Source organism: Petaurus breviceps, unplaced genomic scaffold (assembly GCF_028583685.1).
Source record: "Petaurus breviceps papuanus isolate PSGF00001 unplaced genomic scaffold, PetGlider_PUasm1.0 90654, whole genome shotgun sequence".
In the NCBI taxonomy this organism is placed as follows: domain Eukaryota; kingdom Metazoa; phylum Chordata; class Mammalia; order Diprotodontia; family Petauridae; genus Petaurus; species Petaurus breviceps.
Window position 1 is genome coordinate 8263 of NW_027187301.1, and position 144179 is coordinate 152441.

The following is a 144179-nucleotide window of genomic DNA, read 5'->3' on the forward strand; positions in this document are numbered from 1 at the left end:
TGGAAAGACTTGCATGAACTGATGCTGAGGGAAGTGAGCAGAACCAGGAAAATATCATACACAGTAACAGCCACACTGTGTGATGACCCACTTTGATTTAGCTCTTCTCAGCAAAGCAGTGATCTAAGACAATTCCAAAAGATTCATGATGGAAAATTCTATCCACATCCAGAGTAAGAACTATGGAGTCTGAATATAGATTGAGCCATGCTGTTTTCTCTTTTTTGTTTGTTTTTTCTTCCTCGTGGTTTTTCCCTTTTGTTCTCATTTCACATCTTGACTAATGTCGAAATATCTTTAATATGATTGTACATGTTTAACCTATATCAGACTGCATACTGTCTTGGGGAAGGGGCACAGGAGGGAGGAAGGAAAAATTTAGAACTCAACATCTTATAAAGTGAATGTTGAAAATTAAAATGAAATAATTTTTTTAAGAGGTAGAGACTTCCAAGCATGAAGCACAGCCATTGCAATAGCATGGAGAAGAGAAATGGAGAGTACTGTTCAAGGAATTATAAGTAAGCCAGTGTGGTTGGATCATAAAATACAAGGAGAGGTATATTGATGAGAGAAATGCAAATTAAAACAACTCTGAGCTACTACCTCACACCTGTCAGATTGGCTGATATGACAGAAAAGGAAAATGACAGTATGTGGGAAAATTAAAACACTAATATACTATTGGTATAGTTGTGTACTGACAACTATTCTGGAAAGTAATTTGGATCTATGCCCAAAGGGCTATAAAAATATGCAAACCCTTTGACAAAACAATACCACTACAAAGTCTGTACCTTTGTGTACAAAAATATTTATAGCAACTTTTTGAGTTGTGGCAAAGAATTATAAATTGAGGGGATATCCATCAACTGGGGAATGGCTTAACCAGTTGTTGTATGTGATTGTGATGAGATGTGCTTTGAGAAATAATAAGCAGGATGCTTTCAGAAAATCCTGGAAAGACTAATATGAACAGATACAAAGTGAAATGAGCAGAACCTGGAAAACAGACACAGTAACAGCAATATTGTGTGATGATCTACTATGAATAACAGCTATTTTCAGCAATACAATAATCCAAGACAATTCTGTAGAACTTATGATCAAAGGTGCTGTCCATCTCCAGAGAAAGAACTGGGAGAGCCTGAATGTGGATCATTTTTCATCCTTTTTCTTGTTTGTTTGTTTTTCTGCCTGTGTTTTCTTTCACAGAATGACTTAAATGGAAATGTGTTTTGCACGACTACATATGTTTAACCTATGTCAAATTGCTTACCTTCTCAAAGGGGGGAGGGAGGGGAGAAAGAGAAAATGTGAAACTGAAAATTTGATTTTAAAAATAATGTTAAAATTGTTTTTTTTATGTTTTGGGGAAAAACAAAATATTAAATAAGATTTGTAAAAGGGTTGCTATAAATATTTTTCTCTTTTTTATTTACAATCTTTGGGATACAGACCTAATAGTGGTATGGCTTGCTGGATCAGAGTATAGTTTAGTTAGCCTTGACTTTAGGGCAGGGGTAGAGAATTTATTCACTTTTATACACTTGTAGTCTTCTAGGTCCTTGGGTGTGGACTTTTGAATGAGTCCAGGTTTTACATGACAGATCTTTTTGTTAAGGGGACTTGCTCTATGAAGTTAGAATTACTCAAAAGGTCTCTCTCTCTCTCTCTCTCTCTCTCTCTCTCTCTCTCTCTCTCTCTCTCTCTCTCTCTCTCTCTCTCTCTCTCTCTCAGCTAGATTTTTTTTTAAGGACCATGTCTTAAACCCAAATCACTCTGGCTCTTATTGATTGGCTAACAATAGGTCCCAAGTCAAGCCCCAGTTGCTCACTGTTTGAGCCTTGATTGACTCAGAGACAATGTAAATAGCAATTGATTCTATTTTGCCCAGAAACTCTGAGGACCTTCCCCTTTCAGACTGATTTTTTTTTTGACTAAGTTAAAAAGGCCATTCTCTGCCTCATTTCCTACCTAGCCTTAATCCTTGAATGGGTATTGCCTCAGTCAACCTAAGACCTATTAAAGACCCTAGTTTAAAAAGACCAGGGTCTCTCACTGCACCCAGGGCCATCTCCAGGCATACTGATCCATATCTTGCTACTGGATTCAGATGGTTCCTGAGGAGAAAGCGAGGCTGGTGATTTTGCACAGCCCTGCCCCACATAAATCCAATTCACTCCAATACCATGGCATGAGCTCCCCGATTTTATGGTCTTCTTCGAGAATGAAGGACAAACAACTTCATCAACAACCACCTTTAGGCATAGATCCAAATTGCTCTCCAGAATAGGCCAATATCCTCTAGAGCCTAGAGACAGCTCAGGAAAGTTGAGAGTCAAGTCAGAAGCTCAGTTCATAAAAAAAAAAAATCTGTCCTTTTTCTTTTTCAATTCATTATAAACATCACAAACATTAGCAAATATAAGCATTTCATATAGAAAGAACAACAGACATTGGATTGTAAGTGAAGCCATGACCCTCTACTTGTTGACTTTATTCTTTGTGAGCTCTAATAGAAGTGGACCCTGAACTCTGGGAATATTGCCAAAGTTCAAGGTCAGAATGAACAGCTTCCTCTCTCTCTCTGAGAACAGTCCCAAAGCCAGCCATGTACATAAGTCAGACTGTCTCCCACCTTTCCTTTTTCCCTCTTTTGCCCTGTCAACCAATTACAATGCAGACGGCTCAGTGTAGACAGTACAGTGTAGATGGTACAATGTAGGCAGCACTGTGGACAGAGGGCTAGGTCTAAAGTCAGGAAGACCTGCCTTCAAATCCAGCCTCAAACACTTACTAGCTGTGTGATCTTGGGTAAGTAACAACCTACATTTGCCTCAGTTTCCTCAACTGTAAAAACAAGGATAATAAAAGCACCTATGTTACAGAGTTATTTTAAGGTTCAGAAGAGATTGTATTTATAAAGTGCACATTGTAGGTGTTATATCCTTACTAACTATTATGATCATGATGCTCAAAGATCCCTGGGTGTTTGAGAATGAAAGTAATTAATCATACTTTGCTTCCTCATGCAAAAGTCATCCAATAAACCCTGAGAAAGGAGGAAAAACAGACTGACCAGCATGCATCACAAAGGGAAACCTTCCTGGACAAAAGGGGAAGTAGGGGAAGTCATCATGGAAAAAAGGTCCCTTCCCCAATCTGTCTTCAATACCCTGAGTTGGATACAACCTTAAAGATTAACCTCATTCTAGCCTCACCTTTTTCTCCTGAGGCTTTGGTTGTTGTAGAGAATACCCTGCAATAAATCTTATTTGAACATGTAAATTTGGGGTGGGGCAATTTTTGGTAAAATTTCCCTCCCTAGCTCAAGGTAGATACTGATTTACTTCAGAATTACTCATCTGCAAATGAGGCATTTAGTTACCAAATGTTGAAAGTAATAAAAGAAAAGTGCAGTAACAATTATTTTCAATGTAAGGGAAAAACCTATAATCCAAGATAAATTGCATTAATTTACCTGCCTAATTAATAGTTTTGTTGTGGGTAATATAGGTAGGTATAAGGTGATTTGTAATCCATTAAGTGACCTATACTAATATGTCTTTATTTTTCCCTTATAACCAAGGATACAACAGGTTGTTACTGCTTAAATACTGATTGATTGACATGCACAGGTTTAGTTAGATGATGATGTCCATTAGATTGTAAGTTTCTTATTAAGAAAAGACTAGCACCTCTGGTGGGAGGGCTTGTCCAGTCCTTTTCAGGGCTGCTCCTCTGCCTTTGGTGTCCACCTTTAAGCCAGCTCTCACCTATGGCTCCAAGAAGCTATGGCATGGGCAGTGACCACACCCTGGCAAAAGCACCTGGGCAGATGGGTTAAATGAGGTTAGGTCTCAAACCCCTCAGTGAGTTAGGGGGATGTCTACCCCAAGCATGAGAAGATTTTTCCTGGCAGAATGGTTGGATGAGGACAATTTGTTCCAACAGTCATAAAAATGGCTGCAGCAGGTGCTGTGGAGTGCTTAGAGTTTGGTCAGACATTGAAGACACCAAGAACATCTACAGAATCCTGGGCCATAGCCAGGTGTCCTGACTTTTGTCTTGCCAATGGACTTGGATAACCCTGGAAGAGAGTGAGGCTGATGACTTTGAGCAACTCTGCCTCATTCATATTTTCATTGGTCTTTAAAAATGAAGGACAGTCACTTAACCCCAATTGACCTCCAAGTCAGATCTAAATAATTGTAAAAACATCAATTGTTCTTGGCTGGGTTGAGATAATATAATAAAAATGACAATTTTACTTAAATTAAATTACATATTTACTGCCATACCAATCAATCTACCAAAAAAATTAATTTATAGAGCTAGAAAAAAATAGTTAACAACATTCATTTGGAAGAACAAAAGGTCCAGAATATCAAGGGAATTAATGAAAAAAAATGCTAGGGAAGGTGGCCTAGCTATACCAGATTTTAATCTGTATTATAAAGTAGCAGTCATCAAAACTACTTGGTACTGGCTGAGGAATAGAATAATGGATCAATGGAATAGATTGGGTAACCAAGACTCAGCATTCAATGAGTATAGTAATCTACTGTTTGATAAACCCAAAGACCCCAATTTTGGGATTAAGAACTCACTATTTGACAAAAACTGATAGGAAAACTGGAATGTAATATGGCGGAAACTGGGCATAGACCATTATCTAACACCTTATACCAAAATCTAGTCTAAATGGGTACATGATCTAGGTATAAAGGCTGATACTGTAAGCAATATGGGAAAGCAAGGAATAGTTTACCTGTCAGATTTATGAAGAGGGAAAGACCTTATGACCAAATGAGAAATAGAGAGCATTATGAAATGCAAAATGAATAATTTTGATTACATTAAATTGAAAAGTTTCTGTTCAAACAAAGCCAATGTAGCCAAGATTAAGAGGGAAGTGGAAAATTGGGAAAGAATTTTTACAACTAATGTCTCTGATAAAGGCCTCATTTCTAAAATATACAGAGAATTGAGTCAAATCTACAAGAATATAAGTCATTCCCCAATTGATAAATGGTCAAAGGATATGAACAGGCAGTTTTCAGAGGAGGAAATTAAAGATCTCTATAAGCATATGAAAAAATGCTCTAAATCACTATTGATTAGAGACATGCAAATTAAAACAATTCTGAGGTACCACATCTCACTGGTCAGATTGGCTAAGATGACAAAACAGGAAAATGACAAATGCTGGAGAGGATGTGGACAAATTGGAACACTAATGCATTGTTGGTGGAGTTGTGAATTGATTCAACCATCCTGGAGAGCAATCTGGAACTATGCCCAAAGGGCTTTGACCCAGCAATACCACTCTTAGGGTCATATCCCAAAGAGATCATAGAAGTGGGAGGAAGACCCATATGTACAAAAACATTCATAGCAGCTCTTTTTGTGGTGGCAAAGAATTGGAAATTAAGGGGATGCCCATCAATTGGGGAACGGCTGAACAAGTTGTGGTATATGCATGTTATGGAATACTATTGTGCTATAAGAAATGAGGAGCAGATGGACTTCATATATACCTGGAGAGGGTTATACAAACTGATGCTGAGTGAGAAGAGCAAAACCACACTAAGTATGTGTGACTACCAACTTTGATAGACTGAACTCTTCTCAGCAATGCAGGGTTATAAGACAACTCCAAAAGACTCATGATGGAAAGAAATGTCTACATTCAGAGAAAGAACTAGAAAGAACAGAGTTTGAATGCAGATTGAAGCAAATTACCTGCTCTCCTTTTTCTTGTTTGGTTTTGTTTCTTCTTTCCCATTGTTTATTCCATCTGTTATAATCCTTCTTTATAACCAGACTAATATCTAATGTGAAAGTATTTGCAGATACTATACTTGATTGTATGCTGCCATGGGGGGAGGAGGGGGGGGGGGATTTTAAACTCAAGGGATTGTGGAACTGAATCTTGTAAACTAAAAGTAAATAAACAAATTAATAAAGACAAAACAAAAACAAAGGACTTATGAAGGAAAATGCTATCCAAATACAGTTAAAGAACTGATAAATAAATAAAAGTATGCATAATATATAAATATTTGTGTCTAATGGCAACCTTCTCTGAGGAGGGATGGGAAGGGAGGGAGAAAAAAATACACCACAGAGAACAAAATAAAAGTTAGAAGGAAGCACCAAAAAGCAGGGTAGCTTTGAAAATAATGCATCATATTCATTACACAGTTTTTCTAAAAAAAAAAAAAAAGCAAACAGTATGAAATGGAAATTTGTGTTTTTATACAGACTCTTTTATGTCGTGATGTATACATGAAAACATTTTTTAAATTTGTATTTAAATTCAAAATGAATAAAAATTTATTTAAAAACCTCAGAAGTAGATGGAGTGAGTGAGGTGGAACAGGGGAGAATCAGAAAAAGGGTCCAGACCAGGGCTGGGGAACCTGCAGCCTTGAGGCCACATATGGTCCTGGTCCTCTAGGGCCTCAAGTGCAGCCCCCTTGACTAAATCCAAATTTCATGCAACAAACCTTCTTAATGAAAGACTTTGTTCTGTAAAACTTGGACTCAGTTAAAAGGCTGTACCCCAGGACCTAGAAGGCCACATGTGGCCTTGAGGCCATAAGTTCCCCAACCCTGGTCCAGACTTTTATGTTCATTAGCAAGAGATAGTTTGAAATAATGGACAGAGAGCTGTCTTCCAAATCAGGAAGATATAAGTTCCTCTGACACATATTGGCTGAAGGACTCTCAGTAAATCATATAGTATCTCAGTGTCCTTGCCTTTAAAACTAGAGGACGAAGGGACCACATCCCTAGGTACTATAGGGAGTGATCTCATTTGGAAGTAATCTATAGTAGTGTCCAACTCAAGTAGAAACTGATCCCTGTGTGTGTCTATTGACTTAGAAAACCACAAATTAACATTTTCTCTGTTTTATCATATTTTTATGTTGAACATTTCCCAGTTACAATTTATTTTGGCTCAGGCTTCAGTCAAGACTGAGATTGTCATGGCAAACATTGTGGTATATGAATGTAGTAGAATATTTTTCTGCTGCAAGAAATATTGAAGCTGATGATTTCAGAGTAAATTATGAAGATTTTTATGAACTGATACAGAGAGAAGTAAACATAGCCAGGAGAACATTTACACAATGACAAGATTACAGAGAAAAAGAACTACAAAAGACTTCAGAATTTTCATCAACACAATATAATGATGAATCATGAGTCCAAAAGAATCAAGAAGAAACTTGCCACTCACCTTCTGACAGAGAGAAGATGAACTTAAGATGCAGAGACATACATGAATAGATAGAACCAATGTGAGAATTTGCTTTGGGAGATAATGTAGTTGTGTTTTGAGAGATTGCCTTTTCTTTTTAAAATTTGCTAAATGGGGAAGGAAGTAGCAGGAGGGATGGACTAATTTCTTTTAAAAATTGTTTTTACATGAAAAATAAAAATAACAAATTATTTTTACAGATAAATGGGCAGGCAGATTCATTTAAGAAATCCAAGCTTTAAAAAAAAAAAAATGAAAGTTATTTCCCAGACAAAGGGATTCACCCAAGGGCTCCCTCTTGCTTTTAGAATCAGTTACAAACTTCTCTGATTTTTAAAGCTCTTTACAATCTGTTATCAGGCAAACTTTCCAGGTTTATTGCATATACTCTTTCAAAGACTTGACATTCCAAACAATCTGTCCCATCACTGTTCTCTTCCTTTGCCATCCCATTCCTCATCTTTGTGACTATGTATTGGCTGTCTCCTCTTCCTATTCCCTGCTCCTTCACATCCCTGTCAGAGAATCCCTCTATTTCTTCAAGAACACCTTCTACGTGAAGTCTTTCCACATCCCCCAACTTCGATTGACCTTTAAACATTCTACCATTTGTTTAACTACTTTGGTTTATTTGAATTGATTCTCTTTCTATTTATTCTAAACATGCTAATATATGCACTTATCTCCACTTTTATCCACTTATCTTTTTGAAAAAAGGAACCAATTCAACTTCTTTTATGTGTCCTCAGTCCCTAGCACAATGTCTGGCACATAGTAGGTGCTTAGTAAATGCATGTTGATTGAATGATTCATATTATTGAATGATAGATTCAAAGTCTAACAAGATAAACTCAAAGTCTACTATGTGCTAGGCATTATGCTGGGTACTACAGGAGAGATCCAAAAGTCTGAGCCACAATCCCCACCCTCGAGAGATTTCCACATACCTTCACATATGTTGAAAGACCAGCTCTGCTTGGTAAGCAAATTTAAATACTAAGCAATAAAACCCATCCAAAAGGCTTTCATAGACTATCAGCATGTTAGAAGAACACTCACGGCCAAAGTCTCTGCCTGTTCCTGAGAAAGGGAGTAAAAATTAATCATTATTAAAAATTAACAAGTATAATTGGAAAAAAAAAGGATTTGGAAATTTGGGGCTATTACCTTTCATCATAAATAGACATTCATCTTTTGTTTTATTAGTGCTTTTGAGAAGTCCTCCCTAGACTGAACCATTTACTGAGAAAAGAGAGGATTGCTTCTCCTTGCCCACTTTAAAAGGGGGCTTTGGGTGGGGGCATCTAGTTACTTTATTATATGACAATACTTTACATTTATGTTCATGAATTAACATATAGTAACGAGTGAGCAATAAGTCATTTCTACAATCAAGAAGGTGGTGCTCTTATTATGACACACCCTTGCACTCATTGGAGGTGAGGAGAGCCTGACTCCCTTTAAAACTGGAGTCAGGATGACTGACCTTATCATTTCATCATTTCAGTTCTAGCATCCCTTTCTGCACATCAACCACCACCAAAATGATGACTGGAGGCTTAAGTGAAACTAAATCTGCAACTCCAGAAATTCAGGATATGGTTGACGAGGTGAGGTAGTACATTCTATGAAAAGAAGGATCTAATTGAAAATAATGGGTTCTGGTAATGTAATAGCCTGTGTGTGTGTGTGTGTGTGTGTGTGTGTGTGTGTGTGTGTGTGTGTGTGTGACTGTGCCTCTGCCTCTGTTTTCTCAAAGTTTGCCATTTGTGTTAGTCTTTTCAAAGAATTAGTTTTGAGGTTTGTCTATCATCTCTATGATGTTCTCATTCACTAGTTTATCTGTTGTAGCATTTTCTGTAGTAGCAAAGAACTTGAAAGAAAGTTAGACAGTCGTTAACTTGGGGAATGGCTAAAAAAATGTGGTATAAGAATGAAACAGAACTTTCATATGTCATAAGAAATGATGAGCAAGAAGAGGTTAGAGAAGCATGGGAAGACTTATGTGAGATGATGCAAAATCAGCAGAAACTGAAAAAAAAATATACACAATGGCTACGACATTATGAATCTGGTACAGCGACAAGAGCACTGAATTAGAAATCAAAGCAAGTGTGTTCAAATCCCACCCTCTGCCTCTTACTATCAGTATGACCTTCAGCAATTTGATTAATGCCTTCGGGTACCAGTTTCTGCAAATGTAAAATGAAGGCATTGGGGTAGGTGGTCCCTGATGTCTTTCCCAGCTCTAGATTTGTGTTTCTATGGGGCAAAAAAAGGACCAAAAAACCCTCTAAATACCATGTCATTATAATGACCAAGCCTGGCCTCAGAGAAGAGATATGAGAAGGCGCTTTCCTCTCTTTGCAGAGATGAGACACCACAGTTGTGGAACGTTTCCTAGACTGTCAGACGTGGTTGGTTAGTTTTTGTTGAGCTGCTTTTTTTCCTGCTTTAAAAAAAAATCTTTATTACAAAGCATGGTTCAATGGCGAGGAGAGAGAGCAAGGATAGATCTAGAAATAAAGGTGATGTAACAATAAAAGGCATCATTTTTTTTTGAGGGGAGAAGGTACAGCGATTGGGGTTAAGTGACTTGCCCAAGCTCACACAGCTAGTAAATGTTAAGTGTCTGAGGTCAGATTTGAACTCAGGTCCTTCTGACTTCAGGGCCAGTGCTCTATTCACTGCACCACCCAGCTGCCCCGAAAGGCATCAATTTTAAAAATAAAAATAGGTGCCACTCTGGGTACTGAAGGTAACATTCAGAATGACTGTATTTGGGAAGGAGACATTTTTAAAAATATGGGAAATTCAACCTTGTTACATATCTTCTGGTACCTTATGAAATCAACAGAAATCAACAGAAACAGATAATTTGCTTTAGTTCATGGAGAAGATGGTGATTGAAAAATGAGAACTTGTTCTTTTCTAACTCATTATCAATCCTTTTTGTGGTCAGTTAATTCAAACCGGTCACAAGATCTAGGTGCACTTATGAGGCCACTAAGAAATCATTAATCTGTCAAAATAAAAATATGCAATCAAAGAAAAAAAAGAAAAGAATGGTTTTATGAAGGGGAAGACAAACACTATAGAATGGAAGAAGTTATTACTTCTATTCAGATCTTTCAAATCATGTAATGTTTAGCATTTTAGAGACAGTAGAAATGTGACTTGTGTGCAAAAAAATAATAATAACCTTGAGTGTTTACTTGAGTTTATTAACTGTTGCCAACCCAATATGCCACTGTCATGGAAGATTCCAACTAGAAAGGGGATTCCTAAAAATGACAATGTCCTCCAGATGTTCCTGCTTCTGGACAGCACTGTGTAGATTGCATCAAAACCTAGAATAATTGTAGTTTTAGAGATTCACAAGCACAGTAAAAAAGCAAGTGGATGAAGATTGTCCATTGTATAGACCATGATATGTAGTTAAATGAATGGCCAGTCCATAGAGTTGGTCCGTTAGAATATCCATCTCTGACAGGCATTGGAGATGGATGATGAACCAGACCAGAATAGAAGAGGAAGAGGAAAAGGAGAGTAGGCTGAATTTTGGAAATTACATAGTCTTTTAATGAGTCCAATTATTTTCCTGAATCAGCCATTTTCTTAACACTACTATTGTGATGATGTACATGACTATGTATTATAGAATATAACAAAGTGTTCCCAATAATTAAAGCTGGGGGTGGGGGACACTCAGGAACATGGAAAGAAAGATACATGGTGGGTGTTAATACATTATATATAGTACATTACCTATGAAGAATTACATAGAAGTGACACAAAGGTTATGTTTGAACAAGAGATGTTTGATCATGAGAAGGAAGTGGACCAATGTAGCCCAAAAAGACTCTGTGATATCAATAAAACTTATGTGGTACAGATAGTTTGCCTTTGCTCTAGACATGTAATCATTTTCCTTCCTGGCACTCCATCCTATTTGTTTTCTGGAATCTTCTATATGAGGAAGGATATGTTAGACTCTTCCATGCTGAGATTTCCATGCCCCATTTTTGACAGCAGAAGAGAGGAAGAAAGCCCTTGGCCATTCCTCAGCATCTTCTTAACCTCTAACACCTCTAACAAAGATTCAGCATCGATCATCTTCCCAAAATGACTGACTTCTTCTGCATTAAGCAACCCTGGTGTAAAAGCCAGAATTTAGAGGTCCCTATACCATGGAACAATGAGAGCTTAGTGTAGTATGAATGTGCCAAATACAGAAAGCAGCCTTTCTCAGAATCATCAATCCCCTTCCTCTTTATTGTCATGGTCCAAAGATCATCATCCAGACCAGTGACCCGACTCTGGGCACTCAGTCCTGGTTGTATTTTTGGCTTTCCAGGGACTGAGATATTGATATAGTATTCCTCTGAATCCATCTAGCCTTAACTCCCTGTCCTCCCCTCATGTCCTTGGATATCTCAAGTCTACCTCAGCCTTACCTTGTGTGAGGTAGGCAGTAAAATACTTCCAAAGTAAAAGTCTACTATTTTAAGCACTATCGTTCAGTCTTTCTCTTCTATGAAAGCCCCCAATTCCCAAAATGGCTGTAATGGACTACAATAGTCAGTCATGTAGGAAAAGTGAAGGGTAAATGGGTGGATAATCTGTATGTTCATCTGGTTTTTAAACAATATTGAGAAATCTAGAGGAATGGGTATATCACCTGTGGCCATGTATAGACAGACATGGAAGAAGAGGAATGTATGGATTTTAGTCTTCAGTTTTGGAGGGAATGCCCACATAGAGAGATTCATAAAGTATTAAAGCAAAAATGAATTTCCATAAACAGTTTCGATCTTAATATGCCCAAGACCACTAATGTGTTTCTATAACTCTGAGGACCTTGGAGATCTGTTTTCTTCTATTAATCTAGTTTTTCTGCTGGGAATTTATCTCATTAAGTACTTACAGTTAATTGTAGATGAATGTAAATATTGGCACATAATGAATTTTTATACAGTATCTGAAATTCAGATACAGAAACTTAGAATCCAGTAAGAGAAATAAGACATGTACAGATATAACTGAGAAATGATAGAGACTGACAGAGACAGAGGTGATTATAGCTCAATATATTGGGTCAAATTCCTTTTGTGTATCCCCAGAGTTTAATACAGGGCCAGACATATATCAAGTGTTTGATAAACTCTTAGTGTCAGAACTGTATGAATTTAGGCAAGTCACTTACACTCTCTGGGCCTCAGTTTCTTATCCTATAAAAAGAGAGTGTTAGACTAGATGGCTTCTGAGGACCTTTGCAACCCTGAGATTCTATGATTCTAAGAAACCCATAAAAACCAATGGTAAAACAAAAGAAAAAGATGAGAAAGAATAAAGCAAGTATGATTCCTTTGCTTCCTCTTCTCCTGTGAGGACAGACAGTCACATGGCTCCTCAAGGAGGCTGCTCTCACTTAATTGTCCTGACTAATGAGCAGTTAAATGTGGTGAGACAAAAATACATTTGACTTTCAACATGATCAAGAGCAGTGGGGTTCCAGCCTAATCCTGTGGGTTTAGAACAGATCAGACCAGCTTGAGAAGACTCATTCTTTCAATAGCAGCCTTGGGGTGTTTGAGCCAGCCATAAACCACTCAGTCCTGAAGACTCCTACAAGACTGAAAGAGGGTATTCACTCCTCTGGTGCAGATTGCAACCCTTCTCACCATATAACTTTTGTGAATTTCTCTGCAAAAAAAAAAAAAAATAGATATCACCTGAGTGCCTCCTTCCTCAGTTTAATGACTATAGCTACACTGGTCCCTAACTAGGATCTTCTCTGGAGGTACAATATTTCTCCTATATGTAGGCTATAGGATTCTAGACTCAGAGCTTAAAAAGACCTCAGAGTCACTTGATCCAATATTTTAATTTTACAGAGTAGGAAACTGAGAGCCAGAAAGGTGAAGTGGCTTGCTTAAGGTCACACAGGTTGTAATTGTCAGTCATGATTCAAACCCAGCTCTTGTAAAGAGCGCTGGATTCCGAGCTCATCACTCCTTCCACTATGCTGCAATTTTTCTGCGTCCACAGTAACCTTGGAAGTTTGGTGCCAAACTATACCCGGGCTCACCCCAGTGTTTAAGGAGGATCTAGAATCCTTGCTGTCTTTCTGGGGTCCTCAGAAACAGAAGCAAACTATATCCAACTTCTCTACCTATCTACTGGTGGTGTGGACACAATAACATTGTTAAGCCATCATAAGCATGTGGCTAAAGATCCATCCATTCACTGATATGGAGAACAACCTTTAGAGTCAGAGGACCTGGGTTCAAATGACTGCCTGAGTAACACTGGATAAAATCGCTTCTTTCTGGGCTTCAGTTTTCTCATCTGCAAAGTAAAGGGGTTGGGCTAGATGTCCTGAGAGGTCCCTTTCACCTCTAGATCCATGAATCTATGCTCTAATGACCTCCTCTGTGCCAAGCACTCTGAAAGACAGAAGGATGTACAAAATGAAATGAAATGCCTGCCCTCATGGAGCGCCCAATCTGATGAGATAGACAACATTAACTGTATACAGTTGTTTTCTCTGTGTAATTCCTTTGACCTATTTTGACTGAATATTTCCAGTGACTTGATGGGGTGATTGCTTGTTGTTGTTTTTACTGAATTGACTGAATCAACTAATTAGCATCATATGGAAGGCAAGGAGGTCCTCACTGGCTATGATGGCAGAGGATTGCTTCAGATAGAGTCTACCAAGCTATAAAGGGTTTGGAGCAGGTAGCTGGCTCAGGGGATAGATTTCCAGGCCTGGAATCAGGAAGAGTCATCTTCCTGAGTTCAAATTTGGCCTTACTAGCTGTGTGACCCTGGGCAAGTCACTTGACCCTGTCTGTCTCAGTTTCCTCATCTGTAAAATGAACCAGAGAAGGAAATGACAATCCACTCCAGTATGTTTTCCAAGAAAACCCCAGATAGGGTCAAAAGAGTTAGACATGACTGAAACAACTGAACAACAAAGAATGGCTTTGAAAAGAAAACAGAATATGTCTGCTCCCTGAGGGCAAGCTTAGCTAAATGGGGAGAGGCTTGTCATCAGAAATGTCCACCACAGGTTATAATTTCTTTAGTCATAGCAACCATTAAAATAGAAATGCAATGTGAAAGATACTTCAGAAACTATGTACCAGACAGCCCATTTCTGTCTGTTTTATTCAAGAAATATGACAGTTCTGTCAGTAGTGTTTTTGGTTTTGTTGAGTCGTGTCCAACTCTTTGGGACCCTATGGACCACAGCAAATCAGGCCCTTCTATCTGCCACTCTCTCTTGAAGTCTGTCCATGTTCTTGTTCATTGTTTCTGTGACATAATCTATCTATCCCATCCTCTGCTCTCCCCTTCTCCTTTTGCCTTCAATCTTTCCCCAAATCAGGGTCTTTTCCAATGAGTCCCAACTTCTCCTTATTTGGCCAAAGGATTTAAGTTTCAATTTTACTATTTGACCTTCCTGTGAATGTAGATATGTGTAAAATCAATACTAATAAGGGTTACTGTTTTATTAATAATGATGTTCATTGAATACAAACGTCCAAAAAAAGACTGCCACCAGATGAGACACTGGGAAGCTGTACAAAACAATTTGGAAATGCAGAGTTGCTAAGTGGGGTAATATCCTGGTTTGATTCTTGATAACAGTTGTTCCTGGTACCCTGTCATTCTCTCATTATCATCTATGTAGGTCTCTTTATATGAAGTCAAGTCTACGGAGCAATGAATGAAGTAGACAGTGAGTAGATGTCAGATGAAAATGAGCAAGACAAAGAGTCAATGTGGATCAATTTCACTAACCAGTCTTCATTTTCTGAGGGCTAATTTATTCCATGAATTTCAAGCAATAAACCTGACCCCCAAGCAGCATTCCTGACAAACACAGGGTTGCACAGGAGAAAGTGTGCTGACTTTGGAGTTAGGAGATCTGGGTTCAAATCCTACCTCTGACACTTACTACCTGTGACTTTTGTCAAGTCCTTTAACCCCCCTATACTTCAGTTTTCCCATCTATAAAATGAAGGGATTGGAATAGATGGCCTCTCTCCAAGGTTTCTTCCAGCTCTAGACCTATGATCCTATCAATATTGAGTTGTGTACATGCTTCATCATAATGCAAACAGTTGGCACATGTCAGCAGAGACCCTCCCTAGACCTCCTCATCCTTGGATCCTGCTCCACCCATTAGATTTCAAAAAGGGTCCTTCCCATTTGGGATCTCAGCTTCTTTACTGTCACCTCACCCACTCCCCCATACCTGCTGAACCTGCTTTTCACTCTCACTGGGCCCTCCAAGCACTCAACCTCTCCCACTTCATTAACTCACTATTGACTACTTTGGCTCCCTACCCACTCCAGACTCTGAAACCAGTCACTTTTAATGCTGCCTTCACTATTCTGGGCTGGGGCTGCCATGACCTTTTCCAATTTAATTCTCAACTGAGGATTACTTTCTATGTCCTCTTTGTCCTCTATAATCATTACACACAATAATAACTCCCTCTTTAAAAAAATGATATATTTTCTTTTTCCATCACTTTTATTTCCCATAAACTCCCTTGCCCATGTAAGGAGGCATTCCTTACAACAAAGAGTAAAAAAGAAAAAGAAAAAATATTCAAAAACTCTAACAACCAAGTCCAAAAGGATTTTCACCATTCTTCTTAAGTCCCCACCTCTGCAAAAAAAAAAAATACCAAAGAGTGGGATCTCTTTATCAAAATTCTCTCTTCACTTGGATTCTGTATCACTATATTGGTCTCATTCAACTAGGTTTGTAAACAATCCTTCTCTTTTTCCTTTTTCTAGCCTTCTGTTCCTTAATTTTCAGAATTTCCCAAGACTCAAACTTCAGCCTTCATAACTTTTCTCCTAGATCAACTCCTTCTCTATATTTTACCTCCTGAACAGTGGCCTTCTCATTGCGGAGCAATCTCTATTCTGACACTCACTCTCCTCAGTGGTGACTCCCTAGTCTGGACCACCATTTCCTGAGGGGCCCTGGGCACAGTCACCTCTCTTGGCTCCACTCATTCTCTGTACTTCTTCCTATCTTGCACCCAAATGAGGGACCTCTCCCCCACCCTCCACTTTCACTTTTCAGCATCCTTTTATATTTTCTCTTTCCCTGTCTTATTTGCTTATATTTGTACCCCCAGCAATTAGCACAGTATCTGGCCAATAGAGAATGCTCAGCAAATGCTTTAGCTATAAATCTGTACTCTCTTCCTTTCCCATTGCTTCAACTATTACCTCTTCACTAGTTGACTTCCAAATTCCAAATCTAATATTTGCCCCCGCCCCCAGTCAAACTCAAATCCCTCAATTTCAGCTACCTAGGAGTCATTTCCACTGAGACATGATGGTATTAACTCAAAGTCACCATGACCAAAGGTGAACTCCTAAGTCTCCTGTAAATTCATTCCCTTTCTCATCTTCCATCCCTGTCATTGCCACCAATAATTCTCCCAGTCACCTAGGTCTAAAACCTTAGATTTATCTTTAGTCATCCTTCTGTTTTATCATCTATATCCAACTTATCAAGGACTGGAAATGTTTCCCTCCATATGGCTCCTATCCTTTCCCCCCTAGCCACCTAGTCTCCTCTAAGCCCTCATCACTTCACTCTTGGATTACTCTACTAGTGTGTTAGCAACCCCACTGGCATACCCAGGACGACTGCTAGCACAGGGTCTTAGATCTGCTTTCCTAGGAAAGACAGCTGTTCAAGGGGGCAACAAGCTTTTTTAATTACATTCATTAGTTCAAGGGGAAAATCTGCACCCTGAACTTCAGAGAAAATCCAAACAAAGAAAATAGAGAGCAGAGAAATAAAGACCAACAGACAGGGTTTCTAACTTCTGAGAAATTAGCACAGATCAAAAGACAGATTCAACTGTCTGACCAGGGCAATGCATACAGTTACCAGAGAGAGAAGGGCCAACATCTGGGGTTTTCGAAGCCAGGATGGGCTCCTTAATGGCTACCCAGAGTCTCATTTGGTCAAATCACAGAAACTCCCAAAGCAAAATGCTAACCTTAGAGTTTATATACCCTTTTTTAGAGTCAGAAGGCATCATAACCCTCTTGACTCAGTGCCTAATTAGAAATTAGCAAGAGGTGTGAAAGCCTTCCTACAAGCAAGCCTCCCCTAAACAAGCTTCCCTTAATGGGCTCCACCTGAGGCCTCTTAATGGGCAGGGAAGATCTTATATCCCATTAACATTACAATTAATTGGTCTGCTTAACCCAAAGTTCTACCCTATTAAATCTATGCTCTGTGTAAACCTTCCTCAAATATTTCTACAAAGTATTGCATCATTCTTCTGCTCAAAAAACTCTACTTATTTTCTACTGAACCAAGTCCAAACTCTTCTCCTTGGCTTTCCAGACCCTCCATAAGGGGGTAGTTCTCTGCCTACAACAACTATAACAACAAAAGTTATCAACCACTTGCTACCCATAGACCACTATGCTAAGCAGTGAGGGAAAAGTCAGTTGAAATAAGATATAGTTCCTCCTCTCCCAGAGAAGAAACATATTGCAGTGGGAAGAATGATTAGAATTAAGGGACATAAGTTCAAATCCCACTTCTTCCATTTACTACACATGTGACCTTGGCAAATTTTTAAACTTTTCTGGGTCTTAGTTTATTCACATGAAAAACAGAGGGTCCTTGTAGATAATCTTTAAGGTCTTTTCCAGCTCTAATCTGTGTTCTTTTGATCAAAAGTACCTTCTATTCTGTCTAGTCATGAAAACATATGCCCATTCTTGCCTCCTTTCTTTTGCTTTTGTTTTCCTGCCCTACTCAAACCTCCTGCCCCCACCACAACTTTGCCCTGGACTTCCCTCTCTCCTCTCTTCCTTCTACCCAATGAAACCCTGGCCCATCCATCAAGACTTCACAGAGCAATAATTGAACTGCAGGTAGCCACAGAGGCTAGAGAGACATCATGAAGGCAAGTGTGATTGGTTAAAAAGAATCCCCTCTTCAAGGACAAAGAAGAGCCCTGGCAGAAATGCAGTCAGACCTCAGTCCATTTGTCTGACCAGAATGTTCCCAGATGTATGCCAGGACCCTAGGTTTCAGGCAAGTTAATGCTGTATTCCATGAGAAGCCCAGAAAAACAGAACTGCAGCAATGTGTGTTGGATGGTAGGGAAATGTGGCAGCTCACTGGATAGCTTCTTCAGAATGCCCAAACTGGTAGATAGCCCACAGGTATCTCAAACTTAGTGTGTCTAAAACTGAACTCATTATCTGTTTCTCAAAACCCTCTTCTCTGCCAAAATTCCCTATTTTTTTTTTTGGAGGGGGGAAGGCAGGGCAATTGGGGTTAAATGACTTGACCAAAGTCACACAGCTAATTTTGTGTTAAGTATCTGAGGCCAGATTTGAACTCAGGTCCTCCTGACTCCAGGGCCGGTGCTCTATTCACTGCACCACCTAGCCACCCCAAAACTTCCCTAATTCTATTGAATGCACCGCTGTCCTTCCAGTTTCTCAGGTTTGGAATCTCAGCATTGCCCTCATCTCTTCACACTCCCCCTCCCCCCCATATTAAATCACTCACTAAATCTTGATATTTTAAACTCTATAACATCCCTCATGTTATAACGATAACATTATTTTTACTTAATAAATAAAATTGATACTCATCTAAACTTCTTCCTTGAATTTTCCATTCTATACTCTTGATGTGAACCCAGTGGAACTTTAGTGGTGCTAGTAAGCACTTTAAAATTAGCTTGCTCAGGGGCAGGTAGGTGGTGCAGTGAGTAGAGCACCGGCCCTGGAGTCAGGAGGACCTGGATTTGGATCCAGCCTCAGACGCTTAACACACACACACATACACACACACACACACACACACACACACACACACACACACACACACAAACTAGCCATGTGACCTTGGGCAAGTTACTTAACCCCAATTGCCCTCCAAAAAGAAAAAAAAATTAGCTTGCTCTTTCCAGTCTAGGCAACATTATCTATCATAGAAATAAGTGACACATCCCTCTCACCGACCCCTTCTCCCTTCTCATAGAGCTCCCACTGAGGTTCAGGTCCTCACTACCCCTTTCCTAGATTATGACAACAGCCTCCTTGCATAGTGCCTGGCACATCATAGGTGTTTAATGAATACTCATTGATTGAGAAAATATAAATATCTACACGTGTATATAAATGTGCATGAACATCTAAATGATTTTAAATATCTAGATTGTGATTTCTTTAGTGTGGGAAAGTTCTAGAATGAAAACTCCCTCCATCAATGTAGATCAGCAACTCATGTATAACTTAGAAATTTACGTGGCACTGAGAGTGATTTGCCCATGGCCATGTAGCTATGATATACCAGAGGCAGGATTTGAACCCGGGTCTTCTTTACTCCCAAGCCAGCCTTCTGTCTATTGGTCCATACTGCTTCTCATGTCTGTGAATGTCACTGTGCATATGGGTGTAAGTGCATCCATGAGTGTATCTTCAAAAGGTAGCAGGGGGCCTATTACTGAAGCATCCTTACCATCATATTTAATCAAATCTATTACCAGTCATATGCATGTTCGTTACTGTTTTATTAGTTAAGAACAAAGATCAGGATGAATATGGATAAGTTATTCCCCTTCCTGAGCATCAGTTTCCTCATGTATAAATAAAGCAGCTAGATTTGGTATCTAAGCCTATTTCCAGCTCCAACAATCTAGGAGTTCATTAACTTCAGTCAGAGAATGATAAAGGACTTTCAGGTTATCTAGTCTAGCTTCCTCATTTCACAAATGTAGAAACTGAGACCCAAAGAAGTGAATCAAGCAAGCAAGCATTTATTAAATGCCAAGCATTGTACTATGTCCTCTGAATACAAAGATAAATGCAAAATAGCTCCAGCTCTTAAGGAGTCAACATTCATGTTTTTAAATAATATTTTATTTTCCCCTCACTTACATGTTAAAATTATTTTTAAGACTTTTAAAGTTTTGAGTTCCAAATTCTATCCTTCCCTTTCCCCCTCCCTCCCTTCTCCTTCTCTCTTTCTGAGATGGCAAGCAATCTGACATAGGCTACACATGTACAATCATATAAAACATTTCCATATTAGTTGTATTGTACAAGAAGCCTTGAAAAAGAAAGAAAGAAAAAAAGAAAGAGAATGAAAAATGGTATGCCTCAGTCTGTATTCAGACAACATCAGTTCTTTGGAAGCAGATAGCCTGTTTCATCATAAGTCCTTTAGTATTGTCTTGGATCATTGTATTACTAAGAATAACAAAGTCATTCACAATTCTTCATCATACAATATTGTTGTTACTGTATACAACATTCTCCTGGTTCTGCTCACTTCACTTTGCATCAGTTTGTGTAATTCCTGCTTGTCATTTTTTTTATAGCATGGCAATATTTCATCACAATGATATACCACATCTTGTTCAGTCATTCCACACTTCATGGGCATCCCTTCAATTTCCAATTGTTAGTCACCAAAAAAGAGCTGCTATAAATATTTTGTACAAATAGGTCTGTTTTCCTTTTTCTAAAAACATTTTTGGAATATAGACCTAGCAGTGGCATTGCTGGATCAAAGGGTATGTACAAATGTATAGCCCTTCGCCTGTAGTTCCAAATTGTTCTCCAGAATGGTTGGATCAGTTCACAAAGGAGTCAACATTTTAAGGAGGAAGACAGCACAGCATAAATACAGTCTATACAAACAAATACAAGGTAACCTTAGAGGAAAAGGCACTAGCAACTGTGGGCACCAGAAAAAGGACTAATGTAAAAGGTAACATTTGAGCTAAGTCTTGAAGGAAACCAGGGAGTCTAAAAGGTAAAAGTGAAGGAGACTGTTTCAGAACATTCAATGACTCACCCAGGGTCACACAGTGGCAATTACTCAGCAAACATTTATTAAGCACCGACTATATGCCAGGATCTTATTAAGTTCTGGAAATATAAAGACAAAAAGGAAACATTCTCTGCTTCAGCTTATATTCTCTTAGGAAAGACAAGTTGTGCATAAATAAGTTTATACAAAGCAAATACGTCAATGGGGTGGGGGTACACTAGCAGTTGGGTGTATCAGGCAAGGCTTCATATAGAAGCTGCCACTTAATTTTGAACAGGAGCCATGATTTAAAAAAAAAAATTAGGCTTCCATTTTCTAGTCCAATACTCTTCCCATTTCATGTCACCTTCTGCCTACTACTATAATGATAAATTGATTGATCAAAATGAAAATTATGGTTAGAATGGTTCTGGAAAACATTCAGCCCTGTAAATGTACAGGGAATCTGAATGCCAGTGACTATATTGGCCTGTTTTCTTATGGGTTTGTATGTAGACATTTCTCTGTGTGTATCACTCTGGATTTATTTACTCTGTAACTAGGTGTATGAGCACACACCCAAGAATATTCATATAAGCATGTGGTGACCTGATGTAACTGTGTTAGAGACTTCTTTCTGATGTGAACTCAGGGATTGGATATATTTTGGATAGGACTTTGGTTTGTTGGCCTGTTGCCCCCACCCAGATGATCTGGGAACTTCAGGACCTACTACTCCCCAGAGAGTCAGAAGCTCCCTTGACAGGTACCTCAAACTCTAAATATGAACTTATTTATTCACAAATGATTGGAAATAGAATTTTTAGCATGCTAGAAGAAAGTCATGATACACACCACCACATATTCTATTGATGGAGTACTTGGGTGCCTGTACTTGGACCCCAATTCCAAGACCATATTTCTCCCTAGCCTCAAAACACTGTCCTTGGCAATCTCTCCCCAGCCCAAGCCACTATGCCTAGCAATAACTCATGAGTAGACCCCAGCCAAATACTTATCCATCTTCTTGGTTCAGTAACAAGATGCACCTGTAATAATTCCGCTGGATTATCTATACCAACTCCCTACCTCATTATATACATCTTGGATTCCTCATTATATATACCTTAGACTTTAGACATATGGATACTCCCTACATCTATCTTGTCAAAGTTGACATTGATGGATGGCAGACTGAGCATTCCTCAGTCAGCCCTGGTCACTAATTGACTTAGTGACATTGCAGGCCTAAAAACCACACCTCCTTGTGACCCCCCCCCCAACTTTTTTTACTTTTCCCAGTGAACCCTGGGTAAAACACCTGCCCAATAGATACAAAAAGTACATGTTCCTTTAAGAACTGACCGCTCCTTAACTCCTCCCTAATCCCATCCCATATTACCTAGTTAGCATATTTGGCACTTTTTTACTATATAGTTTATCCTATATAAACTTCAACTGTACACAGGTCACAGGTTCCTTGTAAACTTTTGCCCACTGAAAAGGGTAAAAGTAAACCATTGCCACTTTGACTTAAAGAGTGCTTGAGTCTGTGAATTCATTCCAGATGACCCTGTCCAGTACTCCAGTCCTTGAGGGGTCCCTGAATGCCCCCTCAAACTGCATTACTATGAACCTAATTCTTTCTGCCTTCCTCCTCCCCAACATCTGCCTTGTCTCTATAACATATAATCATATAATACTGGGAGTCCACACACACACACACACACACACACACACCAGCCTTTCCCTCCTCGACTCCTCTTATCTGAGCCATTTTCTGGCTTCCTCTCTGTCCTTCCTTTCTAAAGCCACCTTAAACTCCATGCCACCACCACCACCACCACTATTGATAGTCAAAAGATAAAAACAAGAAGCTTTCTGAGGAAGAAATGCAAGCTATCATTAGCCAGAAGGAAAAAAAAATCTCAGAATCACTAATACTTAGAAAAATTAAAGCATTTCTGAGTTACCACCTCACACCCATCAGGCAAAGTTGACCTAAATAAAGGAGCTTTGCAAATGCTGGAAAGGTTCTGGAAAACAGGTACATTAATACATCCTACTTGGAACCAGAAGTAAGCTGTTTGGGGTCAGATTCTCAGCTACCTGTGCAATTTTGCTCTACCTCTTTCCCCCTTCTGCTTTGCATGTAGAAATGTTCATCTTATTTGGTGCTTGTTAAGTTCAGAATAAAAAGGAAAAGGAAAAAAGCAGGAGGGGAGGGGAAAGAGGAAAGAATGGCCTCTCCCAGAGCAGTTGGCTGTTCCTTTTTCCTGCTTGGGAAGTTAGTCACCCCTTTGCCCCAGATTATTCCTCCTCCCCTGCCCTGCCCTGCCCCAGATTGGTCTGCTGCCTCCTCCCTAGAAACCCTGAGAGAGAACAGCAAGCATTCATTCTGAAGCTACTTCAGTCAGTGGATGGATACTCAGAGATTGCTCCAGAATCAGACAGTAATATCCCCCTCTAGTCTGTACGGAGTCTAAAATATTCTCTCCTGTGCCTGCTGCCATCTGCTCCTCACAATTCTATTAGGCAGGGTGGGGCAGCTAATACTGTCCCTCCCTCCACATGTCTACCTGCTGAAATCTTTCTCCTTTTTCAAGTCCCAACTCAGGTTGGGCCCCCTTCTCCAAGAAGCCTTACTGATCTCTCCTGCAAGATGAGCTCCCCCTCCTCTAATTTCCTGGTAGCACTTAATCTACACTTCTTCTCTGCCCTTGAATCACAGTCTCCCTTGAATCCTTTTCATCTGGGAATGTGTTATTTCTCACATATTAGATTATAAACTCCTTCATTTAATAAACCATTTAGTATCTACTACATGTAAGTCAGAGGACCTATATTGTCCTTTATTGTTCAGCACAATGTCTTATGGGTAGAGTGTAGCTGTTTCATGTTTGTTCAATTGATTTGCTCTGACAAATGAAGTACTTAAAATTCAGAGAAGTTAAAGGACTTACCCAAAGTCTCACAGCTAGTAAGCAATAGAGTTCACCTGAACCCTAGCCTCTTGATTCCAAGCCCATGGCTCTTTCTCTTTGACCATGCTGTATCTCACCAAGTTTGGAGAATTGTGTTTATTTCTGGGCAGCCTGGATTTATGAAATACATTGATGGACTGGGAACTGTCCAAAAGAGGCTAAAAGAGTGGAAGGCTTCAAAGTCCATGTCATAGAAAGATCCACTGAAGGGATTGTTTATCCTGGAAAAGAAAAGACTGACGGGGAGCAAAATATCTACCTTGAAGTATTTGAAAGTGGCAGCTAGGTGGCACAGTGGATAGAGCACCAGGCCTTGGTGTCAGGGAGACATCTTCCTGCATTCAAATCTGTCCTAAAACACTTACTAACGGCATGACCCTGGGCAAATCACTTAATCCTGTTTGCCTCAGTTTCCTCATCTGTAAAATGATCTGGAGGAGGAAATGGCAAATCACTCCAGAAAACCCCAAATGGGTCACAAAGAATTGGACACGGCTGAAAGGTCTCAACAACATTTGAAAACCTATCCTTTGGAAGAATTATTAGCCTTGTTCTGCTTGGACCCAAAGGGCAAAGCCAGGAACAATGTATGTAAGTTGCAAATAAAGTCAATTATCTATCTAGAGCTGTTCAGAAGCAGAATGGACTGACATGGAGTTGGCGATGCTCTCCTTTCGCCTTTCAAGCAGAGGTGGGATGATCTTGTGCCAGGCATGTTATATTGGGGATCCCAGGTATGGGTGCATTAGATGGCCGCTGAGGTCCAATCCATCCCTAAAATTGCTGCTTCTGTGATTTTCTACAACTTTGTGAGGTCACCATAGGAACACAGATTCATAGAGCTAGGCCAGAGGTTCTCTACCTTTTTGTCTGTCTTAGATCCCCTTAGCCGTTTGATGAAACTCATAGACCCTTTCTCTGAACAATGCTTTTAAATGCATAACAACAAAGTGATTCTACTTTTATGTAAGATTACAAAGGAAACCAAAGTTTAGAAAAAATAAAGATGTAATTTTTTTCACATCTAAGTTCATGAACCCCTGAAATCTATCTGTGGGTTCCTTGGGGGTTTGTCTGTATACCCTGGGTATAGAACCCCTAGAACTAGAAGATCCATCAGAAGTCATCTAGTCTAGGGCTGGAGAACCTGGGGGCCTCAAGGCCACATGTGGCCCTCTAGGTCAAGTTTGGCTCTTTGACTGAATCCAAACTTCACAAAACAAATGTTCTTAATAAAAGGATTTGTTCTGTAAAACTTGGACTTGGTCAAAAGGCCACATCCAAGGAGTTAGAGGGCTACGTGTGGCCTCAAGAGCTCAGCTCTACTAGAGTCCCTCCTTTAACAGCTAATGTGACTGAGGTGGCTAGAGATGACTCACCCTATGATACACAGGAAGTGAACGTCAGAGGGGAAAGTTAAAGTAACCCCCAACACCAGAGGCAGAGCTCACTCCACGACACCCCTTGACCTGTGGGGGCAGGTTTGTTGCTTGTCCTACATTCTCAAAGGGGACTGTGACCTCAGGAAGGTGATGCCATGACATGCAAGTGAATTGGATTTCAGTGAGAAAGGGCTCACTTTCTCCTCTGGAGCCCACTGGGTGCAGTGGCAAGATAGAGATCAGGACTGGAGATAGCCCAGGATAGAATGGGAGACCTTGACCTTCTTAAGCTAAGGTCTTTAACAAGTTTAAAAAAAAAAAGAAAAAGACGTTTTGACTGAGGCAACACAGGTTTGGTGACTAAAGATAAATAAGAAAGGAGGCAGATTTTAATGATTTTAATCATTATGTTTTTCCAACAAATGATTTAATCATTTAATGATGAGGACAAGGCATTTACACTTTTGAAAGTTACTTCCTTTCCTATTTCCATGAAGAACAGGGATGCCTATTACTTCTCTACTCTTTTAAGACTTCTCATAACAGTTAGGTGTAAACCATGGACGTCCTATTCCAATGCTTTATCATAGTGTGGAGGTGATCCTGTGCTCTCCAAACCTGTGCCCTTCAGAGCATAAGCTCTAGCAGGCCCTTCCTAGCCAGAAAGGCCTGGTGACAAATTGCATGCCTGAAGACCAAGGATCAGCCTGGCTTACTTATGAAAGGTCTATTATCAGAAAAATGCTGAACCAGGTGATGTGTGTGTATTGGCCACAGACACTCATAAAGACCATCTATGAAGTATTTGTAACCTATGTAGGCAGAGGATATACCCACACTGACAACATTATGTGTGCTCGAAGCACAGCCTTGTACTTTGTTATTATAAGCCCCTGTCTTTCTGAAGGAAGTTACTGACAGTAACAACTACTTAAAAATCCAAGAGTGTGAGCTTGTATAAGAGACCACAGATTAGATGAAAAGTTAGAAGTTGACAATTTGGCCACTGCCTGAAGGGCTTAGGGTGAGGCAATCCTGGAAAGCAGAGAACTCAGAGCCAAAAATGTTAAATCTGATAATGCATTGTATGGTATGGGGGAAGCTGAAGGAAAAAAAGTTTGCCTGACTTTTGCTTGCTAAGAAAGTTTTTAAACTTAGTTTAATTTGTTTTAGTGAACAAAAATCTATTTTCTCTCCCTCCTCTACTCACTTCTGTTGGAAAAACAAATGCAAATGCTTGTAACCAACATGCATAGTGTTGAAAGAAAAATCTTCATTAGGGTTTCACCCTAAAGAAATCAGGTAGACTTGGGAAAAATGTAGCAAAAGGAGATTATTATTATTTCAAAGGAATACACATTGCATAGGCCTGGCCCAGAGCTCAGTTTGCTCTTAACCTTTTGAAGACAATCTTTCTTAACAACAGTAGTCAGTGTCTGAGGCAGGATTTGAGTCATCCTGATCCAAGCTCAATGTTCTTTCCACTGAGCCACCTACCAGCCCAACCACTCTGTACCTGCTGCTGCTAATTCAATTTTTTTTAAATTTCCAGCCATACCTCTTCATTTATTGAATTCTAGGTTGAGAACAGTATCAAATGGGTTAATGTAAATATAGTGCTTTGCAAATTTAGAGCAGTTAGGTGGCATTGTGGATAGAGCCTAGAGTCAGGAAGATTCATCTTCCTGATTTCAAATCTGGCTTCAGACACTTACTAGATGTGTGACCCTGGGAAAGTCACCTAACTCTGTTTACTTTAGTTTCCTCGTCTGTAAAATGAGTTGGAGAAGGAAATGGTAAACCACTCTAGTATCTTTGCAAAAACAAAACAAAACCCGAATGGGGTCATGAAGAGTTGGACACCACTGAAACGACCGAACGCAAGAAGCATGAGATGATGCTGATTTCTAGGCAACTAATTCTGAACCTGAAATTTGGACACCAAAGTGAATCTTATTCTTCTTCAGGTTAAACAGAGGGATTATTTGTCTTTGTACCACAGTACCTAGCACAGTGACTAAACACATGGTAGGTGTGTAATAAATGCTTGTTGATGTGTTGATTAGCATGGAGAAGACTCACTGGAATCATGGTAAATGTATTCAGGTACTTGAAGGGATAGAGAGAGATGAGATTTGATCTGTTTGGCCCCAGAAGACAGAACCAGTAGTAATGGTTGGAAGTTGAAAAGAAGCAAATTTAAGCTTGAAATCATGAAAGCATTTCTAATAACTAGAGTTATCCAAAAGTGGAATGAGAAGGCCATCAGACCCCGAATCTAGAGTTGGAACAGACCTCAGAGACCAGCTAGTCCAACCACCTCCTTTTACAGTTGAGGAAACTGAGGCCCCTAATGACTTGCACAAGGTCACATGAAGTAAAGATCAGAGGCAGGATTGGAATCCAGATCCTCTGACTCCAATGGTAGTATTCTTCAGCTTGCCACTGTCCCTCCTCACTGGAAGTCTTCAAACAAACACTGGGTGAGCATGGAATCACAGATTTTAAAGGCAGAAGAGAGCTTAGTAGTCTAGTCAAACCTCCTTGTTTTGGGATAAGGAAACTGAGGCCCACAGAAGTGAAATAATTTTTTCAAGTCACACAGGTAGTGACAGAGCCAGGATTTGAACCCAGGTCCACTGGATACAAATCCAGCACTCTGTCCACTGTACCACACTGACCTTCAACTCATTAGATATGTCCTATACTGGGGCTGTTTTTTTCTTTTATTATTAGGACTGTGCATAGATTAGTCACTGAGGTGCCTTCGAACTAAGGTTCTGAGATTCTAACTTAGGATCTTTAGAAACTCAGAGATTTAGAGAATCCTCAGCAGAAGATGTGCATTGCAGTCTCTGAGGGAACCCTAGCAACCCATTACATATGTGGTCAATCAATCATTTATTCCTACTTTGGAAGAAATAATTGCTGTCATAATTGATTCCTTCCTTTTGAAATTATTTTGGGTAAATATTGTATTGTAAGCTCCTTGGGAGCAGGGGTTGGCTGTGTTTTTTTTTATTTAATTCCCAACACCTGGCACAGTGCCTTAGGCACAGTAGGCAAAAACATAAATTTTTTAAAAATCATTTATTAATTGTTTGAGGAATGGGGGGAAAGAAGGGTTTGACTAAAATTCCATTGTTGGCAGCGTTACATTGGCCACTGAGTAGACCAAACCAGAAATTACTTTCATATAAATTAACTAAATTCCTTACCTCCTCTCTTTTCTTAAGGTAAAGCCACAGTTTGAAAAAAAGAGCAACGAAAAATATGACACTTTTGAGGCCATAGAATACAAAACCCAAGTGGTTGCTGGGATCATATATTATGTAAAGGTCAGTGTTCAACAAGTCATTGAATTCTACTGCATTTTCTTTCTATTTGGATGTACGTAGAAAGTGTGGGAGATAGTTTGTCCCTTTACCTTTTGAGTAACTGGAGAAATGAAAGTGTCTGCCCCAGGGGAAATATAAAGTGATGGTATGGTACCTGAGAGAAAGTTAAGAAAGGAGGAACCCACTTTAGAAAGAGATTCATGACAACCTGAGAAAAAGAGGACTAATGTGGTAGGTTTTCCTCTCATATTGAACATGGGAGATGTCAACCAAAAAATGGATGATGAAATGAGAGGGAAGGGAGAAGAAAGAGAGATAGAGGGAGAGAAAAAGAGAATGATAAAGGCTCTCCTAGTCCCTTACTTTGAGTAGCCAGACAACTGGAGAGAGGAAAGACCAAGACAGGATGATTAATAGAAATGAGTTTCTATCATGTTCTCTCATGTTTAAGACTGTGACTCTGAGAATTTACATACAGACTTTAATATACTCATGATTATTCATTTGGGAAATTCCATTTGCTTTTATGATTCCTCTAATAACAGGTTAGCCCACACAATTGTGAATTACATGCTTCCAAATGGAGATTAAAGTCTCAGGGCATATTGTCCTAGGATTTCCTGGATAGGAACCATGAGATAAAAGAGGGAGAAAATTCGCAAAGTACTGGGTCTTTCATGTCACCATAGCCTCTGAAACAAGGCTTATATAAACAACTAGAGTATATGTTGCTTGAGAGTAAGCATCCTGTCTTATATGAGAGCTGTACAAAATGTGAGTGGTAGATCACCATTGGTGCCAGGAATTCATATACAATCTTATCAGAAATTACTAAAGTACACTTTTATTTTTTACAAATCCTAGACATATTTAAGAGATTTTTTTTCCAAATTCATGATGGATTTTTATCATTGTAGTAAATTGTTGGTCTGTGAACCCTCTCTACCAAACCAGATCTAAACCCATCTATTGACTTTGTTTATCAGTCACAGGTATTAATTACCTAGGGTTATACAACTACTAAGTGTCAGAAGATTTGAACCCTCTGCAGGTAAAACCCAGTAATCTCCATGACAGCATAATTTTAAAAGAAATGTATGACCCTGGAGACCCTCAATGTAACCAGCAGTGGTTAACTGCTGTTAACTCCTCGGCCACTCCTTTGGGGATTGTGAGTAGATACCTAGGAAATGTGGATAGGATGGATCCAAGTGTTTCTGTCTTTAAGGTGTAGCAGAGTAGAAGCACCTCAGCTGAGTTAACGAGGCTGTATTAAGGTACTAGGAGATGTCAGGCAGGCAGGAACACCTGCTGCAGCACAGGAAGGAAGGGAACAATGTCTATTAAGGGCCAACTACATGCTAGGCCTTTCATGCATATTCTCTCATTTTCTCCTTACCAATGAGATAGAGACATTTCTTAGATGAGGAGAATGAGTCTAAGTGACTTCCCTAGAGTCACACAGCTAGTAAGTGTCTGAGGTAAGAGTCATGCTCAGGTCTTCTTGACTCCAGGCCCATCATGCTCTCATTGTGGGAAATGTTGCATCTGAGCACCCTCTCTACTGACACTGATCTGAACCCAACTGCTGACTTTGCAGATCAGTCCTAGGGAGGTACTTGGGGCCTACAGTGGTTATGTGACTTAACCAATACCTTACCTCTCCAAGGCACTACCCAGCTGTCTTGTTGCTTTCACTTACTCTGTTTTTCTAAAGATAGGACTTTGTTAAAGGTAGTGTGCTAAGTGCTACTGTCTGGGAGGGAATGGGAGATGAAACACCAGAGATGGGAACAGTGAGGAGATAGGACCCTCCCTCCAGGGAGAAGGCACAAGAAGTACAAAGGCCACACTATTTTCAAATAAACTTGGGTAAAAATTAAAAAGGGGGAGCCCTTATTTTTGTATGATATATGATCTTTTTTTCCTACAAATATCAGAAAATAAAACCCTTAAAAATAAATGGATCTCTGGGACAGAGGCATAATTTAAATTCAAAACAGCAGCTGGCCCTCTTATTAAAAATTAGTTGTTGAGGTATTCAAATATCCAGGTGCTTAACAATTAGAGTCAGCCATGGTGTAATGAAAACAGGCTGGATTTGGGATCAGATTCTGGCTCAGCTGCTTTGTGACTTTGGACAAAGGATGGGAAGGGTTGTGGGGGGAGGGGTGAGTTAAGAACAAGTACTTATTAAGCAGCTATTTTGTGCCAGGCACTATGCCAAGCTCTTTATAAATGTTATCTTATTGACACAACAACCCAAAGGGGCAGGGCCTATTGTCATCCCCACTTTTCAGATTGAGGAAATCAGTTGAGGAAACTGAGGCAGACAGGAAATGACTGAAGGTGTTCCAGGCCCATCATTGTATCCACCGAATGCCCCAGCTGCCTCACAAGTAACATACAAGTTCTGGACAATGACTGAGCTCGCTGGGCTTCAGTTTCTTCAACTACAAAATGAGCAGATGGGACTTAAGTCCCTTCCAGCTTTAAATCTGTGACCTTAAGAACTGACAGTAGCATGATGTGGCTGCATAAATGAACATTCTTGTTCATTGGCCCTTTGTGGGACTCAATTCCCTTAGCTTTAAAAATAAAACTTAATGATCTCTCAGGTCACTCCCTGCTATAATTTTGTTAGGCTCATTCATAAGTTAGAATAAAAATGTACAGTTCACATCAGAGGTCATCTGGCCATAACCCTTAACTAAAACAGGAATGTACCCAATACAGTGACTCTCAGGGGTGAGAGGGACTGGGTTGGAATACACACCACTGATTTTCCACTTTTCTTTATTTGCAGGTACATCTTGGAGGTGATCAATATGTACATTTGAAAATATTGAAACCTCTCCCTCACACAGGTGAGCCAGTGGAGCTATTGGACTACCAGACTGGAAAAACCAAGGATGATGAAGTGACCTACTTTTAGAGCCATAGTCCAAAATGCATTTGGTCACTTTCGTGAGCATCCTATATCAATAAGCACAAGTGAAATGAAACATGAGTCTTTGTAAAGTAGATTTTGACTTTGATAATGTATTTGAAAGTTTTGTCAATGTTCCCTCTTTTTTTATTCTTTGTTATAAGGGATGGCTCACTGGATAGAGGAAAGGGACAATATATATTCATAAATAAAGTGATATAAGAACAAAAGATATCAATTAAAAATTTTTAATCAATTCTGAAATTATTTCCTCTAATAAATCATTTTACATCTCGGCTCTACCCATGGTAGAAATTTCTTTCCAATAGTCAAGGAGCATTAGGTTACCCTATAAAACTGCCAAACAAATTTGTGTAGTGCCCTCTCTGGACTCCTCCCCCAACTTATACATGCAGTTATGGGTTGGGTTCCCATATAAGGGCTCCAATCCCAGGTAGTAGGGGCAATCCTATGGGTCTACATCCCATATAATTAGCAAAAACATTTACTCAGATGGCATAGAAAGACTAGTACTTACCAAACACTACCAACACAATAAACCTGAGGCATGTTCTCCCACAAATACGTGGTGTCCATGGGGAAAGTGAAATCAAGCTTAGAGTACAGTGGGAATGAGGTCAAGTGCAGGATCCACGTGTGGCAAAGCCAGCTCACGTCTCCTGGTACTACATGACCTAGATATGGTTCCTCTCTGGATGGGTTGTTCAGCTGCATGTGCAGGGTCTTCTCTCTGCAGTCAGACTCTCTTCTCTGATTCTTCATGGTCCTTGAAGCTGCTTCTACCCTAGACTGGCTGTCTCTTTATATCCATGTCTGTCTGAAGGCAGACCAGAGTTGCTGGGGTGAAATGACAGCTCTCCTCTGCTGCCTGAACTAATGAGCAGTATTTACCTGTCAGTGATAGCACCACCTGGATGCTTTCAAGGTATTTCCTCATCATCACAAAGTTGGAGAGTCCTGCTCTCTTAGGAATCTCTTTTGAAGCTGCTCCTTAGGTAATGTCAAATCAAAATGTCTTTCCCCCAGGCCTTGCCATAGTTCTTTCTACTTGTGGTTGGTGCTTAATTAAAAGTGTCCTGATAGAGTCACCTTCCTCACTGAGGCTTGTGTTCACCTGATCTGAGAGGTGGGAGCTTCTTACTGTCTTCTAACTCCAGGTCTAGGGACTCAAGAGAAAATGGAAAAGATGACCATTCCTTAGTTTTCTTCTATCAACTTTTCATTAAGGGAAGTTCTGAATATTTTAAAATATCCTTTCTAACACCACCACCTCCACACTGTGAGCTCCCTGTGTCCACACATCTCCAAATGACACTTCATTATCCTGGATCTGCTCTGAACTGTCTAGCAGGGGTTCCCACCTTCTTTTTGCTCTTCACTAGGGACTTTCAGCAGGGGTGGGTTGTGGTTTTTCATTCTCCTTGCTAGGCCAGGTCTACCTACAATGATTATGGAGCTTTCTCTTACTATGGTAACAGCTCCCTCCAACACTCTATACTAATTTGCCTCCTGTATAACTGCATTAGTCAGAACCAAGAAAAAATTTAGTTGTGTAAGTAGGACATTCAGTAAACCAACTCTTGAAGGGTTGCATGAGAGTAAGGATAGGGGAAAGAGGCACCCACCTAAGATTGAAAATACTCTGTGGGTCCACATTCTTAAAACAAAAGCTCATGAGCCCCCAGCAGTGTTTTTGCCTTTAACAGTTGGTCATTTGACACAATTAACTGAAAGCAAAAACATTTACTGAAAATAGTATTGTAAGAATCATAGCCATAGATGGAGGAGTAGAAGCAGGACCTCCCCACTGCTCCAGCTTCCACCTTCCCCAATCCATGTAAAAAGGGGACTCTAAACAAACTTTGGAGCTGCAGAACCCACAAAATGACACAGAGAAGCTAACCTCCCACTAAGGACAGCCCAGCAGGCCAGCGTAGTACTCTGGGAGCAGAGCTGAGCTCAGCCCCAAGAGGAGGCTTTAGCCAGAGGGTGGGCCTGACCAGTCACTGGCTGGAGGGACTCCAGATCAGCAGCACCTGTGGCCATTTCCAGAATTATCAACACATAAATTCGAAGGACAAAGTGAGAGGTCAGTGTAGTCTGGACTTTGGGACCCAGTAAGTGGTAGTGCATGGCTCTCGCCCCCTGGGGCGAGAAGCCACTGAGATGGCACAGCCAGTCAGCACCATGTGACAGCTTCAGCTCCTGGCCTGCAGAGTGTAGGGGGACAAAGCACCAGTCTAAGGGGTAATTGCTGTTGTTTTAACCTGCTTGGATCTGGATTGCAGTCTAGGGTGGAGGTCCTGGGCTGTGTGTCCAGCTTGCCAAAACGTGTGGAGACCTCAGAGAGAGCACCCATCTAATACATCCGGCAGCTGAGAAAACCCCAGCGTTTGGGATGAAAGCTCCCAAAGTAGAAGAATTTTCAAATATCTTTAAAAAATTGAGATTATGTGTAGAGATCTAGGTTATCAGAAGTACAAAAAGAAGTATAGTCTAGCATAGAAGTTCACAAAATTTTTGGTCCTATGTCCCTTTACACTCTTAAACATTATTGAAGACCTCAAAAAGCATTTGTTTATGTGTGTTATATGTATAAATATTATGACCCCAGAACTTGCCCACCATTCACTCAACCTGCCTATTAGTATGATGACGTCATAAAGCTATTCACCACAACACCTAGCTGGCTCTAATTTTATAAACTGTTCTCAAAAGATAAAATTCAAGCAATTAACAACATATGGGAAAATGCACCAAATTATATGATTCATAATCAAAGTAAGAGTCATACTAATTAATGCCACTCTGAGGTCCTACTTCTCATCCATTAGCTTGGCAAAGGTGACAGAAAGGAAAACAATAATTATTCAAGGAGCTATAAAAGGACAAGACCTGTACACATTTTTTAGAAGAGTTGTGAAGTGGTCCCAACCTTCTGAAAGGCAGAAGACAGAAATGAAAAGCAAGCATGTGGAGGGAGCAGGGTAAGGACCCATGTAGGAACATGGTGGTGAAGTCTAGAGTGTGAGGCCTGGCTGGCCTTGACCTTTTTTCAAAATGGACATTCCAGGAGGAAGTCAATGGAAAAAAGGGCCACAGAGTAGAGGGAAGCTGAAGTCTGGTGACTAAGACCAGAAAGTGAAGCATGGAGTCTGGGACTCTCAGATTTAGGTCCTGGGACAATGGTTTCTCTTGCAGCTCTGCAGAGCTACCAACCAGCAGATGGCAGCAGCTGCCCATCTTCCCCATAGCTTCCTACCTCCCCTCCCCAGCCAACCTGAAGTCCTTCTAGGATTCTGGAAAGCTCCCTGAATGGTGGCCCTCCACTAGTTACCTCCACAAGAACCTCTGGCCTTTTGTCAGAGAGAAATCTTTCTCTGTAATGGGTCCTGGCCTGGGACTGCTGAGAGGATGCTACAGTTTGCCTGTCCCAGCAAGAGAACTCCTCCCTTCATCACATTTCTAGGGCAGACTAGACAAAGAACGACCCCTTATGCATGCTCTCTTGGACCATGGTTCCAGCTGACCTCTGAATTCAAAGAAACTTGCCCAAGTGGGAATACCCCACAACTCCTAGCTTATCACCAAGCAGGTCTAACACTCCTACCTGATTTGTGATTTCAAGGCCAGAGGTATTTTTCCTTCAGCACCCATGCCAGAGTGTCTCCCACCCAAAAATCGACTCTCCACCAGTCCCAAAGCTTAACAAAGCACTCCAATTCCTTTCCAAATGTTTCTCAAATCCCTGAGGCAGCTGAGCCAGATTTATTTAAACAAGGCAGCATGCTTTGGTAGAAGGGGTGGGAGAGCTTGGAGACAAGCACTTTCCCCATTACAACCATAACATCCATTTATTAATCCCTTACCTTAGTAAATAGAAAGTAATAAGCATAGGGACAGGCACTGTGCCAAGCACTAAAGATATAAATACAACCCCCCTGGTCCCCCCAATGCCCCAACACAAGAAAGGACAAGACATTAAAAGAAGCTGCAAAAGATGGGATGGGATGAAGACTTTTAAGCTTGGGGTCATGGTAGAGAAGTCCCAAATGCAGCCTGGTGAGAAATGAGGACATGGCTGGCCTGGGCAGTCTAAAACACAGGTTTAGGGGAGCCCTCCTATGGGGAGCACAATGGCAAAGGGCACTTTCAAGGTGTTTATTCCAGGGCTGGAGTGATCCTCTAGGATGAAGACGTTTCTGGGGCATGGTAGAGAAATCCCAACAGCAGTCTGGTAAGTGAAATACTGGGGAGAAGTGGGATCAGAAAAGGGGCAATAGTGCTGCTACATTCATTCTACAAAAATTGACCTGCAATTATATTTTCAGGGACACGTCTGTACTGACAGCTGTGACTAGAACATCAGCAACCAGACATTTTCCCTGCTGTTGTAGCTTTCTTCTCCACCCTCCAGATGTGTCAGTGAGATTGGGGAGGAAACAAATAAGAACTCTCATCAACACAATGATCACCCATGATTCCCAAGGTCTGAAGATGAAGCATGCTACCCACCTCCTGGGAGAGGGGTGATGGACTTAGGAGGAGCAGAGTGAGATAAACTTTTAGACATAGCCAAAACAGGAACTTATTTTGCTTGACTATACATATTTGTTATAGGGTTTTGTTTTTCTTTTTATAGTGGGGAGGGATACAAGAAAGATAAAATATATTTTGTTTTTTTGAAAATTTTAAATATAATTTTTAAAAAGATGTGGGAGAATTTAAAGTTAGCAGGGACAGGTCCTCCTGGAACCTGTAGGTCTTTGTAATTCTTACTGATTTTTAAAGAAACTTTTTCCAAAGAGAAACATAGTCACACAGACAGAGAAAGGGACAAAGGAACACTGCTATAGAAATCCATATTGACCAGGACACCCATATTTATTGCAAAATGAAAGCTGAGAGGATCAGAAGATGGCAGCAATCAGGAGTCCTGAACTGGACCTGAGAAGCTAACCAGAGGAGAGCAGCCAAACCTGAACCAAAGGAACAGAAAGCGGATCAGGCAGAGATAGGCAATGTTTTCAGGGTATCAGTTTCAGTCCGTAGTTTTCTTGGCACTCTCCCTACCCCATTCTGGGAGCTTGACCTAGGAGACACCACTACTCATTCTGTTTGCCTAGCTATCATTTTCTTCCCATTTCCTCCTCCAACTGACAGGAGGAGGGCTGTTTCAGTGTGTGTGTGGGGGGAGGATATTTATTCCATTCACTCACCTCCTACCAGCCTTACCCATGACAAGAACAATAACCTATTCTACTGAAGATAAGCTAATTTTTTGCATGTATTTCTTTCATTATTATTATTCTCATGAATTCATTATTAGTTTTCAACATTTTCTTCCACGAGATTTTGAGTTCCAAATTTTCTCCCCTCTCCCCACCCAAGTGCATTCTGATTATCCCTTCCCCCAGTCTGCCCTCCCTTCTATCACCCCCCTCCCTTCTCTTCTATTTTCCTGTAGTGCAAGATAGGTTTGTGTATCTACCCCATTGCCTGTATATCTTATTTTCCAGTTGCATGTAAAAACAATTTTTAACACTTGCTTTTAAAACTTTAAGTTCCACATTCTCCCCCTTCCTCCCTCCACCCTCATTGAGAAGGCAAGCAAGTCAATAAAGGTTATATGTGTGTAGTCATGCGAAACACATCCATAACAGTCAAGTTGGGAAAGACTAACTATATTTTCCTTCATCCTATCCTGCCCCCCATTTATTCTCTTCTCTCCTTTGACCCTGTCCCTCCTCAAAAGTGTTTGCTTCTGATTAACCCCTCCTCCCATTTGGTTTCCCTTCTTTACCATTTGGTTACCCTTCATTACCACCCCCCCCCAACCCCTTGCCTCCTACTTTCCTTTAGTGTAAGATAGATTTTCATAATTGAGCGTTCATGTTATTCCCTCCTTAAGCCAAATTCAATGACAGTAAGGTTCACTCATTCCCTCCTACCTCCCCCCTCTTCCCCTCCAATGTAAAAGCTTTTTCTTGCCTCTTTTATGTGATAATTTACCCCATTCTACCTCTCCCTTTCCCCTTCTCCCAATACATTCCTCTCTCACCCCTTACTTCTATTTTTTAGATATCACCCCTTCATAGTCAACTTACCCCTCCACCTACCCTAATACTGAGAAAGGTCTCATGAGATATAAATATCATCTTTCCATGTAGGAATGTAAACAGTTCAACTTTAAGAAGTCCCTTATGGTTTCTCTTTCCTGTTTACCTTTTCATGCTTCTCTATATTCTTGTACTTGAAAGTCAGATTTTCTATTCATCTCTGGTCTTTTCATCAAGAATGCTTGAAATTCTTCTATTTCATTGAATATTCATTTTTTCCCTTGAAGGGTTTTACTCAGGTTTGCTGGGTAGGTGATTCTTCATTTTAATTCTAGCCACTTTGACCTCTGAAATATCATATTCCAAGCCCTCTGGTCAGTTAATGTAGAAGTTGCTAAATCCTGTCTTGTCCTGATTGTGTTACCACAATACCTGAATTGTTTCTTTCTGACTGCTTGCAATATTTTCTCCTTGACCTGGGAACTCTCAAATTTGGCTACAATATTCCTAGGAGTTTTCCTTTTTGGATCTCTTTTAGGAAGTGATCAGTGGGTTCTTTCAATTTCTATTTTACTCTCTGGTTCTACATTATCAGGGCAGTTGTTATGGGAATGGCAATCTGAAGATCTTCCTACCCCTTGGCCCTTTGATAGACTTAAGTGACTCCAAGAACTTTCCCTGACTTGAAAATATACTCTGCCCCTGATAGGCTGAATGTGGTCACATGGAGTCTGTGGCAGGAGGCTTATTTTTTAGGAATGCCCACACCTTGTTGCTTTGTGATTGGGCAGTGGGTCAAGAGGGTTGTGACATTCTCTGAGCCAGGAGAAAGCTATATATACCCTGATGTGAGATTTTGCTATGGGGCTCACTTTGAGAAGAGTTGTATGATTTGACCAGATGAGACTCAGGACAGCCCCCCTGGCTTTGAAAACCCAGATGTTGGTGCTTCCCTCTCTGGTAACTGACTAGGTATGGATGTAAAGGTCAGACAGTTGGAAGCTTGTCTGCTGATCTGTTTCTCTGTCTGCTTGTATTCTCTGAAGTTCAGGGTACTGACTTTTCCCCCTGAACTAGGTAAAATGACATATGTTTGATTAAAGTAAGATTCTTAACCCATTTTGAGTTGCTTTGCTTTAGAAAAGCAGATCTAGGAACCTGTGCTAGCAGTCATCCTGGGTATGCTAGGGTGCTTGCTTGCTACAGCAGTTTTCCTTGATAATTTCTTGAAAGAGGATGTCTAGATTCTTTTTTTGATAACAGCTTTCAGGTAGTCCAATAATTTTTAAATTATCTCTCCTGGATCTATTTTCCAGGTCAGTGGTTTTTCCAATGAGATATTACACATTGTCTTCTATTTTTTTCATTCTTTTGGTTTTGTTTTATAATTTCTTGACTTCTCATAAAGTCATTAGCTTCCATTTGCTTCATTCTAATTTTTAAAGAATCATTTTTTTCAATGAGCTTTTGGACCTCCTTCTCCATATGGCTAATTCTGATTTTTAAGGTATTCTTCTCCTTATTGGTTTTTTGGACCTCTTTTGCCATTTGGGTAACCTATTTTTTAAAGTGTTATTTTCCTCAGCATTTTGGGGAGTCTCCTTTAGCAAGCTGTTTTCTGTTTTTTGTGATTTTCTTGCATCACTCTTAATTCTCTTCAAAATTTTTCCTCTACTTCTCTTACTTGATTTTCAAAATCCTTTTTGAGCTCTTCCATGGCCTGTGACCAATTAATATTTTTCTTGGAGGCTTTGGATGTAGGAACTTTGACTTTGTGGTCTTCTGATTGTTTGTTTTGATCTTCCTTGTCACCAAAGTAAGATTCTATAGTGTGATTTTTTTTCTGCTATTTGCTCATTTTTCCAGTCAGTTACTTGACTTTTTAGCTCTTTTTTTTTTTAAAAGGTAGGACCCTGCTTTCAGGGTAAAGGGCAAACTCTCCTAAGTTTTAGGGGTTTTGTGCAGCTGTTTTCAGAGATACTACTAGGGACCTATAAATTTACAGTTCTTCCAAGGTTGTATCAGCAAAGGAGAGGTGTTTACTCCTCCCCTAGTCAGTGCTCTGGTCTGTGAGTGACCACAAGCACTGTTTTCTGCCTTGGAACTGTGAGGATTCCCTCTTCACTGCTGCCACAAGTTCCATCACACCAGAACTTCTTCTCGATCTAGAACCACCACCCAGGACTGCAACCCAGATCCAGGCATGGTCAAAGCAAGAGAATCTTGCTAGCAAAGAGATCCCTGCAATCTCCATCTGATCTATCTGAGCTCTATCCCCCCACTGTCTGTGGGCTGAGAGCTCCTTAAGCAGCTGCCACTGTTGCTGCCATTACTACCCTTGGGCTGGGACTGGACTGCACTCCTCTCTCATGCAGGTCTGACAGACCTTTCCTACTGACCTTCTAAGTTATCTTTGGCATTTATGGGTTGAAAAGTCTGGAAACTGCCACAGCTGCCTCTGATTCAGTCCCCTGAGGTCTGCTCTGGCCCTATCTGTGCCTACACTAGACTGCGCTCCTCTCTCAGTCTGGTGCAATAGACCTTTCCTGTCAACCTTCAGGTTGTCTTGGGATGGAAATTTGTTTCACTCTGTCATTTTTGGGTTCTGCTGTTCTAGAATTTGTTTAGTCATTTTTCACAAATATTTAGAAGCGTTTGGGGGAGAGCTCAAGAAAGTCCCTGCTTTTACTCTGCCATCTTGACTCCCCCCAGCCCCCTCCCCAGGACAGACAATTTCTTTAAAGGGTATTGAAACTGTCCTCAAGATTTAATTGTCTGAATTGAGTGAGGTGACTTCTCAACACCCATCCACAGGTAAATGGTAGTATGATGGAAGTTATTCCTTCTCAAACTTAATGGATTTATATTTAGAATATATATATTCTAATATAATATTATATAATATAATATATATATATATATAGAATCAATTTAATAGATATGGTGGGGGGGAGTCCCTTCACTTCAGAGGAAAGACATGTAAACTGATAAAAATGAAAGCCCTTCCTAGATTCTGGTTCAGTTAATCAATCAAGAAGCATTTATTAAGCAGTTATTATTTGCTATGTACTCTACTAAGAGCTGGAAATAATGCAAGCAAAACGAAAGACAATCCTTACCCTCAAAGAGCTTATATTCTAATGGAAAACCAGTGTATAAAAGGAAGGCGAAAAGTGGAGGGGAGAAGAGAAAGATACCCAGTGTGCTGGCATAATGGCAGAGTCCAGATTGCAGCATGATGAAAAATGAAAAGATGACTGGCCTGGGGCCCTCCTTACATGGAGGTCTTCATATTAATTCTACAACATCCAGGGACTTTTGGTTCATTTTAGGTTATTATTCTCTCCTGTAAATCAACTTACTATACATCTTACCCATTTTAAAAGAAATGTGCAACTTTACAACATAACTAATGTGAAAATAGGTTTAATATGAATGTATATGTAGAACCTGTATCAAATTACATGCTGTTTTGGGGTTGGGGGAGGGAAGAGATGGGGAAAAATTTTGAACTCAACATCTTATGAAAGTGAATGTTGGGGGCGGCCAGGTAGCACAGCAAGTAAGAGTACCGGCCCCAGTGTCAGGATGACCTGGGGATCAAATCCAGGATCAGATACTTAGCACCATACCCAGAAATAACTGGCCGTGTAACCTTGAGAGAGTTACTTAATCTCGATTGCTTGGAAAAAAAAGTGAATGTTGACAACTAAAAATAAATAAATAAATTTAATAATAATTTAAAAGAAATGTGGAAAAAAAAAGATTTAACTGTCTGAGAATTTATGGGAGTGACATAGCTTCCAGTGCATGAGAAGTCAGCAGCTCCTCCCTCAGATTTCTGGCCAGTGGACTAATTTGACCAGAATAGGCAAGGAAGCTGTACCCAATTAAATCAACATTGTGCTCTCATTGAATATCTTTCCCCTACAATAGCTAAACAAACCTGTTTTCATTAAATGCTAAGCTCTCAGTATCTCATTTTATTTCATTTCTGAACCTGAAGCATGAGACTGGCTCTAGTGTTGGGCACTGTAGTTGGCAGGATTGGATTATAGCAGCCTCACTCAAGTTGGGAAGGGTAATGCAAAGGACAATGAGTACCAAGCAAGTGGCCTCTGGGCTTCTGGCAGTGCTGGCCATGAGGTGGCAGCAGGAGGTAAGTGAGTCTAGATGCTAAGTGTGTTCTGTCTTTAAGTACTATTCTCTAGCCTGCCAAGATGCCTGAACAGGATTCAGATTGCCCAGCTCCCACATACCTACTCCATCAAAACATGACTTCTTTAATTCCAGAACTACACAAAAAGTTAGCCAGTTGCCCACAGGCTGAGGCCACTCCAGCAAAGTAACAGCAATATCCGATAGGGGGAACATTTTAGCCTGCAGGAGTCTGTGTCCTGAGACAGTTAGAGCAAAGATCTGTTATGAAACATCTCCAGGGTGGGAATGCAGGAAACCACAGGAAGCTGCAGTTGGCAGTTCAGATCAACTGGAAACCATCATAAGATTCACTCAACAAGTGTAGAGGTATAAAGCTCTTTGAGTGGTCCCTGAGGATCCAGGGCTCTGAACTTCAAAGTTCCAAGGTAGCCTCATTTTGCATGGTAGGGGTTCTGTTCAGAGGGTTTAGGGAGAGTAAAGAAAAGGGAGAATATATGCCAGTGAAAGAGGAATTCTTGTACAGGAAGGAAGAAGATATAACTTGTTATATCTGTAATTGGAATAAACAAAAGAACATATAAATAGGGAGAAGGGGTGAGTTAGTATCATTAAGAACCAGACTCTTTAACTGAAATAAAGGACATGCATTACCTTTTTATCAAAATAAAATAAAATGGAAGATTAGAAGATAAACCCTCTTTCAGGCTTTATCTTATCTTTATCTCTGATCTTACCCTTTATCTGAAATGAAAAAAGGAAGGTTAAATGCATGCAAAATTTGATGTAGAAATACATCAGAGTCAACAGGAAATCCAGTGAGGATGGAAAGAAATAGGATAATACTAAGAGAAAGGATAATACTGGAGAAGAGCAGCTGCAAGCAAAGCAAACTTTCTAATCCTGAAAAGCAAATTAAAGGGGGGTGGGGGAGGGAAAAGGAAAACTAGAATCTAAGGAGGCATCTTAGATTTCCTCTTAGACAACTGGGGAATAGCCGAACAAATTTTGATAAACTATTTCAGAGAATGCTGGATAATATGATCTGCCACAGAGTAAAGTGAGCAGGATCAGGAGGTCAATTTATAAAGGATAGTAGCATTGTAAAAAATGAAAACCAATCAACCAAACAAAAAACCTTAAGAACTCTTGATCAATGCAATTAACAACCATGTCTCCAGGGGACCCAGGATGAAACAAGTCTCCCAATTCCTGATAAGGAGGTAATGGACTCTCAGAGAGGTAACCTCTGACCTAACTTCCAGTCTCCCATCTCTAGCTGCCTGTTGGCAGGTAGATGGCCTGTAGACATCTTTTTTTTTTTTTTTTAAAGCAATCAGGGTTAAGTAACTTGCTCAAGGTTACACGGCCAATTATTTCTGGGTGTGGTGCTAAGTATCTGAGCGCGGATTCGATCCCCAGGTCATCCCAACACTGGAACCGGTGCTCTTACTGGCTGAGCCACCTGGCCGCCCCTCGGCCTGTAGACATCTTAAACTCAAATATCCCAAAGTGAACTCATCTTCCCCTCTCAAGTCCTCCCCACTTCCAAACTTCCTAAGGCAAGGATGCCACCATACTTCTAGTTAGTAGCTCTGGTTTGCAATGTGTCATTCATGACTTTTCTTTCTCACAACACCTCATATCCAATCTGTTGCCAAGGCCAGTTGATTCTCCCTTCCTGGTATCATTTATATGCCCACATTTCTCTTCTGATGCTATCACTCTGATGCAGGCCTCTATCACTTCAAGCTTGGACTACTGCAATAGCCTTCTGCCTAAAATCTCTCCCCATTTCAGCACATCCTCTACTCAGCTGCCAGAGATCTTCCTAAAGTGTAGATCTGACCATGTCACCCCTTTACCCAATAAACTCCAATGGCTCCCTATTATCTCCTGGATCAAATATAAAATCCTGTTTAGCTTTTCACAAACTGCCTCTTTTCTGTTTCTTGTGTTCTTACAGTTGTCTGTCATTCCCCACCTCCCACTCCCAAACATACACTCCACAATTAAGTAACACTGGCTTTCTTGTGACTCCTTGAACACAATATGCCATCTCCCATTTCCTAAATCACTGGGTAGTATGTCATGCCTAAAATGTTCTCCTTCCTCACCAACTGTCCTAGACTCCTTCAAGTCTCAATTAAAATTTCACCTGCAAGAAGCCTTTCCAGGTCCCCCTCAAAGTAAGTGCCTTCCCTTTGAGATTATCTCCAATTTATTTTGTATACAACTTGTAAATGCATAGTTGTTTATGATGCATTAGAACGTGAGCTCCTTGAGGGGAGGACTGTTCTTGACTTTTGCTGTATCCCCAATAAGCATAGTGCTTGACACCATAAATACTTAATAAGTACTTGTTGACATCTACTCAAGGTACAGACATACATTTTTTTTAACTTGGCACTGAGTTCATGTTCTTGTCTACACTTATTGTTAGTTTTTTCCCTTTTCTTCTCTTGATTTTTAATGGTGAATTGAGTTTCCTCCGGAGTAACTCTCTCCACCAACCTCTCAATTATACTATACAATCACATATCTACTTTGACCTCTAGAATTGTCCCCAGGTCCTTTTCCTGGTTCTTCTTTCTCCTCCCATCCATTAAGGGTGTTCACCAGGGTTGTCTTTGGACGTCCACTGCCCTTGATGTACTAGTTCTGCCTGGAAATATAATGAAGCATTGTTATTACATTCATGTTTCTTTCTTATACTTTAATTTGCTTCTTACATGAGTACAATAGTCAGAACTGAGCAAACTTTGTTGCTATGATAGGATGCTGAGGATATTAACTTTTGAAGGATTTTCATTCGTTGGCTCCAATTAAACAAGCTTTCTTATTGAAAAAAAAAGTTATTTTTGATTTTTCTTTTATACACATTATATTGCAATCACCGTTAAGAACAAGGCCAGTTTCTGAGGCAGGGGCTGCCCAATTGGCAATTGCCTCAGATTCCCCAAGGTCACTCCTGAAGGCACCTCAGGAAGGCCCATTGGTTGAGAGAACCTGCTCAGAAGTGAAGATGTGATATGATGACTGACAACCAGAACACCTGATAAATCAATATCCACAGCTCTAGCCATGGCAATTTGAAGCCCATCCTCTTGTGCTTTCAGGTTCCACATGATGCTACACAGTTCTGATATACCTTCTTACAATCAATGTTGTCAAACCTTGTCAATGATTATTTCCACGTATTTCCAATCTGTCTTACTCCACCCTCCCGGATAGCAACCACTCTAGTCATCTTCTGACACTAATAATCTGGTCTTCCTACTTCCAAGATTCCCCCTGAATAATCAATTTCCCCACTCATCTACTAAAAGAATATTCCATAAATATAGGTTACTTCCCTGCTTGAAACCCTTCAGTGGCTCCCCATTCCTCTAGGGTAGAGTTCAAACTCCTTAGCCTATCAGTTAAGGCTCTCCAGGCAAACTCAACCTATCCTTCTGGGAACCTTGATTCCTACTGCTCCCCTTTAGCTAAAGGATTATTAGTTGTTGTAAAGTCCTGGAATTCTTTCCACAAACATACACAGGCTGCAATCATGCCTATAATGTACTCCATGCTTCTCTGCTTTCCTGAAAGTGTCTTCCAAGATGCCAACTCGTCCACAAAGTCTTCTGTAATCCCCCAATTGTCAGCGGCTTTCTCCATTAATTTATGTAGCTGTCTTATTCTGCACCACAACTCTTTTAAAGTCAGCGATCAATTTGCTTTTTGTCTTTGTATCTCTAGCACCTAGAAGATAGTAGGTATTTAATAAAAATTTGCTGAACTGACTTACGAGTACCCACTTGGGTCACAGGATCATTTATCTAGAGTGAGGATTTCAGAGACCATCTACTCCAACCATTCATTTAATTAATAAAAAGCAAAACTTAGGCCCACGAAATTAAGTGAATTGCTTAAAATCACACAGATAATTAAGGGTCAGAAGTAGAATTTGAACTCTGGCCTGATTCCAGAGCCAAAGTTCTTTCCACCACACATTGGTCCTTGACTTTTGATATCTAATAGCAAGGATTCATAGGTTCATAGCTCTAGAGCTGAAGGGGCCTCAGAGACTACTGAGACCAACTCCCTCATTTTAGAGATGAGAAAACAGGCAGAAAGATGTTATTTGCCCAGGATAGCTAACAGAGTTATCTGAAGCAACATCTGAATTTAGGTCTTCCTGACCTCAAGCCAAGGGGCTTTAAAGGGGCCTTTAATGCTCTCCTGTAAGCATTGCTTATGTCTAGCCACATACACTTCCCTCACCACCACATTCTTCTATTAACCCAGAAATTCACAGCAATAATCACCAAAACGGATCAATTTTCAAATCTATTTTTAAAATATCACATTAGAAAACTCCCAGTTGTCAGAAGAGCAAAAAGTAGTACTCAAGAGCAAGTGCCAGATTTAGTAAGAACCAGTTAAAAACGTAATTGGGTAATGTTTAACAAAATAAATAAAAATATAATGCAATGGTTTTCTAAGTCAATAGCACAGCCGGCAGGGACATATTCCTGAGTTTGATACTTCTTCTGCAGAGTAGAAAGAACCTGAATGTGAAGTCACAGAATACAGCTTTGTTCTTCACTAGTCATGTCCTACAGAAGTCACTTACAGCCTCTCAAAGCCTCCATTTCCTTACTGTAAAATGAAGGGAGCTGGTCCTATAAAGTAATAACACCTGACTTTTTATACAGCATGATGAAGTGAAGAAATAGACAGAGAATTTAAATACTCTGACCAAAGATCACAGTAAGTAGCAGGGGCACTCTAATCGGATTTGATGGTCTTGAAGGACCCTGACAGCTTGGACATTCTGTAATTTTAGTTTTACAGGGCTACTTTAAATTATTGTTCTTTCTATTAATGAACAACAAATCCTTACAAAAATAAAAGGATAAATTCACACATCAGGTAAGACCAAACTCTTAAAATCCCAAAGATGTTCAACATCCCATCCTACTAATCATTTCCCTCACAAAACAGGTATAACACAAAAGTGATTGAAGTTCAGCAACTGAAATTGTGCTCATGCTTCTTTAAAGGGAATTCACTACTTCAACAAGGGAAAAGAATAAAAAATACATACACTCCGTCTGAAAATTATTTTAATAGTTACAAAACATTTTTTCACAGATTCAGTATAAAATAGCAGTTGATCTCTCCATAATTATTAGAATTATTTATACTTGAGGTCTTGGCGAAGTGGGCCTTGAAATCAACAAAAGGTCTTGGTCTGTTGGCTCAGAAATCATCCTTCTAAGCATCCTGCCCTTCCTGTGTCTGTCTTGCTCAGCTCTTAGGATATGACTATCTCCTTTAGAAATATCTTTCTTTCTTTATTCCTTCTTTGGAGGTTTGAAGTGAACTCTGCAGCGTTCATTAAATACCTAGTTATTTGAAACAAAAACAAAAGTCATTGAGAGTTGTCTTCTGTAAAACTAGGGCCTCAAACCAAAAGAAGTATTAGGTTGTAGAATAAAAATATTCTGGTCTTGTTTCAACTACACAAACTTGAAAAACATTTCCTTACTAAAAAAAGTTTCTTTACTAATTAATTTCAACTATGTTTTTTAAAAAATGTACCAAGGTTGGGGAAGGGGTAGACAAATAGGAGTCAATAATATCCATTTTTAAGACAACTGAAAAACTATAATGAATGTCAACTATCTTAAGGAAAAATAAAACTAGATAGACAAGTTACTCAGTAATATAATAGAGCACTGGCCCTGGAGTCAGGAGGACCTGAGTTCAAATCCGGCCTCTGACACTTAACACTTACTAGCCGTGTGACCTTAGGCAAGTCACTTAACCTAAACTGCCCTACCTGCCCCCCTCCAAAAAAGAAAAAAAATTCCAATGGCTCCCTATCACTTCCAAGATCAAATATAAAATCCTCCATTTGGTATTCAAAGTCCTTCCTAAGCTGGCCCCTGCCACCTTTCAAGTCTTCTTACCCTGAGATGCAGCAGCAAATTTTTGCTGCTCCTCAGACAATACCCTCCATCTCCTGACTCTGGATATTCTCACTGGCTGTGCCCTGTGCCTGGGATTCTCTCTCTCTACCACCTGCCCTCCTTGGCTTCCCCCTCAAGTCTCAGCTAAAAGTTCTACCTTCTATAAGAAACCTTTCCTGATTCCCCCACTGGCCCTCCCCTCCCGATTCCAGGGCCCTCTCTCAGTTGTAATTTGTCTTTTATAAACTTATTTGTACATTGTTGCTCCCTTCAGACTAGAAGCACCTTGAGAAGGGACTGTTTTTTGCTTTTATTGTCTCCCAGCACTTAGCACAGAGCTGGCACTTAATAAATAAGTTTATGCCCTGACTGGTCAGAGCATAGGGTACTCTGCAGGGGAGAAGTGGGAAAAGAAAAATGGAAACATTAGCAGGAGGTAGGAATTATATTGCTCTTGCAATTCCTTCTTGTCTTCAAAGTACAGGAATTATGATGTGACAATGCAGTCCATTTAAAAAAGAAGTTATTTTTACCCCCAATCTTTAGCTCTTTAATCACAGAATATTAGAGCTCTATGGAAAGAAAGTCAGAGATCATTTACTCTAGAGTTTCTTATGAGTTTCTTACTGAGGGTCTGTTAACTCACTTTTAAATATTATAAGTTATTTCAATATACATAATATAGTCAGTTTTCCTGGTAATCCTATTTATTTTACGTATTTAAAAACATTATTCTGAGCAAAGTCCATGAAACCAAAGCAAGAAGAGGTGAAGTGATTTGCCCAAGGTTCACACAGGTAATAAGAAACAAAAGACAAGACTAAAACCAGGGATCGTCACTCCAAGTCCCCTGCTGTAGCACTTTTCTTGTAATATTGGTAAAAATTAGTTGCTATGATACTGGAGAAAGTTTTGGCTGGGAAATCAAATAATAATAACCTGGCTAAAGGAGAATGTCAGCATGTATATACAGATCTCAAAAGTTAATCTCAAAAAATTCATTTCAAGGTAGTCTTTGAATAAATGACAAACTATATTTTCAATAAAAACAAACAAAAAACCACTTCAGAACTTTAGTAAGGATAGTATTATTGAACTGGTATTAATCTGAACCTAGAAAACTTTTGACAGTAAAAGTTTTGTAATCAGATATACTGGAGTGTAAGGAGTCATGAAAGGGTGACTATTTTTGTATGTAAATTTTGGGAAGGTCATACATTTCTGATGAAAAAGGCTAATTGTGGGGTGGCTAGATGGTGCAGTGAATAGAGCACTGGCTCTGGAGTCAGGAGGACCTGAGCTCCTCAGACACTTGTGGGCCTCAGACACTTAACACAAAAACGAGTCGTGTGACCTTGGGCAAATCACTTAACCCCAATTGTCCTACCATCCTCCCTCCAAAAAGCAAAAAAAAATGCTAATCATAAAAACTTTCCTATGGCATAGTAAAATAATTATCCTTATTAACTAAAATTTAAATCAGTGTTAAGAACGTCAGAAATACTGCACCACAGCTAAGTGTGGGGGTACACCCTTGCTGTGGGGGCTGAGCAAGTCCATCAGGTATCCACACTCAGTTCAAAACTACTACAGGGAAGAAACCCTGAGAGCTGCCTATGGAAGAAAGAACCCAGGTCTGAAAGGGTGTGAGGTTGGGCTCAGGAGTGGTTGCTGTCCTTCCAGCCTAGGTAAGATAGGGAGACCCAGTCCCACACCTCTTCCCTCTCCAAAAAGAAATACTGCATAAGCAACACCTCCCAGGCCCAAGAGAGATAATGAATCAAGAACATAAGTGTATATCTTTGGCACATAACTGCTGCTGTGAAATTATTTTTAGGACTTGTTTGTATTTAAATCCTAAACAATAATGACTCTGTTAAGATGTTGACAAAGATGAGAAATTAGCAAAGAAACTAATTTTCCTCCAAATGACAGATTTTTCTTCCTATCCTCAGAGCAGCAAGGCTCTTAATCTTCAGTGCCTCTCTCTGGCTCTGCTGTTTCAGAGTGGTCATGGTCAGTTCATTCCCCCAGTTCTGTGATTATGTCAGACTAAATAGAGAACAACTGTCAACCAACTAAAACAAATCAGAAAGGGCAAGCAGAGCAAAGTGCTGTGGGTACCTTCCAGCTTTGGTCATTTACTACTTCTTCAACATTCAGTTCTGACTGCATCCATTTTAACTGCAGGAAAGAAAAGCAGGGAAGTGTACATGAAGTTATACAAGCTAAAATTAAAACGCCTAAAATCAAGGAATATTCACACAGGACTAAATTTTTAATTTATAAAACATGAAACATTTGTTTCTTAACTGTTTGTATTATTTAGTTAACGTCATATTTACTAATACAATTTCCTCCCCTTTTGCAGACATTTAAATTTTATACTGAAATGGACAGGAGAAATCATACAAGTAAACTGCTGCTGGAGCCAGGATGAAGTGGGTACACTGTAAGATTATTGTAGTGAATTCAAGGTCTAGGTTCTGGAGTCAAATTCACCTCACCTGAGAAGCACAGCGATTAAAAAAACAACAGGGCAGCTTTGTTGCCAATACCACTGTGTGATATGACCAGGCGTCATGCTAGCAAGCTGGAATTAGTATGAATAAAGAGGCTGAACGTAATCATTTCCTTAAATTTATGAGGCTATTCACAAATTTCTGATTAAATGGTATAAACATTATTGATTCATTTTAATTTGAAATGATTGACATCTAAATATACCAAGTACATCCCCCCCAAACAAGCAAAGCAACCTAAAAATAATTTGCAATGATATACGTCATGTCCCATTTTGTAGCTTACTATTTAATGGAGAGGCTGCGTGCTTGGCCTTTCATAATTTGGCACCAATGCTGTTCGATGCATTTGTTCTGAGTTTTGTTGCCATTTACCGTTGTCTTCACCTGAAGTGTTCTTTTGCCTCTGCTCTCCTCACTCCACATCATCTAAGTCTTCCCATAGTTCTCTGAATAATTCATATTTGCTATGTCTTGTGGTATAATATTCTATTACATCTATATACCACAACTCCAGTCATTTTTCAATTAGAGGTACATTCTTTCTGTTGCCTGGGTTTTTAGTTGTTTTCGCTATTACAAATAAGTATGAATGGGATACTCTCTGCACCACTAGAGGGAGCACTCATATTAATAAGATCAAGGTCCATACACAGAAGGCTTATGTTACTATGAATGTTTTTGTTTATATGGGCCCTTTTTTGTTGCCAATAATCTTCCTATAGCAAAAACCCAGTAGGGAGATCGATGGGTTAAAAGGTAAGAATAATTTAGTAACTTCTTAATCCCTAACACAAAGCTGTTTCCCAGAATGGTTGAATCAGTCAATACATCTCAACCAATGAAGTACCATAAGGGCCTTATTAAAAAACTTGGGAGCCCCTGATTTGGGGAAATGTAGTTACTTAAGCCCTTTCCCTTTAGCTTTCAACAAAAAAAGTTTCTTTTGCCCTCCCCCTCTTTCCTTCAATGACTTTTATGGAACTCTCAGAGCTGCTGTTTCTGGGGTTGGGGTAGAGGAAGTGTTGGGGAAAAGAGACCAGGGGTGAAAAAAAAAATAAAAAACAAACACATTTGCTCATCAAAACTGGACGGAGAAAATTACTGAGGGAGTGGGGGTGGGAGAATATGTAAGCACACATGATCCTCTGTTACTCATCTAACTGTTTTGAGCCATGGATGAGGGTTGACTAAGATCAATAACATTTTACAGAAACACATTACTTTGCTTAAGTAATCATTGACCAGAAGTTGAATGTGTAAATATGTGTAATGTTTAACTCATAATGTGCCACCTACTTACCACATACAATGAATGCCCCAACAAATAGCAGTCTAGGTCAAGAGGAATTTGAACAGTGGCTCATAAGGGCAGTCCTGAACACAAAGAAACTCTAAGTCTTGCTTAGGCTAAAACCTAGAGGCATTAAACTGAACTGATTTTTTAAAAAAAGTTTTAAAATAACATCTTACGCACATTTCTACAATCATAATCATATCCTCTGCACACCAATCCATGCTCCTTCTTGTCTATGCACTTACTTTTTTCAAAGACTCAGACAACTAGAGTTGAACAGGACTTGAAAATCATCTAATGTGACTCTTATCATTTTAGTAATGAGGAAACAGACAGAGGTCCAGAAGTGAAATGATTTGTCCCCGCACAGATATTTGGTGGATAGAATAAAAACTAGGTTCTCTGACTTCCAGACTAGTGGTCACACCCCGCCCCCCCCTCCACTACAGCATGCTGTCTCCCACTTGAAAATCTTCATATTAAAAGCTCCTATGCATATGGTACTTTAAAGTTGACAAAATATTTTCTTCACAAAGATTCTATAAGGTAGGTTGTGTAAGTATCCTCATTTGACAGATGAGGAAACAGGTTCAGAAATAAACTGATGGTTGCATGCTAATAAATTTTAGATTTATGACTCAAATCCTTACCTTCTGTACCTTCTGCCTCCAAGTCTGGTGTTCTTCCTACCAGTATATATTTTAACCATGTGCATGTGAATATGTTTACACAAAAGTACCTCTAAGACTATATGGTCCCAGGCAACAGTCCACATTTTGGAATAAACAATGATCAGGCAGGTGGGAACTAGGGAAGTATCCCTGAGGAAATTCCATTGTAGGAAAATTGCATTTCCAGCAGAAATGCAAGGTTGATGATGACCAAATAAAAGTCCTTTAAAAGTCCTCTTGAAACTAGTTTCAGCAGAGGAAAGAGCCTATGTTACAATTATGCGTCTCTCAGGGTGCTTTTATCCTTATCTCTTTCTACTAGAAGTCCCAGAAACTATCAGAGTTTAAGGGTACCACACGTCTTCATCCATTACTGCTAAGAGGTGTTACTGTCTCTGCGTACCTATCTTTGAGGGAGTGCCCATAACTGGTTTATAAAATTTTGTAACCCTGTGTGTATATAACTCACGATTTCATTGACTTCTATTCCTTTCCTATCCTGGAAACATCCCTGGTCCTTATCTCCAACCAATCACAATTCTCCAATCCAATCAACATTTATTAAGTGCCCACTATGTGCCAGGCACTGTGACAATCCACTGGGGATACAATTAATAAAAAGGCAGCTCCTGTCCTCAAGGAGCTTACAAGGTAAACCAAGAGACAACACATAAAAGGAAGGAGGGAAAGTGGAGTAGGGGAATACCTGATGGTCCCCAAGTTGGGGGGATGGGGCGCGGGAGAGAAGGAGAATCTTGTGTGTGGAGTTGAAGCCCAGCAGAGATGTAGTCAAAGGAGATGAACAGGCAGTTTTCAGAATTAGAAATTACAGCTAACTATAGTCATATGAAAAAAATGCTCTGAATCACTGCTGATTAGAAAAATGCAAGTTAAAACAACTCTGAGGTAGCATTTCACATCAGTCAGATTGGCTAATAGAACAGAAAAGAAAAATGGCAAATGTTGGAGATGTGGAAAAATCAGGACACCAATGAAGTACTGGTGGAGTTGTGAACTGATCCAACCATTCTGTAGAGCAATTTGGAGCTCTCCTCAAAGAGCTATAAAACTATGCATACCCTTTGATCCAGCAATACCTTTGCTAGGTCTCTATTCTAAAGAGAAAAAAAAATAAAGGGAAAAGGACCTATCTGTACAAAAATATTTATAGCAGTCAAAGAACTGGAAATTGAGAGGATGCCCAACAATTGGGGAATGAATGAACAAGCTGTGGGATATGATAATGATGGAATACTATTGTACTATAAGAAATGACCAACAAGGTGGTTTCAGAAAAACCTGAGAAGACTAACATGAACTGATGCAAAGTGAAGTGAGCAGAACCAGGAGAACACTGCACAATAACAACAGTACTGTACAATGACCAACTGAATGACTTAGCTATTCTGAGCAACACAACGATCCAAGGCAATTCCAAAGGACTTATGATGAAAAATGCTATCCACCTTTAGAGAAAGAAATGATGGAATCTGAATGCAGGCTGAAGTAATACTTTATCAACTTTATTTTTTTTGGATTTTCTTTTTTTGGGTCTGTGTTTTCTTTTGCAACACAACACAGTCAAAAAAAAGAGAGGCACAATGCACAAAAGTTTTGGTGTCCTACTAAGTGTTTCACTGCTACGCTCTAGTACTCTGAAACCCTTAAGAATCTCAAACGGTGCATTAAGTAGACAATGCTGATGGATTATATAAAGCTGGTATATCCTTCATGATGTCCAATGCCATCCACCAGCCATGAAAGACAAAACATTAGAGATAATGTCAAGACCTTGTCAGTCTCGGCACCTTCAACATTAGTGACTAATATCCCATCAGTATCTCCCTGGTTTTCAGAGGGTGACCAAGGTAGAAAGGTTTATAGCAGTGTATAACTGGCTCACACTGCCATCTGACACAGAAGCAAATAAGATTTAGGTTAAAAAAAAATTAGTTTTAAGAATTTCAGGGGTGGCCAGCTAGCACAGCGAGTAAGAGCACCGGCTCCAGTGTCAGGATGACCTGGGGATCGAATCCTGGGCTCAGACACTTAGCACCCACCCAGAAACACCTGGCCATGTAATCTTGAGTAAGTTACTTAACCCCAATTGCTTTAAAAAAAAAAAAAAGAATTTCACTAGCTATACTGTATCTATGGTATTCTAGCTTTCATGCATTATGAAAAGTGAATATTTTGTGAAATTGATGGGGTTTTTATTAAAATGTTAGCACAAAAGGTTACAGAATTCTAGGGAATTACTAGTGAGAAAAAAGTCTGCATGTTACCAAATTTATTTTGTGTATTGAATTTTATGAGTTATTCATGGTTAATCCATTAGGAAAAGTGCATATTATCAGAATTAAACTAAAACTTAATAAATATATATAGTCAAGTAAAACAAAACCACACCTTGGCTATGTCCAAAAATTTATGTCTCATTTTGTACCTTGAGTTCATTACCTCTCTGTCAGGAGTTAGGTAATATGTTTCATCACTTTAGTCCTCTGGAATTGTGCTTGGTCATTGTATTAAACAGAGTCCTTAAATTTTTTTTTAGTTGTTTTTCTTTAAAATATTGTTATTATATAAATTATTTTCTTCTACTTACTTCACTCTGTTTCAGTTCATACAAATTTCAGATTTGTCTGAAACTGTCCCTTTTGTTATTTCATATGGCACAAAAGGGTCCATTATACTCACATACCATAATTTGTTTAGCCACTCCGCAATTACTAGGCACCCCCTTAGTTTCAAGTATGGGATTTATGATAAGAAAAAAAAAATCACTGAACTGATGGGAACACAGAGACCTGAATTTTAGTTCCAGCTGGGCTAACAAGCAGCTCTATTGGTTATTACCAACTTTACCCCTTTAGGTTTCAGTGATCTTCCAAGGTCCTTTCACCTCTAAGATACCAAAATTCTATAACGTCTCCATTACAACATTCTTACTCCACCTTATCACAGCATGTACACGATGCTGGCTTCTTGAAAGTTAGGTCATTAGAACACAAGCTCTGGTAAGGTCTACAAGACTGAAAAGTCGATTCTGGCCAGAGGCTATTCTTGCTGCCTGAAGAGCACCCTAGATAAGTATAGAGAGGCTCACTGTCAGAAGGCTGGCCAATAGATAATGGATTCTTTGATCGTAACAAAACACAAACACAGATAAAAATATAAAATGGTGCTCAATCTTGTACTGGCTCATTCTCTGCAGGAGGTAGAAGGGTAGAAGTGACTGACACACTACTGCAGGAACTAGACCACATCCATATCACCACAAAGTATTAAGAAATCTAGAGGAAGGCCTCTAGTCCTGTCTCCACAAGGCAAAGGCAAAGCAAAGATCTTCTACCCTACAGATGAAACCTTACATGATGTAGAGAACCTGCCAAGCATAACATCATTCCCTTTTTTCAAAAGGTCACCCCACTGTTGTCACAGCCACAAAGAGTGGTAAACATCCAGAACTTGGACAGCTCTTTAATCAAGAAGGGCAAATATCACTTAATGACTATACAATTTCAACATACTAAGAGAAAAAAAATTACTCAAGATTCTGAAATTTCCATGATCATTTCAACCATTAAGAAGAAATCTAACTGGGGCGACTCCTAGGACACTTCTTTGTGCTAAACCACTAAAACCCTGGTCAAAATTCTTCTGTAGCAGTTACTGAATCTATCTATCATTAGAACATTCCTAGAATGACACTGTGCCTTTGGAGAAGAATAGAACAACAGACAATTGCATATTAAAAATTAGAAAACTGTTAAGAACTCCAGAAAAGGCAGGATGGCATAGTGGAGAAGGGGTCAGCCCTGGAGGGAAGAACATCTGGGGCTCAAGTCCCACCTCTGACATAAATATAGCGCTGGGATCCTGGGAAGGTTATTTAATCTCCCAGTGACCCAGGCAACTCTCTAAATTTTAGTTACAAAGTAGTTATTAATCTGTAATGTTCAAAGGGGTTTTCTCACCAAGAATTCCCTATGAATGAAATTTTAGTCTACTAAAGAAATTTTAGATCCTTAAAAGAAAGCAAAGCAAAATTACATACAGTATTAAGACAATGCAAAAACATTTTATGCTATCAATAGATCTAGATTCACATATCTTTGATATAAAACTAGCTACTCCCAATTAATAAGTGAAATAATGGTATGCTTACTTGTTTCAGCATGAATGGGTTATCTGACTCATTTTCCATCACCAAGGAGGTGAAGCAAGCCTACGTGATATATTCCAGCATTTTTTTAAAAAGTTGGCCTGCTTGATGATGCAATGGGGAGCCTACCTGTCTTAATATGTTTTCAGATATCTGGGAAACTCTTCTGATCAACATTACAGGGAGCAAACTACATCACAGAGAAATTATTTTATGCCAGTTGCTTGTTCACACACAAATGAGCAAACAATTGATTAAAAAAAACTATTTTGAAGATTCAATGTCATACTGGGACTTGGCTGTCAATAGGATAGGCTAGCTGAGGGGTCCAAGAAATTTTTCTAGGAAAAATTAAGAACTACTTCCGCATTAGAAGTTAACCTTCGAAAAAAATTTCTTTAAAAATATTACAAAATGCAAGTGTACTAATTATAATTGGAAAAATGAAAATATAAAACTCTTGAGATATTGCCTTATACTCACCTAATCGGGAAAGACAATATAAGATGATAAAATTCGATGTGATATGTTTGTGGGAAAATCTGCATGCTAATATATTGCAGGTGAAGCTATGAGCAATATCAATTTTTTCAGAAAGTAATATGGAATTGTACCACAAGTTACAAAAATGTTCCTACTCTGGCTGACCAATCCCTTTACTAATTTTATCTCATGATGACATAATAGACAGGAGAAAAAAAAAAGATTTATCTATATAAAAATGTTCCTAACAGCACTATTTGCAAAGGCAAAAAAACTGAAAACAAATCATGCACCAATACCTGGGGTAAAAGTTGAACAAATTTTAGGATATGATATAACTGCTCTATTAAAAATAATGAATAGGAAGAACTTTAAAAGAAACATAGCTAGGACTTACATGAAGCTATTCAAAGCAAAGACCCAGAAGAACAAAATGCATAGTGACAATCAACTATGTAGGCAACAGTAAATAACAACAAAATTCGTGTTAAATACAGATGGTTACTTTGTTACCGTTTTGTTAAAGTTAATATACACAGCCTCTATTTCCTGAGATCAGTAGTTCTGAAACTTTGAGTCTCAGGACCCCTTAAATATTATTATGGACTTCCAAAAAAGCTTTTGTTTATGTAGGTTATAGCCATCAATAATTACCATTTTAGAAATTAGAGTGTATCAGTATATTATGAAAATAGTTTTGACTTTACCCATTCCCTAAAAGGGTACTGGGGACCCCAAGGAATCACGACATCTTGAGAACCACTGCTTTAGATGATATATGAATATCAGAAGTATAATTTTACATACACAATCATTCATATTCACTTTTTTTATACTGTTTAGTTACGTTCAGTGTTCATGGGTTTAAACTTTTTTTTTTCCATTTATTTGAAGCTGACACTTGTTAATGGAAATTAAAATGTATTAACTAAAAAAAATATATAAGTATAGTTCTACTTACCTTTGTCTGCTCTTTTCTAATTTGCTTTAATAATGTTAAATCATTCAAATCCTTCTCTCTCTGTTCTTGAAGGGTCTTTACTACCGCTGATGTCTGAGCTATGCAGTTTTTTATTACTTTTTCCCTGCTGGCATGAGCTTCCATCAACTAAAAGAAGAAAGCAGAAAAAAAACCACACACAATAAAAGCTTTAAATATCAAGACTATAAGAAACCAAAATTCTTAAACAAATAACTTTATAGCACAGAAGATTTTGCTGGGTATTTTATATTTATCTACAAAAGAAGAAAAAAGATAAGGAAGTCAAGCTGCTAAAAATGTGGAGGTTCTGATGATATGTAATAATCAAAGGTTGGGGGGAAAAAGTTTTATTTCTATAGGATTTGCCTCTATAATTCCTCCTTCCTTCCTCTATCTTCCTTTGCCCCTTCCTCACCCTGCTTTTATAGTTCATGCTTCTTCCTCTGATTACCCTGCATTCATTTCTTTCCCTTGTCTCTATCCAATTCTTCCTACATCATTTTCTCTTATTTTGGGTGCAGGAGGCCTTTGAAGGCTACTGCTGCTGGGCAACTTCTCAATGTTAGCCTTTCTCTCCTGTCATCTTTCATTTTTTCTTCTCTTGCTGTCACCTAGTGATAGGACTGAATAATCAAGACCTACTGTGGTGATCAGATCTTTAGGTCCAGTGTCTAAATCTATTATTATTATCATTGTTTATGCCAGACCTGTAATTTAATTGATATAAGGAATTCCTGGTAAGGAAACTACCAATACAGATCTGTAACTGTGCTACAGTTGACACTCTTAGCTGCCTAGGGACACTGGGAGATTAGTGACTTGCACAGTGTCACATGCCTAGTATGTGTCAGGTGGGAGTTGCATTCAGGTCTTCTGGACTCCTCAACACAGTTCTCTACCCACTAGACAGCACTGCTTCTCAATTGTATCTACATTTATATGAAATCAAAACATGCATGGCATATGTCTCACGTCTTCAAAACCCAGTGAAGTTGTATTTGTGTGAAACCTCTGTGGGAGTACCTTGGGGGTCCCCAAGCAGGTGGGGACAAATGGATGACTGACACACAAAAGGCAGGAAGAAATGCCCCCAGACCAAAGAACTGAGAATTGAGGGGATGTCCATCCACTGGGGAATGGCTGGACAAGTTGTGGTATAGAAATGTAATGGAATTCTATTGTGCTATAAGAAAGGATGAGCAGGCAAATTTCAAAAAAACCTGAAAAGTCTTACATGATGCTGAGTGAAGTGAGCAGAACCAGGAGAACACTGTACACAGTAACAACAACATTGTGGAATGATCAGCTAAGACTGACTTAGCTCTCCTCAGCAATTGATCCAAGACAATTCAAAAGACTCATGATGAAAAATGCCATCCACATCCAGAGAAAGAACTATGGAATCTGAATGCAGGGCGAAGCACTATTTTCACTTATTTTTTCCTTTCCTGGGGTTTTTCCCTTTTGTTCTGATTCTTTTTTTCACAACATGACTAATGTGGAAATATGTTTAACACGATTGTACATGTGTAACCTATATCAGATTGCTTGCCGCCTTAGGGAAAAGGAGGGAAGGAAAAAATTTGGAACTCAAAATCTTATAAAAGTAATGTTGAAAACCATCTTAAATGTAATTGAAAAAAAAAATACTATTAAGTGAGGGGGAAAAAAAGAAATGCCCCCAGATCAAAAATTTTTAAAGGACTACAGGCTTGCCACAACAAGCAATTCAACCCCTTTAGAATTTTGTCATATTGAAATTGCTATTGTAGAAGTAAAAGGTAATTACAAAAGGTCTAAACAAAAGACATGAGGAGATTTAAAAAGAAACCTAAGAAGGATTAAAAGATCTTATTGACTGGGAGAATGAAGTTCTGAATCCAGAGTTTTGTGTGAATAGTTTTCAAATCAGAAGGAAGACATTTCTGGAAAAAAAAAACCCACAGCAATAGCGCATAATACAAAAGATACATAAGACAAAAGGAATCATTCCATATCTATCTATCAAATTTGAATTACATATAGGATCTTATTTTTTGGGATAGGTAGGATCAACCTTCTTCTACCTCCCAAACATTTATCATCTTGGAACCTTTGTTGAGCCAATCTTTTTTTAAAAAACAGTTAACATATTTTTGTTGTTACATCTTCTGGGATTTAAAATCCATTTGAAATAATTTTTCACACTAAGGAGTAGCAAGGGAAAATGTGCACATTGAAGCAATGCATATTTCAAAAGCAAAATTAGGAATATTTATTCTGGAGTATGCACTATATCAAATAAAAGATGTACTTAGGAGTACTTCAATTCTGAATGACAAGGATGCTGGTGTCAACAATAATTATTTTGCATTTATAAGGTGCTTCTAAAAGTTCGCAGACTAGTATTTCTGTCAATACTGATCTCCAAAATTGGAGCCTCAAAACACATTCCCTAATGGTATCCCATAAAGAAGTATACCACTAGGAGCTATTTTTAAAAATTCATTATGGGTACAGTGAAAAACTAAACTACATCCTCAAGGGAATTTGTCCTCAAAGAACAAGGTCTAGAACTTCTAAGAAGACAGGTGTAATGGTTATGGGATTTGAAGATCTTCCATGCCCCTTGAACTTGCTGATGTAGCAGGAAAGGGTGGGGAGAGGAAGCCAAAGCCAAGCTAGAGTCAGTGCGTGACTGGAAGTGGCAGGAATTTTTTTTTTTTTTGAGCCAGCCAGAATTTCTGCTAAGGACTCCTGCTGAGGACTGCCAGGAACAGGAAACGTGTGGGGACTGGAGCTGCTGGGAGCAAGCTGCGTAGATGCTGAGCGGCTGCCATGAGCAAGGAGAGGAGGATCTTTGCCTGAGGTAGCCTGTTCTGTTTCAAGAGTTTGAGAATGTGGGTTAACTACGAGTGCCAATTCCATAACTACTGTGATGGCTTTGACTTTCTGGTTTGGGGACTCAGTTTTCTGGTATTTGAATAAATGTAATAGCTAAATCCCCCATGTATAGAGCCTGTTACATTTTGTGATTACTAACCATATCCGCATATTTATAGTTACTGTAGACATTGTGAATACTGCATTGTTGATACAACAGGGAAAGTTAAAGAACTAAGTCAGTTCAAGAACTAATAACAGAACACCTAACAGAGCTACACAAAAACTCATACTGTCTACATTTAGTCCCACAGATTCCCTCTTTTGCTCTCACCCATACTAGTAGTATCACATCATTTATTTAAGACCATGCGAATACAAGGCATTCTAAGATTCATACAGATAGATGCTTATCACACAGATTTATGCACAGATGTACAGCTATGCAGATGTATCCACAAATATACACAAGAAAATATATGCAATTTATAGAAACTTTATCCAAATTATTCAAATTCAAATAACCATAACCATATGCATTCACACACACATAGCTTAGCTTAAGTTATATCCCTCCATCTATCCAGACATGAATGGATTGACAAACCATTAAATGTCACTCACATATAAAGAAAGCTGAATTTTCCCTCTAGTACAGGGAGGGGTTTTCTAAGTTTTTTTGGTATCACAGATCTCTTTGGCAGTCTGGTGAAAATCTATGAACTTCTCAGAATAATGTTTTTTGATGTATAAAATAAAACAAACAGGATTATAAGAGGAATCAATTACATTGAAATAAATGTAATTTTTTTCCCCATCCAAGTTCTTGGACAACCAGAAATCTTCCCATAGATCCCTGTTTTAACATGTAGGCAGACCTGCAGTTACAGGTTTCCTGAATAGCCACCCCTAGACCCCATGCCAATGTCAGCAGTGGCCCAATGCTTCAGGGCACTTCTTCTAAGCCTGCTCACTGGAACTACTGGACAGCTGTAGGAGGCATCAGATAGTTTTGAAGTTACTGTTCCAGAAACAGCATCATTCTCAGATCCCAGGAGTGTTGAAGAAGTGTCAAGGACAATTCTGAGATTAAAGAGCCAAAAGGACATTGAGGAAGTTACAGCTGCTACAGGGGTCTGTTTCTTGCCCAAGTCAAGGTGAATATTTGTATGGAAATACTGGCATAGGCACTTTGACCAAGAACTCATCTCTAACCCAAGGTTACTAAGTACACAGACAGGTTGTGTGATGGAAAGAACACCTCATAAGGGATCAGAAGACACACACTTTAGTGCTGGATTTGCCACCGTGACCTCAGACAAATAACTTCACCTAACCCTAAACTTAATACAATTGGAAAACAAGGGAGTGAATTAAATGAAGTCCAAGGAACTTCTCCAGCTCTTCATTCTAAGATGTAATCAACGATACCTATTATCATGAAGGTAGTAGGCATTCCAGGAATTTGCATATGCCAAAGATACACAGCACACACAAAGGCATGTTTAAGAGAGATGGGTGGGCAACTAAGAGGTTCCAGATTAGACCAAGATAGATGGAAAAAGATGGCAATGTAAAAGAAACTAAGCTTGTAGACAAAGATTCTTATAGATTTAGCCCCCAAGAAAATATGCAATAATTGTTCTTTCCTCTTTTGGTTAAGACCTGTGATTTCATATTTGTAAGGAGTTCCCCAGCAAGGAATTTCCTACAGGTGTAGATCAACAACTGCTCTACAATTTATAATCCTAGGGCACTGAGGGAGGTTAGGTGATTTGTCCAGGGTCACACAGCCAGTATGTGGCAGGGATAGGACTTGACTCTAAGTCTTCTTGATTGGGAGGCTGGCCACTGTGTTGAGCTACCTAACAACAATATGCAATAATTTCAATGTGAATAAAGAAGCAAAACCGTTGAAGTCAAAGAAAACTCAATTCAAATTTTGGATTGTCCTTAATGATAACCATCCAAACTGAAAAGTGCTTTCATAATTTTTAAAAAAGATTTTGGTTTGTAAGGAAATGATACCTTCATTAAAATAAGTACAGCAGTGGCTAGGTGGTACAGTTAATAGAGCTCTGGCCCTTGGAATCTGGAGGACCCGAGTTCAAATCCAACCTCAGACACTTAACACAAAACTAGCCATGTGGCTTTGGCCAAGTTAGTTAACCCCAATTGCACTACCTTCCCCCTCCAAAAAGCAAAAAACTAAAATAAGTACAAAGACAATGAAAAATAGAGCCTAAATAAAATAAAATAAAAAACAAAATAAATAAAGCAATTGATTTTGCTACATAAAAGCTAATAAAAAAGCTACAAAGTAAAATTTCAAAGCATCATTTTTTTTCCTTCCTGCTGCAAATATAGAAGTTATTATCTAATTTAAATTTTGGCAGGGGCCATTTAAACATGAACGTCCTGTTGTCCCAGAAGTAGGTTACTCTCTCCCTTTTTACTGTCTTATGAGGACTCACGTATTTGTCTGCCTTCCCCCACTGCTACAATTTCTTCCTGTGGATATTCAGGAAAAGGCAAGGAACTTTAATATAGCTTTTCTACCTCTCTGGTTTCTCATTATTCTTTCAAATGCCTTGCCATGCCTGTTAAGTTATTATTTTTATTATTAAGTTAAATAAGTTACTATACTTAATATTAAATGTATTGAACTAAATATGCCTTATTGTCATTACCTAACTTTTAAGTTATTCGTATGATTTGTCTATTCAGCAAGAATGTTAAGATCTTAGAGGAAAACCATGGAAAATTCCTTTCCTACTGCCAAAGAACACTAAACTATGGCTAAAGCCATGATGAGGGTTGGATGTAAAGGATGTAGAACAAATACTGTTCCAGTTTCTCTATTTCTTCCAAATCACCACCAGCTGGCTTTCATGTAGAAATTTGTTTCTTCTTCACATTTCCAAAGTTTTCTTTGATTTATAAAGGATCAACCAGAACCTACTCTCAAGAATGGACAAGGAAGTTTGGGGACAGTTAAGTAGCATTTTCCCCCCATAGCTGAATTAAATAATTCATTTACTTCTTATTTTGCCTATAAGGGAAAGTTAAGAGAAACTTGAAAGGAGATCCAAAAGATACACTTACAGACTCATAAAGTTGTTTACAGGTTTTGCTGGCATCAATTTTTCCTGCAAAGGAAGCTGTTGGAACCGTAGTGTTTAATTCATGTACTATTCTGTCATCAATCGTCCTCATCACCTTGAGTAATTCCTATATGTATTTAAAAAATAAAAAAATAATAGTCTGAATGAAAAGTTAGAGAGCAAATGAGCAATTAAAGCAACAACAACGCAAGGGGACATTTGGAGTCCCTTTATATCAGGGCTAGAAAAATTATGGCAAGCAGAGGAAATACTTGTTATTAAAGTTAGTTTAAGACTTATACTTGATGATCTCTTACGAAATTTCTGCTGACTGTGGCAAGGAGGTAACCTTGGGTTTGCAAAGGCTATGGCAGTAGAATATAAGCTCTGGTATAGACCAACCTGGAAAGGTTTCAAGACCAGGTCCAATAATGAATTAGTGATCTACTGTGCAAGGACCAAACCCAACTGGTTGATTTTGGAGAGGCTCCTCACCAGGGTGGCTTTCACAGAGTGATGATTCTGTTGGGCCACAGCAACTCTTGAAGACCATTTACTGAGTTAGAGAGGTACTTCAAGTTTTGTTAGTAGAGGGGTATATCCACACCAACAAAATTAGAGATGGCTAAAGTTATTTAAGTATACTTAATATTAGAATATGATTACCCCTGAAAGTACTTCAATCCCAAACTCTTCTCTCTTAAATAGAATTTTCTTTCTTTTCTTTTTGAGGCTTTTATACCATATTTTGATTGGTTATTTATTTGATAAAGTGCTATGTCCTCTGTTCTCAACTTTTCATTCATTCTTTAGCAACCATACATTGTATCATGTCTGATTTTGAAAATGAATATTGACAGTAAGTCCATTTTTGTTTACAGGGGAAAAAACTTCCCCACCTGCCTTAATCCTTAAAGCAATCAAAAGATAAGTTTGATCCAAACACAAGTAAAATATCAAGACAAAAAAAGGCCTATTTAAAAGTGCAAAAGATAATCAGAGACAGCATTTGAGTAGGATTACCTCTAATTTCTTCAAATATTTTTTGGCACCTATTTAAATAACTGTCACTCTATGATATGCAGTCTGAGAGGAAGGGGAAAAGAACTGTTTTTTTTTAAGTTCTGTTGCTTTTTGCTAAGGCAACAATTGGTCAAACGTCCCTCAATTCTCTCTCCAATTTCTGAAACACCCAGAAAGAAAATAAACTAAAAACCTCTAACACTCAACTGAAACAAATATCAAATATATGGGCTTGGAGAAGACAATAATAGCTAGCTAACAGTAATAGCTAAGGTTTGAGGAACACTTTACAAATATTCTCATTTGACCCTCGTAACAACCACGAGAGGTAGGTGTCATTATTAACTTAATTTTAAAGATGAAAAAGCTGAAACAGATGGAGGTTAAGTGACTTGCCCTAGGTCACACAGTTAGTGACCATCTGAAGATGAATTTGAACATATTTTTCCCCTGCCTCTAGGTCCAGAGTTCTATCCACTAAGCTACCAAGATAACAGGCGTGAAAGGAGGCATAGCTCTCCCTTATCCTGCAGTGTTTAAATAATTTTACTTGTTAATCAGTTACATTCCACCATCCCTCTCCCTTCCCTACCTCCTAGTTCCTAGAAACTGGGAATGATACTTACAAATTTACTTGATAAGTTATCAATTATCCAACTTAACTCAAAAATACTGCCCTGAAGTTAATATCCTCTTTGTGTCTTTCCCTTTACTGCCAAATTTCTCAAGTGTCATTCATGTATTGCCTGTTTCACTAAATCAAATCTTTTACACCCTAGAATCTGAATTCCATTCCTCAACATTTCATTAGCATTTGCCAAATCCAATGGCCTTTTCTCAGTCTTCATTATTATCCTGGAAATAAATAGCCTTGGAATGGCCAGCAAATCCAAATCATTAAAGGCTAGCTTACAAGTCTAAAAAACAAACTCCTAAAAAGAAACCTGCTCTGGCTTCAGGATATTGGCTTACTCAATGCACACTCTGTTCGTTTTGCCTTTTAGACTTTGCTCACACCATTTTCTTGGCCTGGAATGCCTTCCTCTAATCTTTGCTTATATAAATCCTGTTTAACCTTCAATGCTTAAAAAACTCTCCTCTATGAAGACTGCCCTCATCAATTCAGCAGAGCATTAATATAGACTTATAATTTCACTGAATTCATCTGAACACACACATTATTTTCATTTCTCATCTTCAATAAATCTTTCATCCTTTTCTGAATACAGCATTTGTAGTCAATACCATACTATAACAGTGTCTCTAATCCATTCTTTCGAAAACTTTTTCCTAACAAGAACCCTTCGAGTTAGGCAATTATTAATAAATATCAGCAAGATCTCAAAACTGGAAAAAGGTAAGGGAAACTAGAAAGGGGGATCCAAAAGCTATATTTACAGGTTTAGAAAGTTCTTTTCAGGTTTAACTGACATTAATTTTCCCAGAAAAGAAAGTTATCAGAACTGGAGAGTTTAATTTCCATACTATTTTTGTCCTTAATTGTCCTCATCATCTTGGTTAACTGACCCAGAAGTACTGTCTTACAATCTGTGCACGTATCTCCTGTATAACATCCCAAACTAGCGGATATCTCTTCTCTGTAAGAAGAGTTTCAGTGATGGAAAGAGGACTGTATCTCTCAAGGCATTCCTTTCTATTTTTGGCTAGATGTTACTTTAATGAGGAAGTTTTTCCTCATATGGAGTCAAAATCTCCCTCTCTGTACCCACTGTTCCTAGTCCTGTCCTGTGGGCCAAATAAATCTATATGACAATGACATGGTGTCTCTATACCAGAGACAGGATGCTAGATCTGGAGTCAAGGGTCTGGGTTCAAATCTCAACTCTGCTACCTACTACATGTGTGAACCACTGTGGGCCTCAAGTCTCTCTCTCTCTCTCTCTCTCTCTCTCTCTCTCTCTCTCTCTCTCTCTCTCTCTCTCTCTCTCTCTCTCTCAACTTGCAAAATAATAACAATAATACCTAACACTTATATAAGACTTTAAAGTTTACAAAACAATTTATACATATCATCTCATTTGATCCTTACAACATCCCTGTGAAGTAGGTGCCATATTATTTCCATTTCATAGATGAGGGAAGTGAGACTGAAAAAGGTTAAAATTTACTTGCCTAGTGCCAGAAAACTAGTGTCTGAGATAGGACTGGAATTCAGGCCTTCTAGACTCCAAAGCCAGCCTTCTACCCACTAACCCATCTAATTTCCTATAAAATAAGAGTTGGGCTAGAAGATCTTTAAGGTCTCTTCCAGTTCTAAATGCTGTAAAATACTTAAACTATTATTATCTCTATTTTCCCACTGAAGAAACTGAGGTCCAGAGAGAATAAGTAACTTGCCCAAGACAGCACTATTTTCACCACACCAATACAAACTATGTATGCTACTCCTCATTTCTCATAATCCCTAAATTCCTTAGCTCTGTATTGAATCCCTGTATGCTGAATCCCTCCCTGCCCTTCAAGACCCAGTTTCAATACCATTTGCTCTCTGACGTTTTCTTCCTTAATTACCCCTAAAACAATGAAATCTCTTGCTCTTCTCAATCACCACTGCACCTTGATTATACCTCTCCTAGGCTGCTTGTTATACTACCTGAGTACTATGAGGAAAGGAACTGTTCCATAATCATTGGAGAAAGAAGACAGGACAAGGGGTATTTGATGGTTCTGCTGCAACCTAACAAAGTACTGCTGCTTGTTGATCTGACGTTAACATTAGAGAGGGCTGTTGACAAGATGACATGTGGAAAACCTCTCTAGGCCTGATTTTATCTGATGACCACTACCAATTTATGGCAATTCTGGAAAGAATAAGTGATGCTGACAGAAGGAAGCTAGAAAAGAGTGCTATGAAGTCCTGACCTAGCTGGGCTTTTATACTTAATTTCACTGAATACATCTGAACACAAACATTAAGATAGGGGCTTGGAAATTAATTTAATAGGTGGTTTTAGTACATTTTTTTCCCCTTCTTTAGCTATATAGGGAAAATATGATAAAAGAAGGGATAGGACTAGCAGAGCTGCTCAACTCTTATTTTCCTTTCCTTTTTCCTGCCAAGAATAATGGACCTTTGCCTGGAAGGAAGAGAATAAATATGGCTAATAGCTGATAACCAAGGTAAGTAAGGAGATAGTGAGAGAGCACTTAGCTTTTCTTGATGAGTTCACATTACCTGTCCCAGATGAACTGTGTCCTCAGGCATTGAAAGAACCATTGGACAGTTGCTAAGCTACCCATTAGACACGCAGATAGCTCAGTGGATAGAGGACTGGGCCTGGAAGTCAAGAAGACCTGAGTTCAAATCTAGCTTCAGACACTTATTAGATGTGTGACCCTGAACAAGTCATTTAGCTTCTGGCTCATTTTCCTCAAATCTAAAATGGGGAATCATAACAGCATCTACCTCTCAGGGATCTAAAGAGACAATATTTGTTAACAGTGCTTAGCACAGCGCTGGGAACATACTAAGTGCTTAATAAATGCTTGCTCCTTTTCCTCCAAGACCCTGTCAGGGACCTTTGAAAAACTTTGGATAATGGTAGAGGTATCACAAGATTAGAGGAAAACAAATGCCTGAACTTTCAAAAAAGGCAGAAGGGAGTCTACAAAGTATATCCACCTTAAGTTAAATTGAACGGACAATCCAACAATTCCAGGGGCTCTCTATTCCCTTCAGGATCAAATATAAAGTCCTCTGGTATTTAAAGCCCCTCACAATCTGGTCCCTTCCTAGATTTCTGGCCTTCCTACAACTCAGTCCCTACTATATACTCTATGACCCAGCCACACTGGCCTATGTGCTATTCCTCACACAAAATGCCCCACCTCCTAAGTCTCACCTTTTAGAATTCATGGCTTCCTTCAAGACCTTCTCTAGGAAGCCTTTCCTGCTCTCCCAGATATTCTGGTAGAGTCTGCCCCTTCATGGCTACCTTCCAGTTATTCTGCATGAATCTTAAAGGGCAGGAACTGTGCTTGCTTTTCTTGGTATGTATCCTCAGAGTTCAATCCAGTGCCTGGCATAAGAACTCAAAAAATGTATCTTGATTCACTCAGTTCTTGGAAAGTTTCTAACTATGACTAATGGGACAGATGTTGCTGTGGTTGTTTAGTAGTTTCAGTCCTGGCTAGCTCTTCATGACCTCATTTAGGCCATGAAATGACCTAAGAGACTGGAATGGTTGGCCACTTTCTTCTCCAACTGCTTTACACATGAAGACCTTAGGCAAACAGGGTAAAGTGACTTGTCCACTAATGAGTGTCTGAGGCCAGGTGTGAAATCACACCTTCCTGACTCCCGGTCCAGCACTCTACAGGGACAGCTAGTGAGGAGCTACAAAACAGTAGCAGCAATTACAAAGAATCAGAGCTGGACTGAGGCAGGAAGACCTGAATTAAATTCCTACCTTAGCCACACATAAGTGTCCCAGACAATTCTATAAGACAAGTTGCAGAGAAGTGGCTGATATACATTGATAGAGCAAGACCCTCACCAGGAACTCCCTATACTGATGAAATCAAAACCTAACGTTTATATAGGACTTTAAAGTTAAAAAAAAAATTGCAAAGATGCAGCACTGACTTCATCAAGAACAGAGAGTGCCAGATGATTAATATGATTTTTCTTTTTTAAATAGGGTTACAAAACTGATAGATTGAGGGAATGCTATAGATATAATTTACCTAGGTTTTAGCAAACATTTATTTGAGAATTGCATTCTAGTCTTGTAAAAACTAGAGAGAGGTCTGAACTAGAAAAGCGTACAATTAGACAAATTTGGAGCTGGTTGTGCAGTCAGACCCAAAGGACAGTCATTAACACTTCCATTTTAACCTGGCAGTTCTTCAACAGAATTTTCCAGGGACCTGTGCTTGATCCAATCTTATTTAGTATTTTAATCAATTATTTAGTTAAAGGAACACATTATATGCTTCACAGAACTACAGAAGGCCCCAACGCTGGAAGGGATAGCTAAACCACTGAATTAAAGAATCAAGACACAAAAATATCTTGAAAGGTTAAAATACTGGGCCATATTGACTCAACTTACATGTATGTCTATGTTTGTGTATGGGTGTGTGTATTTAACAGAGATCAATGTGAATTCTTACACGTAGTGAGGGCTTAGCTAGATAGTTCATTTGAGAAAAATATGAGTAGAAGTATATCATAAGTTGAATACAAGTAAAAAATGGCAGGCAAGAAAGCTAATGCCTCCCTGGCTTGTATTAAGATAAACATAAGCCTTAGTCTGACATCTGGAGTATTGTATTCAGTTCTGGAAGCATTTTTTGAAGGACACTGATAAGCTGGAAAGCATCTAGAGGACAATCAGAACAATAAAGAGCCTCTAGTTCATGAAATATGAGGATTAGGGTATTAAGCCTGGAGAAGGGAGTCATGATTGCTATTTTCAAGTATCTGAAGGGCTATCACATTGAAGGACTGCTCTGCTTTGTCCTCAGAAGGCAGAAGCAGGAGTAAAGGTTAGAAGTTGCAAAAAGGCAAATTTAGGGTTAAAAAGCTTCCCAAGTGGAATGGACTACCATGAGAGGCAGTGGTTTCCCTCTCACTGGAGGTCTGCAGGGTGCCCACTTGTCAGGCATACTAAAGAAGGAATTCTTGTTTGGGGATTAGATGTGTTGAACCAGAGAGCCACTAAGCAACCCTTCCAACTTTGAAATTCTGTTTCTATTTGGATTTCTGGATCTCAGCTTAAAATATAGGAATGAAGACCTCTTCACCAGAGATAGAATATATCTACACAGAACTAGTAAAAATCTGCCCAGAGTATTATAAATTTCATCTAAAGGACTCTAAATTAAAAAGGGAAAGAAGAAAATAATAACTGATTTCATATATATCAAACCAGATAACATAGAAAGTAGATAAATTCAGAAGGACACCTCAATAGGAAAGACTATGGAGGTCCACATGAACTATGTAATAGATGGATACTGTTTTAAGGTTTTGGATTATTATTGTAGGCCTTTCCTCATTTTATGTCCCAGAACTGCTCGAACAATAGAGGCATAAAAAACACCTGACTTGCATGTTACAAACTTCTAAATCCTAGGCAGCATAATTCAATGAAGTGTGCTAGATCTGCAATCATATAACATGGGTTTGACTGCTAAATGCTAGTTTTGCCATCTTGTGAATGTCATTCACACTATCTTTGTCATAGCTTCTACATTTGTAAAAATAAGGAGTTTATAGTAAATTGAAAGTACTAATGTATTTGTATTTAATGAAATAATATTATGAGAAATTTACAAAAATAACTTATGGAAATTATCCTTTAAAAATCGGTATATATAAGACCATGAAGAACTGATGTGACACTTTTAACAGCTACTAAAAGCTTTCATTTGGGTGTTTAAAGAGAAACTTTTTTAAAAGAAATTTCTAAAAGCTTAGAGGGATGATTTAAAAGCAGAAGGAACTTCTATCTTGAGATAGAGGAACCAGACAGAATTTTAATACATACGTACGTGTGGTTTGCTTCTTTCTCCCATAGCTTTAGACACAAAAACCAAAGCAACTCCAGATCTGTATGTCCAATCATATGCTGCATCATATCCTTTATACCTCTACTCCATAGCTTAATGCTGCCTCAAACCGAGCCCATTATATTCCCCTTAAATTCATTCTTCTTTCTGACTTTCCTGTTTTCACCATGGGTACCACCATTCACCCAGTCACCCTGGTTTGAAACTTTGGTGTTATTTCTGACTCACCCTTCTCCTCCACTTGCTCATCCTATCAGTTCTAAAGCTATATTAGTTATGCCTTTGTGGCAGCTTTCTTCTCTGCCCCTTCAAGCTTTATGGCCACCACCCTAGTACAGGCTCTTATTACTACCATACTGAACTGTAGCAATAGTTTCCTGACAGGACTTTCTGCTTCCCTTTTCTTCCTCCAACCCTTTCTTTATGCTTATCTTCCTTGTATCTTTAGGAAGCATATTTGAAGACACACTTATGTTCCACATATGACATCCTTGTATCTGGTCGTGTTATTATTCTTCAGTATTATTCCATACACTGATTTCTAATTGTCTAAACTAGTAAATCTCAAATTTCTTACCTGACATTCAGAACCCTCCACAATCTGCCATTCTTATAACTTTACAAATAGTCATTTTATCTTCCATGTATACTACAGTCCAAACATAGCAGACTGCTAGGCATACCCTGTGAATGCTTTCCTACTTGATTACCTTTCTTTATCACAAAAATCAATCAGGTAGGTGAAGGTAAATTGAGCCATCCTTTGTCTCAATTCTTACCTAGCCCTTAGTCACTGAATGGATATTGCCTCAAAAAAAAAAAAAAAGAGACCTGTGAAAAACCTTAATTTGGAAAGGCCAAAGTCACCCATTGCATTCTGGGTCATCACCAGTCATCTTGAGTTTTGTCTTTGCCACTGGACTTCGATGACTCTGGAGGAGAGAATGAGACTGACAACCTTTTGCAAGCTCTTCCTCACTTAAATTCAATTCATCTCAAGTCAAGACATCACCCTCGCGATGTTATCTGTCCTTTTTGAGAAGGAAGCACAAACAACAACCTCTGTTGATGCTGTTTCAAATGTTTCCCCTCCCACCCTCTCCCAAATGTCTTCATCCCTCTTTTAAAGATCAACTCAAAGTGCACTACCTCTTCCATCAAGCATCCCACCCCAGCCGGTAATGATATTTTTCTCATCAGGCATAATTTTATTTACAACTCTCCTGAACCTTTCAACGAAAAGGGTATTTATTAAGAGCAACTGCAGTAAATGATGGCTAGGTTCTGGAAGGGAGGCAGTAGTTAGATAACATGATCCTTTTCCTCAGGGACCTTTTAGTATAATGGGAAAAAAATACAAAAACACAAGCACATTAAGTAGTTTCAAGATACTGTTCTATAAGATCTGAGGGAGGAAGATCATTATTGGCAAGAGATTAAAAAAAAACCTTCAGAGAAGTAGAAGGTAGCATTTGATTTGGGCTTTAAAGGATTTACACCAAAATATAAATGATATTCTCTCCATTTTTTGTTTGATAGCAAAGGTCCATTGGTTAAGGCAGGAATTGAGGGGTATAAAAAAGGAAAGATGGGAACCCCAATTCCCCTACCTTCCACGTGTGCCTAAGTTCAGTCTTGATACTTTCAAATCTCTTTGTACAAATTACATGTATTTAGATATTTTTACCTCCTTTCCAGCAACAGTATATATGGAACAAAGAGAGAACATAAATTAGTATGCAGAAAATGTTTCCTTATGGATTTGTGATATAGCTAATTATTATGTGCTCTATCTTTAAGGATACATGTGTAGAAAGTGTAGTGGAAAGATAAGCGGAAAGGAAGTCAGAACATAGCACTCTCAGATATAAACTTTATGAGCTTGGGCAAGGCAACTTTTTTAGGCTTCAGTCTCCTCATCTAGAAAATTAGAGAGCTGGATTAGATGATTTTCAAATCACTACCTTTGACTCTAAAATTCCAAGATTCTTGTTAAAATGAAGGTATCTGTATATCTGGGAATTTGCATTTGTCTGAGAGTGGATGAGGCTTTGCCATTAGTTCTATGCACACAGTAGGAACTCAAACTGAACCTTAGGGTTATCTTAAATCTTTCCTCACTTACCTCTCAGAGTTTCCATACTAAGGAAGGCCCTAACTAGAAAGATAGTTTAGTCGCTGTCTTTTTGTTTTACTTTATTTTTCTTATCTACAAAACATCCAAATCTTGGTAATGATACTTCAATTGATAACATTTTATGGAAATGATATTTTATGAATAACCAAAACATTGTAGAAATAAAATTATTAGCAAGAATACTATGGCAATGAAGTAAACTGAATACTATGTCATCAACACAGTATGTCAGAACTACTTTATTATAATGTAAATTTATCCCTCTTATGTTATAGAAAAGATTCAATTCAATTCAACAATTGCTTATGAGTACCTACTATAGGTGCTAGAGGTTGGGAATACAAAAATGAAAACAATTCCTGTTCTCAAAAACCTTATGCTGTCTAGAGGGAAACAAAATGCACACAGATAAGTAAATACAAAGTAAACACAAAGTAATTGTGAGGCAATCCCTAAAAACTGGTGATAATCAAGAAAGATGTTTTGCAGGAGATGGAACTTAAATGAATCTTGAATGGAGTCACAGTCTAAGAGGTGAAGAGAAAGAATTTTATAAGAATGGGGAAGACCTGTGAAAGAGCATGGGAATGGGAGATGGAATGTTTTCTAAAGGGAATGGAAAAGTAATGCTTAGAAAGCAGGACACAGACTAAGTGGATACAGATTGAAGACTAAGAGGGATGAGCTCCACTCCAAGATAAAATCAAGGGCACAAGTAGAAAAGTTGGCCTTAACTAGAAAGACCATCTCTTCTTCTGAGACTGGATTAAAAGAGAGATATTGAGGGGATCTAAGATTTAGAGACCATCTAGTCGAGAACCATCACTTTACAGATGAGAAAACTGAGGCCCAAAGAGATAAAAGTGATTTGCCCAAAGTCATTCTAGGAGCCAGGATTCAAACTCATGTCTTCTGACTCCAAATTCAGTTATTTCTACTCTACCACATTGGAATACAGGACAAAGAAGTATAAAGAGATTGTAGTAATCCTAAAGAATTGTATTTAAACAAAGCTCCAAAATTATAGCACTGGAAGGGAAATTAAGAGATTATCTAATCCAATCCCCTTAATGAATGAGGAAACCAAGGCTGTAGGAGATGAAGTCAGACTTCTCAAGTTCATAATGAGAATACTGTCCTTCCTTTCTATGTTTTTTCATGTCTTGAATGAATTTTTAAAAATCGATGAAAAACAATAGTGTCATTCATATTGCTCATAAAATGGAACAATTTCATAAATTTTTTAAAAAATTAACTTTTAAAAAAAATCTGTAATAAAAGGACATCCCAAATCATAGAATATAAACTCTTTGCTTGCAAGAACTAATTTATTTTTAATTGCTGCATCCATAGCACTTTATGCCCAGTAGGTAGTTTTAGACCTTCCCTACTAAGTACCCTATCACAGGGGTTCTTCCTGTAGAAGTCGAAGGAACGTAGTAATAGTGTAAATTGGACTAAGTGACACTGGAGTCCCTTCCAGATCTCAGATTCCAGGCTCCTACAGAAAAGGAACACTTTTCATGAACCTAGAGTTTTGGAAAGCAGGAGAGAACCTCTGGCTTAAGATCACTCAAATGTCTGTACTACAGAAACCTGGCTGATTTGGATATAGAAAAGCTACAAGTTTGCTCGGAATGTGTCAGTCAACTTTACAAAGAAAAGCAATTTGTAAAAAGAACAGGCAGTACTCCTAGCTTAATGACAATTCAAATCTAAATGTATATCACGAGAGAGTATATGAAAGGGTAAACAGACCTATTACTTATAAGGACAGAAGGTAAGTTAGTAATACTATTTTCTTATACAAAGAGCAGCACATTGAACTGGTTCAGCCATTCTGGAAAGTGATTTAGAATTATGTCCCAAAACTTTTAAACTGAGCCTGTCATTTGACCGAGCAAAATTCCCAGAGATCAAAAAAGAGGAAAAGGACTCCTAAGTTCAGGGTGCACCCCAAGAATGTTTGGGTGCCACCTGAAATGATGAGGAATAGACGGGTGGGTCCCATTGTCCTGAAGGAACTCACTCAGTCTCCAAGTTAAAGGCATTTAATTGGGATGACTCATCCAGGTGGGCCCAGTTCTCCCAACAGAGAAACAAACAAAGCAATTAGTCAGGTTAGGGGTCTTGATTTAAATATGGTTTTGGGGGGATAAAGAATAGGGGGGGAGATCAGGTAATATGGAAGTGCCTTTATCATACAGATAAGCAATAAAAGGGGAGGACTACTTCAGAATGTCACCTAGTCCATTACAGATAAACCAAGAAAATAGGAAAGGTGAGGGGGAAGAGTTGTCAAGTTAATTGGCAACGCTTTGTGAAATCACAGGTAAATGGGGGGGGGGGGGGACTTCAATGCATAGTCTTCTTTGATCTCTTTTTGGGCTGATCCCATTCAGCTTCTTATCTCACATCCTGCATCTTGTTTGCTCTGTTTGCCTCAAATACACCTGTCTACCTCACTGCATCACTATCTGCAAAATATTTATAGGTCTTTTTATGCTGGCAAAGAATTAGAAACAGAGAGTGTCCATCAACTGGAAAGTGAACAAGTTATGGTGTATAACTATGATGGAATACTACTGTGCTGAAAGAAACTATGAAGTTTCAGACAAACTCTGGGAGAACTTGTACAAACTGATGCAGTTGTGGTGAGAAGAACCAAGAAAACAATTTACAAAAACAATATTAGGACAAAAAACTTTTAAAGACTTGGGAGCTCTGATCAATCATGATTCTAAAGGATTCATGATGAAACATGTTGCCCACCTCCTGATAGAGAGGTGGTGTTCTCAGAGTACAGATTGAGACATTGCTATTGTCAGAAGGTTGCTCTGATAACATAGCAGAAATGTCAGGGGCCTGGCAGTCAAGTGACCTGGGTCTAGTATTAGTTCTGCCACTAAATAGCAGTGTGACCTTGATCAAAGCATTTCACCTCTCAGGGCCCTGGTTTCCTCACCTATAACATAAGGAAGGCTGAATCAGATGAAGATATCTTTCTCACTCTGTCAGATTATGCTCACATGAGGAACAGTTTTAAGATAATGTTCATGGCTGAGAAAACACTGGTAAAGGAGAGTAAAACATGTATATTTTGGATGATTTAGGAAAACAAATAGTGGCATATAATCTGTAAAAATGCCCTGCAAAGATCATTTCCACCTGTATACTAAATGTATACACTGTGGATAGTTTGCCTTAACTAGGAAAACCAGGTTTCAAAGTTCTCTCTCCAACACATAAAGGCTGTATGACTGCCAATCACTTAGGCTTATCAAGTGTCCCTTGAGCAACTCTCTAAGGCTATAAATTGCAGAACGGTTACCTGCATGTATTGACTGATGGAATTTCCTCACTTGAAAATTCCCTAAACCAGTGAAATCACATGTGTAAAATATCAAATCTTATTTTGGTAGAATAATCACTGCAAGTACATGTCTTACTGAAACTGGATCAGTGATATCTTCTTAAGATGTATTAATGGAATAAGCATTTATTAAGTAGATACTATATGCCAGGCACTTGATGAATTTGAACTCAGGCCCTTCCTGACTCCAGACTGGGTGTCACCCTGCTGCTTCTGCCTCTAGTGAAAGGCCTTAGGAGTCTGATCGGCAAAACAGGAGTTGCCCAAATGGCCTTCAAGGCCAAATCCACTTGTAATATTGTATAAGATATAAGACACTAATATTTCATGTAGTGGATATCTAAATTTGGACCCAATATGCAATTTTTTTTAGCAAGCCAGATTACTCTTAAATCTCATGCACTATCTTTTGAGGTTTACATACAAAGGGAAAATGTTAATTTCATTGTGTGTGGAGTAAAAGATTTTAAAATACCCACCTCCCCCCCCAAAAGTGCACATGGTTATGAAAACTATGCCATGATTAGAATACATGCTGAGTTTAAAAAAACAGCAACTATATTTTATAAAAATTTTATATATTAATTGGATACACTGCAGTGTATTTCAAAATTCCTTCATAATGCCTGAGTTATCTAGATCATGCTGTGGGATTTAATCTTTTTTTTTGCTTTTTGGAGGGCAATTGGGGTTGACTTGCCCAAAGTCACACGGCTAGAGTAGTGTCTGAGACCGTGTGGGATTTAATCTTACAGGTGGGTTTTTTTTTTTCCTTTTCTGTTCATTTCAACTTTTTTCTCTAGTGGGACAAAAGGCATTCATTGGTGGGGCTCCAGTGTCGTTTCTGAAGTAGGTTTTCCCTCCCAAGCATTCATCCCTTTGGATTGTAAAAGCAAACTTCATAAAAATTCTCGCGGAAGGATCCAAAATTTAATTTTCTGTTCCACCTGAACTGCACGTTTTAACTTTAGCAGTTTAACTTTAGCAAGTTTAACTTTTAGCAGTGAGCACCTGAAGTCACACACACCTATGGCCAAACTAGTAACATCCTCAAAGACAACCCCCGGACCCCCAAGTGGGAGGGGAAGGAAAAGAGAGTTGGAGAGAGAAGAGGGAAGTGGGGGGTGGGGGGGAAGTGCAAGCGAGTTACTAATGGGTACCAAACAAACACCCTGCTCCACCCCCCAATTGGTACGTGTATACACACACACACACACTCAGACACACAGACGCACACACACCCAAACTGGCACGACAGAAGGGAGGGAAGGAGAGAAGAGAGGGACAGCGGGGAAGAGGGGGAGACAGGAAGACAAGGAGACAAGACACTAGGCAACCTGCACCCCACAAGCACGTGTCTACACTCGCACACACTCATTTTGGGTCTGTAGGTCTCTTCTCTCCCTCTCTCCTATATGTCTCTCCTCTCATCACTTGCAGTCCAACTCCTCTCTCACTAGTCAGGTTGGGGGGGGGGGGGGGTGGGGGTCTGGGGGGGGGTTTGGGGGGAGGGAGACGACACCAGGCTGGGTTCTACGAGGTACCCACATTTCATTTCGCTCTGGGTCCGAGACTATCACGCCTGGGGGATGGAACCTCCCGAAGCATGATTCCCCGCAGGAGCCTAGAACCACCGGCTGCTCCTGCCTCCCCGTGTTCCCGGCCTCAAGCCGAGAGAAGCTCGCGGAAAACTGGGACCGAGGCCTCGAGGAAGGAGATCCCACCCTCCCTCACCCCTGGAGCTGCTCTCGAGCTTCCCGCGGGTAGCGTCCTCGCCCCTCCGTGACCTCCACGGGCCCTGGGGAAGGGGCCTCTAGCTCCGCTCCTCCGCCCGAGCAAAACCGGCTCGCTCCTCTGGCCCAAGCGGGAATACGGGACCCTCGAGCCCGGGGAGTTGGGGTGCACTTGGCGCAAAGGGGACCCTCACCTGGAACTCAGCGATCTCCTCACAATTCACACCTACAGTGGGCGCCGACATATTGGACAGGCGCGAGGACCCCGGCGGAGGCCAATCACGGAGGAGCGAGGCTGTCCGAGGCAAAGCCTGAACAGAAATAACCTGGGGTCGGGGCAGAAAGGCTCAACCCGGGAAAGGCATCTTTCATTTTTGTAGACTCCTTTTTCCTCGGCTTCTACTTCCTGGCCCTTCCATTCTCTCTTTTATCCTCCTAATTCTGTCTACCTTCACCCTTGATCCACTTAACTGTTCACCTCCTGACGGCCATGACTTTGATCAAGGACCGCTGGCAGTGGGAGGGAGTGAGGAACGAAGGGTTTGGTTACTGGACTACTGAGAGAAATAAGTTTTCAAAGTGACAGAAACAAAAAGTTATTTGACTCCTTTAAAAAAAACTGGGAATAAATATCATTGTATATTATACAAAACATGTAAAGTATGCCGTTGGATCTTCTCCACTCTCCTATGCAACAATGCTAGGATAGACCACTTTAGGGTTTAATGCATGGGTTATTCCCTTAATAATGGGACTCAATGGGCCATCCACAGGACTCATAAAAATATAATCTTAAAGTTGGAAAGGACGCGAGCATCTAATCCAGATGAAACATCAGCCTTCTTCCACTCTGATACTTTCCACCTGAATGTCTTCATTCAACCCTGAGAGCAGGGACTATCTTTTCTCCTTTCTTTGCATCACTAACAGCACGGTGCCTGGCACATAGGAAGCACTTAATAAATGTGAGAAGCAGTCTAGGTAAACCTTGAAGTTTCCTGTAAATGTGAATTGTTCTCTTTAGCAGCGTTGATACAAATAAATTCAAGGAATGAGTGATTACTCCTTTGGGATCCCTGACTATGTGCAGAACGTTTTTTGGTTGGGTTTTTTTTTTTTTTTTGATTGCTCAAAGTCATACAAACCAATGCTTGAAGAGCAGTCAAACCCCACTATGTGCCCACTCTGTGGCAGGAACTGTATTAAGGGCACAAATAAAGGTAAAAGGCAGTCCTTGCCCTCAAGGAGCTCAAAGTCTAAGGAGGGAGACAATATGCAAAAACTATGTACTAACAAGATATATAGATAGAATAAACTGGAGACAAGAGACCAGAACCAAGGTATTCAGACTTTCAGGATGCCATACTGAAATTGCAGGAAATCTTTTATATGATCCATTTCTTAAAAAAAAAAAAAAAAGGTATTGTGTGGATAAGAGGGCAATTTTACAACAGCAACAAAAATCACATCTTTTTTAATGATCCTCTGGCACTAAGTACAAGTCAGAGCCAACGACATAGGCTACGTGCCACAGAGGAGCAGCATTACCAACCCAGGGACTCAGTCGCTCCCCTCCCCTGCCCCCCTAGGGGACCACGTGGGTGAAGTGGGGTGGCGCGCCGGCGGTGGCGCGGGCAGCTCGGGCGCTACGTCACTGGGTCCTTGATGACTTTGAGCCCCGACGGAGCTGCCCGTCTCACTGCTAGCTCGGCCGTCCCGCGTAGTGGAAGGACGTGCACTCGGTGGCGGCTATGGGGAGCTTCCGTGGCCTGTGCCTGGCAGCGGGTGAGATCCGGGGTGGTGGCTGGGAAGGAGGGCAGACGAGTAAACTCCCACCCCCACCCCCGGAGCCGGCCCTCCGCCGCTCCGCCTCAGAGGGGAGGGGAAAGGAGCTCCAGGGCAGAGGGCCCCCCGAGGCCACCCACCTTCTCCGGGGTCCCCTCGGCCTGGCGCCTGGTCCCTGCCCCCACCCCGAGCGTCCCCCTGCACGTGTTGGATCCCGGGATGCAGCTGCACGGTTGGGCAGGTGGTGTAACCTGCCATCATTCTGCCTCTGTTAAGCGGTGAGGGGCTACGGGGACAGAATAGTACATACCGTTCGAGGAGGTCACCTAATCGTTTATTTCTACTTGACTCTTACCGTGTTATCCGTGAAGGCTTTTTTAAGGGGGATGGGAGTGGGAGGAGAGGCGACCTATCCAGAAATGACTGATAGGAAAACAAAAAGCCTCAATAAATCTTTTATTTCTTTCTTTTCCTTCCTTCCCTTCCTTTTCTCTCTTGACTGAATGACTTGAATTCAGGAATCCAGGGGCTGAGTCTGGTTCTGCCAGGTCCTGGCAGTGTGACCCTGCGTCACCTCATCTGTGCGCTTGGGCTGATGCTCTTGTGAAATGGGGACCCTGTGCTTGAATTAGATCTGCCTCTTGGCATTTTTGGACTTCAACGGTTTTGCTTCTTTTTTCACATTGAAATTATTGCATATTGTTGTTAGGTAGCTCAACACAGTGGCCAGCCTCCCAATCAAGAAGACTTAGATTCAAGTCTTATCCCTGCCACATACTGGCTGTGTGACCCTGGACAAATCACCTAACCTCTCTCAGTGCCCTAGGATTATAAATTGTAGAGCAGTTGTTGATCTACACCTGTAGGAAATTCCTTGCTGGGGAGCTCCTTACAAATATGAAATCACAGGTCTTAACCAAAAGAGGAAAGAACAATTATTGCATATTTTCTTGGGGGCTAAATCTATAAGAATCTTTGTCTACAAGCTTAGTTTCTTTTATATTGCCATCTTTTTCCATCCAAACTGAAAAGTGCTTTCATAATTTTTAAAAAAGATTTTGGTTTGTAAAGAAATGATACCTTCATTAAAATAAGTACAGCAGTGGCTAGGATGGCAAGGCACATGCTTACTCGAGAATATGCAGGGTTGTTGTAAATCTCAAATGAGATAATAATTTGTAAAGTGTGCTTAATATGCTATATGAATTCTATTGTTATTATGTGTGAGTCTAGAGTATAGAACTCAAATTAATGAGTAGAAACCATGGTCAGGCATGTTTTTGTTCATTTTAAATTAGAAGTCTCAAACATTAGTGAGCTATCACTAACATTGTTCCATCAAAAGTTCCACTTGTCAGGGATGTTGTAGAGGGAATTGATCCCTGCATTTGATTGGGGGTTTTCTTGGCAAAGATACAGGAGTGGTTTGCCATTTCCTTCTCCACCTCATTTTACAGATGAGGAAGCTAAAGCAAACAGGGTAGAGTGACTTGCCCAGGGTCACAGAACAACTAGTAAGTATCAGAGTCCAGATTTGAACACAGGAAGAGGAGTCTTCCTTATTCCAGGCCCACTGTTCTATTCACTGGGCCACCTAGTTGCCCTAAGATTTTATGGGGTAGTAAGGAAAAGAAAATGTCAGAATTCCCCAAACTATGTCTCATGAAAAAGAACTGAAAAGCTAAGTCAGGGGTGTCTGCTTTTTGGTGACAAATTTGGTAAGTGGCTTTCAAAATACGACTGTTCTTGTCCTAATGCCTAATTAACTAATTCTTCAGGTAATTGGCCTTTTGGGTGGGTCTGAGTAAACAGAGAGAGAAGAAAATATACTTTAATTATATTAAGCTAGGAAAGAAATGATGTATTTCAAAATAAAAACCCCAGTAATGACATAATTTGGTCAGTGCTTTCTAAATGGAAGGAGTAGTATCATTGTTGCATTGTTTAAAACTAATTAAGATAGAGTAATGAAAAGGGACTCTGATTTCTTAGAATAGATATAAAAATGTAGAAACTAAAACTATTAAATGGGTCATTCTCTTGCCTGAAGAAGCTGCTAAGTTCTAGAAGGGATTCTAGAGTCTCCCTTAAACTCAAGTCTGTTTGGCAATAACCATTAAAGTGAGAGTACTACCAAACTTATTAAGTAATTTAGAATCATTTCCTTTTGTTCAGTGGAGATAAAGCCATAAACAGTTATGACTTCTGTAAAAAAAATTTTATGGCAGACTGTGTAAAGAACTCTAAAATATCCTTTTTGACATCTACCTGGCAACCTCAGTTAATACAAAAGTAATAAAGCTGTTATTTATGTAGCCCCATAAGGGGGTAAGTGATTTGCATACATTCTTATTTGAACCTAATCAAGAGGTACAAACTTAACCTGGTATTATTCCCATTTTGAAAATAAGGAAACTGGGGGCAGCTAGATGGCACAGTGAATAGAACAGTCAGGAGGACCAGAGTTCAAATGCGGAAATTTAGGCTTGTAGCTAATTAGTGTACATCAGGCATTTTGAACCACTGTCTACTACACCTTTACACCTTTCTCCTGCTGTAGTACTGTTACAGGTCACCAAACAACCACATACAATTCCCTATCCCTGGTTGTTAGGTGAGCTTGACTCCAGGTCATACAATGCAAGCACTTCTGCAAAAGTAATTTTAATGTGCTAACGACCTTAATCATTGACAGGTAGAAAACCATGACAACGCCAGGAACATCTGGCTTCCAATCCTGTGTAACTTGTCACTTCAGGGACAAGTCAGTTAACCTCCTTGTGTGTAGAACTCACACAGCTCCAATGCCCTAGGACATAATGCCAGCCAGACAATGAAGGAAACTTACACACCAGGAGTTCTTATCTTGACTGTCACAGATCTTTCCTGCATTCATGTCATCTAGTCAAGGAAGAAGTACCTATTACTAAGTACCAAGTTTTCCAGGACTCACTTGTGAGTATCAGAAAATATTGCTTTAGTTACAAGTATAACTGTTGCCTATCTTACAGCCACATTCAGGGAACCTGAAATAGGACCTGACTTTTGTCTACCAAGAATCACTTAAGGAACACTTGAGGGCTCCCAGAAGTAGGTAGGTAGTTCAGTGGATAAAGTGCTGCAGAGAGGAAGACCTAAGTTCAAATCTTGCCTCAAACAACTTAGTACCTTGTATGACCATAGTCAAGGCACTTAACCTCATCTGTAAAATAGGTATAGTAACAGTACAGAGTTGTGATTATTAAATGAGATAATATTTGTGAAGTGCTTTGCAAACCTTAAAGTGCTGTTTGCTTATTATTTCAGAATAATTAAGGCCTGAGAAATATCTTACTGCAGAGGCAGAGAGCTGCCTGAGTTTTGCTCAAGGGACTATATTTTGGAGGAGAGGCTTTCTCCTTTTCTCATAATCAGCACTTGCTCATACACTGACAGTCCATCCCCTACCACCTGGAATATTCTATCTTTACCTTTAACTCCTGGAATCAATGATTTTCTTCAAAACTCAGTTCAGGTGTCATCTACTTAAGCTCTTTAATGATTCTTCTTCCTCCATTAGGTAACTGGCTGCTAGAACCCTCACAAGAAATTTACTCAAGTTTATTTTCTATTTATTTATAATAATAGCTAGCATTTATATAGCCCATACTATGTACCAAGCACTATGCTAACAGCTTTACAGTAGATTTCGTTTGATCTCCTGTTGTTGTTCAGTTGTGACTGACTCTGTGACCCCCATGGATCATAGCACACCAAGCCCCTCTACCCTCTTCTACTTCTCAATGTCTGTCCAAGTTCATGTGCATTGTCTTGATGATACTATATATCTATCTCATCCTCTGCTGTCCTCTTTTCCTTTTGCCTTCAGTCTTTCCCAGCACCAGGGTCTTCAGTGTATCCTGTCTTCCTAAATAGAAATGGGGCCACAAAACTGTGCATAAGGATCCTTCCTTACTGACTACATATTGACTTGTTTTAGAATGTAATGTTATCTATGTTTTATTGTACTTTTATTTATTTTATATTTCCCCATCACATCTTAATATAATTTAGATCTCACTGGAGTGTTGTAGTACTCATTGGTGGTATGTTTATTAACCTCTAGACTAGAGGAATACCTCACTTAACCAGAATGCTATGGCTACAAAGGTGGTTTTCATGGGAGAAATCTTAGTGTAGTACTAGCTTTCCAGTCAGAGGACCTAGTCCAAATCCTGCCCATGAAGCTTGCTCGCTATGTGAGGCTGAACAATTATCATTTACTTCCCTGGGTCTCAGTTTCTTCATCTGTAAAATGGGGAGGTTGAAGAAGCTGGCCTCTGAGATTCCTTCCTACTTTAGCTCTATGATCCTAATACTACAGATAACATAAAACTTGAAACATGTATTGACCTCCAGGAGATATCCTATCCTTTCATTTACTGTCTTCAAAAGAGCTCTGATGTCCACTTGAATTTCAGGATTTGATACTTTTAAAGTTGAAGTGGAGGATATGCAGCTGTCTTGACCGAAGGACATAAAACTACTATCTTTCTACAAAATTAATCAAAACATTAAACAGCTTTTTTCAAGGATTCACTTAGTATTCAGTAAACATTTAACCTTTTGTATGTGTGCTATAGACTAATTCTAGGGAAGATATAAAGATAAGGTACTTTGCCTTTAAGATACTTACCAGAAATATTACCTCACTGATTATCATTTTTCAACTTGGTAGCACCGTCCAAAACATTACCTGTTATTTCTGTATCACAGAATAGTTTTGTCAGCTTTAGATAGTAGAATCAGAAGGAACCTTAAAAATGATCTCGTGCAGGCCCCTTGATTTACGGATTAAGAAACCTTGGCCCAGAGAGGTAATGGGTTGCCCAGGTTCACATAGCTAGTTAGTAGCAAGGCAAGGCTAGAGCTAATCCAGGCTTTCGTTCCAGTAATCTCTCTATTATAATATGCTCTCCTTACTTTTTTTGTTTGATTTGCCTTAAGAAACCTCCTCATCTTTGCCTCCTGGCTTCTTTCAAGTCCTGGTGAAAATCCCACTTTCTCCCTGAAGCCTCTCCCAACCTACATCTCCCCTCTCTATCCCACTCCCCTTAAATTAAGTCCTTCCCTCTGTTGATTAATTCCAATTTACTCTATGAATATTTGTTTGCAATTGTTTCTCCCCCCCCCCTCCATTGGACAGAGCTCTTTGGGAGTTCACCAACTGTTTTGTGCCTTGCTTTGTAATTCTTTTTTTTCCCTTTTTTTTTTTTTGGTCTTTATTAATTTGTTTAATTTTACTTTACAAGATTCATTACCACAATTCCTTGAGTTTCACATTTTCTCTCCCTCCCCGCTCCTCCCCCCATGGTGGCATACAATCAAGTATAGTATCTACAAATACTTTCACATTAGGCATTAGTCAGGTTATAAAGAAGGATTGTAACAGATGGAATGAAGAATGGGAAAGAGGAAACCAAACAAGAAAACGAAAAAGGGCAGGTAGTTTGCTGCAATCTGGGTTCGATCTCAGTTCTTTCTCTGGATGTAAACATCTCTCTCCGTCATGAGTCTTTTGGGTTTGACTTAGGACTCTGGATTGCTGAGAAGAGTCCAGTTTATCAAAGTTGGTCGTCACACATACGTTGTGTCTGTAATTGAGTACAAATTTCTCCTGGTTTTACTCTTCTCACTCAGCATCAGTTTGTATAAGCCTCTCCAGGTAAATATGAAGTCCATCTGCTCCTCCTTTCTTATTGCACAATAGTATATATTATATATACTATTATATACATAACATGCATATACCACAACTTATTCATCCATTCCCCAATTGATGGGCACCCCCTTAATTTCCAATTCTTTGCTACCACAAAAAGAACTGCTATAAATATTTTTGTACATATGGGTCTTTTTCCCACTTCTATGATCTCTTTGGGATACAACCCTAGAAGTGGTATTGCTAGGCCAAAGGGTATGAAATTATTTATAGCCCTTTGGGCGTAATTCCAGATTGCTTTCCAGAATGCCTGGATCAGTTCACAACTCCATCAGCAATGCAATCATGTTCCAATTTGTCCACATCCTCTCCAGCATTTGTCATTTTTCTGTTTTGTCATCTTAGCCAATCTGACTGGTGAGATGTGGTACCTGAGAGTTGTTTTGATTTGTATTTCTCTTAATCAATAGTGATTTATTGCTTTGTAATTCTTAGCACCTATCACCCGTGCCTGCTAAATTGTAGGTGCTTAATAAATGTTGACTGATTGACCTCAGGACTAAACCTCTTTTCACTTCTCTACCATCATGCCTCATCACCCTGCTTCAGGCCGTTGTAGCTGAAATGGTTTGTCAAAGCCGTTAGTATTTAGGGGGCAAAATGAGTGTATGAAACTGCCAAAGAATATATTCATCAGCATCACCTAGAGCCAAGAAGGACCTCAGTGTTGACCTAGCTCAGGCTTCTTATTTCACAGATGAGGAAACTGTGTTCCAGGAGGGTTAAGTGACCTGTCCAAGCCCATAAAGGTATAATGATCAGAGGCAGGATTTGAACTTGGGATCCTCTGGCTTCAGTGCCTGTTAACTTTCCATTGTACCAAATGATAGATTATAGTAGAAATTACTAAGTACTATACACATTCAAGCAAGAAGATCTTTGTAAAGTAGGATTAATGTGGTACAGCTTCTTGGAAGAGATTAGGATTTGATATGGGTCTTGAAATAATGAAATGGTATAGAAGTTTTCAAAGCTATTCCACCAGAGCACAAACTGGCAAGTTCTGCCAAACTATAAAGACCTGGCAATAGACCTATTATTTGAAGGACTACCCTACAACTACTCTGTGCCATCTAGAGGGAGCTAAGGTGGCATAGTAAATAAAAGAGAGTCAGGAAGACCTACAGTCAAATCTGAGTTCAGAGAGTCTGATCCCTGTAGAGCAGGCCAAAAAAAACAGGGACGAGCACTTCGTTGTCATGTGCTGTGTTTCTTTCTGTCTCCAGGACTTAGCAAAGTACCTGGCACATAGGTGCTTCATAAATGCCTAGCTGACTGACTGATTGGTAGAGATCTACTGATACAGTGAATCTACAGCAGTGAAATGTCAGGTCTTTGAAGAAAAAGTCAAATTGGAGAGCAGTTCTAGGCCTTAGGGTGAAGGGGATGAGCAAATGCTTGTATGAATATAGTGTGTGAGGAGAATGGTAAAGGAGACTGAGGAACTAAAACAAATCCTAGGTTAAGTAGGCAGCAGGGTTGTACAACTAGTGTAAGACCAGTTAGTTGGTGGAGGTCCCTAAACGCCAAACAGAATTTTCACTTAATCCGTTTGGCAGTTTGGGGGTTGTTTTTAAACAGAAGAAGTGGTAACAAATATATTTGAAATATTAACCCGATGACCTTGTACAAGATGAATTGGAATGGAAAGAGACTAAAAATGGACAGCCAGGATATTGTAATAATTCAGACATGAAGTCACAAGGGCTCAGACCAGGGCAATGGATCCATCGAAATACTCAAAGGGGGAGAAATCTTAAAGACATTGTGAAAGAAGAATCTTACCAGTTTTTTTTAATTGAATATTTCATGGGAAGGAAAAAAGATGATTCAAATTTTCAAGCCTGAAGGGTTAGGAAGAGATGGGGAGGTTGGAGAAGGAAGGAGTTTTTAGTAAGAGGCAACCTCTAAGTGGAATTGACTTCTAGTATGGTTTTTAAAAGGGATGTGAGTCCAAAGAAGGATGGAAAAGATCTTTTAGAGCAAAGGAGAAATGTTTCTTCCTCTAAATTTACTGAGGGAAGGATGAAAGAACACATGAAAAGATAGTGCTGTGTTTAGGTGAAAAAATATGAATGGGAATCTCAAATGGTCTTGGATTTCTTGGTGTCTTAGTGAAGTTATAGTAATATAGTTGCAGTAATCATCTTATTAGTAATGAGAGTGAATGCTTAAAAGAGAAGTTTTTGGAACAGCCACTGTGGGAATTAAACTTGAGCATTAGTGAGGAAGCCACAAAGGATTTCCTTATAGTGATCTGGGCTCATATTTTGATTCTGTGGATCAAATCTCTTTAATTAATAGACTTTCTCCAGTACAAGGAGTTCCCAACTTTTAGAAATGGGCTGTGTTCCAAAGGTTCAAATACATAATTTTAGAATTCTGCAAGCATTTTCCCATGAAAAGATTATGAATAGTAATTACATTCCCAGGCTATCCCACAAAAGTAACCCATAGTCTAGCTCTTCTGTCCATTTTTTTCTTTGCAATTTTATTAACTTCCATCCCTTTTTATTCCCACAACTACTACCTAGTTTAGGCTTTTATCTTCTACCTGGGATGTAATAACCTCTCCATTTGATCCTATATGCTATTACTAAAATTATGAAATCTGTTTTAATTTGTCATTCCTTTTTTGTGGTGATTCAGATTTATAGTCATAGGCAAGGTGGGATAATATTAGTATAAGTCATGATAATGAAACACAAGTAAGCAGAATCTTGATTCATCCAGGCTAAAAGTTAGCACAGTTATGAGAACACAGATCCTGATAATAGGAATGTGCTAGGCAAGGCATGGTCATTCAGGCAATAGTGGTCATGTTGTGGGCAATAAATCTAGTCACGTCACAGTAGTAGGGTAAAGCTAGTAGGGATTGATGTCAGAAGGACACTTATCACAATGATAGTCTCATCAGAATGGGTCACATAATACAACAGAACTAGGTAAGACTTAAGGTGATCCAATGTTAAGGTTTCAGTCCTGCAAGGAAGACTTGATCATATTAGTTTGTGAACATCAAGGAGGACTTCTAAGGGAGGAATTGCTAAATAAATAAAACTGTTAGATAATCATTTTTTTCATGATCAGTTTAGGTAGTAAGTTGGTCTTGACTCTCTAAACACTTGTCCTTTATGACCATAAAAGATCCTGACTAGTTAGGACAATCCCAGCTCTCCAGGGACTTCATTATCTATTCTCTTCATCAATCCAGGAAATTTAGGATATCTGTGTCTGCTGGAAAAACCAGATGTCAAAAGAGAATCTGTTGAGAATGAGGAGGAGGAGCCTCAAGAGCTCTGTAGGGTCAGACCCTGAAGTGGATGGATGAGGACTTGAAGCTTTCCAAGAAGACTATTTCCTTGTCCTCAGAGCCCTTGTCTTCAAAAGACCCCTTCAACTTCTGGACCCAGAGCAAGAGTCCTGATAGCAGAGATCTCATCACATAAAAAGACTGGTGACTTCCCTTTGCTTAGACAAGAAGATAAAATTGAATCTCATTAGCCTGCAGCAACATTTATCATAGTCATAAAACACCAGTGTTAGTAGGATCCTTAGAGACCAACTAATCCAACCTCTCATTTTACAGATGAAAAAACTGAGACCCAGAGAGACTAAGTGACTTGTCTATGGTCAAGGTTTATGGCAGGACTGGGAATTGAACACTTATCTCTTGATTCCCAGTCAGTTTTCTTCCGATTATGTATCTGGTAATTTTTGTGCCCTCTCAACCTCTTCAAAAGTCTGCATACAAATACCCACAAACTATAGCTATATGAAAGAAAAGTGAATGAAAATGCTAAAGAATCCAAAAGGGAGTGACTAGGAAAAATGATTTATGCTCTTAATGAATGAAATGCTTTATGCTTTCTAAAATGAATTTGAATAAATATGATGCGTTTATGATTTATGTTTTTAGTGAATGAAATTAATTTAAATGTAAATAGTTACTAACCAGCTTTAGTTGTATTGATTTTCACTGTTTATAATTTAATAAAACATTTTTAAAAGTCTCCCTACTTAGAAAAAATTGCTTGAGACCAGCAATGAACCTCTCTCACATCTCACTGATTTCCCTTCACCTCCCCCTCCCCAGCATGTGAAGCAAAATCAGAAAACAACCCTGTCTCACCCAATTAAACACATTCTTCCAAAGAAATCCAAGGACTCAGAGGTCTTGCAGTCAGTTTCAAGGAAGAATTTTCATTGCAGACCTATAGGAGGAAGGGAAGTTTATTTAATAATTCTTTCATGTAGAAGAGTGACTAACCTCTCCACAAACACTCATCTAGCCCTATGCCATTTCTTCATCCCCACTGCCCTCAGTTCTCCAACTTCTGGTCCAATACAGATGTGGTTAGAAAAAATATTTTATAGTTCTGTGGCAAATTGAACAGATTGCAGTACTTCCTACTGGTTGTTCAAGTCTTCCAGGCAAGCATTGACTCACAGCGGAAAGAGTCTTGACCTGCCTGACCTGCCACTAATGTGCTGTATTAGTAACTAACTGTAAACCGTTCAGTGGTATAGTGGCCTGGACTAGGAGGCAGGAGCCCCTGAGTTTGAATCCTTTCTCAGACTACCAGCTATGTGAACAAACCACTCTCTGTGCCTCAGTTCTATATATTCTTCCCCAGAAATCTCCTAGCTTATAGTTTAAAGTACAGTTAGAAATGACAACTCTTCAAATGAGTTTGGACATTTTTTAAAAGTTTTTTTCCTCATCTGGGGAAGATAAACAATCCATCTCCCCACTGAATTCGAGTGGTAGGAAAAGTAGTGAGTCTTGGTTCAGTATGAAAAAAGGACATTAATTGAAATTGAAGCCTGAGAGTTCAAAATTCAAATTCCTTTGACCCCTTACTTTTTTCAAAACCCTGAAGGAAAAAAGCAATCAATAAAATTACTTTGAATTTGCAAAAATTGGGCTTAAAATTTTAAAACTCAATTCTGGATGTTAGAGAAGCTGCTAGGTAGAACAATTAATGTTCTTGTTGCTAATGGGACAGCCACTGATAAGGAAGGAATATGGTTGGTAATTATAATGTCTTCCTTTTGAAGAAGTACCATGGCTAGAAATGGTGAGATGAGGTTAAAACTGTGGAGGTTCATTTTGAATAGTAATAGCTAGCATTTATATAGTACTTTAGAAATACTCTATTTGATCCTCAATGAATGGTTTGTTTTATTTTGTTTGGGGTTTTTTTTTTTTTGCCCTTTTTACACTCAAAGAACTGAGACAGATTAAGTGACTTTCATGAAGACATTCCTTAGTGTCTAAGGCAGGATTTAAATAGGTGCCAAGTCTAATACTATTCCATTTTGTAGTAGAACAACTATTAGATGTTATTCCTTACACATAATATTCCATCTGTCCCACATCTGAAATTCTTTCTTATTTATTATAGAATTCCTAACTTCCTCTAACGCCCAGCCCAGGTGCCATCTCCTATTTTAAGACTTTCTTGATGTCTTCCCCACCCTTTCTAGCTCTCTCTAAATTTATTCTGTAGGTTTAAGTTCTTTGAAGAGCTGTTTTGTTTTTTAGTCTCTGATATTTAAAATCCAGGTGAAGAACAAAGACACAAATTGGCCATCTGGGTTGAGCTGAGCTAGTCTCTGGGAATTGATTGAGCAGTATTTCAGTATCATGATCTTTGTCACGCCTCATGACTTTGACCTTGGTAATTTTATGTAGCTTATATCTATTCGGCTCACAGAGGGATGGCATGCGGAGGGTATAAGAGCTAGTTTGTCTGCAAGTGAAGGAAGACATGAGTTCAAGTTTGGCTACTTACATACTGACTGAGTGATAACATTGCTTACTCTCAGGGGTTTTCAGCAACTAAGATTATAAATTGCAGAAAAGGGGCTGATCTGCTTTGATGGAGGGGTTTTCCTTACCTGAGAGTTCGTATGCCAGTGGTTTGCGGGCTGGATTGAGAGCCTAAATATCATTTATATTGTTTCTGTGGAAAAGCCTACCTTACAGCAGTGGTGTCAAACTCATACAGAAACAAACATGAAGATCCCTGTGGCCACACATTAATTTGGAAAGCCACATATTAATGTTATCTATGTTTTATTGTATTTTTGCTTATTCTGTTAAGTATTTCCCAGTTATATTCTGTTTCAGGCTGCCCTCAGGAGTGTTGCAGGCCCTGTTGATTGACACCTTCAGCACGAAAGAAGAACTAGAAATTAGTCTCTCCTTGCCTCCTTGCTCAGTTTAATCATATGACTACTGCCAGGATGAAAACGCATCTTGATCCTCATGGCTCAGGCTGACCATTTCTGTATGTGGGACAAATGCTAGTTTGGGACAAGATACCATATAGCCATTTGGAAAATTAATTTATCCAAAGATTTTAAATCCTGTAGGAACGTGGGAAAATTAGTTTGTGCTATGGCAAAAGGCTTTGTGAAAGAGCTCGGGATTTGATTTTGACTTGAAGGCTAATTAAATTTGGGTGGGTGAAGAGGAAGAAGTGGGGAAAATAGAGCAAAAGAGATGCAGGATGATACAATGTTAGAGAAACCAAAGGAAAAGATCAGCTAGATGTCTAGTGATGCTATCCCATACAACAAAGAGGACAAGGAGGTAGAGGCTAAGATGGCTTTTTTATTAAGTGTAGTTATACCCTTTCCTAAATATAAAAAGTTTTTCATACATATTAACCTCAGTTGGATAGAAACTAATAAATAAATACATCTCTGACACATTTCATTTGGTTTAATTTTTATTACCCAAACAACATATGTTATCTTATGAGATGTTGAAAAAATTCTTAAAATGGGATTCTATCTGTAGTACCCTCTTTGGGACCCACTCTGGAAAGGTACATTTACTAAAACCTCTGAATGAGTGTGATAGAGACCATTGCAGTAGCTAGGTATAAAATAACTACCTAGCGTCATCTGTTCACAAGTATCTACTGCACATTTTGCATGTAATCTAATCCACCTTGTATAATACCCTCTTATCTTTACCTTTCAAGTGGGGGCCATCTCCACTCCTGATCTCTGTCTTGCCACTGGATGATGGTTCCAGAGGAGAAAGTGAGGCTGGTGACTTTGCACAGCCCTCCCTTTCTTAAATCCAATTCACTTGCAAGTCCCAGCATCACCTTCCTGATGTCATGGCCCTCTCTGAGAACTAAGGGCAGACAACAAGACCTTTGATGTATGGTATATGTATTGGTGGGTGTATACATCTGCCTATTTGTGAATTAGAAGAGAATTATGTATGGATGCATGGGAGTATAATGAACAGTATTCGCCTAGGACCACTAATAGGTTCTCCACTAAAATTGTCTGGAAGTTTTTTTCCAGTGGTTTTTTCACCTTTTTTTTCCCTTTTGCAAGCAGTGATTCCCACGCTCTAATTCCTTTTTTCTCCAGACCACAGCTTATGCTGGCTTCTTTCCAACCATGGAGCAATCATTAATTTGCAAACAAAATGTGAACCAGTGAAATGTCAGTCCAGAATCTTATAACCTAGTGTGCAGATTACATGTCACAAAGAAGTAAGCCACTACATAGAAACATTGAATTTAATACGGTTTTTTGAAGTGCGGTTGTATCTGATATCCTGGCAGTTGCTTCGCCATCTTCCAACTCATAGTCTATTACCTAATTAATCCACTTTTACTTTTTCCTACCTAGCCACTTACCTTTCCTCATTTTCTGTTCTCCTCCTTTCCCCTCCATATGCCTACTTAACATGAACATACATTTGATTGCCTACTATGTGCTTAGCATTGCTAGGCACCATAGGAGATATCCAAAGTATATAGAGATTCCTACTCTTTCGAGTGTGTATTTATATTTATATATATTTATGTGTGTGTATAAAACATGTATGTATTATGTATATGTATATGTTTGTATATACACACATACACATACTGTAGGTTAAATCCCAGTTTTCAGTCAACATGCATTAAATGCCTCTTAGGTACCAAGCACTGTGTAGGCACTGGGCACACAAATATAAAACCTTTCAAAGTAGTTACATTCTCTTGTAATGAGCAGCATGGGAAATTCGACTGTTGCTGTCCAGTTCACAGAAAGTAGAGCCTTTTGTCAATGAATTCAGAAGTTAAACTGTGATTTGAACACATTAGGAGAGTTAGCATGTGTTTATTAAGAAAAACGACATGCAAAGGTTTCCATGACACCTATAGAGCCTGTAATGGAACTTTGACCTTCCAGTCCTCATCTTTCTTGACTTCTCTATAGCTTTTCACAGTAGATCACCTCCATCTTGAAACTCTTTTTTCTAGGTTTTCATGACATTACTCCTAGTTCTCTTCAGGTCATACATATTAGTCATGGGCTCTCTTGGGGCTTGGGCCTTTTTCTTTTCTGCTATATCACTTAGTGATCTCATGAATTAAGTTATCATTTCTATGCTGATGATTCTTAAATCTACTTCATCCAACACTAACATCTCTGTTGACCTCCATTCTCCCACCTCCAGCTGCCTGTTGCACATCTCAAACTGGATAGCCTTTAGACCCCTTAAACTCAACTTGTTTTCTTTCCTCCCAAACCTTCTCTTCCATTCCAAAATTGTCCTGTTATTGAAGAGTACCACCCTCTTCCCCCCCAAGCTCTTGACCTAGGTGTCATCCTCAAATCCTCATTCTCACCTTCCATTTCCAATTTTTTGCCTACGTCTGTTGATTCAACCTTCATAACATCTCTCAAATGTGCCCTCTTTTCTCCTCTTATACTGCCACCACACCAACTCAGGCCTTCATTACCTCATTCCTGAACTATTGCAGTAGCCTGCTGGTTGGTTTCCTTGCAATCCATCCTCCACTCAGCTGTCAAAGTGATCTTCTGAAGGCACAGCTCTGACCACCTCCCCTCCCCCCCATCCCCCACACACACTAGTGGCTCCCTAACACTCACCTCCAGGTTACACATTCATGACTTGCCCCTCCTCCCTTCCCAGTCTTCTTACACTTTATACCCCCTCACATACTCTTCCACCACTGACACTGGCCTCCTGGCTGTTACTCAGACAAGATATTCAGTGCATCTCCTAACTGGGCCTGGAATGCACTCCCTTCATCTCTACTTCTTGGATTCCTGGCTTCCTTTAAGTCCCAGATAAAATTCACCTTTTACTGGAGCCTTTCCTGATCTTCCTTAATTCAAGTGTCCCTTCCTTCTGTTGATTGTCGCTAATATATTCCTTGTATGTACATATTTGCATATAATCTTCCCCATTAGACCTTGAACTCCTTTAGAACAGGGACTGTCTTTTGCTCTGTGTCCCCAGTGCTTAGCAGAGAGTAGGCACTAAATGAATGTTTATTGACCGGTGCACTGATTTTGGCCTCTTGATCCTATGCCATGGAGAAAAGTAATAGACCAGGTATTCTAGGTGGTTTTGGCCTCACTAGTGATTATGGGTGTAGAGAATTTGCTAGTGAAGTATCTCCTCTTATGCAGATCTACAACTGTTCTGCAGTAATAGTTTTACCAGTGTCAGTTGCCTGAGGGGTCTGTCCTTAGCACTGAGAATGTCTTTTTCAAGTCATGCAGCAAGTATGTACCAGAGACTGCATTTGAATTCAGGTCATCTAGGCCCTTCCCACTAAACCACACTGCCTTTCACTTATTATCTAATGCAGGCCTTTAGTATTGATTGTACTTTATTTTTCAATAGAGTTGTTTTGTAATTAGCACATAAGTGTTATATTTGATTGTGATTTTTTAAAAATTAGATTCAGAAAGCCTCTGGTGTCCATTTTAGGTCTCAGTAAGAAAAACGACCTCCTAGTATAATAGACATAGCTGTGACAAGGAGACCCTCTTGCACAGTGAATCAGTGGATTTGGGGTGATCAGCCAAGTTTGAATTGCATTTTTGCCAATTACTTGTGTGTCCATAGGCAAGTTGTTTAATCTCTCTGGGGTCTCAGTTTTCTTATCTCAACAAGAGGAATGTTGGATTAGATGATCTCTGTGGTGCCTTCCTCTTGATATGTGGTATTATTGTCCCATAATTCATGTTTATGTGAGTTACTCATGCATATGTAATTGTTTGTTTTTACTCTTCTCAAAATGAACTGTATTGGTCATATTCATTTTTTCCCCACATATTTACAGATTCCACTCCACCCCCAACATATTTTCTTCTTTCCTTTCTACTATCCTTTTTGGATATGATTCCTCTGCTTTAATCTTGCCAACTTCTGCTAGCAGTATCAAAAGATGAATGAATTACATATCTAAGCTAGTTAAATATACCTATATTTTTTGTGTTTGGCTTATGATTTGGTTCATGTTACTAATCAGAAAGGTTTAGAAATGAAAACTTCCAATATCCACTTCCAGTATCCTCCAAAATGAATCTAAACTGAAGTTATTTTTTAAAAAATTATCACAGGGGAAAGTGAAATTGGTAAATCTGATTGACAAGGCTTTCACCAACAGAAGTGACATGTAGAATTATACATAGCCCTTCCTCTACTTTATAGGCTGTAGTTCATAAATGTAGAAGTGAAAAGAGAGACTTAAGAGATCAGCTAGTCTAGTAATTCCCACCTAGTTCAGGATGAGGACCCCCTTTTGTGTTGAAAAATTTTGTAGATCTTTACATTATTGTAATTATACAGTAAGTATCTATTGACTAAGAAAATGGGGATTCATAGAAAATTCTTGCCACAATTCTGAGACTTTAAGTTTGGGAACTATTTATCTAGTCCAAACACTTCATTTTACAAATTGGAAAACCAAGGCCTAGGGAGGTTGTTATCACATCTATGTCTACATAGTAAGGATCTAGGGTCTAGGATTCAAATCCAGGTAGGGCCTCCGACTTCAAATCCACTGTTCTTTTCAACTGCACCAGTGGTTCCCCACCTTTTAAGTTTGTAGGTCTCCAACATCATAGTAGTTGTGCTTTTATTATCTGAGAAAATACATAATAATGACAATCTGTAAATTCAGTAATACTTATAAAAGTATTTGTTTTACTATGCATTAACAGCATGTACCTTTGAAAAATAGTGGATGTGTGAGACATAGTCTGTTTCCAGTAAATGTGTGTACTTACTTATTATACTGAATTGTTTAATAAGGGCCCTTTACAAGAGCTTCATGGACCACAGGTTACATAAAAGGAAATGTAAGACAGCCATATCAGACAGTATTTAATTTGTGTTTAATTTTTTTTAACTAATCAGCACCCCCGTTTCCCTAATATGTTTGCAACTTTGTGTTGTCACTTTGAGTTTCTTGGGGATCTTAAGTATTCTTAATAAAATTTTAAACTTTTTTGGAGATTTAGAAATCGATTTTAGGAAGGGACCCATTGGGTGTCAGGTGTCTTGTTATTTTTTTTTTTTTAAAGCAATCGGGGTTAAGTAACTTGCTCAAGGTTACACGGCCAGTTATTTCTGGGTGTGATGCTAAGTATCTGAGCCCGGATTTGATCCCCAGGTCATCCTGACACTGGAGCCCGTGCTCTTACTTGCTGAGCCACCTGGCTGCCCCATGTCTTGTTATTTATGACATGTGGAGGTGCCAGGACTGTGGGGAAATTTCTGCAGCAGCTGGAGGAGGATCTCAGAATATACAGGAGAAAAGAAAGGTGAACCTGGGTCTACAGCGTACCAACTGAAGTGCTGTGACAAATAGGCCATTTTAGCTTAAGTCAATATGATACAGAGTTCAAACATTGTAATTCAGGCTATGTCCCAGGAAGCTTTCTATCCTGATTGCTCAATTGAGGTGGGTGGGTCCCAAGGCCAATGCCTTGAAATTCTAATCCCTTCTTACCTCTTCCTTTCCTTAAAGGAAGATGTTTCCGCCTTTAGCCTAGGTGGCCATAGAGGAGGAAGAGGTTATGGCTCTTTCTCGGATCATTTTGCTTCTTTTGCTGTCCCACTTCCATTGGTCATTTAATGAGGGTGAAGGAAGTTGGGGAATAGAAAGATTATTTACTCAGGTGTGACCCCTTCCTTCATCTTGAATTTCCTAGGGTTGTTTCTATGCAGTGTTTCTCCCTTGGCCCTGCTCTGTCCTCTCTGGGGGCCTTCTGGATGACAGGAGAGACTACAGTGTGCCTGGTTAGAGAGGAGGCAGTTTTAGATTGTTTTGCCAGTGCTTCAGAAAGGGAGCAGGTCATCTTCTAGGAATATTTTGGCTACAGTTTCACAAAGTATTCAGTGAGGTAATCAAAGTACATACAATTTTGAAGGCAGCCTTGGTCAGTTTTCCCTTTTCAGTTCATCCAACAGTGTCTTCAGTGCGTAAGGCTCTGTACTAGGCAATGAAGATACAAAGGCAAAAAGTAAGTAATCACAGATAATTTTGCTGAATTCTCTATCTTTTTTGCCCAGCACAGAAAAACAGGTTATTGCTGTCTACCAGTAGGTCAATAAGAAAGAACTGAAATGGGTAGCCCTTTACAAGGGAAAAAAATTAAGAGACAGCCTCCAAGGGAGAGATGTCCTAGCTCCGGTTCACTTATGTTCCGATCTAGAAATGATAATAGCTTCCATTTACATAGGCTTTTGCTGTTTTCTAAGGCCTGGATGTTGTCATTTAATCCTTTCGACCCTTATCAGGCCTGTGAGTTAAGTAGGGCAACTAATATCATTCCCATTTTGCAGGTGAGAGAACTGCTGAGCCTCAAAGAAGGGAAGTGACTCGGCCAAAGTTACACCTAGTCGGTGTCTGAAGTTGGTAAGGGACTCTAGGTCTTTTGACTCCAAGACCAGTTCTGTGTCTACTACACCACACTAGCTCTCTGCAAACTGGTGCATATTTGGGGTGGTGCAGATGCTGAGATGAAAAATAGGATGATGAGAGTTTTTGCTTTTTCCTTTCCTTTTCTTTGTTGCTTAGAAATAACTCTGGTTATTATCTAGTGTCATCTGCTAGGACATTGACATAGTCTTTTTGGTAGAATCTTGTCCCAATGATATTTTGTAAACTAAGATTCCCTTGGTGTAACAATTTCAGCTTAACTGAAACTAAAGAGTTTACAGTCTACCAAGGGAGATAGGACATATACGTAGAAAAGTCTGATACTATACACTTCATTATCTAGTGACAAAGTCAAAAAGCATTGAGTAGGAATTCCCCCACTGTCCTATCTAGTTATTTTACCTCTGTGTCTTCATATGTGTACTCTGAAAACCTCTTGGACTGAAAATGTCTGCTTACAAGGCAGCAAAACCCACTACCAGTTTCCTTGATCCTTGTGCTTCTTGTTGCCTATAAAAATCTCCAGGTCACATTCTCACTTAAGCAACTACCCCTTTTGGCTAGTTGAATTGACCTATTGGAACAGGTTCCCTGATTATGAAATCAGATAGGAAAACATTAGGTTTATTGGTCTAATTCCCCTGAGCTCTAAAGTGGGAAGGGAACTATGATTGGTTTACCATTTCTTTTTTAAAAGATTGATTTTGTTGATAACCTTTGTTATTATATAATCTAGGTTCTGAAAGCCATCCTTTAAAACAAAGAACTTTTTTAGAAAAAGAAAATGAAGAAGAGAAGAAAAAAATTCAGCAAAATAGATAAATAGCTTTACTATTTAAAAAACTATGACCAGAATTTAGTTAGTCCTTATTTGTGTCTCCTTTTATGTAAGGTAAACATGTCATAATTAATGACCTATTCTTGCTTTATCTATTACTTTGTAATTTATGTATATGATGATAATTTGCTGTTGTTAGTTGTTGACCCCACTTGGAGTTTTCTTGGCAAAGATGCTGGAGTGGTTTGCCATTTCCTTCTCTAGCTCATTTTACATGTGAAGAAACTGAGGCAAACAGCGTTACGTGACTTGCGCAAGGTCATATAGCCAGTAAGTGTCTGAGACCAGAGTCTGACTCCAGGCCAGGTGTTGCATTTGCTGCATCACCTAGCTGCTCTATGTATTACTTTGTAAAGTATCACTATTATAGTGTTACAGACTGCTAGGGCTTTGTAAAATATCCCTAAGCCCACAAAGGAAAGCTCCCATGTTCACTCTAACTATAACTTGCCCATTGACTTCGTTCACCCAAAATTAACTTGGTTTAAAACCTGATGGCATGTTGCAGCAGAAGGAGTGCCGAGCCTGGGACTGGGAGATTGGTTCCCACCATTGGATCTGACTCCCGGGAGCTGTGAGCAAGGGCAAATCCCGTCACCTCTGACCTCTGAGCTTCAGCTTTTCCTCATTACTGAAATGGGGATCCCTCCTTAAGTCCCTGTGGATCTTTTCCTTCACATTTTGTTCTGTTTTTTCCGTCTTTCTTTGAGAGAGTATAAATATTGTCTTGTAATCTTAGTCCCTTTGCCCTTGCTTTTTCCAGAATGTAGGACATGACCGGGAACATCTGACCCTTCCTCAGGAGGCGGTTAACTCTCTTGATCACCTGCTGCCTCCAGTGGTCAGGCTACTTCCCATATACTTTCCTATAATAGAGAAGGAGAAGGAGAATGAAAAGGAAAAGGGGAGCGCTGCAAAGCAAGGCTTTTACTTCACTGTGTAAATAAGGATTATATTCCAGGTCAAAGTTGAGCCAGAACAGTTTTACTGCTTATTCCCTTGCAGCTGCCTGAAAGGAAAAAGGCCCAGAGCATGGTGGGGAGGCTACTTTCTTGTTGCTAGACAGAAAAGAGATGGGTCAGAGGAGAGATCCCAGTGGGCCTATATCTTGAAGCCGGCCTGCTCGCAGCTTCTAGTCAAACTAGGCCACTTGCTTCTAGTCATGTGCTCTCCTCCTAGGACTCAAGATCACATCCCCAAGAGTGATACAGCCTATTAAAACTTGTATCAGTGGGAAAAACCATTTTGGAATGAGGAATGTCTGACTGGATTATATGCTCAGTTTCCCCAGTTGTAAATTTTGAGAGGAATGAACTAAGTTGAAGAGGAATGGTTTCTTCTACTGCCTTTATCCAGAGGATGTAAATTGTTAGCATATGACATTGCCAGGGATAGCAAAGCGCTGAGGATAACTTGTAAAATGTGGTGAGAATTTAATTGGAAAGCAAGTGTGATATCAAAAAAACATTTGATTGTACTTTATGTACTCAGTATGTTTTGTAAACTAAGCAAGACATGTATCATTGTAAATGGGCTGTGCGATCTGTAGGCATTTTTCCTCTGAAGACAGTTCCAAATTCAATTCTCTGACACATTTCTTCTTCTTTTTCCAGGAAACTGTCTGAGATTATGTGAAAGAGAAGTTTTCCCTTCTCTGAGGCTGACCAGAAAAGGAGATATGAAGATGATGAGAGGATTTTGTACAAAACCACAGGAAAATTCAAAAGCACAACCTCAGACTTCAGGTAAAGTTGGTTTAAGCTATGTAAGTCATGTAAAGTTTGCTCTACTGAGAACTATTCACTCAGTACCGTACCATGAGGTCTAGGCTCTGTAGCAGCCTCCTTGCTAGTTTCTTTGTTTCCAGTCTCTTCTACTCAAACTCATCCTGCACACTACTACTAGATTAAATCCAAAACACCGCTTTCCTCCTGTCAGCTCTATCTTAGCAGCATACAAGTTCTTCCTGACTACTGGAGCAATTACACCTCTTGAGGCCGTCTGACATTCAAGGTCCTCTCTGTCTTACCTATTCATAACTTCCTTGTGATCAGTCCAGTCTCCATACTGTCCTTTATACATCCTTTGTTCATTACTTCTGCTCGTGTTCTTCTTATCACCTCTTTACCAATCTAAATCTTCATAACCCAAATCAAAATTCACCTTTTGAATGAAATTAGTCCTTAGACTAACTATTTAAATTGAAGTCTTCTCAGACTGAATACTTAAACTTGTGGTCTATACATGTTTTTTCCCCCACTTAGACCCATTCACTCTAACCCCCTGAAATCTATTTTTCCTATTTTACTGAAATTGTTTTCCCAAAGTCCTCTGAGACAACCATTTCTCCCAACATTTCCTACTTCTTACTCTGACCTCTGTAGCATTTGATAATTGACTACTCCTTTCTTGAAACTTTTTCCTACCTTGACTTTTTATAGCATTAAATTAATTTAGCCCTCCTGTCTTTATCACTATTCTTCTTTCCTTTGTTGTCTTCCTTTCCCATCCCTTAATTTGGGGTATCTCCTAAAACTCAGTCCTTTATTATCTTAAAAAATTCCTTTGAAGAATTCATAATTCTCTTATGACTTTAGTTATTTCCCCAGATGACTTCCAAAGCTTTGCCACCAAGCCCTGACTTCTCAGAGCTCAAATTTTAAGACTTAATGTATTATTTAACTTACATTTTTATACTTAATTCCATGAATTCATCTAAACACAAACATGATCTCCCATTTTTAATTTTCTTTTGTCTTCTTAATATCTGTAGCATTTATAGTAAGAACCATGTAATAACAATAATAGCTTATGTAGTCTGATGTGAGGAGGAGCATATCATGGGAAGAGAGTGCTGCTGGTGGGTTCAGTTCTCACTTTGGGCATATCACCAGCTATGAAACCCTGGCAAGTTAAGTAATTTCTCAGAACCCCCAGGCACCTAAGACTAGAAATTGGCAAATAATGACTGCTCTGTACTGGTAGAGATCGTCCTACAGAGATTTCCCTGTAGTGCTGAAATCATGGGTCTGGCCCATGTAGAGCTCTTAATGCCTATGGAACTGAATTGAATACTGTGCCGCAGCATGAAGCATATTTGCTCCCAAACCTGCACCACTGTTTTCATCTTGAATGCCTCTCTCATCTTCTGTATCAGTACAAATCTTTGTCCGTATTTGAAATTGCACCTCAGGTCCTACCACTTCCATGAAGTCTTCCCTTACTATCCCAGCCTTCAGTGATCTCTTCTTCCTTTGAGCTGCCTCACCTATCATCCAACTGGCTCCTTTGATTTTGAATCACGTGTTGTTTTGTGACATTGTATTGTTTGTTGAACTTTTCATGTTTGCGAATGTTAGGCTGCCTTTCTAACTAGATTATGAGCTCCTTAACAGAGAGCAGGGACCGTGTTTTGTATTTCCCTGCATGGTGCCTCCTATGTAGCTGTGTGTGTAGCAGGAAACTATTCAATGTTTGTTGAGTGAACGAGTGTCTCCTATCAGGGATTTTTCTCTTATTCTAAATTTAACTTTCCCAGTCCAGTTTTCACCTCACTATAACACACCAGCTGTGCATCATCTGAAAAGACATTAGAAACAATCAGCAAGTATTTATTAAGTGCCATGCTCTTTGACAAAATAGATATTATTCTATCCTATACAGATCATTGTGTCTTTATGTCATGATGGCCATAGATAGTTCTCTTAGCCCTAGCTTAAAAAAGACATAACAGAGCTGGATAAAAACCACAGTAGAACAGGCAGATTATTCAGAGGGAGGAAGAAGCTGTAGTATAAGGGCACGATAAAAATAAATGTCTAATAAAGGTAGGCAATAGTAACTCTGGGGTCTGATCTAAAAAAATTGTGACCAGTGTAAAAACTCATGAAAGGGATGATCAAATTTATTAAGGATTTGTCCTTAAAATCCTGTAATATTGAGATACAAGGATGCCCTGTAAAGGTAAGAATAGAATGAATTTAGGTTATATAAAAGGAGAAACTCTTAACACAACAGATGGCAGACTTACAAAAGCTTTTCAGTTACCAGAAGTAGTTCACGCTGACTAGTAGAAATCAGAAGGTCCAGGTAACCCACGAGGATGCTAGATCCACAATAAGTCTTTAAAGGGACTGTTTCTAGCTTTTTGTGGTTAACTCCTCAGAGGACAGTTCCCTTCCAGAAAATATTCCTTATGCCTCTGCCAGAGAGAAAGCTTAGGGCCTGATGCAGCAGTGGATCTGATCTAATTAGCCACCCTTACTGAAGCTGCAGCGTTGTCCTTTCAAATTAAAGACCGTTATTTTTGTGGTTGGATACTCTGTTCAGTGAGAATTATCACTACATTACATCCTTTTTGTGTTTACTTCTTACTTCTGGAAGGGTCTGCCGTTGTTCATCCTCGTTAAGATAACACTTTGGTACTGAATGTACTTGTATGTTATTATATAGTACTATATAGGTCATCTCTGTATGTTTGGTCCCCCTACTGGAACACAAATTCCATAATGATAAGGGTGAGTCTCACCTAAACTTTGTATCCCTTCAGCACACCTGGTACCATGCTCTGAACAAATAGGTTCTTAATAAATGCTTGTTGGAAAAGTGACAAGTTTTCTGTTCCACTTTCTTGACAGAATCTGTGGATGAAGAAATCAACAAATTTAGTAGATGCTTGCCAAGTATAAAGCGTTACATCAGGTGTTAAGGTGGATAAGAGAAATAGTAGTACACTACCCCTGTCTTTGAGGAGTTCACAGTCTAGTTGGGAAGATAACACATGAAAAGTTACATCCAGTACAAGTGTATCTAGCTGTCTGTTACCGAGATCCTTAATCTAACTTTGGGTTTATTTGCTGTGATCTTGAGCTTCTGTTATTGCTCCCTTTCTGATACTGTCTCCCCCATATGTAAGTGTATGTGTGTGTATGTGTGTGTGTTGTTTGGTAAATAGGTCTTTTCTTTCAGTGGGAATTAAGAAGGGAATTATTTCTTAGGATCATCTTCCCAACCAAGACTTAGCTCTGGGTGGCTCAGTGTCCCTTTTAATTAATATTTGGTTTTTATATTTTAAAATATGTAAGTACAGCTAATATTATTGTTTGAGCGTTTATCTGTCACCATCTTTACTAAATTAGTGAGCCTTAAACTTGAATAATGTGAGATTTCTCACTTGTCTTTCCACAGAGGTTTATAAATCTAGAGTGCCCTTACATAAGCCCACTGCCTGGGAGAAGAAGTTAATCGTCTGGTCAGGCCGTTTCAAAAGAGAAGATGAAATCCCAGAGACTATCTCGTGAGTGCTGAACCCAGAATTGTAAAAAGGTGGTAGATAGACATCACAACCCCAGCTGTATGTCTAGTGCTTCTTCCTATACAGTGTACATGGCATCCTCTAAATCAAATCCTTGAATGCCTGCTTATGTTAGTATGAGGGGACTAAAACAGAAGCAAAGAGCCAGTGGTCTCGAAAACTAAATAATGTTCTGAGGCCTAGTTATCTATAACCAAGTATCTCATGAGTCCTAGAAAGGCAATCTTATGGTAGAATTGGAGTTCTGGTATTTTTACCTACCTTTCTTCTGTTAACCTTCTCTGTCCTTTCTCTCCCCAATCTCTTGTACTCATTCCCAGTGAGTTCTCATAATAACAGTTTTCATTTATTTAGGACTTTGCCAATTACAAGGCACATTTCTCACAATAATGTTTTAAGGCAAACAGTGCAAATATTATATACCCCATTTCTCATATGAGTAAATGGATGCTCAGTGAAATTATAATAAACCATCAGACCAGTTTCTTTAGTTTGCCAAAGTTACTTAACTCTAGTCAGTGAAGATGAATTATTTGGTTTGGTACAGAGAACTATTGGGAGTGAGGAGATCTGAGTTCTCGTCTCCTTATGCTACTTGCTTGATGTGTAATTTTGTGTGAGTCTCCAGGCCCAGAGAGGTGGTTTCTTTGTTTTTAAAACAAATAGACCTTTCATGTACACAGCACTTCACATTATTTTCAGTATATTTTAACATTATCTTATATTACTCTCACAACTCTGAAGTAGATAAAGGAAACATTATTTTCATTTTATAGACAATAAAACAGGGTCACAGAGCTTAACTGGCTTTCTAGTCAGATGGGAGGGTTTTTTGGTTGGAACTAAGACTATAAGCTGGGATTTAGACTCTGAATGTCCAGATGTTTTCTGTGAGACTGCCTTTCATCAGAACCATAGAGCTGTCCGTGGCCCAGCTCTAGGAGATCACTGTCTTGGTTGCCTGCAGTGATTCTGGCTTTGTTGCTATCCCCTTTTCTCTTACTCATGTGCTTCTGACTAGCTTTTTGTGCATTTTAGGGTAGAAGAAGTCACTGCAGTTTCTGATGGGATTCTTGATAATTAATACAGTCTGGGGCATATGTTGGGTTTGTTGGTTATGTGGGAGCTGGGTAGGCAGCCATCTTGACTGGGAAACATTAATAAAGCCTAAAACATTTTTGAGCATGCAGAAAGTATTTGCTAAATATTGTCAATTTGCAGTCTCCCTTTTATAAAATACTGGAGCTATATTGATTAGGGAATGGCTAAACAAATTGAGCTACATAAATATAGGATATAATATAAGAAACAAATATGATTATCTGTAATGGGGATAAGCTAAAAACCTTTCCAGTAATATCAGGGATGAAACAAGGATGTCCATTATCACCACTATTATTCAATATTGTGCTAGAATTGTTAACTTTAGCAATAAGAGAAGAAAAAAAATGGAAGGAATTAGAATAGCCAATGAAGAAACAACTCACTCTTTGGAAATGATATGCTAGTACACTTAGAGAAATACTAGAGAATCAACTAAAAAGTACTTGAAATAATTAAGGCAGGATATAAAATAAACCCGCATAAATCATCAGAATTTCTATATATTACCAACAAAGCTCAGCAGCAAGAGGTAGAGCAATACCATTTAAAATAACTATAGACAGTATAAAATATTTGGGAGTCCACCTGCCAAGACAAACCCAGGAGCTATATGAACACAATTACAAAACATTTTTCGCACTTAAATAAAGTATCAGATCTAAACAATTCGAAAATGTCATTTCATCATGGGTAGGCTAAGCTAATATAATAAAAATGACAATTCTACCCAAATTAATTTACTTATTCAGTGCCATACCAAACTGCCAAAAATTATTTTGTAGAGCTAGAAAAAATAATAACATTCATCTGGAAGAACAAAAGAAAGAACAAGAATATCAAGGGAATTAATGGGGGAAAAATGCAAAGGAAGGTGGCCTAGCCATAACTATATTACAGAGCTGCAATCATCAGAACTACTTGGTACCGTGTTTCCCCTATAATAAGACACTGTCTTATTATTTTTTTTGGACAGAAAAACACCAGAGGGCTTATTTTCAGGGGAGGGCTTATTTTAATGAACATTGACAGCAATTTTAATAAACAGGTGCATTTTATGGGGGGGGGAACGGTGCATACAGAGGGTACCGTGATGTAGCGTGTAGCGCAGGGGATCACCTTCACTACAGTAGCAATCTCAATAGGGCTTATTTTCGGGGGAGGGCTTATTTTAGAGGAATCTTACACAGTAAGGGGAGGGCTTATTTTCGGGATAGGTCTTATTATCGGGAAAACACGGTACTGGCTGAGAAATAAGAGTGGTGAGTCAGTGGCATGGGTCAGGCACACCAGGCACTATAGTCAGTGACTATAGTAATCTACTATTTGATAATCCAAAGACTCGAGCTTATGGGATAAGAATTCACTGTTTGACAAAGACTGCTGGGAAAACTGGAAAACAGTATGGCAGAAACAGACATAGGCCAGCATCTTACACTGTACACCAAGATAAGGTCAAAATGGGTACACGATTTAGACATCAAAGGCAACATACCAGAAGCAAATTAGGAGAGCAAGGAAAAGTTTACCAGTGAGGTCTGGGTTTTCAGACTTAGCAGAACCAAGAGAACATTGTGGGATGATCAGCTAAGATTGACTTAGCTCTCCTTGGCAATGCAATGATCTAAGACAATTCCAAAAGACTAATGAAAAATGCTGTCTACATCCAGAGAAAGAACTATGGAGTCTGAATGCGGATGGAAACATGCTACTTTCACTTTTCTTGTTCTCTTGTTTTTTGTGGCTTTTCCCTTTTGTTCTCTTTCTTCTTTCATAGCACAAATAATGTGGAAATACATTTACATTATTGCATATGTATAACCTATGTCAAATTGCTTGCCATCTTGGTGAGGGGGGATAGGAAGGAAATGTTTCAAAAATATTTGAAACCCAAAATCTTATAAAAAAATGAATGTTGAAAACCATTTTTACATGTAATTGGAAAAAATAAAATACTACTTATTAAAAAAAAGAAAAAAATATGAAGAATTCAGAGAATAAGGGAAGATTTTTTTTCAAATAATGCCAAAATAAAGTAAGCTGGATGAATACCATATACAGTGATATACCACATTCATTGTAAATAGGAAAAAATGCAATTAAACTGAACTGTGTAATTGTATTGACTAGGCTTTACCTCAGAGAAGAGCTGAGAAAATGCACCTCCCACCTTTCATCGAAATGTGGGTAACTGTGAGTATAGAGTGTTGCATATTCTGTCAGACCAGATCAAGGTTTTATATTGATTTTACTGATCTTTTTTTTTTTTATATAAAAATTTTTTGGCACAAGGGAAGGCTCACTGGGTTAATGACTGGAGGAAGAGATATATTTAGAAATGAATGTTATTTGAAAACTAAACCATCAATACAACAAAAGCAAAAAAATCAAGAACCAACAAAACCTAAATTAAATGAAGGCATTCTGCTATATCAGATTATTTAAAACTTTTTTGTCTTTGACCCTGATGGTAGCTTGATGAAACCTATGGACCTGAATGTTTTTAAATGCATAAAATACATAAGATTACAAAAGAAACCAAAGGTTCACAAAAATAAAGATAAAATTTTTTTTCCCATCTAAGTTTACAGACTGTCCAGAAATCTATCTACAGATCCATTGGGGGATCATGTACCCTTGGTTAAGAACCCCTGGACTGAATTATTTAGAAAATCGCTTTTAAGTCTAAATCCTACTGCCCTGTGATTCATTCACGAATAGAGTGGGCTTAGCCCTTGGAGTTTTCAAATGTCCTTTGCTTAGATTGAAGTATTCTCTGAGAGTATATATTTTAAGAATACCCTTTATGGTGTATATCTAACACAGTCATTATAAAATAATCAGAATTGACCTGTTTAACCAGCAAAGAGTCTTAAGTATCTCTGTTTGACACTCCCTAATCCTTCTTTCAAGTGGCCAGGTTCATCTGCCAGAACCTATTTCCCTAAATAATTTTTTCAGCTCCTTTTTCTGTTGTGACCAGTTAACTGACCTCTACAACATGCTATGTGTGATAAATAACACACTGCTTTTTGCTAGAAAATTAGTGCATCCATCTCTTTGAATTTTGTCTATTTCTCAAATGTGATGGAAGAAAATCGGATGTTTTTCCTCCGTTGGAACACATTTTATGACCAACATACAGACACTAGCAAACTGATCCATTCTCGTAGCTATTAATTCTTGTTTGTGGAAGAAAGAGCTCTGAGCATAGCCAAAAATATTTCGGCAATGTCTGAAATTTTCGGTTTTAGGAAACTGGCACTCTCTAGACTTGGGAACATCATCTGTTCTTGCTCCAGGCTGTCTCCCTAGCTTGCTTGGAAAAGAGAAAAGTTAATTAGCTACCAGGAAACCCTGCTTATTTTTTCTTCTTTTAAAAAAAATTATTTTTTGAGAGCTTTAAAAAAAAAATTGCATTCCAGTTCTCTCGCCCCTCTAGACCTTCTCCCATCAACTGAGAAGTCAGGCAATATGATACCCACTATATATGAGAAATCAGGCAAAAACATACTTCCATATTAACTATATTATCCCCCCAAAGCAATAAAAATAAAGAAAGTGAGAAGATTACACTTCAGTTTGCACCCAGAATTCATCAGTTCTCTCTTTGGAAATGGATAGCAGCTTTCATCATGAGTCCTTCTAAATTGTCTTGTTATCATTGTATTGATCAGAGTTACTAAGTTTTTTGTAGTCGATCATCATTATAGTAGTGCTGTATCTAATGATCTCCTGGTTCTGTTCATTTTACTTTGCATCTGTTTATATAGGTCTTTCCAGGTTTTTCTGAAATCATTCCCCTTGTCATTTCTTATAGCACAGTAGTGTTCCGTAACAATAGTAAACCACAATTTGTTCAGCTGCTCCCAAACTGATGAACATCCCCATAGTTTCTAATTCTTTGCTACTACAGAAAGAGCTGATATAAATATTTTTGTACATATAGCTTTTACTTTGAGCTCTTTGGGATAATAGACCTAGTAGTGGTATTGCTGGTCAGAGGGTATATACCGTTTTATAGACCTTTGGGCATAGTTCCAAATTGGTCTACAGAGTGGTTGGATCAGTTCATGTCTCTACCAGCAGTTCATTGCCGTATTTATTTTCCCACATCCCCTTAATATTTGTCATTTCTGATAGGTCAGAGGTGGTACCTCATATTTGTTTTAATTTGCATTTCTCTAATCAGTAGCAATTCAGTGCATTTTTCCATATGATTATAGATAGCTTTAATTTCTTCTTCTGAAAACTGCCTAGGCAACATTTATAATCTGCTTTAAAAAAGAATCCCAATAAGAAGAATAAGGTTAAAGAGCCTCCATTTATCAATTGGGGAATGGCTGTTATTTTTATAAATTTGACCTAGTTCCCTACATATTTGAGAAATGAGGCCTTTATCAGAGAAACTTGCCATAAAGCTTTTTTATATTACTTTATTGTTTATGGTATCTTAGCAAAATGTAGTTTCTCTGATTATCTCTTTTAGTTAGCTTAATTTTTGCTTTTGCTTTGTCTGAGATTATGATTGCTGTCCTTGCCTTTCTTACAAATCAGCTGAAACATAAGAGATTTTGCTCCATTCTCTTATTTTAACTTTCTGTGTGTTACATGTCTTTCTGTTTCAAATGTTTCTTGTAAACAGTATATTGTTGTACTCTGCTTTCTAATCCATTCTGCTATCTGCTTTCATTTTATGGTTGAGTTAATCCTATTTATAATTCATGGTTGTGATTACTGTATATTTCTCTCCATCCTAGTTTCTTCTCTCTCTCTCTCCCTCTCTCTCCCTTTCCCTCCCCCCCCCCCCCCCCTTTCTCTCTCCGTCTCCTCCCACCTCCCCTCCTGCTGAGGGACAATACTTCTTCAGATGAACTCTCTTCTATATGAACACCTGTCATTTTGGACCAGTTAAACAGATCATTCCAGATGATACCCAGGTCTCTCTGGTATAAACCAGCTGTCAAGGTGGTTGCCTATCCAGTGGGAAGAATAATGGAACTCAAGGAGACCTGGGCTTCAGTCTTGGCCCTGACACTTAAACTCACCAAGAAACAATAGTCACTTAGCCTTATTCCAGTTCACCTTTCTTATCTGTAACATGAGGAAAATAATGCCTTTACCACTTACCTTACAAGGAGGTGGTAGGATCAAATGAGATAATGTACATAAAGAACTTTGTAAACATAAGTGTTTTCCTTTAGACTTTGAGATCATACTGTATTAGTGTTTTGTACTGTGTGTGGAATTTTATTGAAATGTCCTACTTTGTCTAAATTGTTGATACATTGGCAGTTCAGTCTCTTGGAAAGAATAGAACAAGACAGACCTAAATTCTTGTCCAAATCTACCACTGACTTATCCAAGATTACATATAGGTTCTTCACCCTTACTAATCTTAATTTCCCTACCTGTAAAATGAGACTATGCCTACCCCTGTTTCTATAATGTTACTTCGATCCTTCTCCTATAACAACCAAAATATCATGGCATAGAGCTGACTGGCAGACATCCATTGGTCCCAGTGGGTCCTAGGGGAGAGGTTGCTTGTGTGTTTGCTGACAGATAACTGGCTATAGACTTGCCCTTCTGCAAAATTCCGGGATCAGTGGACACAAATCCATATGTACACAAGTCCAAAATATGAATACCTTGGGAAAATAAAGTATGGATTAAAGATTTGTTTGTCTTGTTATTAATATTTTTATACAGACACTGCTTGTCCTGCTTATTCATATAAACTTGGAAATAAATGGAGGCTCTTTAATCTTATTCTTCTTATTGGGAGTCTTTTTTAAAGCAATTATAAATGTAACTCACCTTTATGCTCCCCACAGTGTCAGAGATGTCACTTTGTAGAAGAGTAAGCCAGGAGAAATATGATAGCTGCCTTCACATGTTTGAAGGGATGTCATGTGATTAAGGAAATGATTATTCCTCAGAAAAGTATTCCACCACTAGTGGAAATTACAGGAAGGAAGATTTCAGCTTTAAGAGAGGGAAGAGCTTTCTAGCTATAAGAGCAATACAAAAATGGAATGGGCTTCTTTGTAAAGTAGTGAACTCCCTGCCACTGGAGGTATCCAAATAGTGACTGAGAAACTGCTTACTAGAAATGTGCTACAGGTGATTTGTCTGTTACAGAGGGGGTTGGAGGGAGTGGCCAGGTAGCACAGTGAGTAAGAGCACCGGCCCCAGTGTCAGGATGACCTGGGGATCGAATCCATGCTCAGACACTTAGCACCTACCCAGAAACACCTGGCCGCGTAACCTTGAGCAAGTTACTTAACCCCAATTGCTTAGGGGTGGCCAGGTGGCTCAGCAAGTAAGAGCACCGGCCCCAGTGTCAGGATGACCTGGGGATCAACTCCAGGCTCAGATACTTAGCACCACACCCAGAAATAACTGGCCGTGTAACCTTGAGCAAGTTACTTAACCCCAATTGCTTAAAAAAGAAAAAAAGAAAAGGGGTTGGAGTATATGCTCCTAAAATCTCTTCCAATTCTAGATGCCATGATTATTCTGCTTCAGTCAGAATGGTCTTTTCTGTTGAAATACCAACTAGATGTTTTATGGAGGTAAGGAAAGTCTGGGTGACATGATGGATCGAATGCCGGACTCGGCTTTGGTTCCTTCCTTTTTTACTTTGTGTGTGACTTTTGGCCCATCTGGATATGTTTAACCCCATTTGTCAGATGAGGAGGTTTAAGGTCTCTCCCAGCTTTGAATCTGTTCTCCTGTGACCTCACTATAAGAGACAATTTTCTAATAGCTATCTAGAAATGGAATAGAATACCTTGTGAAACAAGCTCTTCCTTTATTGGGGTTGCTGGAGGAGAAGCTGCATAGCTGCCCATCAGGATGCTATAGAAAGTATTTGTGTTTTAAGAGAGTTGAGGCTTTAGGTCTCTTTTAGCTCTGGGGTTTCTAGGATTCCCTAATAATAAAATGGTCTACATGTTGCCTGGTTCTCATACAAACTGAATTATCTGGTCTCATTTTGTTAGGTTTGAAATGCTTGATGCTGCCAAGAATAGAGTCCGTGTCAAGATTAGCTACGTCATGATTGCCCTGACTATAATGGGATGTGCCCTAATGATTTTTCAGGGAAAACAGGTAAGTGTAGATTTTCCCTCTGCATCTTATTTTCTGTGATGACTTGTGGAGCAAATATTGGCCTATCTTGTAATAGCCACATAAAGAGGACTTTTATGTCTTTAGTTATAATAATTCTTAAATATTTAGCTTTCTGTTATTTCACTAATATGGATATTCCCTTCACCAACAAATATTATAACCTTGCTGTAACTTAGTGGATGGTCTTTGAGTGTTAGGTCCAAAAAATTCATCACCCTTGTAACACCAGTGCAATACCCATAACAGCCACTATAAGTATGCATGTGTATTTCCAGGGTAAATTTGCAAAATATAATAAATTCTCTTCCTCAGAGGCAAAACTAAAATATTTATTTGAACATCCTTAGGATACTAGGAGGTCAGATTTAACAAGGTACTTATCACTAATCCAGAGAGCACTGCTAACATTTTAAACCTTCTTTCTGTTAGACCTCCCCACAGTCAAGTTCCCCTAGGCAAATTCCTCCCTCTGTCCACTCAGGCTACTTCTCTCTCCTCTACCTGCTCTCACTCACTCACTCTCTGTCTGCTTATGCTCTGTTGGGTAAACTCCTCCCACACTGAGCCCCATGTGATACATGGGTCTATTAAGGGGCAGGGAAGACCTTCATATTCCCTTAACATTACAACCTTGCAAATAGTTCATTGATAAACTCCTCCAACTTTAGGTAAGCTAGACCTTGGACGTGTTTCTACATGTATCAGTGATTGGCCCCTATTGTCTGAGGGTCAGTTATGTTACATTTTACTCTCCCCTATGCCTCTCTGGTACCTTTAAGAGGGTTGGGGAGGATCTAGATTTTGCCTTTGACTCAGGCTCCCACTAATTGTGTTTCATCAATTTTAGAGGTCTAAGCATCCTAGTTCCATTTAAGTCATAACAGCTTTTACAAAGAAATATTTATTTTAGAGGTATAGAAAGAACAAACATTTCCCCTCCAGGGCCAGGGGGTATAATCCCTCCCTACATCCCCTGGGTTTGGGTTGGGGAGGATTAGTTTCACAACTTAACACAGTTCCTATGTAGTGGTGTTCAACAAGGTTCCAAGTCTAAAGCCCTCCTGGGTTCGCACCTCAGCACCCTGGCTTCCCGGGTTTCCTTGCTGGGCAGGCATCAGTGTTGACCCTGAAATCCTAGCTCCCAGGTTGTCATAGCTCAACCTCCTGGGCTGCTAAGATCTAAGTTCTTAAGAGGATCTGGGAAGGACAAACTAAACAGACCAAGACGCCAGACCTTTTTCTTAGGACCACAAGATCTAGTGGGTGGGAGGAGAGATGACCAGAGGTAGCCCTTCCCTCCACTCAGCTTTGTGCATTGTGCCTGTGCTTGTGGGTGAACAAGATCTTCATCCATGGACACCACTGCAAAGAGAGTAAGTGGCTGCCCAGTCCGACAGTTTTAAAAATTCAGCTTGTCCAGGCTTCTCCCAAAAGCAGGTTCCTGGCATCTTCCACAGGGGTGCTTCCATTTTAGGTAGTCTGGGCATACAGCGAAGCTGAATTACACACAACAACGTTTGTGAGAAGAGCAGGGAAAGGAAAGAAAGAGAACTGTTTCCCTTTGAAAAATTAGGAGAGTCTCTTCTAAGAAACAGCAGGTGATGTTGTTCAAGGGAACAGATTTTAAAATGACAGATTTCAAGGGGACTGATCAGGCAGTTCACCCAGTTAATCTGATGAGCTCACAGGGCTTCAGTTATTTGTTTGGGGAATCTGATTAGCACTTCCCCAGTCCCACCAGTGGCTTGTTAAGAGATCAGGTGGTGACTTCTCATTGTGTTTTGGTGACTTGAACAGTCCACAAGTTGACTGATTGGCTGGGACTCTTAATTTTATCCCACAGAAAATGCAGAAGATGAAAAGTCTTTTTGCCTTTCAGGAGAAATTCAGGTCACAGGGAGCACTATGGGTTTGGGAAGGATTTTGTAGGAACCTGTTAGAGAGGTAGGGCTTCATTAAAATGCCAGGTTGTTGTCCCATTAGTTTCTTTCAAAGGAAACTATTTTGAGTGTTTCATGTGTTTTCTATATTTGTGTCTAGGTTTCTAAGTTCTGTGCATTTTGGGCGGGGAGAGAGTATGTGAAATAAAGAGAAATTCTCCCTCCGTGCTGGTCTGTGGAAGAAAGCAGCAGACTGGTATAGATTGGTACTGTTGTAAGCCATAAAAAACTTCATAGCCCCATATAGTGAGATGTGATGGTCAGTGAGTGGGAGGTCTCCATTTTCTGTATCTCTTTGCTGCTGACCCCGGGAGAATATGTAATATCAGAAGACACCACCACCACCAATATTTCAGTGAACAAGTCTGATGGCAGGTAGGGTGTAGGCTGGGACCTAGGTATCAACAAGAGGAAAGTGGGGAAGTGGGGAGCAGAGCTAGGGGGAGCCTGGAAATGATCTGTTAATTTGTCAGTTAAGAAACTTCTGTCTGTAAAAAGAATGAAGTTGAGGAGAGAAAGACAAAAAAGAGCAAAGAAATATAATTGGAGAAGAGAGAAGAAATGACTCAGGATTCAGAGGAAGAGGGACAGTGGGACTGCTCATATGCCTGGGTGGATTAGCCACAGGCTTTAGGACCTATTTGGGGAAAGTAGAAAAAATATGAAGGGGGATGTTTCGGTAGAATTGGTCACTGGTGTGGAGTTCGTGGTTATGAGGCCTTCTGTTTTGTTTCCCTGTAGGCTGCCAAAAGACACGAGACCCTGACCAGCCTGAACTTAGAAAAGAAAGCTCGTTTGAGAAGGGAAGCAGAAGAAGCAATGGAATCCAAAACCGAGTAGAGTTATAGATGTGAAGTGGCCTCAGCAGGAGCAGCGTGACAGACACATGCCTCCCTGGTAGAGGATGTGTGGTGGGGAAACTGTTGCATAAAAGTGTGACTCGTACCAGTGCCCTTTGCCGTGTTCTGCAGTAGCATCAATAAACGATCTCAACACAACAGCTTGTCCAGTTTTTTCAAGACCGATCAGAGTCTGCAGCAAACACAGCCCTTGGCCATTTGAAAAACAAGAATAATAAAAGTGGTGTAATTTAGCTCAGATGCTCATTGTTCAGAGTTCTGGAGGATTTCTCATTTCTTTCCACACTGCTAAAGTGTCTTGTTCAAGGACACAGGTATTTCCACATCCTATAGAAATATTTTATTGCAGTTTTTAATGAAAAATCTTTGTGGCCCACTCTATGTACCTGCTTTTTGAGGTATTCAGCAACACAGCCCAGAGAGCTAGCTGAGGACCAGTGAAGGGGTCCCATCATGAAAATACTGATAAAAATATTTCACAACTCACTCAGCTTTTTTGCACAGTCAAAACAGAAATCAGGTGTGCAATCTAAGCACAAGATGGGGTATCTGCTTTATACCCAAGTACTTGAGGATCCTAGAAGTTAGAGAGTAGTGGGGAATAGGCCAGCAGGAAAGCCAGGGCCTTAGTCCTGGGAAGATAAGACACCAGAATTTGCAAAGACCTAGTTGTCAGTGACCGATACCCGCTCATCATCATCCTTTGGAGAGTCAACACAGACATAGCTGTGTACCTTCCTTTTCCTAGTATAGGAGCTCTCTCTGTCACTTCCTGAGTACAGAAGGACCTAGCTAGTGAATAGGCCCCAAGGAAAGAATGACCGAAACCACTGGTGAACTGCAGCTTATTCCCCACTACTCTAACTTCCAGGACCAAACAGCTGAGGTACAAGGCACATACCACTTCTGGGGCTTAAGTTGCATGCCTGACTCTTACCTGTTTCCTTGTGCAAAAAATAAATCAGTTGTGAAATGTTTTCATAATTACCTTCTGGTTTAAATAAATGGATTAACAGAAGTTTTTGCAGTCTTTTTCACACACATAGAATTTGACTTAAGGTACAATTATCTATTAAACATAGGTACATATGATTTCTAGTTTGAAAATTTGCTATTTACTCTCACATATTTCCTGAATGTTAATGGGTAGATAATCTTTAATTGTCACCCTACAACTCAATTTTTCCTCACAAAGATTGAAACCAGAAATTTTTTTGTATTACTGTTTTAGAATAATTGATATTTAGTTAAGATTACACATGATGAAAAAAAAGGTTACATATGATGTAGCATCACAGATGCATGTTCTTTTCCATTGAGTCCTGTTTATTTTTTATTTAAATGTAATTTGACTTTGATTTCTTGCTACACTAAATATGAAAACTATTTTACTTTTGGCACTACTTATATATTTACAGATTAGAATGTTGCTATCTTAAAAGAAAATATTTCTTGATAGAAGGCTACCATTTAAAGTTCTTGAATCACATTATATCTTTACCTAAGTAATACATTTCTTGAAATAAACTTATTCTTTAAAGTTCACAAGATGGCATTTTTTTGATTTTGTATCTGTTACATATCACTCCCTAATAGTGAGATGGAGTAACTTGAAATCAAAGAATGTAAAGATTCTGTTTGCTTTCTTCTTCTGTTTGATAGAGCAGGCCTGAGGAAGACTGCCTCATAGGCCTGAGAACCCACCCATTCTTCTTATAGGCAGAGCTCTCTTTTTTCCCTTCTTGTCTCTATCCCCCGTGCTCCCTATATTCCAGAATGATGTGGACTATTCCCTTAATGTTTTAGATGGTTCTTGTGACCAAGTGCTACTGCATGATTTAACATTCCTCAGAGTATTAACATCATTCCCATGGTCAAAAACCTGTAGTGCCACCAGTTCAATTAAATCTAAGTTTGGCCTAGCCTTCATGTCAGTTTGCTCCACCCCCACTAATCCAGACCTATCAGCCCTGGTATTCTTTTAGTAAACAACTTTCTTTACATCTAGTATCTATTTACTGTGTTCACCTCTCTGTCTTTAGCTATCTCACAGTGTTTTCTAGCCTTTATGCAGCTATTAAGTTCTTACTATTCCTTCCAGTCACTGTGTTGTGTTAGGAATACAAAGAAATGCTGCTTCTGCTCTCAAGGAGGGCACATTCTAACGAGAGAGAGGTTTAAAAAAAACAGCTTGAGATAGATTACAGAATACATGAAAGATAATCCCAGAGAAGTCAGTAGTAACTGGGACAGAGGGAGCAGGACCAGAGAAGGTTTCCTGCATAAGGTTAGAGTTGAGCCAAGCCTGGAAGGGGGCCAAGGGAATTGCAACAGTTGGAAGTGAGGGCCAAAGCATTTAAGGCATAGGGAATAGCCAGCACAAAGGCAGAAATATGGGAAATAAATGTTTTGCTTGAGAAACTGACAGAAAGTCAGTGTTGCAGAAATATAGATTGTGTTTAGGAGGGTAAAATGTAAGAAAACTGGAAAAGACCAGGTTGTGATGAATTTTAAATGAGTAATAGAATTCTGGGTTATATGACCAACAAAATGGAGCATGAGACATTTTCTCAGATAATAACCTCTTAAACTTCCAAAGTAGGAATTATCCACCAGAGAGAAAACAATCTCACAGCCTCGAGGGTCTCAGTGGTGTCAAACTCAAATAGAAATGGGGACCACCAAACCACTCATAAGAATCCCTGTAGGCCACATTTTGACTTAGAAAACTACATATTAATGTTTATGTTCTGTTGTTTTTTCTTTTTTATTTTGTTAAGTATTTCCCAATTACATTTTAATTAAGTCAGAGCACATGGGGAGTGTTATGACTATGTTTTGTTGCCTCTGGTCTAAGACACTAAAAAACTTAATGATCCTATGATCATTATCATATGAACCAACAGTAGACAGCTAGTTTCTAACATGATCCCTCAGCAACCCTTCACTCTCCTGCCAAAATACTGCCAGGAATGAATAAACTGATTTCATGAGCTTGCAACAGAATTCAACTTGAATCCATAGCAGCAAACATCACCAAAGAAACAAAAGAAAATAAGTGACTGGGAATGCAAATGCTTGGAAGGTAAGAATAGTCAGAAGGAAGAAAAGCAAGAAGCAACGTTAAAAAAAAAACACAAATCATTAGACAGGCAAGACATTGATTTCAAAAAGCAGACTGCTTAATGACAATTTAAGGATTACATGTGTCCTGGAACAATGCAACAATACAACACCGTAATACAAGAAAACTGCCCAGAATTTCTGAACACACCAGACAAAATACCAATCCAAAAACCCCACATATCACCTCCAGGAAAAAAAAAATCTATGCTGTAAACTCCATGACATATAGTATTTAAATTTAATAGTTCCAGTGATAAATTCTGTAAGTGATCAAGAGAAAGATCATGTAGAGAGGAAAGGAAATTTGAATAACAAGATTTCTGCACCTACCAGAAAATTACAGGAGGGAATAAAGACCAATATGAGGTCCAGATGGAACCTGACATACCTTGCAAATAGGAGATTAACCATGAATTACAAAAGATGGACAGTCAGTAGCAACAACAACAACAAAGTATTTGAAACATTCCAAAAAAGAAAACCAAAGCAGATTATTTGCTTTGCCAAATGTCCAGGCAACAGAATTACAAGAAAAGTAAATATACAGTAACCAAGAAAAGCACAGTTAATGAAAAGAATTCTCCCAGAAAAAAAAAGAGTACTAAAAAGACAAAAACACATATGAGATTAACCACCACAATAACAAAATAACATCAGATTTCTTTCTAAAAGTATACAAAGAGGGGCAGCTAGGTGGCACAGTTAATAGAGCCCAGGCCCTGGAGTCAGGAGGACCTGAGTTCAAATCCGATGTCAGACACTTAACACTTACTAGCTGTGTGACCTTGGGCAAATCACTTAACTCCAATGCCCCTCCAAAAAGCAAAAAATAAAATAAAAGTATACAAAGGGACAAGGGAGAAAGCAGAAGTGGTGGAGGAAAAAGCCTGAAACATGGACTGATCAACACCCTGCCTACAGGTGAATTATTTTTTTTGTGGTACTAAATTTCAGAATAAAAAGATGGACAAAAAAGAAGAGAGAAGAGAAGAAGGTAGACAGGAATATGTGAAATACCCTAATCAAGTCAAAGGTGAACAATGAAGGAAAAATAACTTCTCTAGTTTTTCAGGAAGAAGATGGTTGAGGAGACAAAAGGAGGGATTGAGATGGGGAAAGGAAATAATCTTACTTTAGTGGAAGTCAGTCCCACTGAACAATTTTCTCATTGAAAAATATTCCATAATGGAAAGATGAGAACTTTTCAGTGTGTATAACCTGCAGGGATTTAGTGTTTAGAGGGGCCACTTATCCTTCCTCAGGAGGAGGAATTGGCTCCTGGAGGCAATGGACACCCAATTCTCCAAGAATGGGAGAACATGGATACAGAGAAACTTCATAGCAAAAAGGGGAAGAGGAACAATGATGGGGAGGGCAAAGAGTAATGAACTAACTACACAATCAGGAAAATCCCTACCATGGGATGGTGCTTCTATATCCTCTTATCACCTGCAGGAACTGGGATCTCTAAGAGTGAAATACAACAGAAAAAGGGGTTTTGCAGCAAGATGCATGAGAAAATAAAATAGAACTTGTTTAGAAGAGGGAACTCAAAATATGTACCTTAGAGGGTTTTGTTCTCTCAAGGGGCAGAGATCATATTTTTCCTTTGCATTTATACATTGCTATTTCCACGAGAAATAAAGAGAATAAAGGAGGAATAAATAAGTATAAGGGCCATGAATAAAAGAATAAAAGTCTAGAATAGCCTTTTTCTAGGGAAAGGGAAGAGAAATAATAAATGAGGGAAAGAAACCCTTTTTTTTTTTTTAGAAAAGGCACAGAAAATGAAATTAAGAAAAAAAAAACAACTAACAAAACTCTACCAGGGAGAAAGGGGGGATTTTACTTGATTACTTACTTAACTGAGAGGAAACAAAAAAGAAGGGAAGATTTAGATAAATAGATAAATGGGGGAGGGAGAGACTAGGTTAAAGAAAACTCCAAAACTAGGGAAAGGTGATAAAAACAGGAGGGAAGCAAAGGAAAAGAGAGAAAAAGGAAAAGGAAAAAGAGAGCCTGTGGGAACAGGGTTGTCTTAAAATTAAAACAACAGGAGATAAAAGTACTGTCTTTACAGAAGAAGAGGGGGAGAGTTCTAATTTGGGAGGGAGAACAGAAAATAAGGGAAATATAAACATAACTTGTACCCTTAATGTGAATGGTTAAACATTCCAAAAAAGTGATAGAATGAATATGAAAACAACCCCACAATCTGCTGCTTATGAAAAATACATTAAAAAAAAGACATACATAGAATAAAAATGAGGGACTGGAATAAAATTTATTATTTATCAGGTAAATCCAAAAAAGCAAGAGTTGCGATCACACTTTCAGAAAAAGAAGAATAAAAAATTAACAATATATAAAAAAAGAAAATTACCTTATGCTGAAAGGAACCATAACAAACCAATATAAATATTAAGCTTATAGGTTCCAAAATAGCATCCAGCTCCATGAAGGAAGCATTAACTAATCTAAAAATATATATAGTAACATAATAGTGGCAGAATATTTTAATGCCCCCTTCTCACTTCTGGATAAATCTAACAAATATAAACAAAAAATAAATAGAGACTTGAACAAATCATTGAGCAAACCAGAGCTAAAAGACTTATGGCCTCTACTGAATGAATAACTAGAGAATATATTTCTTGGCATGACATGGGACTTTTACAAAAATTGTGTTTTAGCACACAGATATTACAAATAAATGTAAAAAGGAAGAAATTTTAAAGCACTTCCTTTATAGATCATAACAAAATAAAAACAGCAATTGGAGTATAAACAAAAGATACAAATGGAGACTTAGCAGTTAAATACTAAATAATGAATGTCAAAGAACAAATCATAAAAAGTAGGGCAAATCAAAGACCCATATGTACAAAAAATATTTATAGCAGCTCTTTCCGTGGTGGCAAAGAATTGGAAATTAAGGGGATGCCCATCAATTGGGGAATGGCTAAACAAGTTGTGGTATATGAAGATAATGGAATACTATTGTGCTATAAGAAATGAGGAGCAGAGAGACTTCATAATAAACTGGAGAGACTTATATAAACTGATGTTGAGTGAGAAGAGCAGAACCAGGAGAAATTTGTACACAATTACAGACACAATGCATGTGTGACAACCAACTTTGATAGACTGGACTCTTCTCAGCAATGCAGGGTTATAAGACAACTCCAAAAGACTCATGATGGAGAGAGATGTCTACATCCAGAAAAAGAACTAGAAAGAACAGAGTTTGAATGCAGACTGAAGCAAATTACCTGCTCTCATTCTTTTTCATTTTTGGTTTTATTTCCTCTTTCCCATTGTTAATTCCATCTGTTACAATCATTCTTCATAACCTATCTAACGTCTAATGTGAAAGTACTTGCAGATCCTATACTTGATTGCATGTCATGGGTGGGAGGAGGAGGGAGAGGAAGAGAGGGAGAAGGAGAAAATTTGAAACTCAAGGGATTGTGGAACTGAATCTTGTAAACTAAAAGTAAACAAATTAATAAAGACAAAAAATTAAAAAAAAGAAAGTAGGGCAAATCATTATATGGAAGAAAATTAAAATGATGATACAACATTCTAAAATTTCTGGGATGATGCTAAAGCAGTCCTCAAAGGGGAAAATTATATTCCTGGAAACATATGCTAACAAAATAGAAAAGGAAAGAATTAATGGCCTGAGTATACATTTTTAAAAAATTAGTCTTCTAAATTAAACTAAAAGCTAGTTCTTTGAAAAGACTAATAAAATTGATAAACCGTTAGCCCAACTAATTTTTAAAAGAAGGTAGAAAATAAAAATTTAAAAATAACTAAAGTGAAATCACAGCAAACCCAATAGAATAAAAAAAATTATCAGAAACAAAAGCCATTCTTCAATATAAAAATTGATCAAAGGTTATGAATAAACAGTTCTTAAAAGAATAGAAAGATGTTAACCATGTGAAAGAATGTTCTAAATCACTAATAAGAGAAATGTAAAATTATTTAAAACTCTGAATTTCACCTCAAACCTTGAAAATTGACAAAGATGAAAATAGTCAATGTTGGAAGGATTATGGGAGAAGGTACACTGGTGTATTGCTGGTGGAGTTATGAATCTGTACAACCATTTTGGAATTATGCAAATAAAGTGGCTACAATGTCTATACTCTCTGACCAGAGATTCAGTTACTGGACTCATGCCACAAAGAGACCATTGATAAAAAGAAAGTCCCCTTATACAATAAGATGTTCATAGCGCCACTTTTCATAATAGCCAAGAATTGGGGGAGGGGGGAAAGTAAATATTCGTCAATTGGAAAAAGCTAAACAAATTGTGGATTATTACTGTGGTGTAAGAAATGATGAATGTGATTAATACAGAGAAGCATGGGAAGATATACATGAACTGATGCAGAGTGAAGTAAGCAGAGACAAATAAACAATACATACAATGATTTTTACAATGTAATCAGAAAGACTCACACATACACATAAAACAAAAACAAAAAAAGTGAACATTATAAAAATACAAATAACACAAAACAAAAACAAAAAGTTAATGTTATAAAACTACAGATTGCAAGCCTGTCTCCAAAAAAGAGATATATGAAGAAACACATGCCTCACCTATAGATTGGGGGGAGGGGGACCATGAGCATGGTTGAACAAAAATATTCCCCAAATTTCAGACTTTTTAAAGGATTAATTAGTTTTAGTTTTCCTTTTCTTTAAAAACATTATTTGTTATATGGGATGGCTCTTCAGGAGTGGAGGGGAAGGCATATAGATAAATTCTGCTGATGTAAAAAAAAAAGACTTGTTTTTAATGCCATATAGAGGACTTTACATTTGATCCTTAAGGTAATAGAGTTTGAATAGAAGGGTGATATGGCCAAAACTTCTCTTTAAAATCATTTTGGTAACTGAATAGAGGATAAATTAGTGTGGTAAAAGATATGAGGGAGGAAGAACGATTCCTCTAGGACCATACTTCCACTAGCAACTCCTGTTTTTATAGTGTACTATGGTTTTAAAGGGCAGCTAGATGGTACAGTGAATAGAGTGCCAGGCCTAGAGGAAGAAAGACTCATTTGCCTAAGCTCAAATCTGTCCTTAGGCATTTACCAGCTGTGTGACCTTGGGCAAGTCACTTCACCCTGTTTGTCTCAGTTTCCCCATCCGTGAAATGAGCTGGAGAAGGATATGGCAAATCACTCCAGTATCTCTGCCAAGAAAACCCCAAGTGGGGCCATGAAGAATCACACGTGGCTTTAAAAGACTGAACAACAAGAGTGAATGGCTTAAAGCACTACAACCCCATTGCTGAAGCTAGGCAAATACGTGGAAATGTGATTGAGGGAGTTCTTACATCAAGCAGAGGCCGAATTAGATCTAGCTTTGAGATTCCAATTCTACTGCAAATATATTACTCCCATTTTACAGATGAAACAAAACCACTAGCTTAGGGAGGCTATCTTGTTCAACATCCTAAGTTTATAATTCAGAAACCTAGGACCCAGAGAGTCCTGTTCTATGACTGATGTGATGACAGAGCAGAAGATACTTCGGGCTGCCCCTTGTACATAGGAGCTTAAGTTGTGGTAGCACCCCGTCTATCCACTTAATGTCTGAGCATATGAGGGAAAGGACAGACTCAGCCTGGTGTCATGGAAAGAATGCTGGATTTGAGATCAGACAACCTGTGTTTGAATCCACATTCAGACACAAGGGTTGTGATGATCAAATGAGAACATATCAAAGCACTTTGCCAACCTTAAAGTACAGTGTAAGTACTGGTTATTATTATTTTCTTTGTGTGTGAAACTAACCAAGTAACAACCTCTCTGGGCCTCATTTTCCTTTAAAGACAGTTTCAAACTGTCTCTAAGTGAACTCCAAGGTCCCTCCCAGTGGTACAGCCAATAGATAACGGAGAAAGGGGCAAGCCGAATAAACAGCCCTATTTCACAATGTAAGAGCTGAACTGGTAGGTCTCTTTTTGAGATTTTCCCCAGAGAAACAGGAGTTTGGAGAGAGGTAGTAAAAATCCAGGAAGGGGAGGGTGTCTAGGAGGAGGGAATACTCAAGAGACAGATACCGTGTTTCCCCTATAATAAGACACTGTCTTATTTTTTTTTTTTTTTGGACAGAAAAACACCAGAGGGCTTATTTTCAGGGGAGGGCTTATTTTAATGAACATTGACAGCAATTTTAATAAACAGGTAAATGTGAACAAAAAAATGTACCTTTATTCAATAAGCAAATCACTGGGGAAGAACAGGATGATGCGCTCACTGCTGCAGCTCTGATTGGCTGCAGCTCGGAGCGCGACGTGCATTACACCCGGGGGGGAGGGGGGGGACGGTGCATACAGAGGGTACCGTAATATAGCGTGTAGCGCAGGGGATCTCAATAGGGCTTATTTTCGGGGGAGGGCTTATTTTAGAGGAATCTTACACAGTAAGGGGAGGGCTTATTTTCGGGATAGGTCTTATTATTGGGGAAACACAGTAGATGCTTCAGGGGGTCAATAAGCCTGAGGTATGGGAAAAACCATCGAACTTGGTATAATGTTAACAGGAGTTGAAGATCTTCTCCTCCCATTAATTGGCCTCACATGGAGCCCAGTAAGAAGCTTGTTTAGAGGAGGTCTGTTTTTCAGGTAGGCCCAAGGCAGTGGGTCATGAGGGTTGTGATGCCCTCTGACCCTGAAGAAGTTTATATAAACTCTGAGGTTTGCATTTTGCTTTGGGGCTCACTCATGGGAAGAGTGTTCTTGTGATCTGACCCAATGAGATTCTGGGTAACCATTAAGGAACCTGCCAGTTTTGAAAAACCCAGATGTTGATGCTTCTCTCTCTGGTAACTATGTGTGTATTGCCTTGATCAGACAATTGGATCTCTCTGTTGATCTGTGTTAATTTCTCAGTTAGAAGCCCTGTCTGTTGATCTATATTTCTCTGCTTATATTTTCTCTGAAGTTCATGGTGCTGACTTTTGCCCTGAACTAGTGAATGTAATTTAAAAAGATTGTTAAGGGGCGGCCAGGTAGCACAGCGAGTAAGAGCACTGGCTCCAGTGTTGAGAAGACCTGGAGATCGAATCACGGGCTCAGACACTTAGCACCCACCCAGAAACACCTGGCTGTGTAACCTTGAGCAAGTTACTTAACCCCAATTGCTTAGGGGCGGCCAGGTGGCTCAGAGAGTAAGAGCACCGGCTCCAGTGTCGGGATGACCTGGATCAAATCCGGGCTCAGATACTCAGCACCACACCCAGAAATAACTGGCCGTGTAACCTTGAGCAATAAAACCCGATTGCTTTTAAAAAATAAAAATAAAAAATAAAAAGATTGTTGACCCCTTGAATAGTTATCTCTCCTAGTAAAGCAGATCCAAGAACCTGTGCTAGCAGCCACCCTGGGTATGCCAGTGTGGTTACTGCTACACTTGGCCCCTAAGAAATTATTATTAATATCTTGGAGAAAGCAGCACCAGTTGAATGATGAGATCAGAAGCTTCCAGAGAGTTGGAAAGTCAGTATAAGGTGTGAAAATGGACATGGAAGAGAAGAGAGAAGGAATGAGGAAAGAACTGAATAATGACTATTCTGGAATGTTAACCCCAAACTGTATTTTAATATATTATCTTCTTTCTTGTTCAAGTTTCCCATACAGGTTACCTCACATCATCTTGGAATATTGTTATTTGTCCTTTGTTTTTGAAGAGGACCAGTGACATCACAGGTGATATCTTTACTCAAGGGTGCATTGGATTTAAAGGAAGCAGAGTTGTATAGTTTTCAGCCTTGCTCTCTCTTCCAGAATCATTAAAGTCCAATAGCAGGACAAAAGTCAAGATGTCTGGTGATGTCCTGGGATGCAATGGATGACCTTGGAATCTTTGGTGCCAGATCAACCTCTAAGCATTCCAAAGAGCCTACTTCAGCTGTCTTCATGACCAGTAGAACAAATTGTTAACATCTGCTTTTTCTGCTGGGGAAGTCTTCACATGCTTGGGGGAGACACCCCCCTAGCTCCCCAACTGATTTGAGGCCCATCTGTTACCCTCAACGTGGTACAGCCCATCTACTGAGATGATTTACTAGGGTGTGAGCACTGTGCATGCTACAGCTTCTTGGAGGCATGGGTGAAACTTGAATGCCAGGTAGACACACCAAAGGTGGATGAGCAGCCATGGAGAGGACTTTGCAAGCCCTCACTTCAGAGGTGCTAATCCTCCTTGAACACCCCATAGAGTTGGAATAGAATCTTGGAATAGTCATGTTGAAAGACATGGGGTGAGGGGAGGGGAGGAACCATCCCACTTTGGACATTTCTCTAGACTAAAAATTCTTGTTAATAGAATAATGTTAAATTAAAGTGTTTTCAGCAGACTTGTACCTGAAACATAAGAGTACAGCATTAATATTTTTTCATTTTCCAATTTTTAAAATATTTTCAATATTTTCTTCTTTCTTTTCTTACTGGTGTGGGAGTCCTGCTGCCATTTACACCCCACCAATCCTCTACAATGAATCACCCTACCTTCTCCAATTGTTCTGAATACTGCTAGAGGAAGACAACCCTTAACAACTGAGCTCACTTCAGACTCATATTATCTAATCTCACCGGGGCCTTCACTGCTGCATGGTGAAAACATTTATTCTTACTTGCTTAGAAGCCAGTTTAGCTTAAATATTCTAAAACTATCCTTGTCCTGTGACATTGATGTAACTTAAGTCATACCTCAGTACTCTCCCACTCTCCCTTTTCCATAGATTATACACTTTTCAGCCCAAGAAGATGATAACTAGCTATTAAATAGTATTATAATATAATACTTAATTATAAGTATTATATTATACTGCTTAATATAAATGACCCTTATTTCACCTTTATTTTACACCCTTATTTCAGTCTGTTTAATGACAGGACTCTTATAATCCAGATGTGGTGGAAAAATTTGAATCTAATAGCTATCCAGACCCTTCTCTGTGTTTATTTCCTTTTTGCTTATGTACTGGAGGGGTGGGGAAATGGGAGGAAGGAAATGAATAAGCATTTCTATGGCTTATACTGTGTTAAGCACTTTACAAATATTATTTCATTTGATCCTCACAACAACTCTACCAGCTGGCTCCCAGGGTCAAATAGCTAGTAAGTGTCTGAATTCACATTTGAACTCAGAACTTCCTGACTCTAGACCCAACACTCTATCCACTGTGCCATCTAGTGCCTAAGGTCACTTTGATCTTTTAAGGAGAATCTTTTCTGAAAGATGTGCTTCTCCTACTCCCCCATCTCGACTAGCCATTTAAATTTTTTTTCAATTTTTAAGTATTAATTTTCTATCCCTCCTAACTCTCCTCCTCTTTGTAACAAATGTGCATTATCAAGCAAAACATAGTCCCACATTGCTGATATCTAAAAATGTATTCTTCATTCTGCAAATTGAGTATATCACCTCTCTGTCAAGAGGTAGGCAAGATTCTTCATTATCAGTTGTCTGGAATCACAGCTGATCACTGAATGGACCAGAGATCTTAAGTCTCTCAGAATTGTTCCTTTTTATAGTGTTGTTATTATTGTGTAAGTAGTTCTCTGGTTCTTCTCACTTTATTCTGCAACAGTTTGTACAAGTCTTCTCAGGTTTCTCTGAAATCATCCCTTTGCTCATTTCTTACAGTACAGTAGTATTTCATTATCTTCATTTGTTCAGTTATTTCCTACTTGATGGACAGACTCTTAGTTTCCAGTACTTTGCCATCACAAAAAAGAACTGGCATACATACTTTTTCTCCATATGGGTCCTTTTCTTCTTTCTTTGACCTCTTTTGGGGTATAGGACTAGTAACAGTAGAATGGGATTAAATAGCATGTATAAGTTTGGTAGCTTTTTCAGCAGACTTTGCTTTCCAATTGAACCAATCCACAGCTCCACCAACAGTGTCTATTTTCCCTCAACCTCACCAACATTTATCATTTTTCTTTTTTGTTAATTTTGCTTATTTGATGGATTGGAGGTATAAAATCAGATTTGTTTTAATTTTCATTTCCCTAATTATTAGTGATTTGGAGAATTTTTTTCATTTGGTTTTTGATAGATTTGGATATCTTATCTTGAGAACTGCCTGTTCATATCCTTTGACCATATACCAATTGGAGAATGGTTCTGATTAGTATCAGCTTGTATCAGTTCTTTCTTTATCTTGGAAATGAGGCCTTACCACAGAAATCTGCAGCAAAGATTTTTTTCCCCTTCAGTTAACTGTTTCCCTTCTAATCTTAGCTGTATTGTTTTTGTTTTGTGCAAAAAATTTCAAGTTTTATATAATCTAAATTGGCCATTTTTTCTTCTGTGACCCTTTATCATTTGTTTCATCATGAATTCTCTCCCTATCCATAGATCTGAAGGGCAATTTCTACCTGGCACCATTAATTTTTTTATTCTGTCAGACTTTATGGCTAAGTCATATGTTGGAGCTTTTCTTGATAAATGATGGAATTTCTGCTATGCTGCTTTCCAGTGTTCCTAGCAGTTGTTAAATAAACTCAAAGACTCCAGTAGGTGGAATCTTTGGAATTATCAAACAATAGGCTTCTAGGTTCATTATTTCTCTATGCTTATACTTATTTTTTTCCACTGATTGACCTGTTTTTAAACCAGTACCAAATTGTCTTGAAGACTACCACTTTGTAATATGGTTTGAGATCTGACACCACTAGGCCTCCTTCCCACTTTTTTTCTTTCTATTATTTAGCTTGAGATTCTTGAACTTTTGTTCTTCCAGATGAATTTCACTGTAATTTTTCCTATCCCTATAATCAGATAGTTGTTTGATCTCCTTATTTGCTATCTCTCCTTTCTCCCTTTCCCCCCTTCCTTATCCTTTCTTTCCCCTCTGCCTTTCCCTCTTTAAATTTCTCTGTTGAATTGCTTATTTTCCATGACAAAAAAAAATTACTTCTGTCATCACCCCACTGTCATCTACCAAGTTGTTATCTCTCCTCTCTTTCACAGCTTAACCCCTAAGAAGAATCATCTCATTCATTGCCTCACCACTGCTTCCTGAATCCTTGCTTCTTATTCAGTCATTTCATACAACTAGTAAGTCTCTGAGGCAGGATCTGAATTCAGGTCTTCCTGACTCCAGGCCTAGTGATCTATCCATGGTATCACTTAGTTACCTATTACTTACTACACCATGAAAGTAAAAAGGATCACACAATGACTTAGAAAATATAATCAATATGTTATCTATAGGAAATGTCTGATACAAAAGTATGTATAAAGATTTAAAGTGAAAAAGTAGATTTAAATTTATCAGGCTATGACTTAGTTACACTAAATCAGGAGTTGCTTTGATAATACCTGAAAAATCAGATATTGAAGTTAGAGAGTATTACTAGAAACAAAGGAATTATACTATCTTAAAGGTACCCTTGAAAATGAACTCACAAAAAAAGGAGAAAATGAACTCACATTGATTTTTAACAGATAGGCACCAAATAGCATAGAAATTACATCTGTAAAGGAAAAGTTCCAGTGTTAAAAGAAATTGATAGAAAATTATAACAATAGATTATTTCAAGCTCCTGCTGTCAGTATGATAAATTATGAACAAAAATATGAGTAAGAAAGAAGTTTTAGACTTGAAAAGAGTGCTGAACAAACTGAATTTAATATATATAATATGTATATATATATATGGAAATAACTTAATGGAATACGCAAGGAATATGCATTTTTCCCCCAAGTGCACATGGAATGTTCACAAAAATTGATCATGCCCTTAGATCACTCCTAAGTACATTTAGAAGACAGAAGTTTTAAATACTACATTTATAGACCCACAGCACAATAAAACTAGAAGTAAACAACAGTAGCATCAAAATTTATAAGGTTACATGGGGATCATAAAATAACTTATTAAACAATGTGTAGGTCAAAGAATCAATTTAAAAACAGTAATAAATTACCTCATCACTAATGACAACACAAATAAAATACCATGTAGCAAAATTTATGGGCTGCAGCCAATGAATCACTGAAGCAAATTCATAGCAATGAATGCCTATAAGAAGAGAAAGGAAGAAACAGTAAGCAAGACTTCATTTAAGGAAAGTAGAACAGAATTCAATATACTAAATGAAAACAAAAAGAAAATTATTATGACAAGGCAGAAATAATTAAAATGGAAAAACAAAGGACATTTGAAATGATAAGTAAAATCACACAGCTAAGCATTTTAAAAGAACTACAAAAGTGATAATTAGCTTATTTAATTTTTTAAAAGGAGAGAACAATTTTTAAAATAAAAATGAAAGACTATATGAAATACATAAGTTAGAAAAATTATCAGATTATTACGAACATAATGCTTATAAATTTGAAAAATTTAAAGCCAATATCTAAAGAAACACAAAATATTCAGAATGTCAAATGGGAAATGAATAACCTAAATAGATTAATTTCAGAAGGAGAAATTAGATAGGCCATTAATAAACTACCCTGTAAAAAAGCACCACAATCAATTGGCTTTATAAGCAAACTATTCTAAATCTTTAGAGAACATATAATCCCTATATTACATAAATTATTTCTAAATAGAGAGAAATATGGTATGCTACACAATTCTTTCCATTTGGAAAATATAATTTGATTCCTCAATCAATCAAAGTAAGCTTGAGAAAGAAATAGACTGATCACATTAATGACAATTGATGAAAAAATATTTAAAATTATACTTACAAATAGGATATAGCAATATGTGCATATATATGTATAAATTCATTATGGCAACGTAGGATTTATACTAAGAATGCAAGGACAGTTGCAAATATAATAAAGCATCTCAACAAAAATCATTAAAATTTTATCAGTGGATGCATAAAAGGCCTTTGATAAGAGAGAATATATCTATATTAAAATGTTATATAAGAATAAAAGGATTCGCCTTTATGTAATTATTACATTATATGATAATGTAATTCAAAAAGTATTTGAAATTAAGAGCTAAAATTAAACGCAATGGAGAAAAGACTCATTTCCACTCTATGAGACATAGAGTAGTTTTGTTTATAGACATCACTACTATTTGACATATAGTTTTAGACATTAAGACTAAGGTATGAAAAATGAATAGAAATAAGAAACATTAACCACGAATCTAAAACGTGTCTATTTTCAGCTGATGTAACTATATCTATGATGATGATGATGATAAAAGCTAGCATTTATGTAGCACTTAAGGTTTGCAAAGCACTTTACAATATCTCTTTACAATCTCACATTACAATGTTCATCCTTACAGCAACACAAAGAGGTAAATGTTTTTATGGTTTCCATTTTGCAGAGGAAGAAACTGAAACACGCAGAGGTTAAGTGACTTTTGATCAGAGTCACACAGCTGACTGAGGAAGGATTTAAATTCAAGTCATCTTGATTCCAGTCCTACTGCTCTATCTACATTGCTGCCAAGAGACTCAGTAAAAGGAATCTGAAGAAAAATTGACTTTAGCAAGGTAGCAGGGTATAAGATAAACCCCGAAACAATCAACTTCTGTATATCACTAACAAAATCTGCAAAAATTATAAAATAAAAACAGAACAATTTAATCAGATAAAAATAAAAAGCGCTTGGACACTAAAGGTAATTATATCCAAAAGGAAACAGAATAGATAGAAAAAACATTTGCAGTAAATACATCTGATAAAAATCTGACAATCATAAAAATGAATATACATTTGTAAAAGTAATATCTATTTCCTAATTGACACATGATCAAATGTCATAAACAATTTTGAGAGGAAAAATAATATTTATAAAATTATTCAAATTCTCCAAATCAGAAAAATCCACATATAAAATTGACAAAAATGTTGAAAATGATAATATTGATGGGACTGTGGAAAAAGAAGTTTTATTTTATGGGATTTAGAGCCTTAGAGTTCATTTAGTCTCTCATTTTAAAGATGAGGAAACTGAGGGCTTGAGAGGTTAAATGATTTGGCTAAGGTCACCCAGTAATGTAATAAATCATACAGCTAAAACTTAAATCTATGTCTTTTAATAAATTATAAACAATAATCACTGTGAATATAACTAATTGAGAGACAAGGTGGCAGTAGATTCAGCACCAGCCTTCTCAGTGTCACCGATAACTCTCTAAGACAATTAATGGAAAAGCAGGTGCTGACCTGCATCGGTAGAGGGAATGTTCTCATCTAGTCAGTCATCCTTGGGGCAGCTAGGTGGCTCGGTGAATAGAGCACCAGCCTGGAGTCAGGAGGACCTGAGTTCAAATCCAGCCTCAGACACTTAACACTTACTAGCTGTGTGTGACCTTGGGCAAGTCACTTAACCCCAATTGCCCTGCCCTCCCCCCTCCAAAAAGCAGCAAAAAAAAAAAAAGTCAGTTATCCAGTCACTAAACACTTATTATGTGTCAGGCAACTGTGCTAATCAGTAGTCTCTGTCCTCAAGGAGCTCCCAATCTAATGGGGGAAGACAACACCCAAGAAAGAGGCTTAAAAGAAGGCGGGGAAGGGGACAAAGGTACTTGGTTGAGGAGTGAAGTCCAAAAACAGTGAAGCTGGTAGAAAATGTGATGACTGTCCTGAGCACTCCCTCCTTAAATGGAGGTTGGAATTCAGGCTCCTCCCTCCAATCAGAGGGTCCTGTCAGAAGTATAGAGGATACTGATGAGATATAAATGTGCTCAAGGCTTATCTGATCTCAAAGGGATTAAGAACTTTCCAAATGATGAGATTTCTGGGGCATGATAGCATGTGCTATGATGGGGAAATCCAAAGACATCTAAATATAGATTATGTCTGAGGTGGGATTTTAACCAGTTCTTGGCTTGAAGGCTGACACTTATCCATTATGACATGTTTGCTAAGTGTATGGGCAAATAGTTTACCTGCAATAACTTTGCAGCAAATTAAATTCTCTCAAAGTCAGGGGACAAAATTAATTTTCTATCCTTTATGGTCATGAGAAGAACAAGTATGGGAAATAACGATATTGGAAAATGACATATTTAGGGCTAATGTTTTGTAGACTAAAATAGAATAGCAATGCCAAAATTAGTTGCAAAAAAATCTACATTGTGGAATTTATTAAATTTACTTAGTGTAGAAGTTTCTCCTCAGGATATAATTTCCTGATCTCTGGGACTATAAAATAGGTTTGTAGGAAACAGGTATTTTGTTTCAGAATCTAAGCTATACCATGAGTTACCTACACCAATGAAATCACAGGTCTAGTCCGAAACAGAAGAATATAAAATTTGCTTTCAAACTACTGTCATTTAGATAAATGGATTTCTAACCATAAAATGTAGTAACTTGCATCATGCCAAGTCTTTCTCAAAATTCTTTGTCATTCATCCTCATTCACTTTCCTCTCCTTTGGTTGTCATTAGCACAAGAATACATTAGTCCTCTTCTTCTGGCTCAACTTTTAAAATTTTGAGTTATTTCAGAAAGCTCTTTCCAGATTTCTTTATATTCCTCATTCTTGTTTATCTTAATTATATTAAAGTATTTTATTATATTGATAACTGCTATTTAATCATTCCATTACTGAACATTTAAATGACTTCTAGATGTTTGCAATTACAATTAATGTTGCCATGAAAATCTATTAGGAACTTCCTTGATATTGATTATGCATTCAGAATGTATTCCCAAGTACGGAATTATTGGTCTAAAGTGTATGATTATTTTTGTTCCTTTTGTTGTCATATTGTTTTCCAGAATTCTAGGAGTTTGTAATACTACCAGTAATGAAAGTATTCACAAGCATTGGTTCATTAATTATTTTTCCAATCCAATGGATATGAGGTGGTACTGGAAAAGTGTTTTAATTTGCATCTGTTTATTAATTATATTGGACTTTCCCCCCCAAGTGACTATTATCACGTTTTTTTTTCTTTGAGAATTATCTGTTTCTATCCTTTGAATATTTATTTATTGGGACCCTGACTCTTTATACACTTTGACAGTACTTTATACATTTTAGATGTCAAACTTTTTAAAAATTTGTCATAGTTATTATATTTTCCCCAATCTATTATTTTCCTTTTTATTATAATCTTATTTTATTTTATAGATTTTTAATTTTTTTTTCTTTTTGAAGGGGGGAGGGCAGGGCAGTTGGGGTTAAGTGACTTGCCCAAGGTCACATGGCTAGTAAGTGTTAAGTGTCTGAGGTCACATTTGAACTCAGGTCCTCCTGACTCAAGGGCCAGTGCTCTATTCACTGTACCACCTAGCCGGCCCTATAATCTTATTTTAATGTAATCAACCATTTCTCTCTTCTTAATTATTTCTTCCATTTGTTTAATAGAAGTAGTCATCTCGATTCCATAACACAGATAAATACATTATTCCATTTTACGAATCATTTTGTAGTTTGTGTTTTTTTAAAAAAATGTTTAAATTGATCATTCAGCTTGAATTCAGGTCTCCTGATTCCAAATTCTGAATAACTGCCATTAGAACAAAATGTCCTTTTGGAGAATTATAAAGCTCTATTTGGAGTGCAATCTGGTTGTATATATATTAAGATTACAAAACTAATCATATACTTTATTTCATTATCCCTTTTCTAGGTCTACAGCATAAATATATTATTATAAGGGGTCAATCTGTCCAAAATATTTTAGCTGCTTTGTTTGTAATAGTGAAAAGTTGGAAACCTATGAAACCAAAGGTTAGCGTGAAAAAAGACCTGTATATCTATAATGGAACATTATTGAGGTACAAAAATATGAAATGTGAAAATATTTAAGGACACATGAAGTAACAGAATGAAAACAATTAAAAGGATATACAGAATGACAGCTACAAATTTAGTGAATGCATTGATGGACTACAAGCATCCTGTCTCTCCCTTATCATTAATTTTCCCCTATATACTGGTTCTTTCTCTATGGCCTATAAATATGTTCAGGTCTCCACCATCCTAAGAAGACCCTCTTCAAGATTTTCCCTTCACTTAACACATACAAACAAAAAACCTAGCCATGTGACCTTGGGCAAGTTACTTAAACCCAATTGCCCTCCAAAAAAAGCAAAAAAAAAAAAAAATTCCCTTCAAATGGTCATTTTATAATAAAGGACCTGACCTGTTGATGGATTCTTCTTCCTTTCCCATAACCCTCTTAATCCTTTGTAATGTGGTTTCTGATTATGTCATCCAACTGAAACTGGTCTACCCAGAGGCACCAGTGATGTTTTATGTTCTTTTCTTAATAACGTTCATTCTTCACCTGTCTGCAGCATTTGACACAAACCATCCTGTCCTCCAGTATATTCTCTCCATTCTCTGTGTTTTTTGACACTGCTCTCTCTTGCTTCCTCTACCTAATTGCTCCTTCTCAGGCTCTTTTTCTGGCCCACCATCTGTATTACTCCTTATAAGTGAGAGTGTGCCCCTATTTTCTATCTCTATATGCTCTTTCTTGGTGACCTTAGCAGCAACTGTGGGTTAAATGACCATCTTTATGTAGATGACTCCAGACCTAGTCCCACTCTCTTTCTGGAGTTCCAGTCATGTATCACAGACTTTTGAACATTTCAAACTGTATGCCCCATAGGCATCTCAAATTCAGTAAGTTGACAACAGAACTCACATTTCTCCTGACATGGGTAGGTGGTGAAGTAATTAGAGCGCTGGACCTGGAGTCAGGAAGAAATAAATTCAAATCCGGCTTCAGCTGCTTGCTAGCTGTGTGACTCTGGGCAAGTCATTTAACTTTTGTGTGCCTCAGTTTCCACGTGTAAAATGAGAATAATAGCGTCTACTTCCCATGCTTGTGGTGAGGATCAAATGAGATAAATAGTTGTAAAGTGCTTTGCAAACCTTAAAGAACTACACTGAGTGCTAGCTACTGTCACTGTTATTATTATCACTTCTCTCTCACCCCGGTTTGCATCCTTGGTGTCACCCTTCATTACTTTTTCACTTACTCACTGAGTATCAGTTACAAAATCTTGCTTTCTTTCTTCATAACCTCTCTGGAACCCATGACTTTTTCTCACATAGCCAACTTTAGTTCAGGTCCTCATCACCTTTTATTAAAATGTAAAATGTTCAGATTTTGTGGTTTATTTGGAATGTTATTCATTTTGACTACTAGACTGTATCAGTTGTGACGGTATCACAAAAAATAGTGGTCTACCACCAAGTCCTGAGGATCATTGCTGTGTTCATGGCAACCTACCCTGGTTAAATACCAGATTCTTGAGGTATTGAAGTAATTTTTTTGGCACCCTTGTCCAGAGATAGCAGCAGTCCAATAAAGAACCCTGGACTTCGGAGTCTCTCAAGGTTTAAATCCTGCCTCTGAATGACTAAATGTCACTGTGGGTGAGTCACTGAGCCTCACAGTGCCTCAGGCAACTCCCTGGGACGTAAGTACTCAATTGTGAATGAGGGTAATAACCTCATTGCTGAGATCACAGATCCTTGACCAAATAAGGCTGGTTTGTCCAAGGCTACACATGGTAATGAATGGAATTTATATTCACAATTATAGCAATATTGCTGTTTGTCAAGGAACAACAGGAGCCTTCTGGCAGGAGCCTCAGCCTCCAGTCTGCCTTTTAATGTGCTAATGACATCATTGCAAAAGGAAAAAAATGATAATAATGGCTCTTGTCCAATTTGTTTCACAACCATAGCTATACATTAGGTTTAGAGAAGGAAGGGAACACAGGATCAACTGAAATAAATGGAGGAAGTGAGCAGTTAGCCCACCAGAAAAACATTAAAATGGCAACAAAAAGAATGCGCAGATGAAGGTGGAAAGCCAAGGAGCCAGAACCAAGAGAAGACTTTTTACAGATTATTGTGGACAGACCCCAGGTGACAGTGGCCAAAAGCATCAAGTGGTCCTAAAAAATTTCAAGCCAAGGCTAAAGGAGGATCTGAATGAAACCCAGGCTGAGGCTCCTACTTCTCCAAGAACCTATGGAACTGGTAAGAAGACTACTTAACCAGGGCAGCTAGGTGGTGCAATGAATAGAGCACCAGCCCTGGAGTCAGGAGGACCTAAGTTCAAATCCGGTCTCAGACACTTGACATGCTTACTAGCTGTGTGACCTTGGGCAAGTCACTTAACCTCAATTGCCTTGCCTTCCCCCCTGAAAAAAAAGTCTATGTAGAAGACTGCTTAACTTAAACCTGAGAGTAGAAAAAGAGTGGACTAAAAAGGGTGGTGAGCTAGACATTCAGGCTAGACACTGGGGTCTTCTGGAGAAAAGGAAAATCACAGGGACCCTCTAGAAGAAAGTTCTTAAATTGTGCCATGCTGCATAACATGTTTTATTTACTTCATCTGTATATTGCTCGAGGCTGCCTCACACCTTAGTAAACATCAGTTATGCACTTTGAACTATGGACACAGAAGGGAGAGGAACCCCTGAAGAAAAAAGTGAGTAAAGGTAGGGATGTTAAGGGACAAAATCTTCAAAAAAAATTCATTCCTTGTTGATTACTCAGGTGATGGCAATAAATGACATGGCAGGGACAAGACCTGGCTAGAAGACCTCTTTGCCCTCTTTTGTTTGAATGCTATTCCACGTGTTGATACACTAGTACAGGACTTGGTCCTATTGATGAAACAGAAGATGACTCAAGCTGGGTTGAGTTGGCAGTGGGTACCATGGCAGAGCATGGCATACCATGGCACAGGGATAATGGTTATAGCAGCACAGACTGAGAGATGGAACGGATCTCAGAAGTTAACTAATCCATCTCTGTCACTCCACAGATAAAGAAACTAAGACTCAGAAAGTTTAAGCAACCATTTAAACGTAGGTCTTCAGATTTCAAATTGTTCTCTTCCCATTACTCCATGTTGATGTGTCAGTGACAGAAAGGTGTACCCAGAACTTATCTTCCCTGCCCCCATTCTTCTGCTACCTTCCAGTCCAGAAGGGAGTGTACCACTGTGGCCATTAGTATTCCACAGCCACCTCTGGTCTATCACTGACTTCTCTTTTTTTTCTTTGCTTTTTGGAGGGGAGAAGGGAGGGCAATTGGGGTTAAGAGACTTGTCCAAGGTCACATGGCTAGTTTTTGTGTTAGGTGTCTGAGGCCTAATTTGAACTCAGGTCCTCCTGAGTCCAGGGCCAGTGTTCTATTCACTGCACCACCTAGCTGCCCTTACTTCTCTAGTCTTATCCTGAGGGGAACCATGAATTTGCAACTGAGTCAGTTACTATCCTTCTTTATGAAAAAAATCTACTCAAGTCCTATTTCTCATCCCACCAATTGCAATTTTCATTCCCAAACTAATTTTACATCTTAAATGCTAATCCTTGTAAAACCACCCTTACTGAAGAAATCTTGTGAAGATATTTTGGGTAAGTCACTTACAGGCTATGGGAATGATAGCTTAATAGAAATTTATAAAACTGATTAGAATAACAATTGCCTGATGAGCAGGATTCATATGAATTCTTAATATTGCAAGAAAATAAAGATAATTGAGCCCAAATGCCTCTTTATGACTTACTGGGATTGTTTTGATTTGGAGCTGTGATTCCATGGTGTATATAAAACCTCCATGCATATCAGGTACCTATATAGTCTTTTTAAAGAATTGCCTAGGCTACTGACAAGTTAAGTAATTTATCCATGGGCACACAGTAGTATGTATCAATGCCATGACTTGAATTGAGGTTTTCCCCGATTCCCAAAGCCAGTCTTCTATCCCTTCCACTGTGCTGTCTGTAATAAATGAGCTGTTAGTGTTCTGCTACTGGACCTCCCAACGTTCTGACAAACCTGTACTAGCGTTATCATTACTGTTATGTTCAATGGGGGGGGGGGGAAGGAGAGGATATCCATTCAACAAAAACTATCTAGAAAATGGTCATAATTTGCTCCACCAGTTGGAGTGATCTATCCATCTATGCTGAATATGAAATATATTTGATTGGAAATAATTAGAATTCAACTAGCTTTTCCCTATAAAGGCAAAACTACAGAGTTGTGGCACTGATGAGACTTTCAGAGGTTCATTCCCCTGCCTCCAGCTGAAAGGTTGTCCTGACATTCTTCCAATGTTTTAAAATATTGCAAACATCACGGATCTATATTGACTAAAATAAAGCACTGTACTGGCCCACTTCTTCCTAATTGTTAGTCCTAACATAATTTAGGAATAAGTGCTTCATGTATTCCCTGGTTATGCCTGATTACCATATCCAACAAAATGCCTTGTATATGAAATGTAGGAGGTAGACCTCAGATCAAACACAACATATCATCACATACCCAGACTTCAGAGGCCCAGGAATAACTCAATTAGTTAATGCTATATGAGGACTGATGTAAGTTGAACTTAGAATGAGAATCAGGTACAGATCTACCAATGAGAGGATATGCAATCTAGATAATACCATGAAAGGCATACTAATACATTGACTTGGCTGAGGATGTTTGAAGAAACCAGAAAATTATTTAGTGCATCAAGTTTATTGTATGGAAAGGAGAATGTGTTCAGGGCCTGCCTGTTCTTGCTACTGGGAGGCTAATGATGAATAAGGGAAAATCAAGCATCACCCGTATGCCACCTATTCCCAGGAATTCCCAGGGAATCTTTGTGCAGCACCCAACCAAAAAAAGCGCAAACTATCGCCATCAGGTGTGCAGCTTATCAGTGGTTCTTCTGGAAACTTCCAGGCTGGAGGACAGTCAGAGGGGGATACTGCTGTTGGATACCTAGGCAATGACTTAAGACTCTCCAGGGCTAAGAGAAACAAAATAAAACAAAACAACCCTACCCTTGGAGAGCGATAACTTCTAACACTCAGGCTACAAGGAATTGCATTGCTATTAGTATTATGTCCTTTCTTATGGAGCTTCAGACTTTCTTATTAACATAAATTTCTTTGCTTTTGGGATGCAATGGCTTATCTTATTATATTTTCTTATAAAGACAGCAACTGACTGTCTTTAGAAAGCATCTAATGCCTTCTCAAATCCAATTTGTAGTTCCAAAATGGATCAGTTACTATTTGAGCCCACTCACCTCCCCCAACCCTGGGTTAATGCCTTGCAACTCAAGTATCCTGAGAATCTCCTTTCCCATCTCCGTTTCCTTCTAAACTTCCCAGGGAATCTTTGCATAATTACTTATGAACCACATACCACCCGTTCCTCCCCAATAGTCCCTTCATTAAGAGATAAGTGGCACAAAGGATAGAGCATTGGGTCCAGAGTCAGGAAGACCAGAATTCAAATCCAGCCTCAGATTTTGTGATAATGTAATCCAGGGCAAGTCAACCTGTTTGCCTCAGTATCCTCAACTGTAAAATGGGGATCACTATCGTGTCTATTTGGATACATCACATGAGATTTCTTAAAACACTCATGACAGAGCCTGGCACATGTAGTAGAGGCTTGATAAATGAACATTCCCTTCTCTCTGCCTGCCTCCCACCATTCCCTTTTCATGGCTAGCTTTCCCATCCTGCCTAAGTTCCACATAAATGTGAGATCTAGCACTTTCCCTGGCCTACTACCATTCCTCCCACCACGCAGGCTTTCACCTGCTATGCTTTCTATCAGGCAGCTAAAGCGTATACTGGTTTTCATAAGCTATGAAAAAACACAACTGACCCTTCAAAAGTTACTGGTGATCTTGAACTTTAGACACTAGCTTGTTGCTTCTAGTTTTGTGCCATAAGTCGTGTAAAACCCTTCTAGGGAGACGTAAGGAAATAAAACCATTGCAACTTTGTAACAAGAAATGATAAGAATGAGAAGACAGTCCTTCCATTTTGGATGCTCCTTCAACTGTAGCAAAAGGGGAAACACATTAAAGTATTAATGCTTTATGAAATTTTTCTTAATTAGACCAAAATTATTTTCTTAATAACATGACTAAGAGCTAAAAGGTGGCACTTTAATAACAGTAGTGTGCTCTAATCAGTAAGAGTTCTGGGTTCAAAGCTTGCTAAGTTATATGACCAGGGCAAATTACTTCTGAGACTCAGTTATTCCACCTGTAAGATGGGGAAGAGTACCTGTAGTACTTATCTACAGAGTTGTGGTAGGGTTCAACTGGAATTACACACTTTGCAAACCTTAAAGCTATATAAATGTCAGGTTGTTTTTAACTGCCAAAACAGGATTATGTCCTATTAATAGTACCCAATACATATTCGATACTTGACTCACTTATTTAATTATATGACTCTAGAATATTCCTATCATATATTCTAAGGAGCAAGAGAGATAAGCTGTGTGACTATGGGCAAATCACCTAACTTGAGCCTCATTTTCCTTATCTGTAAAATGGGGATGACAGCTGCAGTACTCATTTCTCAGGACTGTTAAGTCAAAGAAAACAACATTTTATAAATCTTAAACCCATTTCACAAATGACAGGTACTACATAAGCCACTATTACATAAAATTTACTATACTGCAAGTCTCTTTAAAGATACTGCATAAAATACATTAAAAGCCTTTTAGTTGAGACCTCTGTAATAGGTTTCTAAGTCTTGCCTTTGGTTTCATAAGGGAACCCATGTAATTCCCCTTGTTTTAAGCATTTTGGGGTGACTCGACCTCCTACTTCCTTGAGGCTGATCAATTCAGAAGGGTTTGGCCATGGCTTCCTGTCTGGAATTGCTACATATCTCCACTGGCTTCTCCTTGATCTCCCTATTTTCTGGGGTTCTTTCCCTTCCCTCTATGCCCATGTAACCTTAACCCATATTTTTGCTCAAAAAGACTTCCCATATTTTGTGAACATATTTGGCATTGACATTTTATATTTGCAATAATTTGTCCTTTTTCAGGTATCTTAGAAACTTATTTGTGTCTCTTGTTGCTTTTACATCTAGATAAAATTTTGTCACTAGAACAAAAAACCTCTTCATTAACGAAGGTTTCTTACCATGCTAGCAAAACATGAATTTTGCTCTGATGACTCAAAAGCAGAGAAGCAATCTTATTAATTCCTACTTGGGTAGGGCCTTATTTATTTTATATAGCTCATAATAAAGCAATATGGTCCTAACAGCATGATAGGATTTTAGAGCTGGAAGGGACATGTCATATGAGAATCAGTTGAAGATATGGGATGTTTAGCTTCAAGGAAGACAAGACTTGGAGGTGGGGGAGGGGGGTTGGCGGCAAATATAATATCTCTTCTCAGTGTTTGAAGGGCTGTCATAGGCTCCAAGAAGGCAGAATCAGGAGCAAAGGGTAGAAGCTGCAGAGGGGTTGGAGTCAGGAAGAAATCTATAATGATTGCAGCTGCCCAAAAGTGGAACGGCCTGACTCCAAAGGGGAAAGGTGCTCCCTCCTTGGTGGCCTTTAAAGAGAAGGTGGATGATGACCACTTGCCAATTATGTTATAATGGTGATTTCTTTGATTAGCTGGACTAGACTGAAGTCCCTTCCAACTCTCAAATTCCGTGATTCTGTGGAACCTTTCAATTCATCATTTTACAGTTGTATAAACTGAGACAGGCTCTGAACAGTTTTCCAAACTTAAGCAGGACCTATTTGGTCACTTTTAGAAAGGAACTACTATCTATAAATATAGAATAGTAACAACGCTCCTTGCAAAGTCTAGACAATGTTCTTTACTGAACCATGCTGCTCTGGCAATGTTACAATAACTTTAAAAACTCCAGGTAAGTCAGATTCATGTGAGTGTACACATATATATTAAAATTATTACTTACCATACAACATGAAAAACATTTTTCATGGTGA

At 38.8% G+C, this 144179-nt stretch overlaps 3 protein-coding genes and 1 long non-coding RNA gene across 5 annotated transcripts; 3 read left to right on the plus strand and 1 right to left on the minus strand.

The window, feature by feature from the left end:
* Positions 1 to 8724: 8724 nt before the first annotated feature.
* LOC138143687 (cystatin-A1-like) lies at positions 8725 to 32048 on the plus strand. Its single transcript, XM_069064914.1, has 3 exons — positions 8725 to 8883; positions 28716 to 28817; positions 31624 to 32048. Exons 1-3 carry the CDS (start codon positions 8818 to 8820, stop codon positions 31750 to 31752), a joined length of 297 nt encoding a protein of 98 aa, XP_068921015.1. The 5' UTR covers positions 8725 to 8817; the 3' UTR covers positions 31753 to 32048.
* A 15032-nt stretch (positions 32049 to 47080) lies between these two features.
* On the minus strand, positions 47081 to 79190 carry MIX23 (mitochondrial matrix import factor 23). 2 transcript variants are annotated; one of them, XM_069064917.1, is made up of 6 exons: positions 79034 to 79177; positions 68256 to 68357; positions 64038 to 64163; positions 58050 to 58196; positions 50072 to 50131; positions 47081 to 47380 (listed from the first exon to the last, which is right to left on the minus strand). In XM_069064917.1, exons 2-6 carry the CDS (start codon positions 68295 to 68297, stop codon positions 47330 to 47332), a joined length of 426 nt encoding a protein of 141 aa, XP_068921018.1. In that variant the 5' UTR covers positions 68298 to 68357; positions 79034 to 79177; the 3' UTR covers positions 47081 to 47329. The 2 variants fall into 2 exon arrangements, with proteins under 2 accessions (XP_068921018.1, XP_068921017.1); XM_069064916.1 differs by lacking the exon at positions 68256 to 68357 and having other exon boundaries at positions 79034 to 79190.
* A 1276-nt stretch (positions 79191 to 80466) lies between these two features.
* Positions 80467 to 116444, plus strand: FAM162A (family with sequence similarity 162 member A). Its single transcript, XM_069064915.1, has 5 exons — positions 80467 to 80624; positions 101568 to 101699; positions 105142 to 105250; positions 113377 to 113485; positions 116188 to 116444. Exons 1-5 carry the CDS (start codon positions 80591 to 80593, stop codon positions 116284 to 116286), a joined length of 483 nt encoding a protein of 160 aa, XP_068921016.1. The 5' UTR covers positions 80467 to 80590; the 3' UTR covers positions 116287 to 116444.
* LOC138143690 (uncharacterized) lies at positions 80635 to 90398 on the plus strand. The gene is made up of 2 exons (XR_011163781.1): positions 80635 to 83579; positions 89600 to 90398. It is a non-coding gene; the product is annotated as an uncharacterized lncRNA (long non-coding RNA).
* Positions 116445 to 144179: the final 27735 nt, after the last annotated feature.

Bases quoted from the DNA above. Each gene is read 5' to 3' on its own strand.
- LOC138143687 (XM_069064914.1), top strand. From the start codon at position 8,818: ATGATGACTGGAGGCTTAAGTGAAACTAAATCTGCAACTCCAGAAATT. The intron at 8,884-28,715 runs GTGAGGTAGTAC...TCTTTTCTTAAG, and splicing joins TTCAGGATATGGTTGACGAG to GTAAAGCCACAGTTTGAAAA. The intron at 28,818-31,623 runs GTCAGTGTTCAA...CTTTATTTGCAG, and splicing joins GGATCATATATTATGTAAAG to GTACATCTTGGAGGTGATCA.
- MIX23 (XM_069064916.1), bottom strand. From the start codon at position 79,084: ATGTCGGCGCCCACTGTAGGTGTGAATTGTGAGGAGATCGCTGAGTTC. The intron at 50,132-58,049 runs GTAAGTAGAACT...TCTTTCCTGCAG, and splicing joins TTAGAAAAGAGCAGACAAAG to TTAAAATGGATGCAGTCAGA. The intron at 47,381-50,071 runs GTACCCACAGCA...TCAAATAACTAG, and splicing joins TAAATGACCAAAGCTGGAAG to GTATTTAATGAACGCTGCAG.
- FAM162A (XM_069064915.1), top strand. From the start codon at position 80,591: ATGGGGAGCTTCCGTGGCCTGTGCCTGGCAGCGG. The intron at 80,625-101,567 runs GTGAGATCCGGG...TTCTTTTTCCAG, and splicing joins TGGCCTGTGCCTGGCAGCGG to GAAACTGTCTGAGATTATGT. The intron at 105,251-113,376 runs GTGAGTGCTGAA...TCATTTTGTTAG, and splicing joins GAAATCCCAGAGACTATCTC to GTTTGAAATGCTTGATGCTG.